The following is a 121,896-nucleotide window of genomic DNA, read 5'->3' on the forward strand; positions in this document are numbered from 1 at the left end:
TCCTGCCTTGTTAATTTGCCCCATTCTCACCGGTGTGAGGTGGTATCTCATTGTGGTTTTGATTTGTATTTCCCTGATGGCAAGTGATGCAGAGCATTTTCTCATGTGCATGTTGGCCATGTCTATGTCTTCCTCTGTGAGATTTCTCTTCATGTCTTTTGCCCATTTCATGATTGGATTGTTTGTTTCTTTGGTGTTGAGTTTAAGAAGTTCTTTATAGATCTTGGAAACTAGCCCTTTATGCCTTTAAATTAGTGTTCTTGTATTCTTTGGGTAAACACTCAGTAGTGCGATTGTTAGTAGTGTGATCCTAGGGTAGTTCTATTTTTATATTTTTGAGGAACCTCTATATTGTTTTCCACAGTGGCTTCATCAGTGTGCATTTCTATCAACAGAACAAGAGGGTTCTTTTTTCTCCACATCCTCACCAACACCTGTTGTTTCTTGTGCTATTGGTATTAGCCATTCTGACAGGTGTCAGATGAGGTGATATCTCATTGTAGTTTTGAATTACATTTCCCTGATGATAAGTGATGATGAACATCTTTTCATGTGTTTGTTGGCCATCTGGATGGATATTTTCTTTGGAGAAATATCTGTGCATGTCTTCTGCCCCTTTTTAGTTAGATTAGTTGGTTTTTTGGTATTGAGTAGTACAAGTTCTTTATATATTTTGGATACTAACCTTTTATTGGATGTGTCATTTGCAAATATTTTCTTGCATTCAGTAGATTACCTTTTAGTTTTTTTTTTTTACTGTTTCCTTCTCTGTGCAGAAGCTTCTGATTTTGATGAAGTCCCTATAGCTTATTCTTGCTTTTCTTTCCCTTGCCTCAGGAGACACATCTAGAAAAAAGTTTCTATGGCTGGTATCAGAGAAGATACTGTCTATGTTCTCCTCTAGGATTTTTGTGGTTTCAACTCTCACATTTAGGTCTTTAATTCATTTTGAGTTTATTTTCATGTATGGTATAATAAAGTGGTCCAGTTTCTTTTGCATGTTGCTGTCCAGTTTTCCCAACATTGTTAGTTGAAAAGACTGTTTCCTATTGAATATTCTTTCCTGCTTTGTTGAAGATTAATTGATCATAGAGTTGTGGGTTTATTTCTGGATTTCCTTTTCTGTTCCATCGGTCTATGTTTCTATTCTTGCGCCAGTACCATTCTATTTTGATAACTACAACCCTGTAGTATATCTTGAAGTCTGGAATTGTGATGCCTCCAGCTTTTCTTTTTTAAGATTGCTTTGGCTAGTTGGGGTCTTTTGTGCTTCCATACAAATTTTAGAATTGTTTGTTTAGTGCTGTGAAAAATGCTGTAGGTATTTTGATAGGGATTACATTAAATGTATAGATTGCTTTGGGTGTTATAGACATTTTAACATTTGTTCTTCCTATCCACGATCATAGAATGTCTTTCCATTTCTTTGTGTCATCTTCAATTCCTTTCATAAGTGCTTTAAAGTTTTCAGAGTAAAGGTCTTTCAATTCTATGGCTAGGTATATTTCTAGGCATCTTATTATTTTGGGTGAAATTGCAAATAGGATTGTTTTCTTAATTTCTTTTTCTGCTGCTTCATTATTAGTGTATAGAAATGCAACAGATTTCTGTATATTGATTTTGTATCCTGTGACTTAATAGCTTTTTGGTGGAGCCTTTAGGGTTTTCTATATACTGTAACATGTCATCTGAAAACAGTGAAAGTTTTACTTGTTCTTTACTAATTCGGGTGCCTTTTACTTCTTCTTGATGTTTGATTTCTGTGGCTAAGACCTCCAGTGCTATGTTGAATAAAAGTGGTGAGAGTGGATGTCCTTGTCTTGTTCCTGATCTTATGGGAAAAGCTTTCAGTTTTTCCCCATTAAGGATGATGTTAGCTGTGGGTTTTTCATATATGGCCTTTATTATGTTGAGCCATGTTCCCTCAAAACCTACTTTGTTGAGGATTTTTATCATGAATGGATGTTGTACTTTGTCAAATGCTTTTTCTGCATCTATTGAAATAATCACATGGTTCTTGTCCTTTCTCTTATTGATGTGATGTATCATGTTGATTGATTTGTGGATATTGAACCACCCTTGCAACCCAGGGATAAATCCCACTTGATCGAGGTGAATGATGTTTCTTATGTATTGGACTAGATTTGCTAGTACGTTGTTGACAATTTTTGCATCAATTTGCATCAGGAATATTAGCCTGTAGTTCTTTTATAGTGGTGACTTTTTAAAAGTATTTATTCATTTATTTATTTATTTATTTATTTATTTATTTATTTATTTGATGGGGGGAGAGCAAGCACAAACAGGGGGAGCAGCAGAGGGAGAGGAAGAAGCAGGCTCCCCACTGAGCAGGGAGCCTGCCTCAGGGCTTAATCCCAGGACCCTGGGATCATGACCTGAACCAAGGGCAGACACTTAATTGACTGAGCCACCCAGGTACCCCTTTAACTTGTTTTGGTATTGGGGTAATGCTGGCCTCATAAAATGAATTTGGGACTTTTCCTTCCTTTTCTATTTTTTGGAATAGTTTGAGTAGAATATGTATTAACTCTTCTCTAAATATTTGGTAGATTTCACCTATGAAGCCATCCAATCCTGGACTTTTTTTATTCAGAGTTTTTTGATTACTGATTCAATTTCTTTTTTCTTTAAGATTTTATTTTTTGATTTGAGAGAGAGAGAATGTGCATGCATGTAGGGGGTGCAGCACAGGGAAAAGGAGAGGCAAACTCCCTGCTTAGCAGGAATCCCAACTCAGGGCTTAATCCCAGGATCCCAGGATCCCAGGATCCCAGGATCTTGACCTGATGGCAAACGCTTAAGCAACTGAGCCAATTAGATGCCCCTACTGATGGTCTCATTCATTTGGGGAATATAAAAAATAGTGAAAGGGAATAAAGGGGAAAGGAGAAAAAATGAGTGGGAAATATCAGAAAGGGAGACAGAACATGAAAGACTCATAACTCAAAATAAAAAAAAAAAGAAAGACTCATAACTCTGGGAAACGAACTAGGGGTGGTGGCAGGGGAGGTGGGCGGGGGGTGGGGGTGACTGGGTGTTGGGCACTGAGGTGGACACTTGATGGGGTGAGCACTGGGTGTTATTCTATATGTTGGCAAATTGAACACCAATAAAAAATAAATTTAAATCAAAAAAATTTCTTTGCTGGTTATCAGTCTGTTCAAGTTTTCTATTTCTTCCTGTTTCTGTTTTGGTAATTTATGTTCCTAGGAATTTATCCATTTCTTCTACATTGTCTAATAAAGTTTTTCATAATATTCTCTTATAATTGTATTTCTATGGTATTGGTTGTATTTCTCCTCTCTCATTTTGTGATTTTATTTATTTGGGCCTTCCTCTTTTCTTTTTTATTAGTCTGGCTAGAGATGCATCAATTTAATTTTTTTTTCAAAGAACTAGTTCTTGGTTTCACTCTTTTTCATTGTTTTTTTGTTATTTTTGTTTTGGTTTTGGTTTCTATATCATTTATTTCTGCTCTAATATTTATTCTGTCCTTCCTTCTTCTGGCTTTAGGTTTTGTTTATTATTCTCTTTCTATGTCCTTTAGGTCTTAAGGTTAGGTTTTAAGTTGTTTGATATTTTTCTTGCTTCTTGAGGTAGGCCTATATTGCTATAAACTTCCCTTTCAGAACTGCTTTTGCTGCATCCCAAAGGTTTTGGACCATTGTATTTTCATTTTCATTTGTTTCCATGTACTTTTTTAATTCTTCTTTTATTTACTGGTTGACTCATTCATTGTTTAGTAGCATGTTATTTAACCTCCACGTATTTGTGGTTTTTCCAGATTTTTTCTTATGGTTGACTTCTAGTTTCATAATGTTGTCATCAGAAAACATCAGAAAACATGCATGGTATGATTTTTGGTCTTCTCAATTTTGCTGAGGCTTGTTTTGTGGGCTAAAATGTAATCCATTCTGGAGAATGTTCCATGTGCACTTGAAAAGAATATGTATTCTGCTGTTTCAGGATGGAATGTTCTAAATATATGTTAAATTCATCTGGCCCAGTGTATCATCAAAGCCACTGTTTCCTTGTTGATTTTCTGTTTAGATGATCTGTCTATTGATGTAAATGGGATGCTAAAGTCCCCTACTATTATTGTATTATTATGGATTAGTTTCTTTATGCTTGTTATTGTTTTATGTATTTGAGTGCTCCCATGTTGGGTACATAAATATTTATAATTGTCATATCCTCTTGTTGGATTGTCCCCTTTATTATCATATAGTGTCCTTCTATGTTGTTTATGTATACAATGGAATATTACTCAGCCATTAGAAATGACAAATACCACCATTTGCTTCGATGTGGTTGGAAATGAAGGGTATTATGCTGAGTGAAATAAGTCAATTGGAGTAGGACAAACATTATATGGTCTCATTTATTTGGGGAATATAGTGAAAGGGAATAGAGGGGAAGGGAGAAGAAATGGGTAGGAAATGTTAGAAAGGGAGACAGAACATGGAAGACTTCTAACTCTGGGAAACGAACTAGGGGTGGTGGAAGGGGAGGAGGGCGGGGGGTGGGGGTGACTGGGTGGCGGGCACTGAGGGGGCACTTGACGTTTTGAATAACTTGGTGTTATTCTGTATGTTGGCAACTTGAACACCAATAAAAAATAAATTTATTATTAAAAAATATATATATAGTGTCCTTCTTTGTCTCTTGTTATATAGTCTTTGTTTTAAAATCTATTTGTTCAATATAATATTGTTAAGTATTGCTCTCCAGGCTTCTTTTGACATCCATTTGCATGATAGATGTTTCTCCATCCCCTTACTTCAATCTGCAGATGTCTTTAGGCCCAAAATGAGTCTCTTGTAGGCAGTATATAGATGAGTCATTTTTTTTATATCCACTCTATCATCCTGTTCTTTTGATTGGAGTTTTTAGTCCACTTATATTCAAAGAAATTATTGGTAGATATGTATTTATTGTCATTTTATTTGTTTTGTGGTTGTTTTTAAAGATTTTTCTCTGATCCTCTCTTGTCTTTCATGGTTTGCTGATTTTCTTTAGTCATATATTTGCATTTCTTTCTCTTTATTCTTTGCATATTAATGGATTTTGATATATCATATCTTGTCTATAACCACTTTTACATATAGTAGCCTTCATTAAGTTGATGGTTGTTTAAGCTTGAACCCATTCTTTGCCCGTCTTCTCCCCATATTTAGGTATATGTTGTTAGATTTTATATGAAAAATGTACATGAAATACTTTTATTTCATGGGTTCCTTGACTGATTTTTTTCAAAGATTTTATTTATTTATTCATGACACACAGAGAAAGAGAGTGAGAGAGAGAGAGAGACAGGCAGAAGGAGAAGCAGGCTCTGTGCAGGGAGCCTGACGTGGAACTCTATCCCGGGTCTCCAGGATCACACCCTAGGCCAAAGGCAGCGCTAAACTGCTGGGACACCGGGGATGCCCCCTTGACTGATTATTTACAAAAATATTCATTTTTACTGCTTTTGTGTTTCCTACCTTCATACTATAATTTTTTATTTTTCCTTTCCACTCAATCCTCTTTAATATTTTTTTCAGAGCTAGTTTGTTTAGTGGTCATGAACTCCTGTAGTGTTTGTTTCTCTGGGAAACTCTTTATCTCTTCTTCTATTCTGAATGATAGCCTTGCTGGATAGAGTATTTTTGGCTGCAGATTTTTCCATTCAGCACTTTGAACAGAAAATTCCACTTTCTTCTGGTTTGGAAAGTTTCTGCTGAAAAATCCCGTGAGCCTTATAGGTTTTCCCTTGTAAGTTACTCTTCTTTTGTCTTGCTGCTTTAAAATTGTTTTCTTTTTCTTCTTTTTTTAAGTAGGCTACATGCCTAGTGTGGAGCCCAATGCAGGGCTTGAACTCATGACCCTGTGATCAAAACCTGAGCTGCAATCAAGAATTGGATGTCTAACCAACTGAGCCACCTAGGCACCTCTAAAAATTTTTTATCACTATATTTTACCAATGAATTAGAATATGTCTTAGTGTGGATCTGCTTTTATTGATTCTGAGGGGAGTTTTCTGTGCCTCCTAAATCTGGATTCCTGTTTCCTTTCCCAGATTGGGGAAGTTCTCAGCTATTATTTCTTCAAATAAATTTTCTGCCTTGTTTTCTCTCTTCTTCTTCTTCTGAGATTCCTATAATATGAATGTTACTATATTTGATGGAGTCACTGAGTTCCCTAAGTCTATTTGTGTGTGTGTGTGTGTGTGTGTGTGTGTGTGCGCTTTATTTATTTATTTATGAGAGACAGACAGAGAGAGAGAGAGGCAGAGACACAGGCAGAGAGAGAAGCAGGCTCCATGCAGGAAGCCTGATGTGGGACTCCATCCCAGGACTCCAGGATCATGCCCTGAGCCAAAGGCAGACACCCAACTGCTGAGCCACTCAGGTGTCCCTCTATTTTTGTTTTGAATAATTCTTTTTTTCTCTCTTTTGTTCAGCTTGATTTCTTTCCATTACTCTGTCTTCTAGGTCACTAATTTGTTCCTCTGCTTCTTCCACCCTGCTGTTCATTCCATCAATCATGTTTCTCATTTTGTTTATTGCACCCTTTATCTCTGCTATGCTATTCCTTATCTCCAGGCTTTAAGCCCCGATGGTTGCCAGAAGTCACAAAATTTGGCACTTCTCATGTTCCAAGTAATTGCTATGGGGAACTGTTTTCCCTGTGTGCTCTCCCTATGCATTAATCTGTCTCTATGGGGCTCCCTCCTGCAGCAGCCATGATCTGCTTCTCTCCCAAACTGCATCTCCACACTTCCTACCTTCTTCAATGTGGCTTTTTCTCTCCTTTTAGTTGTGGAGGTTGTTCTGCCAGTCTTCAGGTCAATTTCTGGTGGGTTTTAGGATGATTTGATAGTTATCTAGTTGTGTTTGTGGAACAAGGTGGGACTAGGGTCCTCTCACTCTGCTACCATCTTCCTAACTCCCCTATCTTATTTTTTTTAATGCATTTCAAAGTAACTTGCAAAGAACACTTCCCTCAAAATACTTTGGCATACACATCATTAACTAGAGCTTAATATTTGTTTACAGTTGTTTGTGAGATAAAATTTATGTAGCATAAAATGCAAAAATAATGTTATAGTTGATGAATCTGACAAATGTGTACCTGTGAAACCCAACCCCTATCAAGTTGTAGAATATTACTTTAACTCAGGGAGTGCCCTTTGTTCTTCCCCTGTTAATCCCAGCCCACACTCCCCTAGAGGCAACCATAGTTCTTTTTTTTTTTTTTTTAAGTATATACTAGTTTTGCTTGTTCTGGAATTTTGTATAAATAGAATCACAAAATATTTGCTCTTTTGTATACTTCTTTCACTTAGTATAGCTTTTTTTGGTGTTTGGGAGGTTTTCATTTGTTTCATGATGTTGTGTATATGAGTATTTTGTCATTTTTATTGCCCAGTAGTATTCATTTTTTACCATACCATAGTATCTTTATCCATTCTCTTATGGATGGACTCCTAGGTTGTTTCCAGTTTTTTTAAATTATTGTACATTATCCTTGTACGAGTGATTTTGTGGTCTATTTTTCACTTTTCTTGGGTAAATACCTAAGTAGAATTTCTGGGTCATAAAGAAGTTGCATGCTTAACCATTTAAAAAACTTTCAGACTGTTTTCCAAAGTGGCGATACCATTTTACACACGCACCAACCAACAATAAATAGTTGTACTAGTTGCTCCATATTCTCTTCAACATTTGGTGATAAAAGGCTTTTAAACATTACACATTCTAGTGTGTATTAAATGTTACCTCATTGTGGTTTTAAATTGTATTTCCCTGCTGCTGAATACATTTTCATGTCTTTATTATTTAATGGCCATTTGTACATCTTCCTTTGTGAAGTATCTCTTCAAATATTTTGCTTATTTTTATTTGGTTGCTTTTATTTTTTTTGTAATTATGTCTTTGGTAAGATCCAACTTAAATGAACTCCTTTAAGTCCATAAAGCAAGATATCTGAACCATGCTGCACCAAGTCACAGTTTTGGTCATTGTATGATGACCAAAGTATAAAAACTTTAATTTCCCATTGATAAAAACTAAAACTTAATTTTTATCAGGTCCTTTTTAAAACAAATTAACATTTTCTCCTCCTCATATTGACCTTATATATACAGTAAGTAAATACAAGTGCTGAACTTCTTGATAAATGTTAAACTCCCTGGTCTATGCACACATTTCTGTAAAATGATATATACCACTCTCCCGTCCACTCTAAATCAGTGCTTATAATCTTTTTTTCTAGGTTCTCTGAACTTCTGAGTTCAAACCCTAGATCTCTGCATAACTTTCTAGACAACTGGGCAGCGCCGGTGGCTCAGCAGCTTAGTGCTGCCTTCAGCCCAGGGCATGATTCTGGAAACCCAAAACTGAGTCCCACATCAGACTCCCTGCATGAAGTCTGCTTCTCCCTCTGCCTGTGTCTCTGCCTTTCTTTCTCTTTCTCTCTCTCTCTCTGTCTCTCTGAATAAATAAACAAAATATTTTTTTTAAAAAGTGTAAAAAAAAAACTTTCTAGACAAGTTTCTGGTCTCTTGTTTTCTAGAAAACAAATCTTGACCAACCTTAGATGTGAATCAGCCCTTCCAGACTACTCTTCTAGTTATTCTTAAATTATATATTACTTATTCTATCTGATTTCCTAATGATATTGCTTGCTTTGAATACTCAGTACACACTCAGCAAAGATACATGTCATCTAATATCTTAAGGACATTAATAAAAGAACAGTAACAAAATGAATCAAACAGTTATCTAGAGAAAAAGATGAGAAACGTGAAATGGCTAGAACTCCTTAGGTTGCAGAGTAACAGAAACCCAGCTTGAATTAGATTAGGCAAATGAGGAAATGTATTGGTTTGGGTGTTACAAGAAGGGAAGGACTACAGATGGACCTCAAAGATAGAGATTTGAATATAAGCAACTTTGAAACTAGAAATCTAGGTCCCACCAGGATTTTCTGTCTCTTCATTGTTTTTTTCTCTGAAGGTTTATTTTTTTTTCTTTTAAACCAGTTGCAAGTATATGATGAGGAAATTGGTTCCCAACAACTACCATACTTCATCTCAGCTTTACCACCAGAGAACAGTCTATGCTCTCTGGTCCCTAATTCGAAACTTCAAATGATGAGTTCTGACCACTTTTCAGCCATCAAATGTGGCCTGGTTCAAAGTCTATCAAAGGAACATGACAGCTCACATCCAAATCAACTGTCTAAAGGGCAAGAAGGAACATTTTCCCAAAGGGGTGAATAATGTTCCCAGGAGAAAAGTCAAAACTGTAGACAGACAAAATAAGATTCACTACAAATAGCATAACCAGAGACCCAAAAGGCCTTTTCAGTGAAGGAAGAGGAAGATGCTGAAAGGAAGAGAAAGTCTAAGGGAAATACTTAATGTGGGTTGATGAGAGCAAAAAATCTATTTATGAGGGGGCACCTGGGTGGCACAGTCAGTTGAGCATCTGGCTCTTGGTATCAGCTCAGGTCATGATCGCAGGGTCCTGGTACAGGGGGCTCCATGCTCAGTGTGGAGTCTGTGTGATAGTCTCTCTCCCTCTCCCTTTGCCCTTCCCCCAACTTGCACACACACTCTCTCTCACTCAAATGGATAAATTTTTTTTTAAGTTCATGAGGAGACAGATTTCTTTCAAGTGCCTTTTGTCAGATACAATCTTTTATCTTATTTTCAAATACAATCTTTTAGATAGACATGCAATACTAATCCTAAAATGTCTGAGATCCTCACTTCCCGTATCTAATAAAAACACCCGATGTAATACAGACCAAATCCTAATCCACTTAATCCAACTATCCCCAGTGTATTTGTGTGCTGTTCTTTCCCAACTAATATGCCAAAATACTACACTAGATTTTGTGCTGTAAGCTCAATCTCCTACTTTCTGACAAAATTATAAGTAAACAAAAAGACAGAAATCAGTCACAACATTAAGATTCATTATTTGCTTAAAACAAAAATAATCGCCTTTAAGGTGGGTTGCATTTATTCTTAAACAACACCATTATATCACAGATGATTTGGAGAGAAAATTCAGGAATAGTTGAACAAACAAGAATTTGGTTGCATTTGGCTAAAGCTTAGTAATTTATCCCACTCTACATGGCTAGGTTAAATATCCAAAATAAATTTTTTTCATTTTTATTTTGTTATTAATACCCAAAACAAATGTACTCATGTGCTGAATCCAAAAGTCACTTAATTTTACTCTTATTTCTCTGTATTGCACATCCTCAGCAAATGATTGTTAAATAAGTAATACAGGATTCACAGAGGCAGAGAGAGAAACATAACTCATCCTTGAGGGAGGAGGTCAAGAAAAGCTTCATGAGTTCACTAAGGGGATAAGGCAGTTAAAGGAATAACATAGACAAACACAGAGGTCTGCACAAGCATGAGAAGCCAATTAGTTCACTGTACTGAGAAGGAAGACTACAAACAGGAGAGCAGGAAGAGAGATACAGTACAAAAAGTTGGCAGAGGTCAAATCCTAAAGGGCTTTATAAGCCATGCTAACAAATTAGATCTTCATTCAGTAAGTGATAGGAAGCCCCTTAAGATTTTTAAGTTGGGAGTGGGTGAAGGAGAAGAAAAAAATAATCGTATTTTCAGTTTTCACATTTTACAAAAAAATCACACTGAAAGCATTAAGGAGATAAATGGAAGAGATCTAGGCCAGCAGCTTAAGAGAGCAATTAGAGGTAAGTATTATATTAATTCATGGGGTAAATGATGAAAGGTCTAAATTGAGAGATTCCAAAAGAACTTCATCAAAAGAAATAATAGGATTTGAATCTTGGAAAGAGAATAAAGGGCAGAGACTAGAAATACTATCAAGTCCTCAGCCAAATATATGTTTGTGTCACAATCCAAGAAAGAATGCATACTAGCTTAAAAAATTGACATATGACATAAAGGGATGATTTGTTGCATGAAAAATATAAATAGCTAAGCATATGTGTGTGTGTGTGTGTGTGTGTGTGTGTTTGTATATATGTGAATACATATACAATAGAAGTTGTGGTTGATTCACTTGGAGGAGGATCCAACATTTGACAGAGCAAACCCCTCAAAGGACCATGAGTGGAAACCCTCTGCTATCAACTCAAGTGGGTAATGAGTATGGGAAGAGAAAGGTGGCATAACTAACATAGGGCCAAGTGAAGGCCAAGTGGTAACCTGAATACTTCTTGGTATACCACTTGGTATACCACTGGCTTTGATAACTAAAGAATGTCCTGAAGGCTTTTCTTGAAGAGCCTGCATTTTGCTCAGGTCATGAAAGACATCCATGATGTGAGAGATGCAGTGAGTCGACGGAAGGAGCAGAGCCAACAACTGCTGGTATGGAGCTGAATGCCATATGAGAGCAGCACGTTTTGGCATGAGAATTCTATGACAGTAAGAAAGATAGATCCTAAAACTTACTGTGGACGAGTAGCAAAATAGCTTGAATGGCAATGTAGAATTGTTTACACTACGTAACTGTAACACTTAGGAATGGACCCATTTACTGACATATTTCTCTGAAGAGAAAAATAAGTCTCACCCTTGGGCTCTCAAATACACATTTCTTAGAGTTGATCTAGAGATACTGCAGGAGACCTATAAAACCTATCCAAACCAGGGACTTATATGACAGTAAGTCATCAAAATATGTCATGTCATACTTTGATTCCTCAGTCCTCAGCATTCACCTAAGATGTTGTTCAACAGGTACTGGAAGATGGCCAAGGAGTGTAGACACCAAACAGTCTTAGAATATATTCAGACTTATCAAAACAGGGGCACATAGGTGGCTCAGTGGTTGACCGTTTGCTTTTGGCTCAGGTCGTGATCCCAGGGTCCTGGGATTGAGTCCTGCATCAGGCTCCCTATGGGGAGCCTGCTTCTCCCTCTGCCTATGACTCTGCTTCTCTCTCTGTATCTCTCATGACTAAATAAATAAAATATTTTTTTAAAAAAGAATATATTCAGACTCATCAAAAGATGCCTGGAAGGGGGCACCTGGATGGCTCAGTCAGTTAAGTGTCTGACTCAATTTTAGCTCAGGTCATAATCTCAGGGTTATGGCTCCTCTCTGGACATGAGGCTTGCTTAAGATTCTCTTTCTCCCTCTCCCTCTGCCCCAGTCCCAATCTCTCCATCTCAAAAAAAAAAAAAAAAAGGATGCCTAGAAGGATAGTATTTGTTTGCCACTTTTTCAAGAACAAAGTTGTAAGTATCCTGGGTGTCAAATTCCATAAAGATCTCAGCTTGTGTTCAGGAAGACCAGTAGTAACAATGATGATAGCTAGCATTTATTGAGTACCTACCATGTGCCAGGCTCTATGGTAAGGACTATACACGTATTAGTTCATTTAATTCTCACAACAGCCCTGTGATAAATAAAGAACACTTACAACAACTTCTCTTACAACAACTTCTATAAAGTCACATAGTAAAAAGTAGTAGAGCCAGAAGTCAAACCCAGATATTATTGGTTCCGTTGATTATGTTCTTTATTTTATGCTACCTTGTCTGTTCTACTGAGAGCTTTGTATGGTTATACATGATGAGCTTACTAAAGTCACAGTTATCTTGCTAAAAAAGGTAAACACCATTCTTTTTCTTATTAAAGAAAACCAAGATAGATCCGGTGGGAGACATGGAAAATCGATCCATCCTCCACCATAAGTATTGCTGTACTTGAAAAGAATTTGAGCCTTTGGTTCTGTAGCAGTAGAAACACCAGCTTTCAGCTCCATAATACACCATCCTTGTGATAGCACAGAACATAAAGGGCCAGGGAAGCTCTTCGGCCTTCCCATTGGAGAATTCTTATCCATATATGGTAGAATTTTTCAGAATTCCTGGCAGAGGTAGTAAATGGGATAGCATATAGCCAGGTACCAAGAAAATATTGGTGGAAGAAATTTGAAGTGAACTAAAAGGTGTCTGGAACAAATTTAGGGAGAAATTAAAATAGTTTGGACATCTAGTGAAAAGCAAACCCCAGGCACTCTTGGTTTACTCTTCAGACACAATTTAAGGGGGGGCATTCTCTTTAGAATGTTGCCTTGCAAATAAGGACATCTATGGATAATGTCCAGGCTTTTGAGTCATAGAGAGCTTGGCCTGCCAAACCCAGGCTTCATCCACAGAGCTGCCAATACTTCATTGTGGAAACTGGATTCTTTGGCTAGGAATACCTCTGAAATGCAGAACACCTTTTCCTAAACTGAGACCTAAGAGGTAGTAAGGGTCAGAAGTCAGCTGTCCCTTTGTGGAGTTAAAAGTGTGGACTCCCAGCAGCAGTGAACACATATATACACACTCACACTCATACACACACAGGTATACACACACCCTAGAAGAAACAGGTGTATCAGTAGCATTGCCTCTAACCAGAGGACAAGTTCTACCAATTCAGAAAAGTGATAAGGGTTTCGGTATCATTTCAGTGTGAAAGCCTCGCCTGAGGCCTCCTTGGAATTTAGCCAAGAAAACTGAGTCATTCCATTCCATCTCCTGGGCAAGAGGCCAGAATGATCACTGACCCTCACCTCACGCTGAAGCCTATGGACATCACTGATGGCATTCCCATCTGCTGTCACAGCAGGATAAAGAATAACCAACAATTACAATGCACTTTGAAAACACAAAATATCTAATAAAACTTGCATTTTTTTCTGGAATCACTTTCCATTTCAACAACCAAAAAAAGATACTCTGCCTATGTCTGTGACAATTCTGTCCGTGCAGTCTATGACTACTAAACCTGCATGTGAAAATGACACCGAAAGGCTGTGATCATTTTATTTGGCCCCTAAAGGTCACAGCTGAAATTCAATATAAAGTGCATATTTGATCCTATTCACAAAGATACATAAGAATATTATTTCACTACTACTTTTCTTAGAGTTCTGCTCAAAAATGAATCCTCAGAAATGCAAAGCTTCATCTTTAAAACGATTTATAGAAACTTAAGGGGCTGTCTTGAGACCTGGAAATAAATTAAATATTTCTTAAAACATTTCAAATAATGTTCTCATTCCATTTCCAGAAATGATTGATTACTTTTGAATGTAATAATTTTCCAGACTATCTTCCACAACAATAGCTTTCACACTAAAAACTGGACCTTCGTTATAGAATGAGCACAGTGACAACTGAGTTTCTATTAGATAAGTTAATTGGCAGTTATTTTGTATAAGTCAGACATTTAAATATTTACATGAAAAACCAGAATTGCTTAAAATTTTGAAAAAGCATTTCTTTTTTTAAAAGATTCAGATGGAGGGGCAGAGGAAGAGGAAGAAGCAGACTCCCTACTGAACAGGGAACCTGATGCAGGGCTCAATCTCAGTCAGCACTCTGGGATCACGACCTGAGCGGAAAGCAGACGCTTAACCAACTGAGCCACCCAGATGCCCTCAAAATTTGAAAAAATATTCTTATACACACACACTATACTATTACTGAATCATTTCCTATGACTCACTGGCCAGCTATCGTATTTATTCAACATACATAGGCACTGATCTTTGGTTGGGTCAATTTTTTATTTTCCAGATTCAGTCAAATTTCAGATTTAACCAGTTCCCTAAACTAACCTTACAATCAACTGTCACATCTCATTTCATGCAGAAAGAAGGGGGGAGGGAGACTCCAACAGATTCATGAGTAAGTTGCTTGGAATTAAACTCTTTATTTGTAAAATAGCGTGGGTGGGGGAAGGAGGAACTCTGTGAAATTCTTTTGAGTACTACTACTTGAAATAGTTTTCATTTTCTTGATTCATCTCTCACCTTCCCATCCTTATTTATCTCTATTACCACTCAAACATCCTCTTATTTACCTCTTATTAATTCCCTGTTCCATTCTCTTTAGTGGCCTTTTAAGACTTTCTCTTCCTCTATGTTCCTAAAATCCCCAATCACAAGACTTCACTTCTAGCCTGTTACTTTTCTGAGAAAATAGAAGCCATCTGAGGTATTTTTCTTTTTACTCTTCCCCTCTGAATTCCTCTGTATTGTAAATTGTATTCTTCCTTCCAATCTTTGGCTCCAGCATGAAATGTCTTTCATTCTGGTTAACATTATGCTCTTTGGCTTTACACTTAATCATAAACCCTCCTCTCCTTACATCCTTGCTTCTTCAATTCTCTTCCGTGATTTTTTTATCTTACTTTTAATCTTTTAAAATTAAAAAATTAATGAAAGACATAGAGAGAGAGGCAGAGACATAGGCAGAGGGAGAAGCAGCCTCCTCTCAGGGAGCCTGATGCAGGACTCAATCCCTGGACCGGGATCACGCCCTGAGCCGAAGGCAGACACTCAACCACTGAGCCACCCAGACGTCCCTCGATTTTTTTTCTTTTCTTATCAGCCCTTCAACACACAAATAATTAGAAGAGGAATTTACATTTGTTTCCTATATGTCTTCATTAGCCCTTTACTCACATATGCCTCTAGAATCACAATGAGCTCCATGTGAAATCCAACTTCATTCTCTCAAGCTCTTACATTATTTAACACTGCAGATGAACCTTGGTTCCCTTGGTTTTATGACCTTATAGTACACTGTTTCTCCTAAGCATGTCCTGGCCATGCCTCTCCTTGTCCTTCCTTCTCCTGCCCTATAACACCAAGTATTTCCCCATAGTTTGACCCTCAGTCCTCCTCTTTATACTCTCTCACTCTATCCTTTAATAATCTAGTTCTTTGGCGGGGTTCTTTTGACATCTGGATCTCCAGTCTACAAGTTCTCTTTCAAGCTGTTCCACACATACCTCTACCGGGCAGACAACGTCATCCATAACACCAGGGACTCCTCAAAGGCACAAACCAGGTTTTATTTATTTTTGTACTTCAATCTCTCACCTCCACCAGAGAAAGGCAGAAATAGGGGAGTAGGAACTCAATAAAAGCTACTTAAGCTGAACAAAATAGTTTTCCCACCTGCACCTGAAACTGAATAGACACTGACAAAACAGCTGTCCGGCCCTCTATAACCCAAAACACCCAGCCTCTTAACTTCCCTATTTCTCTTAACTTCTAACATCCAGGCCTTAAAACCTCAGCTCCAACTCTGACATGTTCCTTTTCCTTGTCTCCTATATCCAATAAATTATCATATGTCATTGATTCTTCCTTTATGATGTTTTTACATCTGTTTACTCCTTTACCTTCTTTCTGTCATACCTTCAATTCAAGGCCTTAATTACACCCTACCTATCTTATTGTAACAGATTCCCAAATCAGTTTCTTCATCTCTTCTGCATACCAATTCTAGATTACTCTTCATTTAGTACACTTCTAATACTAGTCTGCATCTCAGAAATGGTTAGGATTGATCCTTTGCCCAGCAAACTACAAATGTCTTGCTCTAGCATGGAAAGTTCTTCCTAATATGATCCCAAAATACCTGTATGTTTGGAAGCACCAGAGATCTACTCAAGCTACTTTAAGAGAAGAAAACATTAAAAAAAAATATTTGTCTATCAACTGATAGCTGTCAGAAAACGAGAAAGATCTAAAACTGAGCCACTCTCTCTCTCTCTCCCTACCCATGTCACTGCTTCTCCTTTCAGTTTCTCTTCTCTCTATCGCCCTGCTCCCTCTGCTTATTCAGTTTCCATTCCCTCATGGTTTCAGCTAGCACACAGCACAATATGACCACTCCCAGACCTTTTCTACCTTGGCCATTCTCAACACTTCCTTGTAGTTTCTGCCCATACTGCTAATTGGTTCAGTCTTTGATTTCCCAGTTCTAAATTTTAAAGAGGCCAAAAGGCCTAGTCCATCTTTTCATGTTGACCACAGCTATGCCACAGAACAGCCTATGGACTGTCTATCCTTGGATCAGATGCCCATCCTCTTCCCATCAGCTGTGAACCAATGACATGGGGGAAGGGCAGGATAACAGGTTCAGAGAGTGGACCCTTTGGAAGCAGACCTGTGGGCAGAAATACCTTTAAAAGGAATCCTTTTCTGCAGGGCAGGCAATGATCAACATCTCTAAGACACTACCTTTCCCTGCTCTGTTCTACATACACACCCTGATCCTATCACAGGATTTACCATTTCACACTCAATCCATAATTGTATAATTGTATCTCTTTGCTCAAGTTGTTACCTCCACTTAGAATAATCTCTGCTATCACCTTACCATCTTGAAATCTACCATCCAAAGGACACAAACAGACATAAAATAAATTCACAAGTCAATACACAACAAGAAAAAGAAGCTATGAAAAATTATTTGAGCACACAAAAAATACTCAAAATAGGTGCATTTTTTGTCAAATGAGCGAAAATAAATATTGAATGCTTAATGTACCTTATGATGACAGTTTCTTGTCTTCCAATAGAATATAGCTAAAAGGAAACACATTTAATTCCTGTCAAAATTTCACAAAGATGTCCAACTATAAATAAAAAGAAGAAAAGCACACCTAATATCAAGAATTTTAAAAATAATAGCGCTAGATGAAGTAATGTTAAGAACACAATAAAGCTGTTGGCCTTAAAAATAGCTGATGATATTGCAAAAATACTAGGACCCTCTTAGGAAACAACTGACCAACTTGATTCACTCTGGAATATACAGGAAAACTAAATTACTTTTCATTACTGTCAACTAGAGAAAAATATTTTTAATATTTTGGTTTTGGTACATATCCTTCCATACCTTCTTAATATGTATATATTTTTCTTTTTTGAAAAAGCTTTGGGTCAAACTAGATATACTGTTAGATATTCACTTTGTTTTTTCTTATATCATGAGCCTCTGTCTATGCTATTAACAGTCTTCAAAAACATTATTTTTAGGAACTCCTAGGTGGCTCAGCAATTGGGCACCTCCCTTTGGCTCAGGTCATGATCCTGGGATCTGGGATGAGGTCCTGCGTTGGGCTCCCTGCATGGAATCAGCTTCTCCCTCTGCCTGTCTCTGCCTCTCTCTTTCAGTCTGTGTCTCTCATGAATAAATAAATAAATCTTTAAAACACACACACATACACACACACACACACATTATTTTTAATGGTTGCATAGTAGTCCATCATATGAATAGATAAAAATAGATTTTTAACATAAAAATTCCTTAATGCTAGAATTCAGATTTTGTCTCTTTTTTCATAATTACTAATAGACTGAAATGAATATCCTTACATATAAATGTCTTGTACATTATCTCTGATATTTTCTTAAAATAAATTCCCAGAGATATACTTGATAAGGCAAAGAATATAACCATTAAAAAGGTTTTAATAAGGGGTGCCTGAGTGGCTCAGTGGGTTAAACATCTGCTTTCAGCTGAGGTCATAATCCCAGGGTTCTGGGATGGAGCCCTGTATCAGGCTCCCTGCTCAGTGGGGAGTCTGCTTCTTCCTCCCCCTCTGCTACTCTCCCTACTTGTGCGAGCTCTCTGTCAAAAAAATAAAATCTTTTTTAAAAAAGTTTTAATAAAAGAACTTCCAAGTATCAATTTAACCAAAACTGTAATATGACAACAAGGAATGGGGGATGAGAAGGGAAGGGAAGGATGGTATAAGAGAGCTAAAGCTCCATCATCCACAGCAATAACCACTGCTACATAAAATGGGAGAAAAAAATTTAACTAGTGTAAGGGTATGATTTAGAAACAAGGAGGTAAAACAGCTAATAATGCAGAATAGTGGATAGGAATCAGATGTAAGAAAATATGACACAGAACATTGTTTTCATTATAAGTTTTGTTCTGACCTTTTAACCGTTCATTTGTATTGGTTTGATAAAAATACAAATTAAATCAAAAACATAAAACCAACAGTATAATTCAGCTGTAAAACACAACAGATATACACTTTGGCTTCAGACCTCATGATTCTCATCATTAGGTAGAAAAAAATCCTTTTTTTTTTTTTTAAAAAATCCTTTTATGTATATATTGTCTATAAAAACCATAAAAGTTACAATTTTGTGAATTCTTATTCAGAACCCTCTGTAAACAAAGCATGTTGACTAGGTGCTGTGGGAGGTCCTAAGAAATACTCCATCTTTCCATTCTCTCCAGAGAGAAGACAATTATTGTCAACACTAGAAATATTCTCTCCATATGACTCAGCTATGGAATGTCCGGAAACTGCCCATACAGAAAAGATCAAGTGTTCTCCCCCAAAATTTTAAATATAGAGAAAAACTAAGATTCCAATTCCTCGAGGTAAAGTTTAAGAAAGCTATATATTTTTCTTCAGGAAAAATACTTCCATTTTTCCATATCCCAAACACAATAGGCATCCCTCACTAAAATGTGTCAGAAAAATTGGAAAAATAAAAAGGAAAATTAGGATAGTGGTAATAAATAAAGTGTTAGAAATCTTCATTCTCCGGCAACTTCCTCACAGATCTTGTCATGTATACTTGGTAAATGTTTGGTTCTTCTTAGTTCATTTCATTGTAGGGCCAGAAATTTCCTCAGAATATTAGTACCTTCAGAAGAAATCCTCATAGTGTCACCACACCGGTTCCCCTTCTTGATTCAGCTGATTTGAAGAGCATGTGTGCAGTACATAAGGAATCGGATGAGTCTCCACTGTCAATGGTTATTGAGTATCTCCCTCCCTCATATTATCTCCTACTAGTACATAAAGTGGAGCTAGTAGACCAAGAGTCCTGTCCCTTGCTCCCTCCCTAAAACCTTTCTCTGCCCCTTCCCCTCTTCACTCTTCATTTCTCCTTAACTCACTTTCTGTCTCCACTTCTCTTCCTCAAGCCTCATTTCTGGGTTTTCCCTCTCTCTCTCCTACCACTCTCCCACCACTCTCCCACCCTTACCTTATCCACTCCAAACAACTGAAGTGAAGAAGGAGAACCTTTCTTGTTCTTCCTCTATCTCCCTAAAAGAAGTAGAACCATAAATTTTATTTATAGGTGATAGAAGTCCAGTAACAAAGACATCCAACAAAATCCAGCTAATATTTTAAGTATAATTCAGACTAAATTATTTGTAGGTTTATCAGAACTGCATGAACAATTTTCTCTTTGCAATTGAATGACTACCATTTTGGCATATTTATTTTTATTTACAATGGCAAACTAAATGTGTAGCTGCATTCTCTATGCCTATAGTTAATATGCTCCCTTCAAAATGTTTTGTCTAATGACCATTATACAACATCAGCATCCACTCACATATTGCTTCCTTCCCCAACTTTTACCAAAATCTACCCCTCTCTCCCAAATAGTGGGTATTTGGAAAGGAAAAAAGTGACTGTTTCCTATCTTCATCCAAGCCTCTATACTGGTCAACATGGATCTCTGTGCCAAAGAGTAAATGATATAATGTTCATTTCTTGGGAGTAGCCACTTCCAAATATCATACTGAGTAAAGTTCAAGTTCACATACTACATGAATCTTTAAACTCTGAAAAATGTGGCTTCGCATCCCAACAAATATGACTTTTGGAATGAACATTCCATCTTCCAGACAGAATGGAGATATTACAAGAAGAGCCTGGAAGGAGAGGATGAGATTAGTCTATCTGATGAATACATCAACTAATAAATGGGAGAAGATGCCAGAAATAGTTGGCTAAAAAGTAATACATCAAGCATTTATATTGTACAAGTTAGTCTTTACAGATAATCTAAATTTCAAAAAAGTATGTTCAAAATTATATTTGAAGTATAACAAATCCCAAAAATACCACCTTGAAACAGTCCTATAAATTAGGATGGCGCCCATGGGTCTAGGACTAAGGCAAAACCCATAGCCAATATTTGTTGATACTCCAAACTGTTGAATAGACGTAGTACATAAGAGCATAAGTACCAGAATGACTGGGACAAACTGCTCCCACTTGGTTTTTCTAATTCTTCTTTTTCAGTATTATGGGCTAATGAATTCACAATTTATGAAAAAACTTATTACAAGTCCACTATATGCTAAGCATCATGCTAGAGAATTTAGGGCATTTCTCTGCCATAAATGATCGGACAAAATATTAAAATTCTAAGTAAAGCCAGGATTAGTGTCACCTTGGGCTCCAATAGGAGTAGGCACAGTACTATTACTGATCCTATTTTTATTCAATATGTTGGCATTTCATTCATCATGGATTTTTTGCATTATTTTTTAATATTGCGTTAAAATGTTATTTAATCTTGATTACTGAGTTTTTCAGTGACCCTTTAAATTTTGCACCCTGGGCAAGTGTCTCACACTCTTCATCCTAATCCTGGTCCTACCTAGAGTTTACAATCCATGCAAGGGGTTGGAAAACTTTTTCTATAAAGGACCAGATAATAAGTATTTCAGGCTCTATGGGCCATGTCGTCTTTGTTAGAACTATTCAACTGTGCTATTATAGAGCTAAAACACCACCAATGATATGTAAATTTAAAAATGTGTTTTGTTCCAATAAAAATTTATTTACAAAAACACACTGCAGGACATATTTGTCCCACAGACTGTAGATTGCCAACCCCTAATCTACACTAAATTCTCATTTAGTAGTCAAGCAATTCTCATTAATAAATTATCTGTAAATAGCTATAGCTTACCTTGAAGAGCCAATGGTAATAATATAACCAGTTTTGATCACAATTTTCCTAAAATGAACTAAAAAACTTATTTTTAATGTTTTATAATGCAGAAAAAAAATTAAAGAAAATTGAAAGCACCCATAATGACACTATTCCACAATTATCACTATTACAATTTTGGTGAATTGTCTTCAAGTCTTTTCTAAACATATTTTAATAAAGATAAGAGTATTGAGCAGGACAGGCATGAATATGCTGTGGTGACAAATTAACCCCTAAGTCCCAGTGGCCTAACTCAATTAAGGCTTATTTTTCACTCATGTTACCTGTCTATCATGGATCAGCAGACTCCTTAGTCCATCAAGGACACAGACTGATTAGGAAATTTCACAATCCTGTAGCTACACCTGGAACATATGACCTCTTCAGTCACCTTGGGAAACAAAACAATATAGCTGGAAGATCTCACACCAGCTCTGCTATGCTTCAGCCCAGAAGTGACACACCACTTTCACTCACAGCCCATGTTCTACAACTAGTCATGTAACTATAGGTGGAAAGATAGAAATGTCAAGGACATAAAGTGAAATGTTTGATGGCCACCATTGTCCTTGTCACATTAAAAATCACATTACAGATATATATAAAATTTTATTCCCTTCTTTGCCCTTAAAATTATATCATAAGCTTTTTCCCCACATCATTAAATCTCTTCATAAACATATAGATATAATCCTCCATTACTCAGTCAGTTTTACTATCATAGCTTCTGCACAGCAAAGGAAACAATCAACAAAACTAAAAGGCAACCTACAGAATGGGAGAAGATATTTGCAAGTGACATATCTGATGAAATACCCAAAATATATAAAGAACTTAAACAACTCCATACCCAGGACACCTGAGTGGCTCAGTCAGTTAAGCTTTCAACTCTTGATTTCAGCTTAGGTCATGATCTAAGGGTTGTGAGATCAAGCCCCATGTAGGGCTCTACATGGGGCATGGAGCCTACTTAAGATTCTCTCTCTCCCTCTCCCTCTGTCCCTCCTCATATCTCTAAAAACAAAAACAAAAACTCAACACCCAAAAAATGAATAATCCAATTTAAAATGGGCAGAAGACATTAATAGACATTTTTCCAAAGAGGACATTCAGATGGCCAACAGACACATAAAAAGACACTCAATATCACTGATCATCAGGGAAATACAAATCAAATAAAAACTACAATGATATATCACCCCACACCGGTCACAATGGCTAAAATTAAAAAACATAAGAAATAACAGGTGTTGGCCAGGTTGTGGAGAAAGGGGAATCGTCTTGTACTGTTGGTGAGAATGCAAGAAAATAGTATTTACCCAAAGTATTGACCCAAAGAATACAAAAATACTAATTCAAAGGGATGCATGCACCTTTGCTATAAACAGCATTATCTACAATAGCCAAATTATAGAAGCAGTCCAAGTGTCCATCAATTAATGAATGGATAAAGAAAAAGTGGTATATATACACAATGGAATGTTAGTCATAAAAAAGAATGAAATCTTGCCATTTGCAATGACATGGATGGAACTAGAGAGTATTATACTAAGCAAAATAAGTCAGAGAAAGACAAATACCATCTGACTTCACTGATTTGTAGAATTTAGAAAATAAAACAAACAAGCAAAGGGGAAAAGGAGAAAGAGGCAAACCAAGAGACAGACTCTTAACTATAGAGAACAAACTGATGGTTACCAGAGGGGAGATAGGCGGGGGTTGGGTAAAATAGGTGATGGGGATTAGTGAGTGCACTTCTTGTAATAAGCATTGAGTGTTGTATGGAAGTGTTGAATCACTATATTATACACCTGAAACTAATATTACACTGTATGTTAACTAACTGAAAATTAAATAAAAACTTTTTAAAAACTATTATAAACATTGCTATGTGCGGTAATTTTCCTAAGTACTTTATGCAGATATTGTCATCTAATTCTTATAAGTAGTTTATGAGGAAGTCTAATAGTACATCTACTTTACAGTTCTGCAAATAGAGGCCTAGTGAGTTGAAGTAAATTTTCCAAGCCACAGAGCCAGTAAGGGGTAGATCTGAGGCATACATAGGACTGTCAGACTTCATAGCCCATGCTCTTAACCAATGAGTGTGAACTAAAGGGCTGAGCTACAGTTCAAGTTTGAAACACAGCACTGCTGTGCTGGGCTATTGACCAGGAGGCAGATCATCACAGAAGTGGAAAAGGGTGTGTGAGACCATAAGGATTTGTTGTTACCGGTAATGTGGACAATAGAACAATGACAGATGAAAAATGGGACCCAATAGGATACTGGTCAAATTTTTTTTTTCCTTTCTCTGTGAGGTATTTGGAAAAATTACTGATTTCTTTGAATTCATCAAGGTCCCTGGATTCTTAAACCATTTATGAGGGAGGGGGAATAATAAAGATACAGTGGACTCCACTACTCTGGAAATTTGGAGTTTATCAGATTTTAATTAAAAAAAAGAAAAAGAAAAAAAAAGGAAAGCTGGCAGCCCTGATGAGATGCCACAAAGAACACAGGCAGGGCAGAAGAAGGGGAAGAAAAAAGGGAAAAAAAAAAAACAGAAGAGTTATAAACATAAGAGTCTTCTTTAAAAATTTAACTATATCTAATCTATCTTTACTTAATGTGTGTTCTCTCCTTAAAGCAAGGATATGTACAGATTTCTGTTGTACATAGTTTTTTGTATTCTTCATACATTTATGTCTTATCATAAAAATTCTAAAAATTGAGGGACTTGCTATATATAATCATGTATGTTAAAATTCTTAATGAACTGAAAGGTTTATATTTAAAAGGCACTATCAATATAATCATTTAAATATTACCACCAATAAATAAATAAATAAATAAATAAATATTACCACCACAACTGTGTCTTAAAACTAAACCACATATCAAACTTAAGCATGCTGTCTTAGCCTGCTCAGGATGCTAAAACAAATATACCATAGACTGGGTAGCTAAAACAAAAAACATTTATTTCTCACAGTTCTGGAGACTGGGAAGTCCAAGATCAAAGTGCTGGCAGGTGTGATATATGGTTAGACCTTCTTCCTGCCTGGTTTATAAGCAGTCCTCTTTGCATGGGACCTCACATGATGGAAGGAGTGAGGGAGTTCTCTGGGCTCCCTCTATAAGAGCATTAATCCCAGTCATGAAGGTGGAGCCTCCCAAAGGCCCTACCTCCTAATGCTATCACATTGGAGGTTATGATTTCAACAATAATTTGGAGGGGAACACAAACATTCAGTCCATAACACACACTAAGTTCTGTTTTAGTAATAAGTCCATTCCTAGACTTACTATAGAGCAGAAAGACACATGAAAAATTTCTATTGGTCAAGTTTTATGTACTTAGAAGGTGTATTAGATGCCCAGGGCCACCATAACAAATTACCACAAACTTGGATGGTTTAAAACAAAATTTATTGTCTCCCAGTTCTGGAGGTTAGAATTCTAAAATCAAGAAGTCAGCAGGTCCGTGCTCTCTCCGAAGGCTCTAGGGAAGACTCTCCTTGCTTATTCCTTTGTTTGGTGCTTGCTGGTTGGCACTCCTTGTCATTCCATAGCACACAGATGCATCACCCCAATATGTGCCTCCATCATCACATAGCATTCTTCTATATGTGTCTGAATTTCTTTTTATAAGGACACCAGTCCCTGGAGTAGAGCCCATTCTAATGTACTATGTCCTCATCTTAAATTGATTACATCTGCAAAGAACTTACTTCCAAATAAGGTTATATTCAAGGGACCTGGGGTCAGAATTTCAACATGTTTTGCCTGGAGGATACAATTCAATGCACAACAGAAGTCATAAAAGTGTTGTCATGTCTTCCTTGGAAGTATAGGTGAAGACGGCAGAAAGAGAATTACTCTTCACCAACTCTAGTGGAAGGCTCTGTGTTGAGTCATGATAAATGTTTACCAGTAGATCCATATTCAAACACTCTATCATATGCTAAACACATAGATTTTCAATCTTGAGTGGGTTTGGGGGAGCAAAACTGGGTACTTTTACCCCATATATAACAGTGTTTACCTAACAATCAATAAAAAGAGTTCCAGGTTCAAACAAACCATCTTACAAAGGAAATTTGGCAACCAACCCATTTGAAAGTTAGGAATTGCTTAGAATTTTGACCATTACTCATTTTTCTCTCTTTTTTCTAAGGTTACGAGCTCTGTTATTTGATAACTACTATTTGTAAATGCTACTGGAACTTATAATAATCCCTGAACTAAAGGGTTAGCGACAAATATTAACAAATAATGATGATGATAATCATAACGCTGTTGATAATGTTAGCAATAAATCTAAACAGACATTTTTATGAATGTAGTAGCCTTCTGTTTTTATCATAAGTAAATTGTTAAAAGTAGATAACTACATTCAAGTGTTTATTATTTCTTACATAATAAGTACAGATAGAGATCCGGAGCTTATGTTAAAAATAAAAAAAATTAACCAAAGCTCAAAATAAATATATTCAGTAGGGAACAATAGTCTTATAACAATGTAGCCTTTCGCAGAGCACCTTAGAGTGATGAATCATTGTACTTGATGATCTTAAACAAGTTTACATATAATTAGAGAGGCATGGAAGTTAGGGAGCTGGTATTGTTGTTTTACACAGAAACCTAGCACCAGACATCTAATAAACATTCAGACTTTGTATTTGAATTATGTAAGACTTACAACAACCTTAACAGAAAATAAAAATCCCTGGTCAAACTGTAAAATGATTTTTCACTTCCGTTTCTGAGTCACTTATTGCAAAAAGCAAGACAAAAATAAAGCACACAATCAGGAAAGGAGTCAAGCTAATTGTGTGATAGATAGATAGATAGATAGATAGATAGATAGATAGATAGATATTGTGTCTTAAGTGTATAATACACACATGCTTGTAATTTGAGTAATCTGGGGGAGGAATACTCACAAATATGTTGTGATATTGTAGTTTTTAAGCTTTTAATCTGCATTAGTAACACTTAAAACTTTTAGAGACCAAATTTTATTTTAAATTATCCAGAAGAAAGAAAATTATCCAGGAGAGGAATCTTTGTGGTTTTAGTCATTTAATATATATTATGCTTTTCTTCTAAAAATTAAAATCTTGAATAAGATTGTTGTCTTCCAAGGTCCTGCCTTCTTATTACAAGTACACTATCTTCATTAGGGTATTCTGCTATCTGGTTGTCCCTCCTCCACCTAAATACTGCAATCCTTACTACTTCAAACCCTTTATTTTTTAGTCTGTAACCCAGGACTCTCATCCCAATGCTTCTCTCCTAGGATGTGACACTATTAAGGCCTGATCTCAGCTTCAACGGATCACACTTCCAACAGAAGAGTGCTGAGTAAGCCCTTAACAAAGGAGGAAGAACCAAACAAAACAAAAACCTTTCCTTTACCATATCAAACATGATTATAAGATTTGAACTTACAAAGTGATCCTTCAGCTGCCTCCAGCCCTCATACTTCCCCTCCCTTCAGGCTTTCTCTACCAGCCCTGAGAGCCTAATCACAGTTACATTGCTAAGACCTGGGGACCATTCTCCTGGGTTGCTAGGTTGCTACTTCTCATCCTCATGTCATTCAGCTGTGTAACAAGTTCTGTTTCCTCATCTGTCCTGAACCTACAAAAGAAAGACCTCTCATTTATAGATGAAACTATAAAAGCCTCTCTTCTCCATGAATCCTAGATAGCAAAGCTCCAGAATATGTGCCTATTTCTCCTTAAATCCTCAAACTCTCAAACAACTCTATCTCAACTATCAATTCTCACTGGTTCCTAAACTCCATAAAAATCTGCTTTTGTTCCACAGAAACCTTCTGTTGCTTTTCCTGTAACCCTGCTGGTATGAAACAGGAGGTAGAATGCTTTGATGAATTGGTCAAGTCCAGAAAAATAGGTGTACACCATGCCAGGAACCTAAGCTCAGAAAATTTAAGACATAATCAACTATTTGTGATGCTCTACTTAATAATAATAGTAGTAATAGATTGATTATGTTTCTTTGGGTCCTTCAGATGTAAAAGAACAAAACTCTAAATGGAGGCAGAAATCAGCCAGGATAGACAAATCCCAAGAAAGACATGATAGCCCTAGAGCCCTCATCTTTGAGCCTGAGCCCCCCGCCCCCCTCCCCGCCCAGCATGATCTAATATTTACAAAACTCAAATGGAGCAGACTGGGCAGGCAGGACCTTTGCCAGAGACCAACATATTCAAATGGGTAAGGTCACTTGATAAATAATATCTGGAAAATGATTCTAATTAAAATATTCCCCCCAAAATCTAAATATGCTCTAAATACAGTTCTATATGTAGATAGACATATCACTGTTAAAATGAAGACATAAACCACATTGGTGAAACTAAGCAAGAGAAATCATTAAGTCTTTGCCATGTTCAGTCTCACATTTCTGGCCACTTGCCTTGTGATGAACGAAGCTGATAATGGAAGAATTATATCCACAACCAGGCATTATACCCATGAGCTTGATACAAGGGCAACTTTGCTCACTTGGAAAATTAAATTTGCTGAATTAACAGCCCACCAGCCCAGTTGGAATGATAGTGTAGAAGGGCATTACTTAAAATAACAAATATGACATAATAACAACTAATGGCCCTATGAATGATATAGATGCAGATTTTCTTTTTTAACTCACCTCTCCCTGCTAATGAAACTGCACATAATAGGCATTGTATCTTCTCAAAACCAGTGGTGTTGAGCTTTGGCCATATGTGGAAAGAATAATATTTATAAATAAATTTGAATGAACTATAGCACTACTTGATAATTACATTCTGAAACACTGAGTTTATACTACCATGGAATAATCATGATAAAAAAGAAATGCCTTAGGTAAATATACAAGAGGCTCAGTATCCATGTTTCCATACCCAAAAGCACTACGAAGCAAAAATCCCTTTGACATCCTTCAAATCAACAACAGAATTTACACATGATTATACTTATTATGTATATAAGTTTAATGTATGATAAAGATCACTAATTAGTGCAGAAAAGAATACACAATAAATGATGCTGTGATAAATTTGTAGCTGTATCTCATAAATAAATTTCAGATGGATAACAGATTTAAATGCAAAAATTTAACTTTATAATGCCTAAAGGAAAATATAAAGAGTTTTATGTAAAAAAATGTACATTGGAAAAAAGTAATGGGAGTCATCTTAAAAGTTGTAAAAGTTTTTAAAGTGAAAGATTGATACATCTTTTTTCTTTCCTTTTTAAAAAATTTAATTGTGGCAAAATATACATAAAATTTTCCATTTTAACCATTTTTAAGTGTATAACTCAAGAGAATTAAATAAATTTATACTGTTATAAACCATCACACTATTTTCAGAACCTTTTCATCATCCCAAACAGAAACTCTACCCATTAAGCATTAACCTTCTTTTCTCTCCCCCTGCCTCTCAGCCCCTGGTAACCTCTATTCTACTTATTATCTCTGTGGATTTGCCTATTTCTGTCTACTTTACATATATAGAATCATGTAATATTTTTTGTCTGGCTTATTTCACTTAGAATAATGTTTTCAAGGTTCATCCATGTTGTAGCATTTCAGGGTTTTCCTATTTTTAGTGGCTAAATAATGTCCATGTTATATAAATATCATACATACAGTGTTAATCCATTCACCTGTTGATAGACACCTGAATTGTTTCCACCTTTTGGCTATGGTGAATAATGCTGCTATGAACATCAGGGCACACATACCTGTTTTTTTATTATTTCTAGTACGTAGCTGGTATTGGAATTGCTGGATCATATAATAATTCTGTTTAATTTTTGAGGAACTACCAAACTGTTTTCTATTGTAATATCTTATTGTTTAACCTTTGCATCATCTGAACATACATCCCCTATTTTGTTATTTTTTCTTTTTTAATGTGTTAATATTTTTCCAATATTTTTATTTTTTAATTTTTTCTTGCAAAATACAAATAACATAAAATTTATTTTCTTAATGATTTTTAAGTATACAGTTCAGTATTTAAGTACATTAATTACAGTACATTAATTAAGTAATGTACAGTAATTAAGTACATTACACTGTTGTGCAACCATTACTACCATCCATCTCCAGAACTCCTTTCATCTTGCAAAACTGAAGTTTTGTTCTCATTAAACAATATCTTTCCATGAGCCCCTCTCCCCAACCCCTGGCAATCACCATTTTACTATTTAATTTTTTTAAAGCCTCACCCTCCCTGCATGCTCCAATCATTGGTAACCACCATTCTACTCTCTGTTACTATAAGGTCAGCTTTTTTATTTGTTTTTTGTTCTTTTTCACTTAGAATAATGTCCTCCAGTTTCATCCATATTGTCACAAATGACAGAATTTCCTTCTCTCTGAAAGCTGAATAATATTCCACTCTAAATATCACATTTTGTTTATCCATTCATCAGTCAACAAACATTTAGATTATTTCCATATCCTGACTATTGTGAATAATACTGCAATGAACATGGGAATGCATATATCTTTTAGAGATACTAATTTCATTTCCTTTGGTTATATACCCAGTAGTGTAATTACTAGGCCATACGGTAGTTCCGTATGTTTTTTGTTGGGGAACTTCCATACTTTTTTCCATAGTGGCTGCACCAATTTACATTCCCATCAACAGTGCATAAGGATTTTTCTCCACATCCCCACAAACACTTGTTATCTTTTGACTTTTTGAAAATAACTATCCTAACAGGTATGAGGTGATATGTCATTGTGATTTTGATTTGCATTTCCCTGATGATGAATGATGTTGATCACCTCTTCATGTACCTGTGGCCATTTGTATGTCTATTCAAGTCCTTGGCCAATTTTAGAATCAGGTTACTTGGGCAGCGCCGGTGGCTCAGTGGTCTAGTGCTGCCTGCAGCCCAGGGCGTGATCCTGGAGACCCGAGATGGAGTCCCACATCAGGGTCCCTGCATGGAGCCTGCTTCTCCCTCTGCCTGTGTCTCTGCTTCTCTCTCTCCTCCTGTGTATTCTCATGAATAAATAAATAAAATCTTAAAAAAAAAAAAAGAATCAGGTTACTTGTTTTTTTTACTATTGAGTTGTAAGATACTCTTGTATCTAAGTGTCCCTTATATATTTTGGATATTTGCTCCTTATCAGATATATGGGTTTGCAAATATTTTCTCACATTTCATAGGTTGCCTTTTCATTTTGTTGGTTCCATATATGCCAAAAGCACAAAATCAAAAAGTAAAAAGAAATGGAGAGAAATACAGAAATATGATGGACCAAGAGTCAATATAGCAAGAGCATACAAAGATTAAGAAAAATCCTAAAATTGTAATAAACCAATTACAAATGGCATAAGTAGATTCACAAAATTATAAATACAAACAGCTAATATATATGGTGGTGTATGTTAAACACGTATGATCAAAAATTTGAACAAGATTATTTTTGGCCTATCCAATTAGCAATAATTTTTTTAATGTTTGATTCTACTTCACCTCACCAGAGTTAGTAGAAAAGAAGGAAATGAGATCTGCTGATCACAAAGAAAAAATATTTAAAGATCCTTCTGGCAAAAAGAAAAGTGCCACAGGGAATTACCTCATCTCATACCCCAAGCAGCACTGCTGTCAGAGGCCCTGGAATGTTCCAATCCACAATCCCATGTTGCCCATCATCTGAGATGTGTTCTAGACTTTATCTTTCAAATCCATAACTACCAAGCTTTCTTCTTGCTGAGATATGCCTAATTTTCAGTTATTTACATTCTTACTTTCACTCCTGATCTTGTATCTCCCAGTCTTTTAGATGGAGTCCCTAACTTCTGCTGTCTGTTCTCCTGAACTTGACTCCTTTTCCTGCTAACATGATAGATGCTAAACCTCCTCATATCTAGTAGAATTCCCAGCCTTTGCCTCCCCTGACCAATCTAATATCTTTTTATTCACACTGAAGTGGAATCATATAATCATATTGATAATCACTATCTATACCAAAGATAATAAAAGGAGCTAACTTTATGATATACTTCCTATGATCCAGGTATTATGTTGAATGCTTTACATACATTCTTCAATGGAGACTTCATAACCCTCTGAAATGGATAAGTAGTAGTATTTTTATTTTGCTTTGAGGAAGATGTTAAGTGACTCACCAGCCTCATATAGCTGCTGACTCTGGTCAAGTCAGCTTGATCCCTACATGTACTATACTGCCTCCCTCGGCTTTTATTACATGGAACACTTCTTGAAGACGATGGTTTGACTTACAGAAAGAAGTTCCTATTATAATAAACAATGTATATATAACATCCTACTGCATTTACAGCATCTAGCCAGGGAAATAAAATATTTTCTGGGAAACAAGTGAGTACTGAAGTAAACAGAGCCTTATATTACTTATCATAAATCATTATTTTCTATGATTTTTCTAGAAATATGAACTTGATAGATACAAAACAAAACTAAAATAAAACCATTATATCATCCCATAACAATAAAAGGCCACTAAATGACAGGAGAACATAGTCATATATAAAACCAGATATTAGTATGCCAGGATGTTGAATGGAACTTTTCCTATGGCCCCAGTACTGGCCCTAGAGTCTGCAGATGAAATCTACAGGCACTAGCCTCCCATATCTAAAGGGACAGATGCCTTTCCTCAAGGCTTAATAAGTAGTCAAAACTAAGACTATGACCAGGAGCCATCAACCCAACCCTCACACTTCTTCCCAGCTTGGGCAGGAAGAGGAGAGTGAATGGAATCCCCCAGTCTTGTTTATTATAAGGAAATTTTCTTTTCCCTCTCTTACAAAGCCAAGTTTGTTGGAGAGAGAGATGTGCTGCCCTAAAAACTCCTGGCAGACTTGGGGGCAACTACAGGAAAGGAGACCCACTACGCATCTCACCATGCTGTGAGTGGAGCACAGAAGAGCCTGGCATGTGAATTGTAGGGTGGGTTTGGCCTGAAGATGGGGACATGCACCTGTACACAGGGACTTGTGCCCACTTTTCCCTAGATTTCTGAAGGCAAGAGGCTTACTGGAGTAGCCTTGCAGAAGCACAAGGAAATACAGAGTAATAATCCTGGGAAGGGAAAGTTGTGTGGCACCTCCACCCCAGTTTCACGATAGAAGAAAACCCCAGTGGTTTCCCTTGGTCCACAGAAAGGACTATACAACAGATGATGGACAAAGAGACAAAAAGGGCTATCTGGACAGCCAGAACAAATGAGGTGACAATCTACCAGGGAGAAGGGAGGAGGTATGAACCATGGCTGAGTTGCCCCTCTCTAAGAAAGTCCTCACTGACAGTGTGGGCCAGGTTGAATAAGAAACCATCATATGGAGACCATTACATCAGCAAAGACTGCTAGAAACTGATAGAACCAGAGTGACCAGAGTATGTATGGGTACCTTTCCACAACTGGCAGGTAGTCAAGGGTGTAAGATTACTGTTACCTCCTCTATCCAAGAGCACCTTGCCCTAGTCATGAATTATCTACAGGACAGAGAGAGGGGAGGAAGTGTCTTAGGAGCTCATTGTATCTTTCTATCTATATCATCTATGTATTTATCTCTATGTCTATTTCTTAACACCTCTCTCGGTCTCAGGCTCTCTCCCCCACTCCCTCCCTCTTTTTCCAGTCCCTGCTTCCAACCCACTTTTTGGGTCCCTCGAGCAATGGGTTGGGGGAAAGTTTTAAATTGTATTGGACTGAACTTTATTCACCCAAAATGACCATTAGGTTTTGATACTTACTTAGATTCCATTAAAGGAAGGGAAAAGAAGGTTCTTTAGAGTTTAATAGAAAGAAGTCTCTGGAAAAAAGTTAAAGTGCTTAGTATTTACCACTGAGTTGTCAATCTGTAGATTATATTATACTACACTATACTGGAAGAACTCTTGCCAGAACCTTACCAAAAGTAACCCAATTTCCAGGACAATGTGCAAGAGTGACTGAGGTGAGCTCTAGTTTCTAATCTTTTTTGAAAAAAAAAAAAAAGTCATTTAATACAATTTCCATTCCATGGCATTCTATCACTAGAAATCAGGGCACCACAAGTAAAAAAATCAAATCAAAGACATAAGTCACATTTATGCACATCAGATAAACCTGAGATGGAACCTGCAGCCCCTCTCTGTGAGTCATCTCAATACTACAGAAAGCTGTGACCCTGTGTTTCCAGGAGGACCAGTCATACAGTTCTGCTGTGCAGATGAGTCATAAGAAACCTGGCCAACCGTACTTGACATCCTCAAAACACCTCCCTAGGAGCTGGCCATTTTCTTTCCATTCACTCTTATTCTTTTTTTTTCCCTCATATTTCTTTCCAGAAGCCACCCTTATTTGAATTAGTATGACAAGAATATCCTACTTGCTGCCCTATGGAAAGGACAAAAAGACTTTCAAAAATCAGTACAACTACAAAATGATTCTACTATAGGATCCTTACTTATAAAAGTAAAATCGTTTTTTTTTTTTTCTCCACCAGAAAACGGTCCAGATTCTCAACAGTCTCCAGTCTCAGCTTGGTACCATAATTGCCATAAATAAACTTCTTACGCACTAAAACCAGTTTTGCCCTTTTCCCAGGAGGCTTTTGTAAAGCGCAACATAAATTCAGCTATCTCATATGATGCAATTGTGATTTAGGAAAAGCCAAGACCATCATCAATACACAGTTCCATCCTCCCACACCAACAGCCCAATCTAACTGCTGCCAAGTCCCCAAACCCTGAAACTCCCACCCACAAGCTGCCAAACCCTCTGGTTGCCCTATCACTGGCAGATGCTACGATGCTCTGTCAGTAAAAGGTTTGTGAGAAACTGAAAAGTGTACAAAATCAAACAGAATGCAAAGACATTTTTACTGAACTCAGTATTTCAGGATTCTGGAATACTTAATGCTTAAGAATTAAGAGAGATTTGGGGATTCATAGCCCTATGTTTCTGTCTGTCCAACTTTAAAATGGCTACTACCTGCCTACCCCAAAAGAAATCAGAGATGGCAGTTTGTAAAGACTTTCAACGTGTTCCCTGAAAAGCATCATATACATACAACTCTGTCAATGCAAAATATTTCGATCATGGGGAGACTCGGATGTGCCATAGTCATTATTTCTACAATAAAGCAATACAATGAATACTCACCAGTTGAGCCAAGTTATTCTGCTAAGGGGGAAGCCATATACCACTGTCATTTACATGTACCACATTGAGCTACGTCTAAAGACACTGACTAAAACCCAGACTCCTCAAGTCCTAGCCTTGTGCTCTTTCCATTCCTTTCTTCTGTGTCCCAGCCTCATACAAATCCACTCTCCCCACATATATCCTCCCACCCAAGTCTCACCTCTGTGCTATTACCCATGCACTTCAAGTCCCCGAACTCCTCCTCTGACTGCTTGAGCTGACCTTCTCTTTTCCTGATGTTTAACCCAATCCCTCCTTGGCATGGCACCATACTTTTAACACCATGCACCTAAAACTTGGGCTTCTCATGCTTCCCAATCACTACCTTCTGTTTCAGATTTCACTCTACCCAGCCCCAAGACTACTGTCTGATTCCTGAGCCCCAGGCCTCTCTCAGCTAATTCTCTGCCTGAAAGCTTATGTACTGCAGTAGTATGTAGGTTTTCTGTGGAATTCATTCTACTGTGCTATAAACAAATGGCTACAAAGTCAGTGGCTTGAAATGACATAAATTTATTATTTTATATTTCTGTAGGTCAGACATTTGATATAGGTCTCACTGGACTAAAACCAAGATGTGCTCCCTTCTAAAAGTTTTGGAGAGAATTAATTGACTTGCCTTTTCCAGCTTTGCAGAGGCCACCCCCGTATATTGACTCATGGCCCCTTCCTGCACCTTCAGAGCCAGCAACCTAGCATGGCTCTGAGACTGCTTCTTCATCACTTCTCTTTCCCTGACTCTCTTCTTCTGCCTCCCTCTCCAACTTTTAAGGACCTTTGTGATAACATTGAGCCCACCAGGAGATCCCAGGATCTTAAGAATATCTCAGGGCATTGAGGTCAACTGATCAGCAACCTGAATTCCATCTGCAACCTTAATTTGCTTTTGCTACATGATCTGATGTATTCACAGGTTCTGAGTATTAGGACATGGACATTTTTGGGGGTATCGTTAATCCTTCTTCCCTTCAGCATCTGCTGCTCATTCATCCCTTGACACTCTCCACCCCAACAGAAGAATGGGTTCTTGATTGACTGAATCCCCAAATGACTATTAGGCTCATCTCACCCTCTATGCCCCAGTGATCTTTTGAAGGCTCTCCAGACCTCTCCTCTTCAGAGGTCTGGGAAGGGCATCAACCAGGCCAATCCACACTCCTCTGTCTACATAGAGCCAAGTGGGGTTGAACCTAGAAATAGAGAAGAGAAAGGTGAGAACTAGCATGGAATCCAAGAACCCAGAAAGAGCAGTACACACAGTGCTATTGCTAGGGTTGGCCTTGGTGCTGATCAAAAACCATGTAAACACATAGGACACTGAATGTGTAGGTTGAGCTTTCAAAAGGAAATTCTGGGGACCAAACCTCATACTAGAAATTATGAAAAACCACTACATTGTGAGGTAATCTACATTGTGCTTTAGGGAAAAAAAAAAAAAAAAAAAAGCTCCAACTCAACTGTAGGAGACATTATGGAATCAGCCCTATGGAGTCCTGTTAACCACCTTATAAAGACTTATTTTTCAAAAAAAAATTTGAAACAATTAAAGATTCACTGGAAGTTGCAAATATATAACAAAGAGATCCCATGTCCCTTTACCCAGTTCTCTCCCCAATGAATGCATCTTACGGAACTATAGTACAAAATTAAAACCAGGAAATGACATTTATATAGTACATGTGTATGGTTCTATGCCATAAGACATATATATTTTTTAAAGATTTTATTTATTTATTCATGAGAGATGAGAGACACAGGAAGAAGGCAGAGACATAGGCAGAGGGTGAAGCAGGCTCCTCGCAGAGAGCCCGACACTGGACTCAATCCCGGAGCTCCGGGATCATGCCCTGGGCTGAAAGCAGACACTCAACCGCTGAGCCACTCAGGTGTCCCAAGACTTATATTTTAAAAATCATAACTGGACAATTGAATATAAGTCTATATTCACCACTCAGTCAGAACCCTACAAAGATGGCAGTAATACTACATGGAGCTTATGGACCTACCTTCTACCACCAGACCTGGACTGGGGAGCTTCTGGGAATCCACACAACCCCAACGTCAAGTGTGCAGTGAAGCACAGAGAACTTGACATGGGCTGACATCTGCAATGCAAAACCATAGGGAACTCTCAGTCCTTGAGACACAACCTGCTGAAAAGAGGAAATGTTCTTGAAGCATTTTTGTATGGTTTTCCTCAGTATATGGGGATTGTCTTAAAACTTCAAGGATGCCAGCCATCTCTCAGAAGAGGTGGGAGAGCTGACTGAAATCCCATCCAGGGTCTCTCTTCTTTCTCTCCACTCCAGGAAAGAACTCAAGAAAAATCCTCTGAGTTAGCACCACAAACTATGGCAGAATCTTAGACCTACCAGGGTCCCCAGGGACTTTATAGTTTGGTCCTATTCTTTACCTTACATATAAGGAAACTGAGACATAGAGGGGTGGAGGAGAGATTGCTCAGTCATATAGGTGGTTAGTGATTGTGCCAGGATTAGAACCTGAATCTTCTAACTCCCAAACTGGCACATTTTCTAGTATCTACATTATCTACAAATATATGTTTCAAATACATGCTCCTGAAACTTTGACATGAATTTAAGAATCATGTTATTTCCAAGAAAGGGAATAACATAATAAATGAGTAATGCTGTGTGGAATGAATTTGAGTGGGTCAGAAGTTGATACAGGAGACTGGTAAAGAGGCTGATGGAATACATTGAGGAATCTATACCATGGCTTCAACGTAAGTGATGGCAATAAAATTAGAGGAAAGCAAAAGGATTCAAGATATATGTTAGAAGGAGAGTCAGAGTTAGCCAAACTCTTTCATGTGTGTCATTAGTAGCCATTTTCTGCTTCATCCAGGGAGGCCTAAGGATCCAGACTATAAACATGAAATTGACCAAAGCTGAGTAAACTATATGGAAGCTACCCCTGAGAACCTGGCCTCATTGCCACTGTCCCTACTAGGACTCACCAACAGGTACTCAGTTCAGATGGTTCCACTTGTCTTGGCAAGCAACACCTACTTGGTTCGCACATTTATAGACCTCGCTTCCTACCACTTAGCTTCCAGCCTAGAAAACTGACACCCAAACTGTGGCCCAGAACTAGGTTCAATTGTATGCTTGGGTTTGGGTACTGACATCTTTGTCAATATCAGCTCTACCATATCTGTGGAAGTTTTTCTACTTGCAAGTTCAAGTTAGCCCAAGTTTAGTGTTGTCTTAAGAGCTTCCTACCCTGTGTGTCCCGAAAGGCAAAGCAACAGTGATCCTAATGCTGGTGTAAACATTAGATGAAACCTAAATCATCTAAGCATTCAGCATATGGCCAGCTCATGAATCTATCCCTTCTACCCAAGAGCCTCTGGTTCCCTGAAGAGCTGGAACCAATTCACCTGGGAACCTGACCTCTTATCTAATGTCTGTAAGCACTTTCTTGAGACTGGCTTTCCGCACACCTCTGTCTCCCACACTCCTCTGGGGCTTGCAACCCAGACACACACAGACACCAAAAACAACTGTCAACTCAAAACCTGTTGTTCTCTGCATGTTTCTCTCGGATTGGATGCTGGTCCACATGAGAGTTGGTTTTGCCACATTCCCCAGGCTTAGTTTGGATCTTTCCATAGGGAAAAATCTGCCTTGTTTGAAATGTACAGTGGTAAAGTGGAAAAGGGAAAACATTTTCTCTTAGGAAAAGAGAATGGGCAACTCTCAAGTATTGGTGATTTAAAAGCAAATTCATGCAACCACTTTGATGAAAAATTTGGCAAAGTCTTGAAAAGTTAAAGATGCAGATATCCAGTAACCCTACTTCTAGACATACACCCAAGAGAAAGGGATGATATGCCCACTAAATAAATCATACAAGGTTGTACAGAGCCACTTTTTTCTTTTTGTGTGTTTGTTTTGTTCTGTTTGTTTTTTAAGTAAGTTCTATGCCCAACATGGGGCTTGAACTCACAACCCTGAGATTAAGAGTCACATGCTCTACAACTGAGCCACCAGGCACCCCCACAAGCCACTTTATTCTTAATAGCAAAAAACTGTAAATAATCCAAATCTCCAACAAAAGAATAAACAAATTGTGTTATAATCATTAAATGGTATATCACTAAGCAATTTAAAGAAAACATACTAATATATATAACATGAATGGATCTCATAAATACTATGTTAAACCAAATAATCTAGACCAAACAGGTACATACTATGTGATTCCATTTACAAGAAGCTCTAAAAAAGGCAAAAACTAATCTAATGTAGGTCAAACTAGTGGTTATCTCTAGTGGGACATGGGGAGTGGGGCTACTGACTGGCAGGGGCCATAGGGAAACTCTCTTGGGTCATAGAAATAGTCTAGATTTTTATCTGCGTGGTGGTCACATAGATGTATACATATGTGAAATGTCATCAAATTATGCACTTAAAATTTGTCATTTTACTGTTATCTAAATTATACCTCAAAGGTATAAAAACTACAACAAATAACAATAACATGTTATCACTATAAAGTGTTTTAAATAAAGATAAGCAAAAGTGAATCTATCATTCACTTTGCACCACTCAGATCTGACTACTCTTAAGTGCCTTTTGTAGCCGTATCTTTTTAACTTACAATTCATACTGCTTTTTAAAGCAGTTGTTTTCTATTCAAAGTATTTATAATTTAATTGTTTTATTAAGGAGTGATCTTCAAACATTGTTGTAGCAGGAACTTCTTATGGGTACCTTCAACATACAAATATTGCTCTGGTAAAAGCATATTTAGGTAGGCATGCCCTGTCTGCCAGCCCTTCACCGCCCACGTCTGGCAGCCCCTGAGTCCTCTTAGGAGTACTCATGCAGCCTCAAACCACTGTCTTGGTTTCTTTTGTGACGAATGCATCCTAGTTTGCAAATGACCCACAGTTTGTTCAACTCTGGTGGTGACAGAAGTACCAAGACCTGAGTATCCACAGCCTCTTCTCCTTTAGACCCACAAAGGAAACTCTGCAGTTATCTATTGACCCGATTCATGGAGTTCATTCACTCACTCCTCTCTCAACATCCCTCAAAAAAAGATGGCTTCATCCAACCCAGTAATAATAAGGCCATTTTGAGGTAGATAGGTGCATGAAGAAAACAAAAAGACTTGTGAGGTCTTACACTGACTGGCAAGGGAAAGAATCATCAGCTGGAAAATAAACCCAGGAAAGGGGAAAATGGGGAGGAAGAAGATAAAGCTAGGCCCAAGAAAGAATATGAGAGAAATTTTGGACAAAGAGGTAATGGAGCAAATTGGAAGTAGCTGCAGAGGATGGGGAAACTGGGAGTTAGGGGAATTTGACATTGTGAAGAGGTGGGTCAGGAAAACCCCAAAATGCCTTTTCTAACATAAGCTTTCTAGTACCCCAGCCAATGCTATTTTTTTAATAATACAGCATTTTTTCTGTTGACCTAAAATTTGTAACTTCATTATATACTAATATGTTATATATACTTGTGACTGTTTCTAGACCTTTGATTCTCTTGTTAGGATCTGATGATCTATTTCTGAACTCATTCCACACAAAACAAATCATCACAGCTCCATAATGTGCTTTAATAATTTACAGGGCAAAAAAAAAAAAAAAAAAAATAATAATAATTTACAGGGCAATTCTCCCTTCATTTTTTCTAAAATGTTTTTTAGAGATCTTTCAATGTTTGTAATTCCATTTAAACTTTAGAATCATGTTGTGGCATTCCCAAAACCTAATCTAATTTTGGTTAAAATTTAAAGAATAAGTTAGAGGAATTTTTATAATGTTGTAAAATTTTATAATTATAATTAGTTTTATAATTTTGAGTCTTTTCATCCAGAAATGTGGTCTGTATCCACTTATCCAAGTCTTTCCTCATCCCTTAGGAAATTTTGTTGCTTTCTTCATACAGTCCTATTTCTTGACAAATTGATTCCTAGGTCTCTGTATATTTTTATTTTAACTGTGGAAGGGATCGTTTTTTGCGATTATGTTTTAGCTGGATTATGTTGGTTCATATATACATGTGAAATTAGCATGCATATATGTACATATATGTATGCATATACATGCATGTGTATATGTCATATATGTGTATATGCACACGTACTCTAACTAGACTACTAAAAATTCATTTTAGCTCTAGAAGTTTTTCATTTGATTCATTTGTTTTCTAAGTACTTTCTAGGTAATAATAATTTATCTCTTCTGTTCCAATATTTAGCCTTAATTTATCTTTCTCTTTTTAAAACAATGGCTAGGATGGGGCATATGGGTGGCTCAGTCAGTTAAACATCCAATTCCTGATTTCAGCTCAGGTCATGAATCCGGACCGTGAGATCAAGCCCCAAGTCAGGCTCTGCACTGGGCATGCATAGATCCTGCTTGAGATTCTCTCTCCCTCTCCCTAAGCACCTTCCCTATGCCAGTGTACATGCTCTCTAAATAAATAAATAAATAAATAAATAAATAAATAAATAAATAAATAAAGTTACCATCCATGTTGTTTGTTTGTTCTTCACTATAATTTTTGCTCAACTTCTTATTTTTAACTGTCTAGGTCACTGTTACAACAGCATATAGTTAATTAACTGTTGGTTTGGTTTTTCTTTTAAGATTTTATTCATTTATTCATGAGAGACAGAGAGAGAGAGAGAGAGAGAGAGAGAGAGAGGCAGAGACACAGGCAGAAAGAGAAGCAGGCTCCATGCAGGGTGCTCGACGTGGGACTCGATCCTGAGTCTCCAGGATCATGCCCTGGGCGAAGGCGATGCTAAACCGCTGAGCCACCGGGGCTGCCCTTGGTTTGGTTTTTTTGTTTGTTTTGTTTTTTTAATTTATTTATTCATGATAGTCACACAGATTGAGAGAGAGAGGCAGAGACACAGGCAGAATGCACCAGGAGCCCGATGTGGGATTTGATCCCGGTTCTCCAGGATCGCGCCCTGGGCCAAAGGCAGGCGCCAAACCACTGCGCCACCCAGGGATCCCTTTGGTTTGGTTTTAATAGAGGTAAAATATACATACTGTGAAATGTCTAACCTTAAGTGTACAATTCAGTGAGTTTTGATAAATATACATACCCATATAACTACCATGGTCCCAATCAAGATATCAAATACTTCCATCATTCCAGCAAGTTACTGTGTACCCCCATAGACAACCACTGTTCTTATTTCTATAAACACAAATTTTGCCCCTTCTATAATTTTATATAAATCGAATCATTCAGTACATATTATTTTGTGTCTTGTTTCTTGCACTCAAACGATGTGTTTGGGTATAAATCAGTAGGTCATTCTTTTTTCTTGCTGGGTATTTAAATGACTTCTACCATAATTTATCCTTCTGTTGATGGATATTTGGGTTCTTACCAATTTGGGGCTGGAATAAATAAAATTGCTGTGAGCATAGGTCTTCATTTCTTTTGGATAAATAGCTAGAAGTAGAATTTCTGAGCCACAGGTGTACGACTAATTTTATATGAAACTACCAGAAATTTTTCCAAAGTGACTGTGTAATTTTATACTCTCACCAGCAGTTTCTCTACATCTTCACCAACAACTGGTTTTGTCTTTTTAATTTTAGCTATCGTATTAGGTATGAAATGGTATTTCATACTTTTGTGTTTTCCCTGAAGACTAATGGTACTGAGCAACTGCAGGTGCTTATACATCTTCCTTCATGAACCACCTGCTCAAGTCTTTTGACCATTTTGTATTGGGTTTCTATTAATACTGGCTTATAGATGTGTATTGTAAATATTTTTTCCCAATACATGTCTTCCCTTTCTGTTCTTGCCATGGTAACTTGATCAGCAAAAATGTTTCATTCCATTTTATCAGGTTTTTTTCCTTCTGTTCAGTGCCATTTGTGCTCTCTCTAGCTTTTCCTAACCCAAGTTTGTGTTTTCTTCTAGAAGTTTCATAGTTTTTATTTTATGTTTGGATCTCTGATCCATCTCTTAAGTATTTTATGTTTGGAGGAGCTAATACAGAATTATATTCTTAATTGTGTTTCCCAATTGTTTGCTGCTGATCTATAAAAATTCATTTCACCTATGTTCTGTGTTCTTTCTAAATTCACTTATTAAATTCCCTATGGCCTTTCTAAATTACTTTGTCCTCTTAAAATTCATTTATAAGTTCTAGTAGCTTTTTTTTTTTTGCTTCCTTAAGATTTTCTATATAAAGAATCATATCCAGAAGAAATAGAGGGTTTTACTTCTTTCTTTCCAAACTTTATAGCTTTTACTTCTTTTTCTTGCGTTATTGCAATGGCAAGAACTCCAGTGCAGTATCAAATGGAAGTAGTGAGAGAGGATAGCCATACTTTATTCTCAATCATGAGGAAGGCTTTCAATATTCTAATGTTAAATATTATAGTACTATAGGCATTTTGTAAATGCTCTTCATCAAGTTAAACAAATTTCTTTCTATTTCTGATTTGCTAAGTCAAGACTTGTTGAATTTGTGAAATGCTTTTTCTGCACTTACTGAGAGGATTATATGGGCTTTTTTCCTTTATTATACTAATATGTGAAATACATTAACTAATTTTTGGATTAAACAATTTTGTATTCCTGGAATAGACTCCACTTGATTATGAGGTATTAATTTTTTTATATTGCTAGATTCAACCTCCTAATATTTCATTAAGGATTCTTCTTTCCGTCTCAGTTCACATTGCTATAACAGAATACCATAGACTTAGTGACTTTAAACAACAAACATTTATTTCTCTCAGTTCTGGAGGCTATGAAGTCCAAGATTCAGGCACCAATAGATTCAGTGTCTAGTAAGGGCCTTCTTCCAGGTTGCAGACTGTTAACTTCTCCATCACACTTGGGCATTAGGATTTGAACATATGAATTTTGTAGGGACATTCAGTATAACACAGTGGCTATAATCACAAGGAATGCTAATCAGCAATTTTCTTTTTTTTTTTTTTTCTTTTTTTGAAATATTTTTCTCAGCTTTGGTGTCTGGGTAATGCTTACTTAAAAAAATGAGTTAGGGATTGCTCATTTCTTCACTTTTCTAAATCTGTTTAGCATTCACGTTGTTTTTTTCTTTAAATATTTGATAGTATTCATCAAAGAGACCATGTGAATCTATAATTTTCTTCATGGGAAGGCTTTTTTATCACAAACTCAATATTTTAGATAGATATCTGGATATTCAGATTTTCTATTCCATCTTGTATTAGCTTTAGTAAGTAATGTTTTAAAGTAATTTGAAAACCTCTAATTTGTTGAATTTAATATCATAAAATTTCCATATTATTTTTTCATTATTCTTTCAATGTCAGTATGATCTAGTGACATTCCTATTTCATTCATCATGTTTGCAATTTTTTTTTTCATGTTGATAATTTCTGTTTTCTGACCTTATCAATCATGGTAGAGGTATATCAATCTCCTTTTTCTAAGGACAAACTTTGTGCTTTGTCAATTTTCTCTCTTAACTGTCTCTTTTCTATCTGGTTGATTTCTGCTCTTATCTTCAACCTTGGGTTTAATTTGGTCTTCTTTTTCTAATTTCTTAGATAGGTAAGAAAAGTAAACTTAAGGTAATATTTTTTAAGGAGGTTTGGAGACAGAGCAAGTAGTAAACAAGATTTGATGTGAAGCACACCAAATTCAAGCCTGGATAACACTTTCGCTTAAGTCTTAGAGATTACTTCCAGGTTGTAGACATATACACATACACATACACACACACACAATATGCTTGGGCTTCAGAAGATGTTCATCCTTGGACACACTGTTTCTGCATATTGCAGTAGGAGATCCAGGGCCAATCAAAGTCCTGAAGGACTAAGTTCACTGCCTTAAACATGTCTGGATAGTCTACTGGTGTGTCATCATGGCCCAGACTAAACATGAGTCTGAACTTTCAAGCAAGGATAAGATCCTAAAGTTTAAGCCTCTTTTTTCACATCTCTAAATGTTTTCCTAGGAAACCAGGAAGAGGTTTGGCTCAGCACTGCCATCTACATAAATTTGAGGTCATATAGAGACCAGAATTACAAAGGTTATTTATTTTGAGCCATGGGCCCTGGATATCTTCTATTTTCCTCAGATTATTTTCTCCCAACCCTTCTCTAACAGCAATATGTCTCCTATGACTTGTTAATTTCCATGTGGACTTAAATTTGTGGAAACTTTTCTACTTGAAGTCATGCAATTGCAAAAGAATTTGGAAAAATAGCATATCCCATGAGACAGACCTGCCTCCAACCTGGAGATCTCCTCCCTCATTTGTGAGGCATCCATTCAGTTCCTTACCACCAGAGCTATATTCAGGGCAATAAATCTTGAAGTTGTGTGAGCTCTAATGTGGCAGTGGAGTTGAAGGTGGGGCCTGCTTGCTAAAAACAATCTGTTCCCATAAAATTTAAAGAAAGGCAATATTTTTGCACACTTTTCTGTAATTGAATATCATTAAGGTACTGGATATACAATGCATCTTGCCTTTCTTTTATTCTTTCAAAAACTATTTATTGAATGCCTACTATATACCAAGCATTGTGCAAAGGATAAAGGGATAAAATGGTGAGCACAAAAAAAAAAAAGAGAGAGAGAAAAGAAAGCTAAAAGAGGTTATGACTGGAAAGAGTAGGAATGGAGAAGAAAAAGTGAATTGCTGGTAATCCTCTATTACCAAAGACTTTGTATGTTCTTGGGTCCTTGAATCAGAAAGAAAGTAGTTATGCTGGATCCCTCTGACATGTATGGCAAGGAGTGTGCGTGTGTGTGTGTGTGTGTGTGTGTGTGTGTGTGTGTGGTGCCTTTTGGAGAAAATGAGGGAGCATAAGGAGAATACCTCAATTTCTGCCCAATCGAAGTGGGAGGATGGAATCACTGATGTTCCAGAAGCTAAGAAAGGAAAAATGTAAATTATTTTCTTTACGCATGTGGTTTGCACAACATCCTCCAACATAAGACTCCCACTTGGGTCCTAAAGTTGGAAAAATCTAAGGAGTATGGAGAAGAGGAACAGCTACAAAACTTGACATTGTAATACCAGGTGCCAGCACTAGCAGATAAACAACTAGAGGGAGACCTTTGTAAGACATCCTCTAGGTTCATTAGCCATGTGCATTAGGAATCTGGAATTAATATCATCTACTTAAATTAGAGAGATATACTACTCACATAAGTCCTTTATGTGCAGAAAGGGTAGCAAAGGAAGAGTTCTTTAAGTGGGGGTAATTTGAAGAGCCCTAAGAATTCCCTACCCCAAATGGTATTTCCCATGTTGACTGAAATTCTTCATTTTGTTTCACTGCTTATAACCCATCTTTACTCATCTCACTATAACTACAGAAGTAGTTATAACATAGAATAAATAGTAATTAAAGATTCTGAAATCAAATTGCCTTGTTTATCCTGGGCTTCACCACTAATGTCACCAATGTGACTTTGGGTAATATTTCTTAATAATAGCTAAGAATTATATTCACTGAGCATGTAATCACTTAGTAATGATAAGGCCAACTACTTCCCATGTATTTACATGTATCATTACTCCTCACAATACCCTATGAGGTATATCATTATCATTATCAGTTTACAGACAAGGAAACTGAGGCACATGTGTAACTTTGAGGTCCAAAGTTAGCAAGTGGAGGGGCTTAAATTTAAACCTAAGTAAACTTAACTATTATACTGCTCCCCTCACTCAAACCCTCTAAGCCACTGTACTTACCTCAGAGAGTAGTAAGGATTAGATAATTCTAAATTAATTATCAAATAAAATAATCTAAAAAGATTTAATAGAGTCCAAAAGGGTTCAATACTATTACTGTTATTATTTCAGATAAACAAATCCTTGAAAAAAAAATAGAGCAGTACCCAGTAAACTCAGTTCAATTTTACTGGGCTTCCAGTATTAAGCTCTGTATTAGGTGCTAAGGTGGTATCATGATGTATACTACTTGATTCCTGCCTTCAGGAAACACAGAATTCAAAGCTTCCTTACATTGTTTCCACCAAAAAATCCTTCAAGGGCTCTGTGTTGCTTTCAGAAAGCTCATGGCCCTAGCTTGGCACAAAAGTCCCATCACAATTCCACCATGACTTGCTTCCTTGAATGAATCTCCTGCCACCTCCCCAATCCACACTCCAGCCTGAGCTACTTATTCTTCATATATGCAAGACATTTCACATCTCAATGACTCACACTGTGCTGTTCCATTAATCTGGGAAATTCCTTTCCCTACCTCCATTTCTCCAACTTCAATAATCAACTTGAATCTCTCTGGAATTCCCCAACCCCTGCTATATTTGATGCTCCCTCTCTGTGCTCCCACAGAATCCTGCACACACTTCACTTACTACATTGCACTGAAATGGTTCTGCTCATTTGCCTCTACCACCATTCTGTAAGCTTCCTGAAGACTGTCTTTAGTGGTCTCTTAACCCAGCTCCCACAAGAATTTATGCACAGTAGACACTCAATGAATGTGTACATAATGAACAAATTAACAAATAAACTTTAATTAGTGCTCTAATGAGGATATAACGATTTAATGGAAGAATGAGCAGAGTGAAATTGACTAAGAAGGTCTGTGATGACTTCTTTGAGGAAGTGGCATCTGAATTGGCTCTTTGTGAGAAGGCAGTATTTGAATGAATGGACATATGTAGAGGACCGCTCAGTAAGAAAAGGTTTGAGGAAAGGCCCTAGAAGGACTAGAATGTAGGGGAGAAACAGAGAGAGTAAGGCAATAAAGTGGCAAGAGATTAATGGCAATAAAACTGGGACTTGGAGAGAAGCCAGACCATCAAAGCAATTCTCAAGTAATTTTCAATGAAAAAACAAAATTTACTGCTGTAAGTAATGTTATTAGTTCCTAATTCTTCTATTTGTATTTCTTCCCATTCATTCATAATTGACCCCTGATAACCATATCAGAACTACAGCTGTATGTACAGGGATAGGTTGTAGCAAGAGGATAGAAACAGGAAAAGGAAAATAGTATGGAGAGAAAAATAGGAGGAAACAGATATAAATTAACATACCAAGCCCATAGGCGTGTCTCACCTGTAAAACAGGAGAGACTATGTCATCAGCAATTTGATTATTCTTAGATTTTTAACTTTATGTCATGTTTTATTATATATATTTCTGCAATCAATCCACATTAACTAATCTAAGATGCAGAGACAGAGATCTCTAGAGGCAACCAATATCATTTTAGGAAGGAAACCCTTTGGCCCATGTGCTTTGCACTGCACCTAATAAGCCCCTGGCATCACTAAAGAATGAATCTGGCACAGTATTGAATACAGGTTGCATCAGGTAACAACAAAATGCACAACCACTTTACTCATTGTGCTCCCTGCTTCAAGCACCAACTCAATATTTACTGCACACCTGTTATGAGAAAGACACTGTTCTTGGCACAGATAGGGAATCCTCCATGAATCTGGTAAGATCCAGGCCTTTAAAGAATGTACAGAGTACATTCTGGTGAGCCAAATGTGTACATGATAATGCAATCCGGCGTGTCTGATGAATGTATGAAAAATGTAGCATGGAAGCAAATAAGAGGCATAAGTTGAAATGGGGAAAGAGTTCATGACAGTGTTAACTTTAGGGACTACTAGGAAAATTTTTCATTGTCTTTCTTTTTTAATTTTTATTCATATATTTTAATTACAAAGGTGATATATGTTCATTATAAAAAATTTCTAAATACAGATAAGCAAAAGATCACAAATAAATCACTATATTTTATATACACCATTTAAAAATTTATTTATTATAAAAATGAAACCATACTGTACATTCCTTTCAGTAAATAGCTTTTCCAGGCAACAATATATTACAACCATCTTTCCATGTAATTTACATTTTTCTACAGCTGACTTTTATATTTAAGAGGGTACATACCAAAAGGTATAAAAGAGTATACAGTAAAAACATGTCTCTCTACCATCCCATTCCATCATTATCTTTTAGTTTAAACCAGAAACAACCACTGTTACCAGTTTCTTGTGATTCTTCCACAAATATTTTACTTCTGTGTATATATTTCTTTTTAAAAAAGTGGTAGCCATACACACAAAATTTTATACCTCATTTTTCTCTCCTCAGGCAATGCATATATCACTGCCTTATTCCTCTTGGTAGCTAAAGCGTTCCATTGTATGGAAATATAATAACTTGTTCATTCAGTCCCCTTCCGTGGACATTCAGAATATTTCTAATCTTTCACTACTACAATATTGTTAGATGTATCCTTAAAATGTAAATATATCTACAGGAAAAATTGCTAGAAGGGAGTTTAACTCAAAGGTATATATTTTAAAAAATTTTAAAGATATTACCACAGTGTCCTCCATTCCGGTGGTCCTCCTGCCAATTACAAATAAGAATGCCTAACCCTTTCCCTTATTTGTGGTTGCCCAGTCAGAAACTATCTCCCATTCTCCCATGCTCCCCCACCCCCAACATACAAATATACCTTAGAGACAGCTGAGACCACCTACCTATCTGGCCAACCAATGGAATGTGAGAATGTGAATACAAATGATAGGCATCATGTCAAGGCCAAAGTAATCGAGAGTGTGCATCCTCCAACATATCTTTGTTTTTCTGCCAGCTGGAAAGAGATGATTTCAAGGCCCTAGGAAATGGTAAAACCACATGCAAGGGACCTGAGTCCCTGAATCTATACAGAGAAAAACTGTCTATCAACCAAAAACATCCACATGAGACTATTACATGAGTGAAAAATAAGTTCCTCTTTTATTAAGCTGTTGAAACATTAGTGTTTGTTAAAACATCTTGCTTTATTGTAACTAATATACCAAGATATCCTTTTTCATGTAAGATCCCAGATCTCAGGGCACCTGAATGGCTCAGTCAGTTAAGCATCCAACTCTTGATTTCAGCTCAGGTCATGATCTCCGGTTCATGAGATTGAGCCCCTCATCAGACTCTGCGCTAGATATGGAGCCTGCTTGAGATTCTTTCTCTCCATCTATCCCTCACCCCCTCAAATAAATAAAATCTCCAAAATCCCAGATCCCTATGCACTAATAGTGAAGCAACAGAAAGAGAAATTAAGAAAACAATCCCATTTACAACTGCACCAAAAATAATAAAATATTTCAGAATAAACTTAACCAAAAAGGAGAAAGACCTGTACTCTGAAAACTTTTAAAATGCTGATGAAAGAAATCGAAGACAACACAAATGACTGGAAAGACATTCCATGCTCATGGATTGAAAGAACAAATATTGCTAAAATGTCTAGACTACCCAAAGCAATCTGTAGATTTAATGCAATCCCTACCTAAATGCTAATGGCATTTTTTATAGAACTAAAACAAACAATCCTAAAATTTGTATGAAACCACAAAAACCCCAAATAGCCAAAGCAATCCTGAAAAAGAAAAACAAAACTGGAGGTATCACAATTCCAGACTTCAAGAAATATTACATAGCTGCAATAACCAAAACAGATTGATACTGGCACAAAAATAGATACATATATCAATGGAACAGAATGGAAAACTCAAATATAAACATACAATTATATGGTCAATTAATATTTGATAAAGCAGGAAAGAATATACAACGGGAAAAGACAGTCTCTTCAACAAATGGTGCCAGGAAAACTGAACAGCTACATGCAAAAGAAAGAAACCAGATCACTTTCTTAAACCATACACAAAAATAAACTCAAAATGGATCAAAGACCTAAATGAGAGACCTAAAATCATAAAAATTCTAGAACAGGGGTACCTGGGCTTGCTCAGTCAGTTAAGTGTCTGACTCTGGATCTCAGTTCAGGTCTTGATCTCAGGGATGTGAGTTCAAGCCCCACACTGAGCTCCACATTGAACATAGAGCCTACTTACAAAAAAAAAAAAAAAAAAAAAAAAAATCCTAGAAGAACACACAGGCAAAAATTCCTCTGACATCAGCCATAGAAATATTTTTCTAGATATGTTTCCTGAAGCAAAGAAATGAAATAAAAATAAGCTATTGAAACTATATCAAAATAAAAGGCTTCTGCACAGTAAAGGAAACAATCAACAAAACTAAAAGGCAACCTACTAGAATGCAAGAAGATATTTGCAAATGACACATCTAATAAAGGGTTAGAATCCAAAATATATAAAGAACTTATACACCTCAACACCCAAAAAACAATCCAATTAAAAAATGGGCAGAAGACACAAACAGACATTTCTCCAGAGAAGACATCCAGATGGCCAACAGACACATGAAAAGATGTTCAACATCATTGATCATCAGGGAAATACAAATCAAAATTACAATGAGATATCACCTCACACCTGTCAGAATAGCTAAAATCAAAAACACAAGAAACAAAAGGTGTTGGTGAGGATATGGAGAAAAAGAAACCCTAACACACTGTTGGTGGAAATGCAAACTGGTGCAGCCACTGTGGAAAACATATGGAGGTTCCTCAAAAAGTTAAAATTGAAAAAAAAAAGTTAAAATTGAACTACGCTATCATCTAATAATTGCCTTACTGGGTAATTTACCCAAAAAATACAAAAACACAAATTAAAAGGGATACATGCACCTCCCTGTTTATAGCAGCATTGTTTATAATAGCCAAATTATGGAAGCATTGCAAGTGCCCATTGACTAATGAAGGAATAAAGAAGATGTGGTGTGGGGAGATGCCTGAGTGGCTCAGTCAGTTAAGCGTCCAACTCTTGGTTTCAGCTCAGGTCATGATCTCATGGGTCATGGAGTCAAGCCCCACACTCAGTGGGGCATCCAGCCCGACACTCAGTGGCACAGAGTCTGCTTGAGATTCTCTGTCTCTGCTCCTCTCTCTGCTCATGCGTATGTAGGCTCTCTCCCTTTCTCTCTCAAATAAATAAATAAAATCTTTAAAAAAAAATGAAATCTTGTCATTTGCAACAATATACAGGGAGCTAGAGAGTATAATGCTAAGTGAAATCAGTCAGAGAAAGAAATACCATACAACGCTCATATGTAGAATTTAAGAAACAAAACGAATGAGCAAAGGAAAAAAGAGGGAGACAAACCAAGAAACAAATTCTTAACTAAAGAGAAAAAACTGATGGTTATAGAGAGGAGGTGGGTGGGAGGATGGGTTAAATAGGTGATAGGGATTAAGGAGTGCACTTGTGATGAGCACAGGGTATTGTATGTAAGTGTTGAATCACTATATTGTACACCCAAAACTAATATAAGACTGTACATTAACTATACCAGAATTAAAATTAAAAACTTAATTTAAAAAGTATCTTTTAAAATAGCAACAAAAAAATAAAATAAAATAGCAACAAAAAACGAGACAGAGCTAACAAAATATATGTAAAATATGTATGATTAAAAAACATAAAACTTAAAAGAGATAAATAAAAAAGACCTAAGTAAAAATGGCACTATATAAAATATTCTCGGATTGAAAGACTCAATATTGTTAGAATATCAAGTCTTCTCGAAACTGAAGTATATATTCAATGCAATCTCAAAAATAATTCCAGCATAGTTTTTGGTAGAATTTGGCAGGCTGATTCTAAACTTTATATGGAAAAGTGGAGGACCTAGAATGGTAGAACAAGTTTGAGAAAGAGAAATAAAGGAAGATTCACATTACTTGATTTCTATACTTAAAATAAAACTAAGCAATTGCAGGGTACCTGGGTGGCTCAGCCAGTTAAGTGTTCAACTCTTGATTTTGGCTTAGGTCTTGATGCCAAGGTCATGAGATTGAGCCCCGTGTCAGGCTCCATGTCCAGCATGGAGCATACTCAAGATTCTCTCTCTCCTTCTCCCTCTGCCCCTTCTCACCCCTCACATTCATGTGCACTCTAAAAAAAACAAAAACAAAACTAAGCAATTAAGACAACATGGTATTGGTAAAATGATATACATCAATGAAATAAAACTTAAAAAAAAAAAACTAGATCCATAGTTCAAAGGACACACTTAGAAAATGTTCCTTATGTATTTCAATGCTAAATATGACAATGGCTATTAGGAAAGTATCCTCTCCTAGATTACCAAAAACTGGTTTTTATTACTTTGCTTTATCACAAATGAATATTGATGTATCAAATACTGCTATAATATCTGTAGAAATGATCCTAAAATTGTTTTCCTTCTATCTATTAAGGCAATATATTAAACTAATATTTCCTAATGTTGAAAAGGCCTTGCACATCTCAAATAACAATGTTTACTTAGTTATGATATTTTTATATACTGTTGACTGTAAGGGGATAACCAAGAAAAAAATAATAGACTGGGAAATTCTTTAAACGATTCATAAATTTCAATTTTCAACTGAGGAACTTAAAGAGTAGAAAAGACCCTTTTGAAGAATAAATCTATTATCTGGAAAAGCAAGTGAATGAGCTATCACACTATCTAGACCAAAAATGAAAGAAATGGAATTCCTGAATGAAAAGAAAAGACAACTAGAGGGCAGGTCTAGGGGGCCTAACTGCAAATAAAAGAAATTCAAGAGGGACCACGTTGGAGAAAGCAATAATCAAAACATAGTGCAAGAAAACTTCCCTCACGAGAAGACTAGAGTTGTTAGTTCAAAAGCACTCACTGCATGCCAGCCAGGATAAATGATAAAAGGCAAACACGGAGATATACCCTGGAAAAATTTCTCAAGTTTAATAAAGAAAAAATATAAACTTTCAAAAAGAAAGAACAGGTTACTTACAAACAAATGAGCATGAGACAGGCATTGGTACATGACTAAGCATGCAGGCTCTGAAGTAAGACTATCTGTCTTCAAATCTTAAACCTGAGCAAGTTGCTTAACTTTGTGCTTCTGTAAAACAGGGATGATGACAGTACTTAACTTCTAAGGTTGGCTGGAAGCAGTATTTGAGATAATCCACGGAAGATTCAGCACACAGTTAATTATAATCAGTGGACTTTGACCTGTTAATACGGAAAGCTGTATCAGAGAGTGAAAACTTCGTAGACTTTTGAGAAGGCAAGAGCCTAAACCCTCCCCAGAGCTAAACATTGAGCACTAATGATTTGAAAAGCTGTAGGATGATACTGCCTTAATGTTACCTGAGCAGAAAGAATCTCATTCATTAATTTTTATTAATGTGAACAAGGCAAGGATGACAGTTTTTTTTAGCCCGGAGCTCAAAGATTATTAGAGATGAAAAAGTTGTAGGCTCTGTCAAGAGTAAATGGACTCAGGGACCCCTGGGTGGCGCAGCGGTTTGGCGCCTGCCTTTGGCCCAGGGCACGATCCTGGAGACTCGAGATCGAATCCCACATCAGGCTCCCGGTGCATGGAGCCTGCTTCTCCCTCTGCCTATGTCTCTGCCTCTCTCTCTCTCTCTCTGTGACTATCATAAATAAATAAAAATTAAAAAAAAAAAAAAGAGTAAATGGACTCACAGCGGACTCTGAGTCATTGAGGACTCTCCTACAATGAATAGATCTTATTGTTATTGCCATTCAGGACCCTCCAAAAAGTGAACTAGTATGGGATTTGTGGCTGCCTGAACTAAGTGTCATAAAAGTATTATTTCATTCATACCACAAGTTGTTTGAGCACATCTCTGTTACGTGTCAGGCAATATACTGGGGATCTGACTGTGAACAAGACACATCAAGTCCCTTCTCTCAAAGAGTTTACATACATGAATCTTGATTTATATGACCCAAATTAGAATGTCCATGTGATATGAGAAACCGATCATACTAAAGTCATTAAAAAAAATTCAAAACATACATAGACTCCCTCCTCTAGCCCAATTACACAAGAAACAAAGATTAAAAGTCAGCTTTCAATAGTTAATCAGGAATAGTTGAATGTTACTTTAACTTAATTTTTCCCATTTTTTATAGTTCTGTGAATGCAAAAGCTAGCATAACAATTTGGTGGAACTCTTATATTAATTAGTTCAATTCTACTTACTAATCATGTAGCACCAACCAGAAAAAAATTTAGATGTTCCTCTCTAGGTACTAGCTAAAAATTCCCTAGTCTACCACCTATCTTCAGATGGAAGATTATTTCTTCAATCCAAAAGGAAGATATAAAATTAAGCTGCATATAATGAATGTAGGGGGCTGAATGGTAGCTGCTAAGGATATATTCATACCCTAATATCTAGAACCTGTGAATATTACCTTATTTGTATAAAGAGCCTCTGTAAAATGTAATTAAGGATCTTGAGATGAGGAAATCATCTGGCTTATCTAAGTGTGCCCTAAATCTAATGACAAGTGGAGTATTAAAGTCAGTCTTTATAGAGTTCTTTTCAGAGAAAAGTGAAAGGGAATTTTGAGACAGAAAAGGAAAAGACATGGAGCAGGAAAAAAAAGTAAGCTATGAGAACACAGAGGCAGAGCCTGGAGTGATGCAACCAAGTCAAGGAATGACAGCAGCCAGCAGAAGCTGGAAGAGGCCAAGAATCTTTCAGACTTCTGGCGTCCCAAACTGTGGGAAAATATATTTCTGTTGTTTATCCCTCCCAGTCTGTGATCATTGGTTACTGCAGTCCCAGGAGGAAGTGAACAAAGGTATTTTGGTAAGAAGTCCTGGGTTCAAATCCCACACCAAGCAGTTAGTCCCTATTTGCTCCCTAGCAAGTCCCTTAGCCTCCCTGAGCCTCCACTGCCTTATTAGTAAAAATGGGATAATCAGACCTCTGCTACTATGCCCAGAGTTTTGATAAGACTAAAATGAAATGCCTGTGAAAATACTCAGAACACTAGAAAATTCTATGTGAAGATGTATTATTATTATTATACTTTATCTTGAATTTCAAATGAGGTTTCGAGCCTAGACTCTTTATTCAAACCCACTTGCTACAAATCTTTATGCAAATCAATACTTGCCCAATTTTAACAATGCCAACATTTTATCAATTCTTAATATCAAATTTTATTTATAGAATTAAGCTATCACTAATATACATGGTACCTCTTTAGTGCTAGGATTTAATGAAGGTCTAATTATCACTAACCCTATCATCTATTTTATTTCCCTCCAGATATCTTCTACTACTGTCATACTAATTTAGTAAAGAGACCATCTAATTGGTTTATTGCCCCCATATATATTAAAAAATCAGTTCTAGCTGATTTGCCTTCAACAATATCTGTGAACTCACTTAACATAACCATAATTCTTTCTCTAGCTGACCTTCATTATCCCATACTGAATTTTTCTCAGCAAAGAATGAACCATTAATAACCTCTTCCTCCTATTTCTGGTTTTCCCCAATAGGTAGATCCTGATCTACTGCCAGACCTAGTTCTTCTTTCCTAAAATCAAGTATATTTATGAAGTATAACCATAAACTAAGGATATTAGTTCCACAAGTTATGCACAAAAGTTAATTTCATTTCTATAATCTTACTTTATCCATATACAAGTTTATATTTTCTAGAGAACTTTTCCATTTTTATTTCATATAAAACATCTTCAAATACACTCTAAATTATTGAGAGGTTGGTTCTACTGTAAGCTGCAAATGTCCTTCCTTCAGGGCAAGGCAGTTTGACATTAAAAATTTTAAAAAAATGGCACTTTGATAATGCAGTCTCAGAGTAGAATTTATTTTCTTGTGTCTTAATCATTCTATTCTGGATTGGAATTGAATGGCATTCAAATCTTCCTTAGATCTAACCCAGAGTACCATAAAAATTTTATTCTCTGAAATGTAGCCTCTTCAGAGATCTTTAAGTAAATGTAAAAGAATTTTTCCCAAAAACCAGCTGAATAAAAACTTCAATGGATTTTGAGATTTGTAAATATAATAATCACTTGCAATTATTATCATCAACGTACATCCTTAAAATGAAATGTCCTTTAAGAATGCTTTAGGTGTTCCTACCATGCTACTGAATTGTAATATGTTATTTTAATATACCTAACTTCACTACCTTTCCAGGGAACAATTAAATCACCTCCAAGATGCAAGCTAAACATTCAGTTCTCAGGATGGCCACTAAAAAATTTCAAATCAAAAATTATACTTAGGAAATCCACAGCCATTATTTTGTATATATAAGTGAATACTACCATATGGGATTATCCATAACTTTAAATATAGGCTTTATTCCCCCACAAATGTATTTATAAAGGTACTTACTGTGTCATCTGAGACCAATAAGAAATTTAGTAACAATAGTCTAATTTTCATGATCTCTGGCCTACAAAAAAGTAAACTGGGAGTCTCTTCCAAATGTAGCGTCTACATTTTTTGATCAATTCCACATGAAGCTGACAAAATGCTACATATTTCGTGGAATGTGTTAACTCCCCTGATAAGGAAGATCTTCTTCAAAAGTTCTAACTCTAGATCCTCTGGAGTCTTCTTGAGAAACTTAAAAAACATCCTAGGGCACCCAGCTAGCTCAGTCAGTAGAGCATGTGACTCTTGATCGCAGGGCTATAAATTGGAGCCCCTATGGTGGGTGTAGAGATTACTTAAAAATAAAATCTTTTAAAAAGAAAATAAAGAAATAAACTTAAAAAAAACACCCTAAAAAGCCATCCACGCCCCAATCTTAGCAACCGAAGTATAGAATCTGGCCCCTCGCCACTAGAGGGGGGTGTTTCTTCCATTGGTTTCTCTTTCCCCTAATTGGGCTTACCAGAATTTCTGGTTGAACTAGAAATAAGCCTCAATATAAACCTTCTGACCTTTATTTCTCCTTCATATTACATAGTCCTTTCATTTTATTTCAGACTGTAAGTAGTCACTGAAATATCAACTTCAATCCCTAATTATTTGTATTATTATGCCCCATATTACACTTTCTTCCTTTTTACAGACTAATAACAAGCTACACAGAGCTGATTCTAAGAGACTTCAACATTAGTTCACTGGAAAATAATCAGAAAATCCAACCAAGCCTGAGTACTTGTTTTTTAAAGACAGGGGTTTTTTACCTGCCATAGTCACATGATTTCATTTGAATCACAATACTATGAAAAAAAGAAAGACAATTACTAACAAATTTCAAAGAAGAAACTCCATGTTTTCAAGTGACTTGCCCAAGATTACAGGTACCAAATAGTAAAGCCACACGAAAATTCAAGTACCCTGACCTCTAGACATTTCTCGTGCTACTTAATTCATGTCATGAGTCAAAGACAGAAGATGAGAAAAATAGATCAGTTCTTTACTGCTTTCTGTGAAGAACCCTGGTCTGAGGCAGAGTCCCTTAGAGAAGACTGAGACAAGAACTGGCCAGTTAGAATCTACACGTACTTTATGAAGCCAGAAGACAGGGGAGGTCTCTGATAAAAGCAAATCTATCATAATAAAATCAAATCCATCTGACAAGAATCTGTTTGAGACAAAGTAGGTATACCATTCACAATGTTTTTGGCTGCAAGTGACAAAATCCCAGAGTATGCTGGCTTACACAATAAGGAACTGTATTATCTAACAGAACTAGAAGTTCAGAGGTAGATCAGACCAAGTACAGTACAGTACAATCAGCAGTTCAGTAAGGTCACCAAGGGCTCAGGTTTCTTCTCTCATTCTACCACCTTCTAGAAAAGCTTCATCCAAAGCTAGTTTCTCTCACTGTCCTAAGATGGCCTGAGCAGTTCTAGCCATCATTTTCACATGTAACCTCATCAGAGGAGGAAGAGGTACCATCTCTTTCTTCTGTATCTTTTTAGGCACAAGAAACTCTTTCCCAGAAGCACTCTGGCCCTCCTCCAGACTTCCTTTCACATCTCATTGGCCAGAACAGGTTACAGGCCATTCCTAACTCTTCACTGGCAAAGGAAATGGGATCAACCATAATTGCTTAGACTAATCATCTGGGGTAGAATGAATGCTGGAGAGTCAATCACCATGACCATACCATAGGCAATTTATAATGATGAGTATTACTGTGACATTGTTTTCACTCCAGAACAAAACGGTAATTTAATTATGCTGCTTCCATGATCGTAACTATGAGGCATGTGCTTTGCCTGAGTCTCAGATAATTATTCCTTGCTCACATCTTATATTTATCATCATAAACTTATTCATCAGATATAAAAATTTTATTGAAACTTTCCTGTCCATCCTCTATTTTTTTTAATCTTTAATGCAAAATTTTAGAGTAAGAATGGCAAATAGGTTTGTGTCCCAAACCTACTCCAGTAGAAACAGCTATCTAGAATCTCATTCAAGACAGATCCAAAGCTGAGTTTGGATCCAGTGAAAAATAGTGACATGACTCATTAGTGATGTCTTCCGTGGACTTGGGTTTGGGCACAATACCCTGAGTATTTCTGCCAACCCTGATTTAGAGAAAAATCTCTTTAAATAATTCTCCTCCAATGATAGTAGATTTCTCTGCTGCAATGCCTCTTCATTTTTATTTTAGTGGGGACCCAATCTCTGTCCTCTCTCCGCTCTCCCCATGTAATTTACATATACACACACATAATATACATCAGGCATGAACTCCAAAAATTATTTTATGTATAATAGAGTTCCACAGGAATTCCAAAAACTGACCCCTTTTGTAAGTCCATAGAAAGGCTTGGCAGAATGGCTTTACTTACAAACTGTCTCGCTTAAAGGAAGCAGAGGGTCTTTGGAGCCCAGTCTGGATATAGGCCTAGGCAGGATTGAGGGACAGAAGGAAACCAAGAATGGCCATCTATTCCAAGTCCACAGTGGCCAGACAAAAAACAGAAAGGAACTGAAACCTAATCTTAGGCACAGGTGACTAATTAGTTAAGTGAAGGATGCTTAAATAATGGCAGATTGCAAGCAATATGCAGAGTTCATGTGTATAAGATGCATTTGAAAAGACAGGGAAGGGCAAGAGTGGTTATTCTGGAATGAATTAACTTATGGCTTTTTCCTTTTGTCTTTCTATTCCTTATCTACATTTTTCTGACTGTCCTGTACTGCACATACACTGCTTTCTTAATGAGGAGGAAAGAAAAAAAGGAAATATGTTCGTATCTTATCGTTTAATGTTTTGGTTGTTCCAATTAACCTCTAAATGCCTTGTAGTTAGGATCAAGCTTGTCCAACTATTCTCCTATTCTCCTATGGTTGGGGAGCAAGCTTAACTTTTTGATATCACAATCAATGAAGTATTCTTGTAGCTAAAAATTAATTTGAAATATAAAAAAGAAAAATTAGGAAAATCCCTTAAAAATGAATCAAAAGAGTTTAATCACCCCATAATACTCTAAAATTACCACTACTCAAAAATTTTAATAACTTAGGATACTCTTTTTTTTTTTTTTCTTTAACCCAAATTGCCAGTTGGGCAGTTTGCTTTCACTTAAATCGTATTTAGCCAAAATTGGTTTTGGCCAAAATAAGTTTTAAATCAAACTTGTATTTGACAAAAAACACACTACCAGCATCAGGGGAAAGTCTAAAGGCAAAGAAACACGATCCCTAAAAATGTTCAGTGCTAAAGAACAAGCAAGTTGGCATAGACAAGTATGAAAAAGGAAAATCACCTAAGGCAATGGTTCTAAAGTGAAAGGAAATTTTTTATCAAGGAACTGTAAAACTAACTAAGTAGCTTAGTAAGTGCTAGTAAGGATAACAAGTTAATTGAATTTCATCTGCCTGCTTGAATTCTCTCCTTGGGTAGACAATGCTAAGGTTTTCCCCACGTCCCGTACGAAAAAATTTAATCTGCCTGGGGTTCAAATTGAAAGTAAGTGTTCCCCAAAGCATTCCACAATCACTTCTCAGTAAATGAGGTTCTGGAGCTAGCCACTGCATGATGAGGGATCCAACCCACTGTTTTGACACAATATGGTTCCCATTCCAAACTATGCAAGGTAATATCCCATATTGTCACACAAAGTAGAGACAGCAGATGACAGGAATCGGCACAGAAAGAAGCAATCCCAATTGGACTGCCTTAGGAGTGAAGGACTCGGGTAGTGGACTTCAGGTTCCATAATGTTTGGTCAATATGGCTAGAGAAAGCTAGAAGACATCTCTGATTTGAAGTCTTCAAAGGAACCTGATTATAGTTAGGATTTCTTTTTAGTCAGTTGTTGTTCAATGGAAAATCCTGGAGAGCTTTCTGACAGCCTGTATTCATTTAAATATTAAGTGGCTGCCAGGCTACTGGTGGTGTTGAGGTAAGCAGGGAGGTAGGAAGGTGAAAGACATCATTGCCATTAAAAAAGGTGTCCCAAAGGAGCAAAAACAGAGAACTGCATTTATATTCAATAGCAGCAAAGTAGGTATGAAAAAAGGGTAGATAAATCAGAATTGCTTTTGGTAAGAGGCAGTATAACATTGAGATGGATTATTCACAAATGCTGTTGGGGCAACAGAGTAGCCAGCCATCTGGAGAAAAACGAAGTTGGACCCACCCATCACACCATACACCAAGAAAAATGAGCAAAAACTTAAGTGTAAAATAGAAACCGCAAAAACAGTAGAAAATAATATGGGAGAATTCTTTCATAACCTTGTGGGGGGGCAGGATTTTCTAACTATGATCCAAATTCCAGAAGTCATTAAAAAAAAAAAAAAAACTAACAAATTCAATTACATTTCAGGAAAAATCTACTTAGCAAAAACACCATAAGCAAAGATGAAAGACAAATAACAAATGGGGGAAGTGGGTGGGCACGCTGCAATTCATATTACAAAGGTCAAATATTATACACATCATCTACAAGGTGGTTTTTAAACAAACCCCCTACACACCCCCCGTCCAAAAAAGGCAAAGGATTAAATATACACTTCACAGAAAGGATATACAAATGGCTCCTAAATATATGAAAAGATATTCAAACTCATTCATCAGAGAAATAGAAATTAAAACTACACCAAAATAACATTTTTCACCCATCAGATCGGGAAAAAATACAAAAGTTCGCAAACACATTTTGTGGGCAATAATATGCATAATAAGGCACTCCCATATATTTCTGGTGGATGTGTACATTGTACCATCTCTATGGAGGGCAATTTGGTAGTACCTATAAAACTACAATGAGATATACTCTTTGGTCAGCAATTGCACTTTTAAGAATTTACCCTATAAATACATGTAAACAAGTATGAAATAATCTATGTAACAAACGTACTTATTGCAGTATTGTTTCTAATAGCAAAATACTGAAAACTTCCCAAATGCCCATCGATATGAGACTCATTTTTTTTTAAATGATGCTATATCCACACAATGATGTCAAAAAGATTTCCAAAATATATTATTAAAGTGAAATATATCTAGGGGGTACCTGGGTGGATCATTTGGCTAAGTATCCGACTTTTGATCTTGGTTTAGGTCATGATCTCAGGGTCGTGAGAACAAACCCCATGTTAGGATCCCTGGTGGGCATGGAGCCTGCTTAAGATTCTCTCTCCTCTGTCGGCCCTTCTCCCCTCAAAATGAAATATATCTGGAATATTTCCCCACTGTTATGGAAAAAACTCCAAGATACACTGTTAAGTGAAAAAGGGAGAATAATACATATAAGCTTCCATTTATATAAAAAACAGAATTTATATTTGTATTGGCTTAAATATGGATTTAAAAACCCTGAAAGGATGAGAACTGAATAGATGGGGAATGGGGTGGAAGGAAAATTGCATTTCTAAACATTCTGTTGCTTGAATCAAATAAATGTATTACCTTTTCAAAAGTTAAAACTTAAAATGCTTAATATATTAAAAAATGTTTGGTAGCTATAATTCAAGTTATATCTACTAACTACTCTGCATTTGGGTCCCTCTGTCTATGGGTGCTAAATGACAGACAAGTGACTGTGCACTTGGGAAGGGCTTCAACAGGCAGCATCCAGAACTGAAAAACAAAGTGAGGGTTACAGATGAAAATCTGACAAATAGAAGTAAAGAACTCACTGATGAACAGGTTGCTTATGCCCAGGGCTGAGACAGTGAAGAAAAGAGAACACAATCTTGTGAAACTATCATAGTAAAAGAGGCACATCACAATAGGTAAGCCAGAGATTAATTCTTAGGGGTAGTTGAGGTCAAAAGGTGATACAATTCCTTAGGATACCTGATTTGTTCTTAGTTCAAACACAGGTAGTAAGGCAGCCCTGGTGGCTTAGCGGTTTAGCGCCGCCTTCAGCCCAGGGCATGATCCTGGAGACCTGGGATCGAGTCCCACATCAGGCTCCCTGCATGGAGCCTGCTTCTCCCTCTGCCTGTGTCTCTGCCTCTCTCTCTCTCTCTCTCTCTAATAAATAAATAAAATATTAAAAAACACACACACACAGGTAGTAGAATGGGGTAACTCAGGGCACTCAGCACTCAATACAGGCAGCTAGAAGTCTCTGTAGACGAAACTGCAACGGTAAGCCAGTGTAGTATAGTAGCAGTGGCACAGCGATGTGCAGCTGGCCTCCTCTGCTGCTCTCTTCTGCCTAAACTCTGAGTAAAACTCCCTCAGAAAACTTAGTTAAGGCCACAGGCTGGTAAAGATAAAGAAAATAGACAATTTTGAATAAAGTAACTTCTTGAAAACTGCTTTCATTCACTTATCAAATGTTTACAGAGCACCTACTCTGTGCTCAAGAACTGCTCCAAGTTTTCAATAAATTCATCCCCCAAAATAAGTACGTCCGAGATAATTTAAACAAAAAAAAAAATATTTTAAAAGATTTTGAGATAACAGAAGCTTCTCTTAAATTTTTTTCTGAAATATAAAAAGGTCGGGGTGCCTGGGTGGCTAAGTCAGTTAAGCATCTGCCTTTGGCTCAGGTCATGATCTCAGGGTCCTGGAATGGAGCCCCACATCAGGCTCCCTGCTCAGCAAGGAGTCTGCTTCTCCCTCTCCCTCTGCTCCTCCCCTACACTCATGCACTCTCTTTCTCTCTCTCTCTCAAATTAAAAAAAAAAAATCTTTACAAAATATGAAAAAGTCATTAAAAAGTCAAATGACAGTTCTAAAATGCTATGAAACTATATGGTAAATGGATTTCAATTTTTATCCAACTTTTTCTATTATCTTAAAAGAGTGAAAATAGTGACTTAATATGTGAATTTAAAATAAGACAATCATTCTCAGAAATTAGAAATAATGAAGTTTGTTTCAAATTTACTAAACTTCAATAGGATAAATCTTTAAAATGTAGCTTTCTATTCTCATCACTACAATCGATAAAACAGGAAAACATAACTGGAAAAGGGAACTAATTCAGAACAGATGTCAGGGAGGAATTTTTCCAGTAGTGAACTATAAACATGCAGAATAAATACTGGAAAATGTATTATGGTAAAAAAAAAAAAATCAGAATCAGTTACTAATTACATGATCTAAGCAGGAAACCAGATACCTAAGTATGTAGAACAGGCACTTAAAAAATAGCTCTAAATTAATGGACAAGCCATGTTTTTACTTTCCAAACCTCAGATAATACATAAACCTGCAATGTGTTAAAATGCAGGTATTTCTCAAAGTCTATAAAGTTGGCTCTTATTTATCCATAAAGATGTATCCAACTGCGTATGTAACAAGTTTGCAAACATAATTTATTGTATTCTTCCTGCTTGATGTGCTAATATTTTTTCAACCTAATACCTAGCACCTACTTGGTATTTTTCTTTTGACCAGCCTTCTCAATATTTCACCCTACCTATTTACACTCTGCAAAGAGATATAAAGACTTACAACTCCACCATCACCAGTCATTCTTCAGGAAAAAAACAAAAAGGACAGTTATTCTTTGGTTGCTACATCTAAGAAGAAATGGTTTATGCCTAGCATGCAGTGAGGATCAGAAAGGAATTGAAACAAACAACACTATCCATTCCAATGAAAGTTTATTAATTTGTATGAAGTCAATTTGTTACTCATCCATATTCAAATGAATGTACAAAAACAAACTCCATAGCTAAATATAAAATGACTTTTGGGCTATCCAGGTTTCTGCTTGTTTCTACTTTATAGGTAGAAGGCTGTGATACCAGTAGGAGATTAACTCTCTCAGGCCACCAAGATCCTACTCAATAGCTACAATTAATTATCAAGCAGGCCAAAGCAGTTTAATATTACTACTATAAGCACATGTTACATACAGGCTATTGAGCCTACTGACTACAGCAACCAGGTTGCGACAGGAGACCAGAGCAGAGCTGACTCATGATTCACAATACTTAACTGGCCTAAAAATCCATTCAACTTCAGAACCTGAAAGATCCTGAAAGGTCATAAAGTGAGCCCAACAATGTCATTTTACAGATGATGATATCAAGGCTCCTAAAAAAAGCTTAATAAACTTACCCAGGGTTGGACAGCTTCATGGCAGCAAAGCGAGACCCAGGCCTCTGAGAAGCAATCTAGTGCTCAGTGAAATACAGCATCTAACTCTTGGAAAATATGCTGAAGCAACTGAAGTACATGTGAGGCAATCTTTTTTTTTTTTTTCAGAGTTGAGTAATAAGAAAAAGGGTGATGTGGTTATATTTGGAAAGAGATATTAACTTCATCTATCATTTCTAGCTAAAATGAAGATCTTATTTTATAGGTATACATGATATCCTGAAGTGATTGATCACACAGGAGTAGTAACTTTTCTCCCCCAAAACACTGTGGTCTTTCAGAGTTTACCAGCAACTGGGGGCTAACATGACTAAGAAGTAAACACTCTTTTAAAACTCACTGCAAGTCTGTTGTTAACTAACAGGCAAAAAAAAAAGTCAATGATATTTTAAAATATTATCAGCACTTATACTATTAAATAATCTTTCTCAGTTTTTACTCTTTCTAAAATCTTCCATAACTTAGAAAGTCTTCCCTGATCTATTATATTACTTTTTCCTTTTAAATTTTAATATTCTAAGTCACACAGGCCTCTCTCTAAAACTTCCAACAAATATGATTCCAAAATCTCTTTGTCTAATTTACTTCTGCATATATATGATGACACACAAATCTAGTTAAATATATTTTTGAAGAGGTAGGAAATTAACAAATTTTTATATTTAACATTATACACAGATTTTTTTTTTACACAGATGTTAAGAGTTCTCAATTTTCTAAACTTTAAGAAATTTTTCCGAAAGATGACATTACATTTCCTAGCCTAGAACATCCAGTTCATCACCGAGAAAAAGCAGTATAAGAGAAAGGGCAAACAGAAGAATAGAAAGGGTAGAATAAGAATCAAACCAAAGTCTAGCAGGAAAAAAAAAAAATTCATAGCAAATCTTCCTACACAGATATAACAGGTACAAGCTAAACTGTAGTTTCCTTTTATCACCATGCAACTAACTGTCTGGGCTTGTAGCAGGCACCTTGAAAAGGTATCTTCAATCAGGACAAGTCAAAAGTTGAGGTTAAAAAAAAAAAAAAAAACAACTAACATATGATCTCATTTATATCCATTCATGCCAAGAATCTCCTAATCCATATAATTTGTTACTTATATTATGGTTGCTCTCTATTATATTCAAATTTATAAGGGGGAAATATTTCTTGGAGATATATTAACTATGTTAAACTTAGGTGCCACTGAAATTTCAAAGATGTATGAAGCATGTTTCTGAGCTTATAGCTTGACAGGGGAATAAACTATGGACACAAAAGCACAAAAGGAAAGCAGTAAAAATAAGAACTCTATAGAAGACTAAATAAAGCATAATCTGAGTTCATTTCTTGAGCCAGTTTTACAGAAAATATAAGATTTCAATAAGCAGGGGAAAAGGAAAGACGGGAATGCCATACAAAGGAAAACCATGAACAAACGTGAGAGGGTGAAAAGATGTTTGAAGAACAGTAAAGATACCATAAAACAGGGAAATTCTGTGGAAATAAAGAAGCCAAGATGTGGAGAGCTTGGGGTTTTACTTTGAAGACAATATCCAAAAAAAAAAAAAAAAAAAAGACAATATCCAGCTGCTGAAGACTTCTGAGCAATGACAGACTTGATAGGAAAGACATGGTATGCAGGCAGATTAGACATAGTACTACAGTAGTCCCATGTTCCTGAGCCCAGAACACTTAAGTTTGTAAGTCAATGTCAGCTTGCAGTTACCAAACTTCATGTATATATTTATTTATATATACTTATGTGTTTAAATATATATTTATATTATACATTATATTTATATTATATATGTACATACATGTATACATAACATAGAACTTCTACAGTGATTCTAGAGACTTGGACTTACACAATTCTTTCATTTTTCCTTCCTATTTTCACCTTAGGTAACAACTTCTGGCTTGGAATTTTTATTTCACCTTTCCCTGCCCAATCTTTGCATTAGTAAGACTCATCCTCATTCTTTGTGTATTAGCAAGATCAACATTATATATTATTGCTTAATCAGAAGAGCATTTAAAGCAATTTTTTAAATCCCATTTTGTTAAAGCAATTGTTTTCTATCACACACAATAAACTTCCCTCAAATTTCATATTTTATTTTCCAAGAGAAAGAGCACTTTTTCTTTTCTTGCAGACTACACCTAGGAAACCGAAACAAAATGAAAGGTTATTTATTATCCAGTGAATCTGTAATAGTTACTTCATAGAGTTTTTAACAGATTGGCTGCCATAAGTATCATGAAAACAGAAACTAACTGCTTTCTTTGCTTTGTGTGTGTAAACTAGGCCACACGTGAATGCCCCTCTTCTAGAAAAAAGACCAAACCGGGTAAGTTTTCAACATTTCATAGATTAAGGTCGTCTTATTCTGTTTGATTTCCCAAAAGAAGAGCTCTCATTATAAAGTATTAAGTTTCATTTAATACAAAATAGTCATCGGAAAGGTAACTTAGATTGCTGAAAGTCCTATTACATATGCCTTACAGAATATTAATGTGTGATCCCCAGTAGATCAAACTTATGAAAAGGTACAGAACAATAGATGGTAACTAAAAAAAAAAAAAAAAGAAAAAGAAAAGAAAAGAAGAGAAGGATTCATTTTGTTTGAAGAATTGCACAGGTTTAGGGACCCAGGATTAAGGAGAGGATGGTGTCCCAGTCTGCAAGAGAGCCTTGTCTCTGCTTCCATGACTCTCCATTTGAGTGCAAAAATGTTGCCACTTATCAGTGACCACTGGAACCTCTCCAACAGGCAGTCCAGCTTCCTACCCAGAGGAGCACTAAGCCAGCTGATTGGCTCAGGGCAATCAGACAACAGCCCTCAGCCCAGCAGCAGTCAAGGAACAAAGATTGGCGACCCGATACCCAGGAAGGAAAGGATGCAAACGAGGCGAGGGGTGGGGGAAAAGCACAGAATCAACCAATAGAGATGTCCTGAAAGACTCACCCACTCAAATAAAGAAATGCTTATACCTGGAGATATTTGGCCAGGGAGGGATTTTTCTTTTTTTCTTTTTTAAAGTTAAACAAGGATAAAGGTTTAAAACCGTCACTGGAGGAGCCTAATTCATATGAAAACACTTGGTAGCTGCTTCACAACTACCTTGAGTGGGCAAGGGACCTTTTTATATATATAACGTTTGGAAAATGGAGTTTATTCAATAAATCCATCAAAAGATATCCTGTTTCCTACAAACTGTACCTAATTTTAGGGTTCCTGCTTCACAGTGATTCCAGTTCTGCGTGAGATTTCAAACTGAAGAGGTACCGGGAGGGGTGCAGAGCCCATGAAATTTTTACAGCATGGAAATAAAAAGTATTTTTAAACCTTCTAAGGGGTGAAGAATTAGACAAGAAGCAATACGTGGAAACTGTCAAGTGCTTCTCTACACACACACACCCACCCACCCACCAGATACCATCGCAGCCGGGTAGGGGAGTCTCCCTCTCCTTGCCTGACAGCTTCACTTTCTTTGAGGTCTCGAGCTGGTGATCACACTGGCCCGTCATGGTATTTTCAGTTAACAAAGCAGTTACTCAACAGGGGAAAAAGCCACAAAGGAGCAGAGCAGCTGCTGCTGCACCCGTGATGCAAGTGCAGGATGAGCCCCGGGCCGCCACCGCCGCCTCGGCTCCTCCGTGACGTCCGGGAGGGGTATCCCCGGCTCTCAGGAAGCGGTGGCCGCGGGCGGCTCCGCCCCCACGCGACTCGGGCTGGCCGGGCCGCCGCGCGCCAGGGCTGCCCCGCGAGCTGGCAGGCGGCTGCGGCGGCTGCGGCGGCGGCGGCGGCGGCTGCGGCGGCGGCGGCGGCGGCGGCCGCGGCCGGCCGGCACCTGCGCGCGCACCCCGCGGGCCGCGCACCCCGCCGCCGCGCCCGCGCCTCGCCCTCTGCGCCCGGCCCGGTCCGGCCCGGCCCGGCCCGCGCCCCCTCGCTCCCGAGGCTCTCACCCACTCACCCCGACCCCCTGCGCGGAGCCTGGCCCAGCGCCGCCGGTCACCAGACGGGGTCGAGCCGGGTCCAAGATGGCGACTCCGCCCCCGCCCCCTCCGCACCCCCGGCGGGGTCAGGGCGCCCCCTCACGCGGCGCGCTCGCGCCCGGGGCCCGGCTAAAAATACCCGGGCTCCACTATATTTGGTTCGGCCGGATCCCGGCGCGGCCGCGCGCACTCGGCCCCGCCCCCGCGCCGCGCCCCGCCCCCCGCGCCGCGCCCCGCCCCCTGCGCTCCGCCCCGCCCCGCGCAGCACTGAATGGAGAAAGGGGCGGGGGTGACCGAGGGGAACCTACTCCGCTATCTGCGGCGCGCGCCGGCGGCGAGGCCCGGCCAACCGCCCAATTTAGTAACATCGCCTGCGTCAATCACGCGCCTCCTGTGCGTCAGCGCCGCGCGGCTCCAGGTCCTGCTCCCCTCCACCCCCCCCACCCCCCCACCCCCCCCCCGCCACCACCAGCCTCTGAATGGATACAATGTAGCAGCGCCCTCCTTCCTTCCGAGACTGGATTGGAACCCGCGGCGGTGCACCGGCTCGGCTCCCCTCCGCGGGGTCAGCTCTCTCAGCATCCTCCCTCCCACGGTCTTCTCTCCACACCACCCTGCCTGAAGTGGAAGTGGGAGTCGAAGAAATATATCCGTGTCGTATATAGAAATAAAATTAGTTTTGTTTTCAAGTTTCTGGTGCTAATAACTCGAACCTTCTTCCATTCTGAACCGCATGCTGTCGACAATAGGATCCTCTCCCACCCACCCCCCACTGCAAAACACACACACACACACACACACACATGCAAACACTGGGACGTGTCAAAGAAATAGAATATCACGTGTGATTTAAGCGGACCGCATGGAGACCATGCCTGTCTGCGACGTTGCACTCAACTATTTTATCCCCCTTAAGAATTCATATCTGAGAGAGGTTGCTTTTCACTCAGCTGCACTTTGGAACTAAGAGACAGACTTTAACTTTGATAAATTTTTGTTTCTGTTTGCAGCAAGAAATTCACACTTAAATTCATCATTTCCAGGAAGAAATTGCTCTCCTTCACACAGTCGCCCAAGCTTTCAGCACACCATTTCATGACAAATGTGTCCCAGTAGAAGAGAGCAAATCCCATGGCGAGGAACTGACTAATAAATCCTGTTGATTGATTTCGAAATGTTTAATTTGGGAGATTGGAGGGGGGGGGCAACCATGAAAAAGTGAAAGTGCGAGCTGAGATTTCCATTTCTGCGGGGTGGGGGTGGGGGGAATGATTTGCAACAGTCAGACCCGGTCAGCTGTTCAACACGTGTGTGTTTGTTTTACACACATTAAGTAGTTTCTGCGGCAGCGCGCACGTGGATGATGGATGTGCACTCAGTTGGCTTATTGTGGGTCCAGTTAGGAAATCCACACCTTAGCATAAAGAAATAAAACCTTATCTTCCCGGAGGCATCTGCATCCCTGTGCGAAACACGCACTCAGCAAATGATGCGAGGAGGAGCTGGATTAGCCTAGACGCTGCGGGCCAGCGAGACTTAAACAGCCTTGGAACTGTTGCTTGAGGAAAGCGCAGCTGCATGCACCTCGGAGAGTCTTCGGGCCGGTGCCTGACTCCTGCACCGGCTGCCAGGTCACTCGGAGAAGCTGGCTGGCGGAGCCTTCCCTTTCGGAAGAGCTGTCCTCTCCCTTACCCCCTCTCCCTGGCTCCGTGCCTCGGGGCAGCCTCGGAGGCGCGCCAGCCGCACTCCTCCAACACTACTCCACCCGAGCCTGACAGCTGGGCGGTCCCGCCTGACCCGCGGGCGGGCCGCTGCACCCTCCGGCAGACTCGCGCCCTGGCGAGCAGCGCCGCTGCAGAGGGGTTGGCGGCTCGGCTCCCAAAGGCCCCCCTGCCGGGCTTGGCCGCGCGGCGCAGTTTCCATTGTGCAGCCCGGAGAATGGTCCGGGAACGCGCGCGCGCACACACATGCACACACACACGCACACACACACACACACACACCCTCCCTCGCACACGCGGAACCGGCTGGGCCAGGGGAGGGAGGGGGAGGGTGACGTAGCGTCCCATGGCGTCACATTGACGTCTCGCATTCCAGGCACTCTATGGAGAGGCCGCTAGGGCTCCTGTGGCATAAATGACGTGCCGAGAGAGCGAGCGAACGCGCAGCCGGGAGAGCGGAGTCTCCTGCCTCCCGCCCCCCACCCCTCCAGCTCCTGCTCCTCCTCCGCTCCCCACACACAGACAGGCTCACACCCGCTCCCTCACTCGCACACACAGACACGCGCGCACACAAGCTCCGCACACACACTCCACTCTCTCCCGCGCGCTCACACCCCTCTCGCCCTGCGCCCTTGCCGGTGCAGAGCCGCGCGGCAGCCGGACGCCCCTCCCGGACTCACTTTGCAACGCTGACAGCGCCGGCGGCGGCCTCGGAGGTGGGAACTGCGGCGGCATCCTGCCCCCGGGCCGTGGCCGCAGCCAGGACGCCCGCGGAACCCCTCGCCGGCACTCTCCCATGAGTCGGGATCGCAGCATCCCCTGCCAGACACTCACCGCCTCTGGGAGCCGCTGGGCTGGTTCACGGCAGCCCTTCCGGGACAGCAGCTGTGACTCCCCCCCCAGTGCAGATTTCGGGGCAGCTCTCTAGAAACTCGCTCTAAAGACGGAACCGCCACAGCACTCAAGTACGTATGAGATTCGCCCAGTGAATTGGGGGACTTGCTAAAAAGTTGGCGCGCTGGGAAGCGTCGCTCCTGAATTGACAACTTTGAGTGTGGGTTTTTTTTTTTTTTTCCCCCTCGCCTCCTCGCTCCGGCTTCGCTCGCCGAGCGGCCCGGGGGGTTCTGATCTGAAACTTTTCCCCTGTAGCGGGCCCGCGGGGACCTCTGGAGCTCGTGGGATTCCTCCCCCAACCCGAAGAGGCGAAAAGCCTCTAACAAAGAGGAGGACCGGGATTTGTTCAGTAGCAGCTCCAGCGATGTAATTCAGGGTATTTCGGCTCTAGTTGTCATGGTAATGATGCTCTCGGCGGCGGCGGCGGCGGCGGCGGCGGCAGGGAGTTGCAGCTCCGCTGATGAACGGCAGTAATTTTCCTGCCTTTTAACTAGGATTGAAAACAGGGGCTCCGGTGGGTCCAAGTTAATATACCTAATGGTGACTCCCAGCCGGTTGACTCGGGGGAAGCTGGAGAGGGAAGGGGCCTGGGCAGCGGTGGTTGGAGTTTGCAAAGGCGCTCGGATGATCTCTGGAAAGAGGGCGTAATTGTAGGAATGTGGCTTTATTGTATTGAAATGAGCCTGGGGCTCCACTAGGCACGTCTGCCTGGCGTAGCCTACTTGCCCGTGTGCACTTTTCCCTTCAGAGGTAATAGGCTGTAATTGCTGACTCCCGAGCCCGGCCACGCGTGGGGATCGTGTTCCTTTCCTTCGGGCCTTGGCTTGGTGTGGGAATGTTTTACTCTTAAGTGACGGAACTCGCGCTTTTGGAGAAGTTGCTCCGAGTGTTTTACTCTTAATAAGAATAAATGAAAGTTCTCAGTGCTGCGGGGAGAGCGGTTATGAGAGCGCAGCCTGCGGACAATGACTTCCAAAGGCACCTCCCGAGCCGGTTGGAAGCTTGGGTCAGGACTAAGAGAGAAAGCGTTTGTCCCTTGATTCTAAAGGACGTTCCTGGAGATTGCCTTTTATTTAATGCCTTCGGATTCGTGAGAGGGAAGAGCGGCAAGGAGTTTGGTAATCAGAAATGTCGGGCTGTCATCCCAGAGCCTTAGGGTGCCAGGAGACAGAGGTAAAGGGCAAATCCGTCCTGGATCTTCTATTCCCACGATGGAGAAATATTTTACAGAACTGAGTTGGGGAAGCAAAAAGCTGCCCAACGCGGCTACCGGGCACAATGAATGAAGTCAGAGTTCCCTTGACTTACCTTACCTGTGCGAGGTGCTCCTAGCGTGAATATCAAAGACTCCTCCTCGGGCCAAGCCACCTCCACGCCGGCTCCCTCCCCAGCCCCCACCCCCCGCACCCACCCACTCCCTTCCCCGCGACCGCGCGCGCTCGCAGAAATTCTCCCCCGCGGTTTGTCTCCTCTCCCTCGGTCTTTCTGAGAATCTCTGTCTTTCCCTTTCTGTCGGTCTCTCCTTCACTCCTACGGCCCCCGCCCAACCTCCGCCCCCGCTCCCCAGGGTTGGAAACTCCGCGGAGGAGCCCCGGTCACAATGGTGCGTTTCACGGTTTCCTCCACACACTTCACCACGGGGAGGGGAACATGGGGGTGTTCCTTTCGTCTGCCCACGAGAAAGAAAGGAGCTTTGACAGAGGTGGTTATTTCTACCTAATTTACAACCCCAAGGCTCGGTGCTCCGGCCCCGGCGGCCGCGAGCGGGAGCGGCGGAACGTGTTTCCAGGCGCGGAGGCTTTGCCTAGGTAACCGGCCATGGGAGTGGGCGGGGGGGGGGGCGTGGGGCTCTTGGCTCGGCTGTAGGAAACGTGGTGTGGCTCTTTCCCGCGAACACCCGGCGCTCGAGGGGAGCCCTTTCCTAGAGGAGACTCAACCCTCACCCGGCGGAGTCAGAGGCCGAACCTCGGAGAAAGGACCCAGGGGAGGGCAGGAGTGAGGGCACCTACTGCAGGAGGTGGTGGCAGGGTGCTGGAGACCTGTATTGAAAATTCGGGGCGGACGGGAAGCTCCTGCCACAGCCGTGGGAAGATCCGCGCGTGCTTGCGCTACAGCGAGCGCAAGATTTCCGTAGGATCATCTGGGGCAGGGCAGGGGCTGGGGGTGACAAGGGAATCCCCCGTTTCCTGGCTTTCGAGGGCTTACCGGACCTGGGGGTTCCGATGTCCCCTCCCTCTCTTCCTTCGGGCAAGCCCCTGGCGCAGGGGCGGAGGGGGACGAAACTTACACGCCCCTCTCGGCCCGCGCACCCCCGAGATTTTGGGGGGTTGTGTTTTGTTTTTTGGGTTGGTTTTGTGTTTTGTTTTGTTTTGTTTTTTTCGGTTTCATGTTCCCAAGCCTCAAGATATGAACGGGTCCAGGCAAAGAGGGCGCTGTAGGCCAGAGTTTGGGGCAGCGGATCCTTTCCCCCGAGGCCCGCCGAGCTGCGCTTCCAGCTACAAAGTTTCGCTGAGCCTGGGCGCGGAGACGCTCGCCCCGGAGCCGCGCTCGGCGCCCTCCGGAATGTGCCCCCTCGGGGCCGCGGGATGGCCCCGAGCCTCGAAGTCGCCCACCCTCAGGGATACCTCCTGCTGGGTGCAAGGGGCCTCCCTCCGCCCACCCTACCAGCCTGGAACTCCAACTGCCTTGTCCCCTTGTCTCCAGCGCCGGCCTATTTCTACTGTGCCCTTTTGTTTGCTTGACCCCTGGCCCCCGAAACTCGCGGCTAATAGAAGCGAAGCTCCATTAGCATTTAGAATGAAAAGCGCAGACTTTCTTAATTCCTCGGGGCATTCACACATTCGTTCCGGACCTGGTGCATTTCCTATGCAACGTGTAAATTCTGTATTTGGGGAGGAGGGGGGACGGGCAGTGGAGTTGGAAAATGCGCCCTCACTGACCACACGAATTCCGTCGAAACTCTTCCTCAGGTGCCCCTTCTGTGGTTTTCCTGACTTAGCGAGCTCAGAGCCAATTGTGGGGACAGAGAGATCAATTGCTGGGCGATGACAGGATGCACGTATTTTTAGCCTAGGTTTGGGTGCCACAAAACGGTGGTGAGCGCAGTGGGTGCCTGACAACCTTTCTGTGGCTCCCCCCAAGGCGGCTGGTCGCTTCTGCCCAGGGACTCCGTTCACCTTAAGAACTGCTTCCTTACCCTTTTAATTATTTGTAATCAACGTAGCATTCATAGAGACCCCCTACCAAACCACCCTCTCCTGATACGCCCAGCCCAGGCCACGACGACCACCAGCCTGGTCTCACTTTGAGCTCTGTCCTCTCTCCCGGTGCCCGCAGAGCCTACTGCGGAAGAGCGCAGTCCGGCAAGCCCTAGCCCTGAGCCTGGACCCTCCGCGGAGCCAGGCAGCACTGCCACCGCTTCCCCTCGCCGGACGTCTCCGCCTCCTACCCTCTCAGCCTCCGCTGGAGAGACCCACAGCCCCACCATTCAGCGCGCAAGATATCCTCCAGGTAGGTCTAAAGGCGCGACCCCTTATTCCTTCCAGGTTGGGAGAGGTGGGGGTTGGGGGGAGCCACGCACCCAGCAGGCAGGCTGTTCAACTTGCGCAGGGCCAGGACAGTGACTGCTGGCCACGTATTTCACAGCACAGGTGGCTTCTTTGCACGAAGCTCCTCTGGATACCACACCCTGTTGCTACCTAGTGGAGCAGCCAGATTAAATTACGCGTTGCATTTCTCAAAAATAGGTTTCCTAAGAAAAAAAATGTAATACGCCAAGAGATTAGGATCTTTCTATACATTTTAATGTCTTCATTTTTGCTCTCCTTTTATATCCAGTTCATAAATGTAAAAGTTATGGGATCGCTTTGAGCAATACAGGGCATTTATGTTTGTATAGAACCTAAATCATTTGATGCAGAAGTTTGGATTGTTGAAGCTCAGAGGAAAAGAGAAAAAGCATTTAAGCTGAAAACCAAGGAGTAAATTCGAGTTGGGCAAAAAGAGAGGATTGCAGGTTTGGCTTGTAACACCTCTTTATGCATTTCTTAAACAGATACCAAGTGCCTGGACTGTGTAGTCGCCAAAGATATGCATCTAAATAGAACTTAGTACCAAGCAAACTCATATTCTAGCTGGAAACCTAAGAAAGACACAAGGAAGAGTAATACATAGGGATTGGCAAGGAAAGATGACAGAAGACTGATGGAGAAATCCTAGAGGGGCTGAAGGAAGGAGAATAGATGGAACATTGGGCTGGGCCGTGTTCTTTCTTTTAAATATTTAGCCTTTCATTTCACCCCAACAACAGGACAGCAGGATAACTAATCCTTGACCTTCAAACTAGTGTTTTTAAGGCCCTTCTTGGAAAGTGAAGGCTTGAACTGGCCTCTCCTTATCACTGCTTCTTCCAACAGGCCCTCATCACCTTTTTTCAAGTCAAGATTTCATCCCATACACGCATGACTCAATCAGATTTGGAAATGTGGGTAAGAGAAAGATGTCAAAGGAAATGTGAAGTACACACTTTTTTTTTTTTTTAATTAGTCACATCTTCTATACCATAGACTCCAAACAGAGGTTAAGCACCTGCTGTTCCTTTGGTTCAGAAAAACCAACCACTAGCAACTGCCCATTTTATCATTTCTAGTTAGCCATAGAGAAAGGGAAATAATTAGATAAAATCAGATCCAATAATTCTCAAAGCCTTCTCATCCAACTCAACCTCTCTGAACAATAATAAGCATCCTGGATACTAGCCCCTTTCGGGGGCTCAACATACAGTCAACTGGAAGAAAAACTAAACCTATTAAGGAACTGCTTTCTTTTGTAGAGGTACTAATTCTTCTGTCATAAGAAAATTTGTAGGCTAACTCACCTATTACAGTACCTGTAAACTGTTGTCTTAAAACAGCCACTGATATATTTGATTAGTCAGAATTAGAATATATATATATATATATATATATATATATATATATATATACTGTATATGGCAGAGACCACGTTTGGTGGGTGTTTTGTTGCAGCTGCTGATCTTTTTCTTTGCAGATGGCACAAACTCCCCCGAGTCCATTTCCTGGGCCTGTGTTCCCACCCCTCCACCTAGCTGGCTGAAGTCATCAACAGGGGTCCAGTTTGTGTAGGCTGTTAGCTGTGTTTGGAGAAATGGGGAGGGGGTGGGAGAAAGCGACCACAACGTGTGTGGGTGGGCTCAGTTGGCACTCAGAAAATGTTAGAATGTCAGACTCCCTTGGCCGGTTAGTCCCACGTAGGACATCCTTTTCTTTTCTTTTCTTTTCTTTTCTTTTCTTCTTTTTTAACTAACTCATAGATTGCTAAATCAGTGTGTGTGAGTTGGGGCACCAGTGGCCTCTTTCCCCCAAAAAATAAACTAACGGAGCATTCCCTGGCATCTTTTTGTCCTCCCAACTTGTGGCTGAGACCATCCCCAATTAGTTTACAGGGCTCAAAACCGCTCTGTCAAAACATCACCGGGCTCATGAAGGAAGGGATCCAATTTCCCCAGATCTGGTGAAGAACAAGGGCAAGGGAAGGAAGGTGGGCAGAGGCCCCCAGGAAGCCTGCTTTTGGCATCTGTGGCCCCTTTGACAGTCTGTCAGGGATTCTGCTTTCCTCCCAGGGAAGACAAGGAGTATGAAGCTTTTAAATCTAAGCCACCAGGAGGAGGGGAAAGATGTCACTTCCTCTCCCATTTTCCAGATCAGGGAGCAATGAATCCAGTGCTACCTGTCCGCTAGGAGAGAGTGCTGACTTGACTCTGAGAGACCCTGTTCCCTGTCCTGCAGATATGCCCTGCGTGCAAGCCCAGTATAGCCCTTCGCCTCCAGGTTCCAGTTATGCGGTGCAGACCTACGGCTCGGAATACACCACGGAGATCATGAACCCCGACTACGCCAAGCTGACCATGGACCTGGGCAGTACTGAGATCACGGCCACCGCCACCACGTCCCTGCCCAGCTTCAGTACTTTCATGGAGGGCTACTCGAGCAACTACGATCTCAAGCCCTCCTGCTTGTACCAAATGCAGCCGTCGGGGCCGCGGCCCCTGATCAAGATGGAGGAGGGCCGGGCGCACGACTACCACCACCACCACCACCACCACCACCACCATCACCACCACCAGCCGCCGCAGCCGCAGCCGCCGCCGCCGCCGCCGCAGGCGCAGCCGCAGCCGCCGCCGCCGCCGCCGCCGCCGCCGCAGCCGTCCATCCCGCCGCCGTCCGGCCCGGAGGACGACGTGCTGCCCAGCACCTCCATGTACTTCAAGCAGTCCCCGCCGTCCACCCCCAGCACGCCGGGCTTCCCCGCGCAGGCGGGGGCGCTGTGGGACGACGCGCTGCCCGCCGCGCAGGGCTGCATCGCCCCGGGGCCGCTGCTCGACCCGCCCATGAAGGCGGTGCCCGCGGTGCCCGCGGTGGCCGGCGCGCGCTTCCCGCTCTTCCACTTCAAGCCGTCGCCGCCGCACCCGCCCGCGCCCAGCCCGGCCGGCGGCCACCACCTGGGCTACGACCCGACGGCCGCCGCCGCGCTCAGCCTGCCGCTGGGGGCCGCCGCCGCCGCCGCCGCAGCCGCCGCCGCCGCAGCCGCCAGCAGCCAGGCCGCCGCGCTCGAGGGCCACGCGTACGGGCTGCCGCTGCCCAAGAGGGCGGCCGCGCTGGCCTTCCCGCCGCTCGGCCTCACCGCCTCCCCCACCGCGTCCAGCCTGCTGGGCGAGAGCCCCAGCCTGCCGTCGCCGCCCAACAGGAGCTCGTCGTCCGGCGAGGGCACGTGCGCCGTGTGCGGGGACAACGCCGCCTGCCAGCACTACGGCGTGCGCACCTGCGAGGGCTGCAAGGGCTTCTTCAAGGTGAGCGCGCGCCGCCGCCTGGCGCCCCCGCCCCCGGGCCACCGGCCTCCTCCGCCCCGAGGGCGTCCCACCCCTTCCCCTTCCAGGACCAGCAGCCTTGTTTTCCTGTGCGTTCCTGCAGCCCTTCCTAAACACCTTCGCATCCACCCTCCCAGGGGCCCGCTAACCAGGCCAGCATGGACTTCAGGGAGCCGTGAACTTCCTGACTTGGCTTCCTTTATACCTTATGAGCATTTTGCCAGACAGAGCAGATTCTCAAAAAGGATCCCTGCCCCCCACCCCCACATTGTATTCCTTCCCTGTCCATGCAGGGTATCTGAGGGCATGGGGGTCTGTGTGCCACGTCCTGGATATTTGTATCTCATTCAATCCTCATACAAGAGCTGGGACGCTAGAATCAGATCTGAGATGGAACTCTGGCCACACGTGAGCTCTTCTTAGTAGTAGTATATTGAAGGTAGCTATTAATTATCCTTGTTTCACAGATGAGGAAGTGGAGGCTCAGAGAGGTTATTCAAGTTACACCGAGACGCACTCAGAGTGCGAGGGAGGCAGGATGCCAACTCATGTTTGCACGATCCCGAAGTCTAGACCCTCTTCACAGGTCTGCAACTGCAGAATAGACAGGAGCAACTGGCTGGGTGCCGTTTGAGGCGGCTCGCTCTGTAGAAGATAGAAGCTGGGGTCTCACCAGTTTGCTCCAACTCTGTGCCACACACAGTGAGGTGTAGACGCGGTTCCTTATATCATAGACGCAAAGGAGAATTTTACAGTGGGAGGGTCTTCAGCCTCCCCAATATCTTATCCCTCAAGGTGAAGCCTAGGAAGAGAAGCCTTGTGCATTCTAGAAATGGTGATTTAGTGGCATGTTTGGCAGTTCCAGCTGGTTACTTTCAACATTTGAGGTCAGTGCTCCTTCTTTCTACTGTTTTTGCTTTTTTTTTAAAAAAAAGATTTTATTTATTTATTCATGAGAGACAGGGGAGGGGGGCGCACAGAAACAGGCAGAGGGAGAAGCAGGCTCCACGCAGGGAGCCCAACATGGGACTCGATCCCGGTTCCCCAGGATCACACCCTGGGCCGAAGGCGGCGCTAAACCACTGAGCCACCTGGGATGCCCTCTTTCTTTCTACTGTTGAGGTGGAAGAGGCCTTGTTCTCTTGCTGCTCTACTTTTGCTATTGACTTCCAGAATTCTAAAGACACTTAATTCTGTGCCACCCTCCCCACTCCCTTGGCCATTATCTCTGGCATTTGCAAACCCACAAATGTTCTCCCACAAAAACCACTCCCTAGACTCCAGGGCTGGGCAGGGTGGAGGGAAAGGGGAAGCTAGGTGCTGATTGGGTAACTGGTATTTGGGAGACCAATAGGATACATCTGGGAATGTGCTAAAATTGGACTCAGAACACTCAAACAGGAGTCCTTTGATATGTCACCTACCAATCTATGAGGTTGAACATGATCTGTCTTTCTAGGCTTCCGTTTTTCAATCCGATGAATAAAATTCAGAGAAGGGCTATGAGTATTAAATTAGACAAGACAGATATGAATGCACTTTATAATCTTTAAAGGGCCATAAAACAGTCGTTCATTATTAAATGAAAACTACAAAGTATTTACTAAAAAGCACATGTATGTGGATTGGTATACCTACCAGCAAGCATCAATTATTTTTGATCTGGGATTAGGAATCATGCCATTAATTAACTTCTGCAGATAAAGGAGAAAAATGCTTGTGGAGAGACTTTGCAATATGTCTAGTGCCATATAGGAGTTATGCAGAAGTATGATGTTTTAAATGCAGAACCCTCAGTTTAGCCATTTTTTTTCTGTCTGAACTGCTCAAGCTTTACCAGGGTTCTTTCCAAGTTAACCGCATTCCCGTAGCAGATTTCATTTTCACAGTGTTTCAGTGGAAATGCTGAAGGGCAATGAAACAGGCAGCCAAAAAGGGGTAAAAGAAAGAAAAACAATTAAGAGAAGTACGATTAACCCACAAATATAATCACCTCTGAATAATTGAGAGTTAACCAAAATACAGGACTGGTAATACATTCCTAGTCTAGAAATGTCAATTAAGTGTTCCCCAACAGCATCCCTTTTCTGCAGCAATGCCTTGAAAACAAATCTATACTTGAAAGGGTGGGGGTAGGATGGGGGAGAACCACCCCACAGATCTGTTAATTAAAGGAACAGGAGCAGGTTTTACCCAGTGGCTTTCTACCATTAAATTGAATTCTTTAAAAATGTGACATGAGGTGCAGTTAATGATGGGAATTCAGTGATTGAACCATAACGATCTCTCCCTGTCCTTAAACTGTGCAGGCACACACAACTGTGGGGAAGGCTTCAGGTTATTGGGAAAATGTATACCTGAAGCAAAATGCCACCAGCACTCAAATTGGCATATAGCCTTGAGGATGATGGCAAGAAACAGAGTTTTAGAAATTACTGCATGTCCAATGAAAGAAAGCTTCATTCAGGAAACATAAGTTTCCTACCCTTACAGACTGTTGAGAATTTAAATGCTGGAAACTCAGAGATATGTTTGTGTTTGGGAATTTTGCATTTTAAACTAAATGAATCTGGCTTTGGTAGATTTTTAAAGTCATAGAAGCAGTTTAGAAACCGTTTCCTAAAATGAAATTAAAAGGTGATAAGGTGAAAATGAATACATGGGGGTTGAGAATTGCTAAAAGTAAAAGACTAAAAGTAAATCTAGAATTTTGGATACAAAACAGATCACCAACCCAAATTATGTGGATTTCTTTCTTTTCTTTTTCTTTCTTTCTTTCTTTCTTTCTTTCTTTCTTTCTTTCTTTCTTTCTTTCTTTCTTTCTTAATGCAGCCCAGGCTTACCAAATAAATTCCAACTTTCTGCTCTATTTGGAGTTGTATAGATTCAGGTAATTTCTGAATAATTTCACCCTAAGTGGTGAATACACATCCATTTGCACAAATGTCTTTAATTTTTTTTAAAAAATCATTTTTTAAAATCTTGAGCATAAAATATGCTTCATTATTTCTCCATGTGTCATTTTAAAATTATATGTGATTCTGAAGAATAAAACATCAATTTATATCCAAGTCTAAGGTTTATGATGTGTTGTTTACAATATGGCTATTTTGATATCTGTCTCAATAGTCGTTTATGAAATAACCTGTTAATGGGAATTTTTATTGAAAATTTATGGCTCTCATACTTCCTCCTTTCTTTCCTCTTTTTGTTTATTTGTTTTCAGTTGTTATAGCAGCTTTTAGTAACCAATTTTAAGATGTTGCTTTCAAAACTCAGAAATAACCAGTTGACCATATGTATTCTCTTAAGAAAATATTCTCTTAATACATTTTATCTTAATATCTTAAAGATAAAATAAATGATATAGGCAGATTAAGGATAGTGATTTTTTTTTTGCATAAAGGCATTTCCTATATGCTTTAACTAGTCAAGTCCTGATTTTGCTTTTTATGATTTCATCTCTATTGGGGAACAAAGCCAGTTACTGTGATATTTGACTTATAATAGTGATAGCCAACAAAGTACATCCCAGATAATTTTGATTTTATTTTAATAAGGTCAGCAATAATCAGGGGAGTGGAACAAGTAGAAAATTGTTCCCAAAGGGATATTAAAAGTGGAGATAATCTAATCCTCCAAGGTATGATATGTTGACCTGGTAATTTCAGATATGATTTTATCATTCAGACTTGGGTGTCTCCTGAGACTTGCTTCAGAACAATCCGAGATGATTTTCATTGTCAGCAGCTAACACTAATAAAATTGTTTTTCCTGCAGGCTAGCGTGTTAGGAAATTAAATTTATCTAATTATACGAATTGCACTGTCGCTTTTCACATTGTAATTAAAATACATCTTGTCAGGTCCTACCTCTTTCCAGAAACTATTAGTTGACTATCTCTGTATTGTGTTTTCTCAGAGAACGGTTCAGAAAAATGCAAAATATGTTTGCCTGGCAAATAAAAACTGCCCTGTAGACAAGAGACGTCGAAACCGTTGTCAGTATTGTCGATTTCAGAAGTGTCTCAGTGTTGGCATGGTTAAAGAAGGTATGGATATAATGCTTTTTATTCAGCTTGCTTATATATATATTTTCAGATATCACTGAGAAAAATGTTAATATTGACGTTGGGGTGGTGAATTTTCCTACTTTCCAAGATTTTACTTTTATGGTGTATATTACCACTTAAAAATAGCTGAGGACTACTTATTCTAATTTCTCAAAATCAATAGAGAGCTTGTGTACATACATCTCTGTTCTATTTAAGAAGGAGACTTTTAGGGCTAATTCATTACTAGATGTAAGTACGGGTGACTTTCATGCTGCTTGTTTCAACTCTCATTAAATCATTGTGTGGATATAATTCCAAACTTACTGCCACTTTTAAATGGTTGGTCTTGTTAATGATTGCTCAACTGTAATGTGTTTTGATTGCTTTTTGTGATTTATGGCTCTTCATGAATATCTTTGGAGACATTTTTTTCTTTTTTTCTTTTGGCATCAGTTGTCCGTACAGATAGTCTGAAAGGGAGGAGAGGTCGGCTGCCTTCCAAACCAAAGAGCCCATTACAGCAGGAACCTTCTCAGCCCTCTCCACCTTCTCCTCCGATCTGTATGATGAACGCCCTTGTCCGAGCTTTAACAGACTCAACACCCAGAGATCTTGATTACTCCAGAGTAAGTTTTATGATGTCCTGTTTTCAAACGATGAGGTCTCTGTTCATGATATTAGGAACAAGAGTTGATTGAATGACTTTGCGCCTTTCACTGTACTAAACAGTTTTCATACCTTCTCTATATTTCTCACTTCATTTAGCAATCCCGGTGCATCCATTGCACCAAATCATTTTTGCCTTATTGGATCTCTAAATGCCTTAACAAATTATCCTGACAGTGCTGCACCTGTCATACCATTGTTGCAGGACTCCTGGTGGTTGTGCCAATGAAAATGTGCACAGGTGAATTATAGTGTGTAGATTTCTTTCGTGGTTTAGAGGTAGTAACTACCGTTTTTTTCATATTGTGATCAAACCATCTGGGTGAGCCTCAAGTTATCCTTCAGCAGTTTATCCAGTTGTATCAGCACTGATTGACCTGCTGCTTATTCAGAGGGACTCGACCACTGATGGAGAGGAGGGAGCTCTGGCCTTGACATTGGGAGGTGTCAGGGGGACCAGGATGGAATGCTGCCTGTGCTGCTTCCTGCCTGTGTCACCTGGCTCCCACTCTTGGCTTTCTCGTCCCTACAGTGGAGATGATTATAATATTTAACCCCGGAGGGATGTTTGGAACATCAGTCACACAGGAATGATTGTTTTGAAAAGCATAAGTGAGTATTGTTATTTAAATGAAACAAAGCATATCAATATTTTTATTTATTGTGAGATAAACTAAAATATCATCAGTCTGAACTCTGAAAAGTCCCCACACAGGAAAACCATAAGAAGGGATTTTCTGAGCAAATGTATAAACAGTACTGGAAGGCAGTTTTGAAAAAGACTTAGAAAAGCAAAATTCTAGTAAGACAGGGTCTTACCAGAGAGAGAAAGAAAGGAAAAGGATTACAATTACTGAGCTATTTCTGCATGCTAGACATTGTTGTCTGTTGTCTCATTTCATCATTTAAAGAACCATGAGGGATGCCTGGATGGCTCAGGGGTTGAGTGTCTGCCTTCAGCCCAGGGCGTGATCCTGGGAGCCCCAGGATCTAGTCCCATGTCAGGCTCCCTGCATGGAGCCTGCTTCTCTCTCTGCCTGTGTCTCTGCCTCTCTCTCTCTCTCTCTCTCTCTCTCTCTCTCTCTGTCTCATGAATAAATAAATAAATAAATAATCTTTTTTAAAAAAGATAAAGAACCATGAACTGTGAGGCTAGTCACCCCCTCTCTGATATAAGAAAACTTAGAAATATAGTGTGCACACCGATGAGAGAGAGAGACCAGTCCAGGGATCTCCGGTTGGTTGATCTGGCTTGGCAGCTACTACCAGATTGCCCTACCCAGGCCTAATCAGTATTTCAGACTTCTGACAGAAGGGATGATTAATATACCCACTGGGATCCTCCTTCCCTCTGTACCCTCATTATAGGCTGTGAAGCCTCCTCTCCACACCTAATCACAAAACTTCAAATGAGAAGCATGGTAGACCCTTAGCACCAAAGGTTGAGGACTCTTACTCTGATTACAAGTAGCATCTCTTAACTAAAGTCAAGTCTCAAATAATAGTCTAATGAAATAATGCAGTGGTTAAGGGCTTAGGCTTTGGAACCACACCAGCTTAGATGAAAATCCAAACACCATCATTTAGTAGATAGGTGACCTTGAGCAACTGATGAAACCTTGCAACACCTCAGTTTCCTCATCTGTGTTGTGGAGTAATAACAATAATATCTACTTCCTGGGGTGGTTTGTGAAGAAGATTCAGTAAGGTGATAACTTGTCAAAGTTTTGACCCAGTGCCCTGTATGTTATGCCCTTGACCAGCCTTTCTCACTTTACCATTTATTGAAGGTACTGAGAAGTATGAACACTACCTATGTCAGAGGCCATGTAGCAATGCCATTAAGGTAAATGTTATCATGTGTTTCGAAGATGAGGCCATGAAAACCAGGAAACGTTAAAGGAGTGACTTGCCCAAGGTTACATAGCTGATATTTATCAAAGAGAGAATTGGAAGCCAGGTGCACCGGACCCCAAAGTCTGTGTTTCTAAATACCGTGCTTCACTGTGTCTTTGGCTTCAATGATAGTGGGTACTGGAAAAGCATTCGGGAATAAGGGTGTCCCCTTCCTGAAGCAAACTTTGCCTCCCTTTATGCAATTTGTCTGAATTAATGAAGCTGCTCCACATAGCCTCTGCCGAGCCCATAGCACAAGGTTTGACGTTGGTCTGGGGCATTGGAAATCACTACCGATGGTCAGTCCAGAGAACTAAGGCCCCCAAAGTGATTTTTTGGCCCCAAATTATCCAACTATTGGTCTATATGGCCTAATTAGTCATTCAGTGGCAAACCTTCGCCAGCACTTTGAGTTGTCCCAGCTGGGAACTGTGTCCACACTGAAAAATCAATCCAGTGTGTTTGCTTGCCTCTGCACTATTCAGTGTGTTAGACTAGAGTCATCATCCTCATCAACAAACATTTATCCAATTTAATTGTTAGCTTTGTCCAAAATAGCAGATTGACCATACCAGAGTCCGGGTCACATTCATACTACCTTTGGGGCCCCCGCTCAATTTTGTAAAGCACATTTATTTTAATTGCATTGTTTTGGAATCAGGTTGAGCCTCATAGCTTGGATTCTCCTGCTTTTAGATAGCTTTACAAAATTATCTAAACTTGGACCAAAATCAATTAAATTAAAAGACTTTTTAAAAATACAGTGAGTTTTCATCAAAAACTTGGATGAAGGCATAGAAGGCATGCTGATCACATTTGCAGATGACAGAAATCTGGGAGGGATCGCTAATATGATGGATGTCAGTATCAACATTCAGAGTGATTTCGACAGGTTGGAACAGGATGGGCTGAAGCCATCATGAAGAAAGTTAACAAAAATAAATGTTCAGCTCAGCATTTAGAATTTCAAAACATGGGAGAGCCTTGGCCCATCAGTAGTTCCTGTTAAGAAGATCTTGGGACTTTATTCAATACACAGTCAATATGAACCAACAAAGTATACGTGTGGTGGAAGGAAGGGATGCTGAACTACCTTAGGGCTGCGGTAGTAGAAATATAGGACCAGAACCAAGTTGGTGGTGGTCTCACAGGCTCCGTCCTGTGAGACCACACTTCAAAGGTGAAGTCCCTTCCCAAACCGGGGTTTAAGGGGGATGTGGACATACTGTTTCTGGAAACTTGTAAGGGATGGTTGGAGGAAATGAAAATATCTAAACAGGAAGGCAGAAGGTTTGGCAGGATTAGGTCACTCTTTTACCCTGTGGAAAGAGGACTGTTGCTCCCAAGAGCAGATCTGAAGGGAGAAGAAGAGGGGGGCCCTTCCAGCTCATTCTGAAGATAAGGATGAGCTCTCTCTTAGCTACAAGAGCTGCTGTGGAAGCGTGAGTTCATCAACACAAGAAGTAACTAAGGAGAACACATAACAGGATTTCTCACAAGCAGAGAAGTTATTTTGAATATTGAATTCCTTCCAATTCTAAGATTTTATGATTCTGGGGTTTGCCTTATTGTTCCTAAATGCAAGTGATTTTATATTTATGTGATATTTTATTTATATATATATATATGTGTGTGTGTGTGTATACATATATATGTGTGTGTGTGTTAAGTAACTTGTTATTTAACAAGATTGAACCTGCTTTGTTCTCTAAAAAACATTACCATAAAACGAATGAAGCAAACTGAATTTATTGAGTGCCTACTTTGAGCTAGGCACCATCACATATGTTCTTACATAATTTCCCTTAAGCCACAGACTTATGTGCTATAATTTATGGTTTCCGTCATTTTTTTAGGAATGTCATTCGTTAAAACTCAGTTTTCATCATACCTTCTCCTGATATATATGCAAATGTTAGAACTGGAGGGGACCTTGAGATCATCTAATCCACCCCCATACTTTCAGAGGAGTAAATTGAGGCTTCTAGGGGTTAAGTGTCTTGCCTGAGGTCAGGAGCAAAGCTAGGACTAGATCTGAATCTCATCCCTCAAGGTATTAAGTTTCTATTTCACCATACTGCCACTTCCCTGTAATGAAAAGTTACTAGTTTTTTCTAATAGAAGCTTTATGAGGCTTTTAAAAATAATAATAATTATTATTACATATATATATACATATACCCATTCGGTTTTGTTAAAAGGCAAACCATTTAGAAGAGGACAGAGTGAAAAAAATCAAAGTCTCCTCTTTATTGCTGATTAATCCCACTCTTCAGTGGTAACAAATGTCACCATTTCAGTGTGTGTCCATAATTTACTATATTTTAAGTAAGAATTTGTCCTGTTGGATTTGAGTCAGACAGTTGATTTGACCAAGGCAATTTATTGACAATGCCAGTTTCCCCCATGAATCTGGTAAATAGAGAAATGAGATGATGTTTGCCAGATAGGTATGTTCTAACCTTCTTGTACCCGCCTGTATGCCTCTAAGGTCCTAAACGAGTGGTTTTCCTCATTGTGAGAGAGGGAGGAGGAAAGAGTTGCGTTCCAAGTCACAGAGGGAATGCATGCATGTTTTAGAGGCCAGAAAGAGAGCTCCTCGCACTGTGAAGTGTTCCTGGCTCCGGGACCTTCACTTCTCCTTTGGGCCAAACTTCTCTCCTTCAAAAGTGAGCTCAGATCATTGTATATCAGTGCAGTCAAAACATGTCACGTTTGATTTGTTTCTTCTCGAAATGTAGCTATCCTCTGTCCCACAGTTGCTTTTAATTTAGCAATACAAGTATATATAGATACTGGGCTTGGCTTCAGAGCCTGCACAATTACTAATGAGAAAATATATTTAACGTCCTCCTTAATTGGTCATTTCTAGTATTTTTCAGCAAACGGGGATGTTTCTTGGTAATTGGTGTCATTCAGTGTAGTAACAGACTCCAAATACCACTCGGAGATGCCACTCGGATAAAACCAGGCACCAGCAAATGGCATTTAAATATGTTAACAAGATAGCCTGAGAAACATCGTGGCGAACACATGTTAGACTAGAGAGTAAACAGCCTAAAGACTCGGCAAAGAGAAAGGTTGACTGAAGCTACTCAGAAGACCCTCTCAAATTGCCATCAATACCCTAGGTGACTTCAAGTCCGTTCCTGGGCCACAGTGGGTCGCAGCTTCCCTGTCTGAATGCTGGGGAGACTGGGCTAAAGGCACCACCATGATCCCTCCCAGCCTTCTCATTCTCTGACCCTCTAACCATTACACCTGCCATAAATCCACTGTGGGGAGAGCTCAGCATCTCCCAGAGTGTGGTACCCAGAAAGACCCAGGGTGTTTGCTTAAAAATTCAGATTCCTGGGCCATACCCAGACCAATTAAATCCGAACTAGGAGAGGGGGAGGAGGCAGACAGGAATCTGCATGTTAACAAATGCCTTGGATGACTTGTTGCCACACGAAGATTTGCGAACCATCAATATAGTTTAATAAGAACAATCCAATTTTACCTCAAATCTCCCGTCTCCCAGCTTTGTTTTTGAGGCCGAGAAGGAATGAATGATAGACATATATATACATTTTCAAAAAGTCACCAAGTCATTTAATAAATATTTATCCAATGGCTGCTGGGCGTCAGGTGCTGTTCTACAGCAGTGGACACGTTGTGGAAGAGCAGCTCCTGCCCTCAGGCAGCTGACATGGTGTGAAGGAGAGAGAAAGTAAGCAAATGTATAATGCAGTGATGCCATTAGTGGGGGCAGGGGAGGGTTTTGTTTTTTAGCAGGGGAGGCAGTTAGAAGAGAATTGGGAGGAAAACATATTTGTTGCCAATTTGTTTTAAAGTGTAAGAACTTAGGAATATGTATACATAGTTTGGCTCATGTCATGATGACATCTAAAATGTATAAAGAAATAGAAAGGCCCAGGGAAAACTAGCATTCTGAGGGGAGACAAAATGTTCTTAGGACATTTTACATACTCAGCCTGGACTGGCAGTGAGGTAGAGTAAATAGCAGGTTCCATTCTTTTATGAAAACATCACATTGCTAATGTGGTAGGGCTGGTAGTCACTGAGGGTCTCACTTAATTCCCAAACAACTTATTTGAGGCCTGGGTTGTTGATGAAGTCTGACCTGCACAGCCATAGTATTGCCATATGCAAAATGGAGCCTCATTTAAGTAACTTCTGTTGATAATTTCAGCTCTAGATTCTCAGTCTAGATTACTCAGAGAAACTTATATCAGGCATTAGCTGTAGCCTCTTCTAACTGGTTAGTAAATGTGGTATTGTCTTTGACTAGACATAAAGCCAGACTTTGGATGAATCAATTTATTCACATAGGCTGGAATAAAAAGCCTAAACAGGAAAAAAGATTCGTTATTTAAAGTCTTCCTCTATTTGGCCTGAATTTGATTAGAATGATCAATAAACATTTCCAGATTTTCTCCAGTGAACCACAAACCTGCTTATCCCAGAGATAGAGTGATATAGGGGACCCTAGAAGCAGAGAATGGGGATTTGATTCTTGCAATTTCAGATGGTTTTATAAAAAGTGCCAGACCAGGTGAGAAAGGATCTAAAATGTTTTGTTTTGTTTCTTTAAATCTTATGTTCAATAGAGGGGACACTTGGTTTGTCTTTTCCCCTAGCATTGGAGGCTAACCCACCAGTCACCCCCGAGTTACTGGTGGCTCACGCTGAATTCATTTTGGCTCCAGAATTTTGGAACGTGGGCCAGAATCAATGCAGGTGAAGCCCAGAGGGGCTGGCTGGAGTCTGGCATGCTGGGCCTGCTGGCTTTTCTCCTTGCTGGACTCCATCAGAGACAACTGCACATGCAGGGTAGGCAGGGTTTGCACCTCCCTGTGTGCAGGATGCATGAAATGTGAGCCCAGCAGGGACGGAGGCCTGCAGAGGATGCTGGGTGGAAGCTAAGCACTCTGGAGGGTTCTGAGCAAATATTGAAAGCAGAGAGATTATTGAGTTGTGAGCCATGGTTTCAGGGAGGTCAGTGCAGAAGGGAGCTATTAGGTCCCATTCCCAGGAAAAAGTTTATAACCTTTGGTCTTTTTATCTCCATTTACCATCCTATTTTAAGACAAAATAATGCTGAATCAGTGTCAAATTCTAGGCAGTAACATCATACCTGGTATGATTAGCAACATTTAGAATCATTGAGTGCAAGAATCCATCATATGGAACATTCGCCAGGATAGTTGATAGTCTGGGCCATAAAACACACCTTAACAAATTTAAAAGAATAGAAAACACACAATGTCTGCCGCCAAACCACAATGGAATTAAATTAGAAATCAGTAACAGAAAGACAGCTGAGTGCAAAGAGCCAGAAGGAATCTTAAAAATCAGGTAGCCAGTCACTTCCTTCTCCAGAAAAGTTAAGTAACTTGGCTAGGGCTGCATAGCAAGTCCATGCCAGAGCCTGGAGGAGGACCCCATAACCTGCAGCCTGGTCCAACATTCTTTTCTCTACCCCAGGTACCACTCGGGAGTTTCACAAGTAGTGCTGTCAGCTTTTTAAAGGGGGTTCTACTCTAATTTTCCTCCTATCCTTGGAGAGTATTTGGAAAGAGATGCACAGAAGAGAAAGTTTTTTTTTTTAAAAAAGTTAAATAAAATCCCTTTCTCCACTCCCTTTCAGTTAGTAGTGTATGTGCTAAAAGGAGGTGGGGGGAATTATCGTGACACCAGGATCATGCCACCATCCTTGACCATCTGTGGGAAGGAGGACTGCTTGCTTCTCCCGGACTTTGCTCCCAAGAAGTCCCATCACATCACAGAAACATCCAGGACTTCATTGAATCCAGGCCCTGGGTGGAATTATTGAGAACAGAAGAGCCAGGACTGAACTGGACCTGATGTTACAGGATCCTAGAAAATCAGGGCTGAGAATTAGAAACCTTCCAATTCAACCCCTTTCCCCATTTTATAAATATGCAAGTGGTGGAACAGTGTTCATTCCATCATCATTATCAGTACCATCGCTGTCATCATTTGTTAAATATCCTTATGTTGGGCCCTTCAAATATATTATCATATATAATCCTTACAACAGAATCTTGAGGAGGGTATTATCCCCATTTTACAGAGGGGAAAACCGAGGTTCAGAAAAGTGAAGTAATATATCCCAGATAACTACAGGCAGAGCTCCATTATTTCACAAATTAGGGGCTAGGATTAGAGCAGCTGGTCTCCTTGTCTGATGGTGTCTTTTGTTATTTCATGATGCCTCGTGGGAAAGCATAAAGGGAGAAAAAAAGAGACCCAATTAAGACAAGTGCTTCATTTCCTCGTATCTAAGTAGTTCCTCAGTGAGCACCTGGTGTTTATTGGCTGTCCCTCCTCCAGCCAGATTAGGGCATTGTGACAAATTTAGGCGCTCCCCTGACTACTCTTTCACTAAACAATACTCAACAACAATTTATTGGGGGTCATTTATGCGCTAGTCACTGTGCTGCCGACAAAACATGGGACCAAATGAGTACACACACAGAGACCTCCAATTAGAGCAAAGCAAAATGCTTTAGTTTTAGTTTTAGAAAAAAAACTATTCCACAGGCTACCAACTAGGAACATCAGACATATTACCAGCCAGGAAGTGCAAGAGTGGAAGTCACAGGGCCATGTTTAAGTTTTGGCTGGACCACTGTTAGTTGTGAACCTTGGGAAAGTCCCTTAGCCTTCCTGAGTCCCTCTGAGCTTCCTTTTTCTCATCTGTAAAATAAGGATTAAAATCCATACCCCGGGGGAACTGAGAGAAAGGACACAAACGCACTCAAGGCTGTGTTGTGTTAGGGCAAAGGAAATGATGCACATATTTACATGAGTATTTCTGCAGATCTCAAATCTCCGTGTTGTTGGTTGTGCCTTGATTATTATCTTGCTATATCAGTCTTTCTGCTGAAACCAAGAGGACTTTTTCCCCCAGTGACTCGAGCAAAACCCTGACTCTACCAAAATATCCAAGAGTAGAACAGGGGCTTTATTCCTACCTGTACCTTTCTTCTCCTGGGATCCTTTAGATCAGAGCCGTCCAATAGAATATTCTGCAGTGAGGGAACTGTTGCCCATCACACGTGGCTTTGGAGCCCTTGAAATACAGCCAGTGCGACTAAGAAACTGGACTTTATGTTTTATTTAATTTTCATTAATTTAAGTACCCACAAGTCCTGAGTCTGAGGGCACACGACTGCCTGGGTCCTGCTTAAGGAAACACCCTCCCGGGATCCCTGGGTGGCGCAGTGGTTTGGCGCCTGCCTTTGGCCCAGGGCGCGATCCTGGAGGAGACCCGGGATCGAATCCCATGTCGGGCTCCCAGTGCATGGAGCCTGCTTCTCCCTCTGCCTGTGTCTCTGCCTCTCTCTCTCTCTCTCTGTGTGACTATCATAAAGAAATCAAAATTAAAAAAAAAAAAAAGGAAACACCCTCCCCTCCCCTGCCTGGTTTGTTTTTACCTCACAAAAGTCCACCTGCAGGAAGCAAAAATCATTCTCTTCTCCTGTTGATTAATTCTGTGGTTCCCAGACTCCAGTATGCATGAGAATCAGCTGGAGATCTTGATAAAGCAGTTTCTTGGGCCTACCCTCAGAGATTCCACTCCGGTAGGTCTGGGATGGGACCCAAGATGTTCATTCCTGGCACATTCCCAGGTGTTGCTGATGCTGCTGGCCCAAGGACTACACTTTGAGAACTGTGGCTTAATTAACATCTTAGAGACAGCTGTGCTGTAGTGGAACCAGTAGACCCTGGCGGCCTGCTTGGACCCAAACCTCTGGGGTAATGGTTCTTCTCAACAATAGCTGCTCTTTGGAATCACCTGGGGAGCCTTTGAAATTCTTGGTGACCAGTCCCCACTCCAGACCAGTTAAATTCGAATCTCTGTGTGTATGAGCTAGACACAGTGCTTTTTAAGCTTGATTTCCATCTTGCATCAAGATTAAAAACCACTGCACTAAAGAGACTTAGCCAGATTTCTTTTGTCTGTTAAGAGGTAACAGAATTTGCTGTTTACATCGTGAGAATCAGAAGAGACCAAATGCCAAAAAAAAAAAAAAAAAAAAAAGTTTCGGGCACTGACAGTCTTGCAAGAGCCAATTTGCAAATAATGTTGCCATCCCTGTTGAACTAAGATAATGCTGCTCTCTGTGGTTTGCATTCCAGTACTGTCCCACCGAACAGGCCGCTGCAGGCACCGATGCTGAGCACGTGCAACAGTTCTACAACCTCCTGACAGCCTCCATCGATGTGTCCAGAAGCTGGGCAGAAAAGATTCCCGGATTTACTGATCTCCCCAAAGAAGATCAGACATTACTTATAGAATCAGCCTTTTTGGAGCTGTTTGTTCTCAGACTTTCCATCAGGTAATTACTATGATTTTATCTTTTCTTTAGTTCTCCCCTTACTTCGAAGAAGTTGGAAACCTGCTGTGTTCATAATGGAGTCATCCATGAAGAGTTTGCTCAGGAATGAAATAGGAAATATGGTCAGGCATTAATAAAAATGGGCAGTGGCTAAGAGCACTGGCCTGGAAGCCAGGACTCGTGGGTTCTAGTGTCAGTTCCAACATGAACTTGCTGTGAAACTCTGAGAAGGTCACTGGCTTCACCTGAAATTCACTTTCCTTTGTGCAATGAGGAGGTTAGATCTGTTGATCTCTGAAGCCCATTGCTGTTCCAACATTCTATGATTCTAGGAAGATTCTCTCATGGTGCATAAGGTATTTCCTGGCAGGCGAGTATTTATTTTGAACATTGCATTTACCTCATGGGTTTCTATTTAACAAGTTACTGTTCTAGTACGCCAGATGGGGCTCTAAAGAGTTCCCACAGCTTCTCAACCCCCAGTGTTTACTCCAAGCGAATAGCTTCTGGATCAAAAGATGTGCTTCAACCTATCCTACTCGGTGACACCAAAGACAAAGAGGCAGTGATTTTTCAAAAAGCTGGAACCTCAGATCTAAGCTTCTCTCTAAGCTTTTCATACTGTGTTACCAGAAGCTCTAGTGTAAAGTGCAGATTCCCGTGCCTGATTCCCAGCCATTTTGGTTTAGAACTATCTTGAAAGAAGTCCAGAAATCTGCCTTTTTAACTCATGCTCCAGTGATTCTGATGCCAGTGGCCTGAGGTCCAGGTTTTAAACTCTGAGGCTGAACCATGCTGTCTGTGTGTGCCTCTGTGGCAGGATCTGTAGGAGAGACAGGGGTGAAATTACAGCTAAGGAGTCAGTAATTAGCATAATTACAGCCAATCTGCTGTGCACAGGATCCAAGGCAGCAATGGGACTGTCCTCTATTAGGCAGGCAGCAAAGGATTAAGTAAGGAATAAGCTCCATGCAGGCAGGTGCCATCTATACACTTTTCACCAAGTTTTCTCCAGTGCCTGGCTCCAAGAATGGCACATACTTGGTTCTAAGGAAAGACTTGCTAAGTGAATGAATGAATAAAGCTACTCATCCAAGAAGTACAAATAAAGAGATATTAACTTGTTAATGCAGTAGGCCGAAAGAGAGAAATATGTAGCAAGGGACTTGAAAATTAAAGGAAAGGTAAGATTCAAGGAAGGACCATAGAGAATTCAGAACTAGCTACACCTAATACTGGTTGAGCTCCTCTTGTGTCCCAGGTAGTGTGCATGGGCTCTCAGAGCCTTCATTTAATTCCCACAGCAATCTTAGGAGGTAGTAATCAGAATTCCTGTTTTATAGATAAGGAAAAGGAGAGATGAAAGGAGTGCCCTCAGCCCCACAGCTAAGTGGTGATGTCTAGATGTTCCAGGACAGCTTCCATGAGAGAGAAACGAGATGATGATGGACATAATATGAACTATCAGGCAGTTTTAGAAATAGCCCTCCACAGATCCACTGTTGAAAGTACAGAGGGATACAAAAAAATGACTATTTTTTACTTGGGTCACTTTTTATTTTTGTGATTGACTTCTGGCAGTTGCAAGGACCGGGTGTTCTTGGAGTCTGCACAATGGAATTGTAGTGTCTAGTCTCAGGTCTTATCAGTTTTTGACATTTAAGAATAAGAGGGAGAAGTCCTGGCCAAGGAGCCCTGAAGAGAACAGAATCGTGTTCACCACAGAAAGAGGCGCTGCCTGGGGTTTCACTTCCATACTTCCTGAGTGCCTCTCCTCTGTCTCCCATCCTTGGTGGGACAGTAACTGATTCTGGTAATAAGAGAGCAGGTGCTCCATCCCTAGCTCCCCAGAGCTGATGCTCACTGAGAAAGTTAGCACAGACAAGTGGCGGTGGTTGTTGATCCCAGGAGCACAGTCTTTTTTTTTTTTTTTTTAAGATTTTATTTATTTATTCATGAGAGACACAGAGAGAGAGAGAGGCAGAGACACAGGCAGAGGGAGAAGCAGGCTCCATGCAGGGAGCCTGATGTGGGACTCGATCCTGGGTCTCCAGGATCACGCCCTGGTCAGAAAGCAGGTACTAAACCACTGAGATACCCAGGGATCCCCCAGGAGCACAGTCTTGTTCATCAAGACGATCTGGGTAGAGGGCACCTGGGTGGTTCTGTGGTTGAGTGCTGCCTTCGGCTCATGTCGTGATCCCAGGGTCCTGGGATCCAGTTCCACATCGGGCCCCCCACAGGGAGCCTGCTTCTCCCTCTGCCTGTGTCTCTGCCTCTCTCTCTGTTTCTCTCATGAATAAATAAATAAAATCTTTTTTAAAAAAAAGAGTATCTGGGCAAGTTCCATGACACCACACCGGGTTCTGAACACTGCCCAATGGCTGTTTAGGTACCTTTGTGTTCTGATGTTGGACAGATTGAATACACCTGTTTGATGTGTCTCTGTCTTCCACCCCTGCCCCTCCCCCCCATGACTTTGTCTTGTAGGTCAAACACTGCTGAAGATAAGTTTGTGTTCTGCAATGGACTTGTCCTGCATCGACTTCAGTGCCTTCGTGGATTTGGGGAGTGGCTCGACTCCATTAAAGACTTTTCCTTAAGTTTGCAGAGCCTGAACCTTGATATCCAAGCCTTAGCATGCCTGTCAGCGCTGAGCATGATCACAGGTAAGCACCACCCCGGTCACTGAAGTGACTGTGTCCTCCTCCCTCTCCTCTCCTGTGTTAAAGGTGGATTCTGGCTTTGGCTGTGACACACACACACATCCCAGAAATTAAGGAAAACGACTGCTACTTTTCTAAAATCTGTTAAGTTTAACCTAGTTTAAACAAAGAAACATATTTTTTGCAACTTATTGTCATGAACCTTCAGGAAAAATCTAAATTTCCACAGAAGCTCGTTGCCAATTGGAGCACCTGCTTCAGGGTTATTTTTACATGAGGTTTTTGAAGGAAGTTTACCTTAAGCAGCCTGTTCCTATGAGGCAGAGGGGCGAGTTCTCCCCGCTCCCTAGTCCTTGGCAGGTGACCCAAAGTAAAAGCAAAACACTGCACATGTATAAAACATACCTTTACTTATTTGTTTAGGACTTGATTTAACAACTTTGGTTGGCAGAGAAGTGAGAAAAATGGATATTTGTAAAAAGCAAAAATGACTCAACAACTGTTTTTAAAAGTTAAGAACCAGAAGCATAAAACATATTCAATTAGTGTATTATGCGTTCCTCCACCTAGATGCCTCTCCCTTTCTATCTTTTGGGAGATAGAGGTTCCCAGGGCAGAATGAGAAAGAGAAAGGCACTCGGTTGAGAGAAACTGTGGCATCTCCTCAGGGCTGCCCTCAGGGCCCCAGGCCCCAGCTTCCTTTGCCCCCTCACACTTGCAGAGTTTCCTGCTCAGTCTCATCCTTCTCATCAGACTGGGACCTGGTGAGCCAGTGACAGCGGATGGAGGCTTCAGGAGAGGCTCATCCCACCTGGGGCTCACCTGCCCAGGGAGGAGGGCTCACTTCCTTTTCATCAGAGCCAAGCATGAGCTAGGCTGTTGGGACTAGGTTCAGATTTGCTACACTCTTAGCTGCAGAAAACATGTTTTTCAGGCAGGTGATGAACTTCTCAGAGGACCAAACAGATCCTTTGAGACCAGTGGGCCCTTTTTTCTCATGCATCAGAAATGGACATTACTTACATGTACCTTCTTGGGACATCTGTTAACTAAAGTGAGATGTATCTGAGGACCTTCAGAGGCTAGCCTGGGTCATCATTTAATGGTTTCCATGCAGGCAAAGAAAATGTATGGTAGGAATCAGACACTAGCATGTTCTTTCAGTATTCCAGGTGGGACCCCACTTCCTCCTGGGCTTTGGTCCTAGATAAGAAATTCCCTTCTTTTGATGGGGCCTGCCAGAGATTTCCACGGGAGCCATTAATAAAGCAAAAACAAGGCTACCTCCCAGAGTATGAATTCCATTGAGAGGGCTCTCCCATGGCTCACGGGAGCACCTGAAGTAAAGAGGCACGGTTCATGCACAAGTGTGACAGTCCCCACCTGGAGATATTGGGCAGCTCAGTGCAGAGAATATGGAAAAGGGATTAGGAGAAGGTGATATGAGTCCCACCTCTGCCTCCAGTCTGCTGTGTGTCCTGCCATTACAGTTGCTAAGCCCACCGTCCTTGATGTGGGGATTGCTCATAGAGAAGGCAGTTGGGCTTAGCAGAAACAGCATGGACTGCAGAATCCTGCACCCCCAGGTTGCAGTCTAGGGTCCTGGATTGAATAAGCGTGTGTTATTCAGCAATGCATCTCATTTCTCTGGACTGCAGTTACCCCATCTTAAAATGGGGATCCACAACACTTAGTCTGTGAGGCAGCAGTAAGGATTATGGGAAAGTAGGTTTGTGATGTAGCCAAAGTGGATTCAGAATAGGCACTCAGTCCGCGTGCATTCCCTCCTGGAATGTTAGTGACAGAGACCCCCTCAAAGTAGGCACATGCCTGTCCCTTCCCCTTGGAAGCCCCAGGGAGTCCAGAATCAAACTTGGTGGCATAAAGACACGGATGGGAGCTTTAGGAGGTATTATGTTTGGTGAATATATTCTTGGATGCTCGAGAAGCTCCAAGGAGGACATGATGTGGAAAAAATGAAGCTGCACTCACCAAGAGCAGGGGCACAGCAAGCCATATCCTTCATGGGGCAGTTCTACATCCCACCAGCCTGTTGTCCTTGCTAGGGTTAATACCCACAGGAAAAACAAGCTCCTCTTCTCTCATTTCTGGACCTTGCAGTACTTTGTGATTTGCTCTTGGGAGGGGGGGTGGAAATGTGCAAAAGCATCAGGAAATGGCATAAAAAGTGACGTCTGGAAAACAGCAGCATGCCTTGTTGCAGATACTAATTTCCATTTGAATATGGGCTCCCATGAAATCCCAACTTTGGAATAAGCTCCACTGATTATACAGACTGATGGCAAGACTGTGATCAGGTGGGCTAGTGGCATCACAAACCTCATCCCAAAATTGTCTGCTCCTAAACCCACAGGGAAGAACTCATGACAAGGAAATGAGCTGTTAGAAGTTTAACCAGTCTCTTTTCCAGGAAAATTATTAAGAATCTGGGCAGTATTAGAAGTTTCATACACAAGGCTTTTATTTTCTACTTCTTTTTTTCTGCTTCTTCTACTTCTCTCTAGGCCTCCTTGTGAAAAACTAGGTGATTAGGTGGGGCAGGAAATGGTTTCTTTCAGATCACTCTCCTTCTCCACAGTTGTGGTTGTCAAATGTTTTTAAGTCCCCAGTTTATCTGCCCTAACTGTCTTCTTTCACCGGTGCCCCATCCCTGACATGGGAGCAACAGAAATGCTTTGCTTCTGATGGGATACCAGGGAGGTGATGTGTGGTAACTTAATTATGTTTAATACATAAGAAGACCCCCAAACAGAAAGTTAGTGTAGAATTATGGTTTTATAAGTATCCATTCATTAAATAAATATTGAGGACCTAGTATAGGCCAGGCTTGGTGTCAGTCTCTCAAGATGCAAAGATAAGCCATCCATCAATTCTACTGTCAGAAAGGGTATGGCCTTCTAGGAAGTCATATGTGATTATGATACAATGAACTCAATGTGTGGTGGTTAGTGTCCAAGTCCTTAAAAGCAATAGATTCGGTGCAGGGGATGTCTGGATTACTGCTCACTTGTTTTTTTCAGAGAAAGGTGGAGGTGCTGGTCATGAATGGCTTCCCAAGGAGGTAGCATGTAGCCATGGGAAGATACAGAGGCAGGACATTCCAGATCAAGGAAATAGCATCACAAGGGCTTCAGCACCTGTAGGGAAAAGCAAGTGCAGTGGCATTGCATTGCACATGTGTTAAATCACACATATAATCTCGATAGAAAGAAGAACCAAAAGAGTGCAGGCTAAATACTCCAAGTGTGTCTATCCTGGAGTGAGCATGAGAGAGAAGACCTGAATCCACAGTGGGTCCTGAGCTTGGGCTCTCTGTTTCCAGTGGTTAGAGCTGCACTTTGAGGAAATTTAAAGCATTTCCAGGGAAAAGATTGATTCAATGCGATATTTATCTTATGGCCTGCTTTTATGCTCTAGCCTCAGAGTAAAATACCTCTCCCATATAGTGAAAAGGGAAATAAGATCAGGAAGGACGTTTTAGACCAGATGGTGGAAGGAATCTTGAGTGCCCAAATGCCATTTGGCATTGCTACACTAAAAGAATGTTCTCCATGGCTTTCTTTTCCCTCTCAGGTCTTCTGTCAAGTGAGAAAATGACTCCTTTCTCTTATCCCTGTAGTCTTTTTTCCTGATCTTATTGGAACATGAATTCTAAGGTTGAGGAGCAGGAAGGAAGGATGGACCAATGGGCAGAAAGCAATGAACAATGACATAGAAGAACCAGGCAGGTGGTTGGTCCTGCCATGCCCTCTACCACCTGTCTTCCCAGAGCTGCCCTGCTCATTCTAAATGGTTACCTGGTTACCCCTTTTTTATATCATATATAGCCATCAGCTACATTGCAGAAGAAAACTAAGGACAGTATCATTTTTTTTTTTAAAGTAGAGATTATCTTGGGATTTGGAGATTGGAGATCTTCACTCTGCTACTGCCTGCCTATGTAGTCTTGGTCTAATTCCTTATGCAATCTCTCTCTTTTTTTTTTTTTCTTACACTCTCTGAATCTCAGTTTTCTCATTTTTCACAGAGATAATTATGTCTACTTGTAAATTTCCTATAAAGATTAAATGAGCTAATGTGTACTTTGAAGAGAAAAAGATATTAGACAAATCTTCATTATGATTATCCTAAATGTTATTTTCTTACCTCAGGAAGAGCTAACTATTCTCCTGAGAATCCATAACAATTTCCTGTGTCCCTACAATTCCACATACACATTATATTAAGTAATTTATTTGTGTCTCTTCTTTTCTAACTAGACTGTGGGTTTCTTTAAGGCCAGGGAGAGTCTTATTCATCTTTATAATTACTTTGGCATTTAAAAGCGTTTGGCACATGGCAAATATTGGTTAAATGAATGGGTTATAAATTTCGGGAAGTCTCCCAAATTAGGAAAATTAATTATTTTTAGCCTACCACTTTGTTATTAGAAAATAGTCTGAATTCCTGAGGACTACCGTATTTCAATTCAGATTAATTCAATAATATTTATTGAGCATCTGCTATGTGCCAGGCACACAATCCCTTATCCTCAAAGAGTTTGTGGTCTCCTTGGGGAGACAGACACATACTCTAATAAACCAAAGACAGACAGACTGGAAAGCATATTACAGCCTCGGCTCAGAGTGCCGACCAGCTCAGTGTCCCTGGGGACTGTCCAGCAATAAAGGATGTTCCATGTGCAATAAGAGGTAGCAGTGAGATGACTTCCCCAAGAAAGAAATGGAGCCCAGAGCAGAGCAGGAAGGTCCTGTCTGTTGGTTGGTGTTAGCTTTCCTCTTTGGCTGGAACTGTATTACTGTTGTCCTCGTGTTGGCCTGTGCCCTGAGACCTGCTCAAAAAGAGAAAGAATTGCTTTTCCTTATTGGATCTCCTGACAGCTACCCTCACCCTGTCCTCATCTCCGCTACTTGCCGTGAGAAAGAGAATCTGTTTCTTGTATGTGCCCAAGAGACAGAACTGGGAACTGTAAAATTCAGCTCAACATAAGAAAAACTTTGTAGTAGAAATGATTTGATTCTGGAACAAGCGGCATCGGGGAGTTAGGTGTACAGAGACTGGGTGACTGGTAGGTGCAGACTGGCTCAGGCATCTCGTGGGGACCAGGACTGGCTAGAGCAGAGCTTCCCTAGCTTTCATGTGCATCAACCCACGAAGCATCTTGTTAAATTGCACTTATGATGAGGCAGATCCAGGGCAGGGCCTGAAATTCTGCATTACTACCAAGCTGCCGGGTGATGTTGATGCTGCTGAGGTAGTGACGACGTCTGAACAGAAAGGAACAATGAAAGCTATTGGTAATTAGAATTCCAGGAAGTTAATAATTTTCAAATACCCTGTGCCAGGCACTGTGCCAAGGGCTTTACATGTGCTATTTTGTTTAATGTTGTCTAGTTAGTAGATCTGGAAGGACCTGGCATGGATTACAACAGAGATGGGAAGCAGATGGACAAGCCAAGAGCTATTGAAACAGTGTAGGTAGCGTTACTGAAGACCTAGGCCAGAGGGATTGCAGGGAGGAGCTAGATGCAAGGAACATCACAGAGATGTTCACCAGTGTTCTTACAATGGATTAACTATGATGGCCAGGGAGGAAGAATTGTTAGACATGGTGTGGGAGCGATGGGGAGGACGGTGAAATCCTTAACAGGCAAATTCAGAGAAGCAGCCGATTTGAAGGGGGTATTAATGAGTTGAGCTGTAGACATAGAGGATACTTGCTAATATTTTTTAAGTAGTTACTATATGCGGGCATTGTCCCAAACACTTCACATGTGTCAACTCATTTACTTCTCCCCACAACCCAGGAGGCAGGTATCCTCATCAGCCCTGTTTTTACAAATGGGGAAACAGACCCAATAAGTGGCAGAGCTAGGTTTTACATCCAGGAAGTCTGACTCCAAAGCTTGTAATGTGGTAGGTTTTAGAGTTTGTGAATGTTGTCTACTGCTCATTAACTACCAACTTCTATATTTATTCTGAGCAGCTTATGTGTTTAGTATTCATTTAATCATATTTTACAGGTCATTGTTCCTCTGTGTACATATTCACTGAACAGATAGTTATTGGTGTCTCCTCTGTACTCAGGAGGTGTAATGATGGGCAAACACAGCCCACGCCCCTGTGGAGCTTACATTTAATGGAGAAGGCAGGCAAGAGTTAGATAGATATCTGATTCTAACCTGTTATATCCTTGAAAGGGAAAAAAAAATAGAATGCCATAGGAGAGCATGATCTAAACTGGGAGTATTACTCAGCCTTTAAATACCCACCATTTGCTTCGACGTGGATGGAACTGGAGGGTATTATGCTGAATGAAGTAAGTCAGTCGGAGAAGGACAATCATTATATGGTTTCATTCATTTGGGGAATATAAATAATAGTGAAAGGGAATAGAGGGGAAGGGAGAAGAAATGGGTAGGAAATATCAGAAAGGGAGACAGAACATGGAAGACTCCTAACTCTGGGAAACGAACTAGGGGTGGTGGAAGGGGAGGAGGGCGGAGGGTAGGGGTGACTGGGTGGCGGGCACTGAGGGGTGCACTTGACTGGGTGAGCACTGGGTGTTATTCTGTATGTTGGCAAATTGAACACCAATAAAAAACAAATTTATTATTTAAAAAAATAAATAAATAAACTGGGAGTAAAAAGGAAAGTTGCCTTGAAGAAATATTTGATCCGTAATCTAAAGGACAAGTAGCTCTTAACGAGGTGAAAAGGGAAAAACATGAGCACAGATCTTAGTAGCTCTATTATTTCACTGGATCTCTCCCTCTCCCCACCCTCTTTGCTTTCTCCCATTCCTTCCCTTTCCCCCTCCCACTCTCCCTCCCTCCTCTCTCTCCACCTCCCACCTGCTTCCGTTCCTCTCTCAGCAGAGAGGTCTGTGGCATGGATAGCTAAAATTGCATAGGAATTCAGCAGTTTCTTTGGATACTAACACCACACAGGTCAGTGTTGTCCATCTGTTTTGTTCACTGCTCTTCCCCAATGGCTATAATATTGCTAGGCACAGAATGGGCACTTGGTACGTATTTGTTGAAAGAAGTAATTAATCAGTTAGTTAAATAGGTACACAGAAAGTCAGGAGTTACAGGGAGGCTGAAATCATCTCAGGATAAAGAAGAACATCCTAATATGACGTTCAAGGCATCCCAGTATAATAGAAACATGCCTGGACTTTGAGCAAAAGAAATTAGCCATTTGCTAATTTTGACTGTGGGCAAGTCACTTACTTAACTCTCTGAGCCTCTCAGCCTTCTTATCTATTAAGTAAAGATCATCTTTGTCCTACCTGATTCACAAGCATATTGAGAGAGTATGATAAAATAATCTAAGTAGAAGAGTATAATATAAAGTGCTACTAAGTCTATTGTTATTTTCCAGTGGTCGGGCACTTTCTTTGTGACCTCTCATGGTAGGGATTCTTGTTTTGGGTGGGAGTGTGAACTAAATGATTCAAATCCTTTCCAACACATATGTTCTATGATTGTGACACGTAAATTCATTACTTAACCATTTCTATAAGATACATTTTAAAGTTTTGGATACAGAAAGCTGAGTTAAATACTGACGTATTAGATAAAAATGATGTAGATCAAAGAGCAAGAAATGCCGAAGGGCTTGTTTTGTTTAATGGTGGACAAAGATCATACACTAAAATCTGTGTGTGATTCTCTAGGAAGGGGGAAATCCAAATGTCCAATTTCCCCCAGAATTGATGAGGTCTCTGTATATCAGCATTGCAACCATGTTTACCAGACACCGAAAAGAAAAGAAGTCCTTAAATGAAAACGTCAGTGATTGGGGTTTTAAGGAATTTCAGATTACTAGGAAGGTCCCAGCCACTTAGTGACTCCCTAGTGATTTGGAAATCTTGCTGGCTGCTGGCAGTAGTTTGCATGGAGACTGAATTTTATCTCAGCCCTTTTGAAAAAGTAAAGAAACCACAAATCCAGTAGCTGTTCAAAACAACAAAGAAGGTGCCTTTGGCTTCTAACAGGAGTGTCTCTGAATTCCTCAAGGAATTCCAGGCCTAGGGTTGATCCAGCTGGCAGGGAGGTATCGATCTCCACTTGAATTCACTGAATAAATAATGGTTGCCATAGTTATTGAGCAGTCACAACTGGTTGGAGAGCAGGGAAAACTCTGAGGCACCTTCTGTGAGTTTGGCCATGAGAAAGTCTAGTTATAAGGTTCTGTAATCAACCCCCTCCCCAAATCCAGCCAATACCATTCTCTGTTTCTTTATCCTGAAAACGAATATGGGATCTTGAATGCAACACAAGACATGGGCACTGAAAAGAAGGCACATGTTAAATCAATAGATTGGTTATTTTATTCTGGGAAAAAGCATCCCTCCCTAGGTTCGGAACCTAATCTGCCATAGCTCAGTATTAATAGACATTATTATCAGCAAGATGACTGTTTGAGCATGTTACAGCTACTAGAGAGACCAAATCCCAGGTTGTTTTATGTTAACAGTTTAATATACAAATACTGCTAACTTGGGAATTTTAAAAGAAAGGAAAAGAGTTATCTGACAATCTCATAAATATTCTCACTTTTCTGTTTCTGTTCACCCTTCTTTATATGCAGAAATAAATTTTGCATAGATGTCATCCCAGCTTAGATGCCATTTTATATTCTGTTCTTTCTTTTATGCGATATATGTTTTTCCATGTTGCTTGACAGCCTTCATATCTGTCCTTTCTGATGCCTACATTTATGTGCATATACCATTTTTGACTTAATAGTTCCCTTTTCTTCCACCCCTTATCTTTTTCCCAGTTTTTTAAATAGATACTGCAACCCTAAATGTCTTCATGCATACAGTTTATTCTTCTGCTGAATTTTTCCTTCAGATAAATTCCCAAGAGTGGGATTACTTGGGCAGAGGCTATGAACATTTTACAGTTCTTGAAGTTTACTGCCAAACTTGCAGTCTGCTTTTCTGTTTTGGTGGCAGGGGCAAAGGGGAGAGGGAGGTGGAATAAGAGTTTAGAAGGAACACCGTTGCAGGCAAAATTTCCCTTGAAGGTCACTCCTGGGTGTGTCTTTTGAGACTAAACAGAGAGACTACGTATATAGTAAAGATAAACATAGAGGACAGGTTTGCACCTAGGCTGATTAGCTAATAGTTCCTGGGAAGCAAAATCATGCACTGCAAAGCTTGAGAAGTAGGGGACTTTGTTGCCTTTTGTTTGACCTGTGGTTGCCAACCATTTGCTGTTTGTCAGGCATTGTTGCAGGTGCTGACTGTACCATGCATGGAGCACTCTGCAGTTGGTAGAAAGTTGGTAGCATCATCTTAGTTGAGCCTGTCAATACCCATGGAAGTAGGTTTTATTATAACTATACTTCTTCTTTCAATGTTTTGTGTAGTATGTAGGGCACAAAGAAAAGAGGAACCTGGCAGGCTTAGCCCATAGAGTATGCAACTCTTGATCTCAGGGTTGTGAGTCTGAGCCCTACATTGGGTGTACAGATTCCTTAAAAATAAAATCTTGGGGAGAGGAGCTGGGTGGCTTAGTTGCTTAAATGTCCGACTCTTGATTTCAGCTCAGGTTGTGATCTCAGAGTTGTGAGATGGAGCCCAGAGTCAGACTCAAAGCCAGGCATGGAGCCTACCTAAGATTCTCTCTTCCCCTCTGCCCTTCCCCCACCAGCCTCCCTCCTCACGCGCACTCTCACACACATGTGTACATATACACGTGCATACTCTTCTTTAAAAAAATTAAAAATTAAAATTAAATAAAATATTTTTTAAAAAGAGGTACACAGAAAGGAATAAAGAAGAATACAATAAAGACTTGTGTATCTACCACCCACCCTGTAATCCCCATTTTCCTACAAAGACATGGTCCTAAGAGATTAAGTCACATGGCTAGTAGTAAGTAACAGAACCAAAACTGGAACCCAGCTCCGTCTGACTACACATCCAGTGCCCTTTTCTCTATATTATGGTGCATCAAGATGAGACACCCACAAGTTACAGCCAACTGAGATGCCACTGGCAATTTTCATGGTTGTAATTTAATGTAATTATAACACATCAGAGCTAGAAGGGACCTTAGAGGTCATTAAATCCAACCTCCTCCTTTTAAGATAAGCCTTAAACCTATGGAAGAATGCAGATCTCCTGGTCCCTGGGCCTCCTTTGATTTAGGACAAGAGGGGAAAAAAAATGTCTGGATATTGCTCCATTTTGCTAATTGATTTTTTTTGTTTTAAGGAAACAACTTCCTTAACAAAAATATCCCCAAGAGGATTAAGAGTACACTTATCTTGATGAGCACAGAGTTATGTATAGAATTGTTGAATCACTGAACACTTTTGTACACCTGAAACTAATATAATGCTGCACATTAATTATACTGGAATTTTAAAAAATGAGAAAGCATATATCCCCAACTGAAAAAATAAACGTGGGAAAAATTAGACACTGTTGCTTGATTTCCCTTTGGAAGGATGTCTTCGATCTCATGAGAATTATTGTTTTACGTGTAAATATACTTAGAGATACAAACCCTGACTAACTAGGGCCAAGACCTTCTCTCAGGAAAGAGGCTTTGGTATCTAAATGTTGAGGGAGAGCAGAGTGGTTTATACTGGATGTGATGCTCCTTTCTGATTAGAGATGCAACATTGCTCTGTGGCAGGAGGACAAAATGTGCCTCAGGAAACTGAGTTCAGATCAGTTTAGCAGCTTTTAGCAGCCAAAATTTAGACTTTGGGAAAATCACTTAACATTAAAATAAAATGGGAGATCATAATATTTAACATGTGGATCACTTTGTATATTGTTTTATAAAATATCAGATACAGGTGTTCATGTCTTGCTACATTGTAAAGTCCCTGCAGTGCCTCTTTCAGGGCCTCTTCCCTTCTCTTTGACTTTTCCATCTCCACAGCAGGAAGACACGTGTATTTTGTACAGAGTGCCAGGTGTAGGACAATAGGTGTTTCAAGGGGGAGTGAAAAACAGGGAAAAGAAAAGCTGGATTCTTCTCAATGCTGGTTAGCATGAAAACATAAGAATGTGCTTTGTGCTGGGTCTTGTGGGGCAGCCCCTGCATTAGCAAATGGAACTTACAGATCCCCCTTCCCCATCTTAACAGATGGGGACATTAATTCACTTTCCTCGATGTGTTTCTTTGTCACTCTGAAAAAAGAGTTGCTTTCTGATAGGACTTTTATAGGATAATGTATGCAAAGTAATAACCACTCTGTCATTCATTCAATGTGACTATGTGCCAGGAACTGTGTGCTTCACCTAAGTTGGTCCTCCCAGAAACCCTAAATTAGGGACAGTTATTATCTTCACTTTATAAGGAACCTGGGGCGCAGAAAGTCAGAGGCTAACTCAGGAGCACACAGTGAGGAAGTGGTAGGACTGGGATTCGAACCCTGATGCCATTTGATAACAAAGGCTATGAGTTACCTCTAAGATGGAGGCACTTGGATTCTAAAATGCCATCCCAACTGGTAGAAGACACAGACCTCAATTTGGGATTCGAAGTCTCTTAAGATGAGGCTGTCTACTGGGTGTTATATAAGACCAATGAATCACTGACCTCTACCTCTGAAACCAATAATACATTATATGTTAATTAATAAAATTTAAATTTTAAAAAAATTTGCTAAAATGAGAAATTAAAAAGAAGATGGGGATGCCTAGGGCCCCTGAGTGGCTCAGTCAGCTCAGTGTCTGCCTTTGGTTCAGGTCATGATCTCAGGGTCCTGCATAAAGCTCCCTCCTCAGCAAGGAATCTGTTTCTCTCTCTCTCTCTCCTCCTCTCTCTCTCTCTTTCTTTCTCAAATAAATAAATAAAATCTTAAAAAAAAAAAAAAAAGATGGGGTACCTGGTTGGCTCAAGCAGTAGAGAGCATCCAACTCTTGATCTCAGGGTCATGAGTTCAAGCCCCATGTTGGGCGTGGAGCCTACTTAAAATTAAAAAAAAAAAAAAAGCAAAAATAAAGAAAACTCAAAGTCTCTTAAGATGCAACATCCTCCTAAACTTGCCCTTTTGTATCCCTCTACAGAACGACATGGGTTAAAAGAACCAAAGAGAGTGGAGGAGCTATGCAACAAGATCACAAGCAGCTTGAAAGACCACCAGAGTAAGGGACAGGCTTTGGAGCCCAGCGAGCCCAAGGTCCTGGGCGCCTTGGTAGAACTGCGCAAGATCTGCACCCTGGGCCTCCAGCGCATCTTCTACCTGAAGCTGGAAGACTTGGTGTCTCCACCTTCCATCATCGACAAGCTCTTCCTGGACACCCTGCCTTTCTGAACGGGAGCCGCCTGGCACCTACTTGCTAAGCAGCAAAGGAATGGGTCTGGACACCTATCGTTTTCTGTCCTTCCTTAAGAGAAAAAGCAGCTCCTGTAGAAAAGACTTTTTTTTTTTCTGGCACTTTTCCTTACAACCTAAAGCCAGAAAACTTGCAGAGTATTGTGTTGGGGTTGTGTTTTATATTTAGGCTTTGGGGTTGGTGTGGGAGGGGAGGGTAGAGTTCATGAGGGTTTTCTAAGAAATTGCTAACAAAGCACTTTTGGACAATGCTATCCGAGCAGGAAAAAAAAAAAGGATAATATAACTGTTTTAAAACTCTTTCTGGGGAATACAATTATAGTTGCTTTGTATTTAAAAACAAGAACAGCCAACGGTTGTTCGCCAGGGTAGGATGTGTCTTGAGGTTGATCTTTAGAATACACTTCCTGTATCAAGGGTATGTATGTGGTGCAAAGAAGGCAGAAATTCTCTCTTTTAATTTCTTTCTTCCTTTATTTTATTTTAACAAATGGTGAAAGATGAGGATTACCTATAAATCAGACATAGCAAAATGATAATGGCTGTTCGCTTCCATATACAAGTGCAATTTTTAAAGTGCTGTCTTACTAAGTCTTGTTTATGAACTCTCCTTTCTTTTATATGGAAATAAAAAGGAGGCAGTCATATTGGCAAATGACACGTGTTCATTTTCCTAGCAGAGGCTTTGTCCACCTGCCCTGTAGAGCGCTTCTGAGGAATGGTCCATCCAAGATTTTAGGCCACTCTTAGTGGATCCAGAGCTCTGCCCTGATGCCCAGCTGTCCTGAAAGGGGCTCAGATTATAAAATGGATTGCATACAGCTGTGTTGGTTGTGTTCCATCAACTGAGACAGAGTTCCCTAAAGTTGCTCCAGTTAATAGCAACCGACTGGCACATTCATTCAGAAGCCCCAGGAGCATCCAGTGAGTCTCAAGGGTTTGATTCCTAAATAAGAACATACAAATAAGTAGGAACTGATCATACAGGGTAAACACCAGAGGTAATAAGATTTTTGAAATATATATAATTTAATTTTTGTTATTGGTGACAAGGACAATTTTGGAGAGCAAGCGAGTCTTATTTTAAAAAATAATAGTATGAATGTGACTACTAGACAGGATTAGTGGGCTGCGTTTCAACATTCCGTGTTCGTACTCCCTTTTGTATGTTTATACTGTCGATGCCATATTACTATGAGATAATTTGTTGCATAGTGTCCTTATTTGTATAAACATTTGTATGCACGTTATATTGTAATAGCTTTGCCTGTATTTATTGCAAGACCACCAGCTCCTGGAAGCTGAGTTACAAAGTACTTAAATGGGGTGTTCACAGTAACTTGGATACACCAATTAGAAATTAAATAAACAAATATATATATATAAATATAGCAGGTTACATATATATATTTATAATGTGTCTTTTTATTAACCATTTGTACAATAAATGTTACTTCCCATGCAGTTATTTTATGATTCATTTGCAGTGACTTTTAAGGCAGTACTGTTTAGCACTTTGATATTAAAATTTTGCTTATGTTTTGCTAAATTCGAATAATGTTTGAAGATTTTTAGGTCTAAAAGTCTTTATATTATATACTCTGTATCAATCAAAATATCTTTGGCCATTTTGCTAAGAAACAAACTTTGAATGTCAAAATGATGTCACAGTAGTTTTTGTTAGCTTTAAATCATTTTTGCTTTAGTGTTTTTAAAGAAAAAAATAACAAAACTATGCTGTTTATATTGTCATTAAATTATACAATCAAACAAATGCCAAATGAATTGCCTAATTGCTGCAAAGGATAACCCAGATAGCAAAGCATATATGGTTTGGTTCCCCCCTGCCCCAAGAGTCATTCTGATATTTGATCATGTATTATGTTTGTGTGAGCTTTTATGGAAGATTATTATTTTTATATCCAGGTGATAGGGTCTGCAATGTTAGGCCCTTGGAACATTAGACTTTGCAGGGGCCTGACTTGTCAACTGGTCCCCCACACCTCTGAAACTCATAGAGGAGACAACCGGGACCCAGCGATAAGTAAAAATTGCCCAAGGTCCAACAGGCCAATACCAGAATCAAGACTAGGACCTACTTCTCCTTTCTATAGTGTTTTTACTCAACTTATTGCATCTATAGGAAAACAGGCTTTTAAAAATAACCACTAATATTTACATTTTACCTGATAACCGTGAGTAAAGTAGTACTTTTGCATTAATTTTTTGAGCTTATATGCAAACATAATAAACATTATTAAATATCAGGAAAGCTAACATTTCATACACGGTAGCTTCAGACCAAATTCAAATTGAATTTGAATAAATTAGAAATACTGTGCATACATAACCCTTTGGTGCACCATTAGTATTGGAAAGTTAATCCTTGTTTTTTGTCATGTCCATAAAAGAAAAACAAAACAAACAGAAAAACCAGAGCCCTGGAGAAATGCTGTTACTTTTTATTTTTACACCCATCAGATTTAAGGAAAAGACTTTTTAGCTGTGATATTGATTGGTTGGTTGGAAAGAATGAAGGTTTTTAGTTTTAGGTCCAGACACTAGTGTTGAAAATAAAGGTGATAGCCAGTGTTCTTCTGTCTTCCATAGTTGTAAGAACTATGAGAGCCTCCCACGTAATCCATCAACTCAACTCTCTTTTTTTGTCTTGATGTTGACACACAAGTTTATACAGAGTGGATGACCAAACTAGCTCAGAAGAGGACAGCAAGAATTAAAGCAGGTGATTCTTCCCTTGTGGGAGAGCTCTCTCAGTGCGAACATGCCTTCTGTGGGCGGAAATCAGGAATCCACCAGCTGTTAATGGAGAGTGCCTTGCTTTCATTTCAGACAGCAGAGTTTTCCAAAGTTTCTCTGCTCTTCTAACAGCATTGCTCTTTAGTGTGTGTTAACCTGTGGTTTGAAAGAAATGCTCTTGTACATTAACAATGTAAATTTAAATGATTAAATTAAATTACATTTTATCAATGGCTACCGGTGTGTTAAATAAGCATGCTTCATTTTAACAGTATTCTCTTCATCATGTATATGATAGTATTTGCTGTGATCTCTTAAACACATCCCCAAATGGATTTTTTCTGAAGGCTTACTAATGCTGAAAAATTAATAGGCATTCTGAATTGGAAATATATTAAACCTCACTGATTGGGAAGAAGGACATTCTAAATTCGATAACCATGTATTGACTACTTCCTGTGGACAAAGCACTGCTGCGTGCTTTGAGGAGATGCAAACATGCACAGTGTTGAAGCTATTTTTCTTTCAATCATAAATTATTAAATATAGTATATATTTATATACTTTTTACACATATATATTAAATTAAGCTAATAATTTATTGCCTAAAAGTATTCTTTAAGGGCTTTAAGGACTTATCTTTATTAAGATAATGGGATACCAGTTGTTTATGAACCAGAATTTACAAGAATCAGGATTAGAGTTCTCCAAGATTGATCAGTACTCTCTGCCTTTTTGCTGACACCACTACTCTATATTGCCTAGAAACCTCTCTCCGTGGGCAGTGCAAATGCAACTTTCATTCAACTCTACCCCAAATATCATTTATTCTGGATTAGGGCAAATCTATTTTGTGTGTGTGTATATTGAAGGCTCAAAACAATGTGGAGCTCTCCCAATTTAATTCAACAGTTCATGTACAAAGAATTTTCTATGCCATCTAAGTGCTGTGTTTAGTCTAGGGGACAAACCTTCTTCCTGCTTCTCAGCAGTGCCTCCATTTCCTCGACCATACAGTGTGATTAGTAAGAAAAGAATGAGAGAGAGGGTGGAATGAATTTAAACATAGGTACTTGGGCAAAGGAGGAAAAAACAGAGGGTTAATAAGCTTCTTCTCTGGGGACTCCAGAGGCAAAAGTCTGGTTTGAACAAGGAGAGAGGCAGGAAGTTCAAGACTGCATAAGGGGCAGGTGCTTATAGTTGAAATTTCCATAAGTTAAATGCACAAAGACAACAAAGGAAGCTAACTGTTGACTTTTTTTTTTTTTAACTGGGGTAAAATCCACATAAAACTTACATTCTTAACCATTTTTAGTGCACAGTTCAGTGATGTTAAGTACATCCACATTGTTGTTTTACCAATGGCCTTTCATCTTACACAACTCAAACTCTATAGCCTTTAAAAAGTAACTCCCCATTCACTCCTCCTGCAGGTCTGGTAACCACCATTCTTTTTGTGTTTACAAATTTGACTACTATAGAAACCTCATATAAGGGAAATCATACAGTATTTGTCCTTTTGTGTCTGGCTTATTTCACTTAGTCCCATGCCCCCAAGATTCATCCATGTTGTAGTATGTCTCCTTTTTAAGGCTGAATACTATACCATTGTAGGTACATACTACACTTTCCTTATCCATGTGTTGGTGGACCCTTGCGTTTCTTCCTCCTTTACACTATTGTGAATAATGCTGCTATGAACATGCGTGTATAAATATCTTTGCGGGACTCTGCTTTCAATTCTCTGAGCTACCTGTTACTGACGTTTGAGCTTAAAGTATGGTATACATGCTTTTCAAGTACAAGTCATTTTTTTTCTCAGGCACCAATATCAGACCATCCCCATTTCTCTCTCAGAAGAGAAGGCACCTGAGGTGATTTCGTGAGCAAGCTGTTTGTAAACCTTTGTTCTAAGACTTTGCTACAAATGGAAAGGACTAAAATCTAAGAGTATCAAATGGTCTATCATCTCACCCAAATACATTTTGAAAAATGCCATCTTTTGCCCAACAGGTTGAAAATTCCATCAAATTTCAAAGAAGATTTTTGCACCTTTTGTTATCTGACACCTTTTACCACGAACAAAATTTCTTCAAAAAATGCCTCAGAAATTTCTTCCTCAGGGCTATCTCTGAGTTGCACTGTGGCACTAACAGATGATATTTCTTGCTTGGGTGTTCTGTTTTGCTAGTGTTGCAAGGACAGTATCATTCTTGCTTTATTTTTATTTTGTCTCTGCCCATCTCATGGTTCCATCAATGAGCCCAATGATCATGGCCCCTTCTCCATTTACCTGCTATGATGCTGGCCGTCCTTCATGCTGGGGTTCTAAGGGCATTTGATTTGAGGGGAAGAGAAGAGAGGTCTAATATTTATTAGACATCCACTGTGTGTATCAGACATTCTGGTAAATACTTTCATACATGATCTCATTTAATATTTACTACTTCTGAGATGGTGGTGTTATCCCAGCCTGAAAATGGGGAGAGGCTGGGAAGGGTTAAGTACCTTGTCCAAGATCCTATTAGATTTGAACACATGTCAATATATCTCTACAACCCCTGGCGACCTTTCTTTAGCTTCGTCTTTTAGAGTCCTGCTCCTCTCTGAAGCACAGGGATCATTTACCCTCATCATTTACTGCTCATCAACAAGTGCTGAGGAATTCTTCACAGATACCAGAGCTAATACCCTAGACTCAGACTCAACCTAATTTCCCTTCCTGTCAAATTTGTCACCTGTCCTACTCATCCCTCAGAATTTTTGACTCAAGGCCTCTACCATTTGTCTCTAGGTCTCTAACTTTGGCCTATACCAGGCCTATACCCAAAAAGTCTTTTTTTTTTTTTAAGATTTTATTTATTTATTCTTGAGAGACCCAGAGAGAGAGACAGAGACATAGGCAGAGGGAGAAGCAGGCTCCCTGCAGGGAGCCCTAGGTGAGACTCAATCCCAGAACCCAGGGGTCACAACTTGAGTCAAAGGCAGACCAGACATTCAACTAGTGAACCAACCAGGTGCCCCCCAAAGAATCCTATAGTAATGAAACCCTACTCCCCTTCTGGGATCATTTCTCTTTATGCTCTTTACATTTGTAAAGAGCTCTTTATACTCAGAGCAAACTTCAATCATTTGAACCCTCCCAACTCTTTCTTCTTCCTTTTTAAGTATATAGAAAAAACACATATGTTAGTATACTACCTAACAAAGCTGCTTGCATATGTTTCATTGTCCATTTATCCATACTTAGGGTTTTTATTTAAAAAATTAAAAAGTACATCCTTTATATTTGTGATTTTACTTTTTATATTGCCAAGATTCTATGGAAAATTAAAATAATATAAAATTGGAAAAATAAAGCTGATTAAAAAGAATAAAGTACAATATATACACAAAAATGGAAATGATTTAAAGCCAAAAAATAATTATAAAAATTATTTTTAAAGTGACTTTTTTATTTTATTGCCTCTTTTTTTTTTTAAATCATTTTGTTAATTTTTTTTCAACGTGATAAGTTGCATTTCTAGCAAGTTCCCAAGTAATGCTTATGCCACAGTCCTGGGACCACACTTTGAAAACCACTAGTCTAGAGAGATTCTTGCCTATGTTTATCAGGAAATGTGTACAAAAATGTTCATCTCCTATTGTCACCCCCGCACCCACTCCCCTCTGGTAACCATCAGTTCGTTCTCTGTTGTTAAGAGTCTATTTCTTGGTTTGTCCTTCTCTCTCCCCCACCTTTACTCATTTTCTTTGTTTGTTAAATTCCACATATGAGTGAAATCATATGGCATTTGTCTTTCTCTGACTGACTTATTTTGCTTAGTATTATAAATCATAAAATTGTTTAAACATATAAATTAATATTATAAAAAACTATGAACATACCATTTGGCAAAAGAACAGTTGGAGTCTCTGTGCTCCTCCAGTTGTATTTCTCTCTTCTCCCCATCAGCCTGAATTTTGGTTGATTGTTTCATATGTATACATTCCTGATCAACTTACTGTTTAGAATTACATTTTTAAAAATTTCTATTAGTGGTATCATGAAGTATATATTCTTCTGCGACTTGTTAGTTACTTTGCTCAAAATTGTATTTGCAGTTTATCTATGCTGTCATATAGCTCTAATTTATTTTCACTGCTCTATAGTACTTCTTCTAGTACATTATAATTTGGTTCATTTTCTTGTCAATGGATATCTAAGTTGTTTCCACGTTCTTGATATTAAAAGCTATAAAAATAAAAATAAATAAAAAAATAAATAAAAGCTATAAAACTATGAACATTGTCTGTACACATCTCCTGATAAACATAGGCAAGAATCTCTCTAGACTAGTGATTTTCAAAGTGTGGTCCCAGGACCAACCGCATCAGCATCACCTGGGAACCTGCTAGAAATACAAATTTTCAGGGGTGCCTGGGTGGTTGAGTCAGTTAAGCATCTGCTTCAGCTCAGGTCATGATCCCAGGGTCCTGGGATGGAGCTCCACATCAGGTTCCCTGCTCAGTGGGGAGTCTGCTTCTCCCTCTCCCTCTATGATCTCTCTTATTCTTACTCTCTCTCAAACAAATAAATATAATTCAAAAAAAGAAAGAGAAAGAAAAAGACAGAAAGAAAGAAAGAGAGAGAGAGAGAGAAAGAAAGAAAGAAAGAAAGAAAGAAAGAAAGAAAGAAAGAAAAAGAGAAAGAAGAAAGAAAGAAAGAAAGAAAGAAAGAAAGAAAGAAAGAAAGAAAGAAAGAAAGAAAGAAAGAAAGAAAGAAAGAAAGAAAGAAATGTGGGACGCCTGGGTGGCTCAGTGGTTGAATGCCTGCCTTCGGCCCAGGGTGTGATCCTGGGGTCCAGGGATCGAGTCCCACATCTGGCTCCCTGCATGGAGCCTGCTTCTCTCACTGCCTATGTCTCTGCCTCTTTCTGTGTGTGTCTTTCATGAATAAAGAAATAAAATCTTTTAAAAAAATGCGTATTTTCAGGCCTCACCCCAAACCTACTGAATCAGAAATTCTAGGGGTAGGGCTCAGCAATCTGTTTCAACAAGCCCTCCACATGATTGTGATGTATATGAAAGTTTGAATCACTGCTTTGGGCTTACCAAGAAGTAGAGCTGCAAGGCTATGGGGTATACAGATCTCTTTTACTATATATACCATTTTGCTTCAAAAGCGTTGTACCAGTTTACACTCTCAACGATGTATGAGAATTCCTACTGTTCTAGATCTTCCCCGATGCTTGTATTCATCAGAATTTTTCATTTTAGCTAATCTAGTGGTTATAAAATGGCATCTTATTGTGCTTTATACAATTATGGATGGAATTCCCATAAGCATTTATCTATAGGTCTTTGTGTGAACCATGTCTTATTTCTCTCGAGAGAAAACTAGGAGTGGAATTACTGGGTAGGTTTAAGCTTATAAGAAGCTGCCAAACCTTTCTATGTAGAAATAGAATATCTAACCAGGTTCATAGTTGCTCAGGATAAACACACTTCTCAGACTTCCTTGTAGCGAGACATGGTCTTGGCCCATGTAGGTGGATGTAAGTCAATTGATGTAAGTAAAAGTGTCATCTGGTTACTATCTCTATATGTCACTCTCTCCTTCCAGATGGCATTTGACAATGGCCTTCTGAGACATTATTATTGTCTGGCCCCAGAACATGGCCCTATAGGGTGGAAATTTCAAGTTGGAGAAGAATCAAGAGTAGTATCTTGATAGGTAATATTTTAGGATAGCTTATACATACTACCAGTCTTAGAATATATCTGATATGTATTGTAACCCACATATTAGCTGGGGCCTCTTCTGCTTAGGATCTAGAAGAGATTGTTTCAAACTCACTAATCTATGAATAGAAAAAGCCAAATACTTCAGATACCTGCAAATTCTGACAATTTTTACATTAGTTCCAGCTTCAGAGTTCCATTTCTGTTTATTTAGCTCTTTTAATGGACTGTCTTGCTGTACTTCTGGTGTCATCTCTATATCTTGTGTCACTCCAGAAGTGGAACTTAGATGTTTTTCTTACTTTCCACCACAAATCACATAGAGGACTTTCCCGGGTTCTAGAAAACTGTCTTAAGCAACAACTGGTATCTTTTGCCTTTTGTTTATTCCCCTTTCTATCTTCCATCTGGAACATGGATGCTACCTTAGATTATGGAGATAAGGGTACCTCCTAGGGATTGGAGAAAAGTAAGTTGGAAGGAGAAAGGCTCTCAGAGGGTTTTTGTTTTTTGGGTTTTTGTTTTGTTTTGTTTTTTAGGGTTTTTTTTTGTTGTTGTTGTTTGGTTGGTTGGTTTGGGTTTTGTTTTGTTTTACTTTGTTTGAGAAGAGATACCCTCTTAGCCCTGGGTTGCTTGTGTCTAAACTTGGCATAAAGGAAATAAATTCCCCATTTAAACCATTGTTTTTTTGAGTTTTTTCATTACTCAAAGCTGAACTATCTCCCAAATAAGACATATAAGATGCAAGAAACATAGTCCATCTGCAGTATAGTTTAAGAAAAAAAAAAGTCAAGAATAATAAGAATAGTGACTCAGTATGAATCATTCATATTTTGAGACTACCGAATAAGCCAAATATATCTTAAGTCACAAGTATTTGTTTATTTATTAATTCTTTGATTCATTAAGCTTTGAACTAGGTCCTGTATTTCTAGTTCTTCATAACCTTGTAGAACTAATGCTGCCTGCCCCCTCATGGTCTTAATTCTTTTCTTATGGTTTCTCTCTTATCACCTATTAATTTCACTTTTGCTGCTAACCAATCTTATTCAGCATTTTCCAATTCCTAGTCCTGAAAGAGAAAATCTAATAGGTTTAGCTCAACTTTTCTTCCTAGGCCAACTGTAGGTCCCTGAACAATCTGTGAATAAAGTGACCTTGAGACATCTCTGGTCCAATCAACTGTGGTTGAAGAAGAATATGCATTGACCCTTCAAAAATATTGTGACTTGGGGTGTCTGGGTAGCTCAGTCAGTTAAGCATTCGACTCTTGATTTCAGCTCAGGTCATGATCTCAGGGTCATGGGATTGAGCCCCACAATGGGCTCCTTACTCAGTAGGGAGTCTGTCAGAGATTCTCTCTCCCTCTGCCCCTCCCCCTCCTGCTCTCTCTCTCTCTCTCTCTCTCTCTCTCTCTAAAATAAATAAGTCTTTAAAAAAAAAGAAGATACTGTCTTGAATAGTCTCACTCTAAAGGGGCTGTAAATAGAGTGAACTGTGACTGTCATATCTAGTATAGTAGGATGCTTGACTTGGCTCATGGGGCCATTTGTGGAGAGCAGCTCTGATAGAATTATTCCTTATCTCCTTAGTGCCTAGCACAATGTCTGCTTCCCTAGAAACCCTTAAAAAATGCTTCTTGAGTGAATTCAAGGTAGATATTCATTCAGTAAGAGATGGAAAACATATCAAATTCCCAATTCCATATGTCATTTCAAAGTTGGTATCTAGAGCCAAAGGTCTAGTTTCATATTTTTCTGAACTTCATTGTAAAAAAAAAAAAAAAAAAAGAAAGAAAAGAAAAGAAAAGAAAGAGAGAGAGAAAATTAACACAATCCCAGGGAAGGTTTGTTTTTTCCTTCCCTTTAGAAAGCAGCTGTCAGTTTAACTTATCCCAAAATACTGTCAGTGATGAGCATGACTGAAAATGCATTTTATCTGTAATTAGAGAGATTACATTAAACACTATTATTTGCAGACACACATTGAATTAACCCTAATCGAGGCTAGCAAATAGTAGAGCCTGCCTATTTTTTGCCCCAAAATTTTTAGAAAATTGTGACAGTTGACACACGAGGGACAATGCTGACTAGATTTCTTTCCATCAAATACCAGACAGTAATTGTAATTGCCTTTAAAAATGTTTTAAGCAGTTTTGTTAGTAAATCAGAAGTTGCCACAAATCACGCTGAATAGTTTCTAAACATGGGGGTTGTTGACTGTGCATTCCAATATGAGTTTAATGAATTGATTTTCTAAGGAATTTAACTTTGCATCTGTTTTCAGGTGTAATTAATTCACTCTGATTAATGTGATTAGCATGGATATCAGTGGATTACGCATGATGCCCTTTATTTATTCACTTATTTTTAATCTGCCACACTGTCCATCGGGAAATTATATAAGAGTTTTTTGGGAAACATCTTGCTGGTGACCCTGATCACATTGGATTACTGCAAAGCAGAGCTCTGGTAGGAATTTACTAATTATTCACAGGCTGTGCAGCAATGTACTTTTGTTTGAGGGACCTATTAAAGTTTACACAGTCCTTGCTTTTAAAGAGCTTATAATTCAAAGGGGAAGATTAGACGAATGGTCCAATGCAAGTCACTCAAAAGGAAGAATGTCCTCAGATTTTCCTTTGTCTGAGCACCTCTTCCCTACTCTCCCTAAATAATGCTATTCCTTAGGGTATGTCAATGGCCCCCCTCTTCTCTAAGGCCTCCTACTATCTTGAGCAGTCTTATTCATACCTCAACTACAACTCCCATATTTATTTACCTAGCTCAGTCCTTCCCTATAAGCTCCAGACCTAGAGGATCCAAATGTCTCCAGATATCTTCACTTGGGTATCCCATAGGTACTTCAAATTTAACAAACCCAGATTCATGATTTCCAACCAAACTTGTCCCTCCTGTCTTCCCAATTCTATAAATGGCTTCTCCATCCATGCAATCATCCAACCTAAACTATTAGTGTGAGAACAGGGAGGAATTCATTTATTCTCTGAGTTTCTCAAAATTTAATGTTCATCTTTAGCGCTTATTGGAATCATCTGGAAAGCTTATCAAAACACAGTTTCCTGAGACTCATGCCCAGAAATTCTGATTTAGCCGTCTGGAGTGGGGGTCTGTGAGTTTGCATTTGTAACAAGCCATGGGTGACATCAACGCTGTTGGTTTAGGGACTACATTTTGAGAACAATTGCCCTAGAGAATGAAAAGAATGCAGGCACATTTCCATGATCCATCACCACTATGAAGGACTCATTGTTGGAGAATGGAAGCTCAGAATGAAAATCTCCTCTTTTACCCAAGGGATACAAAAATACTGATTTGAAGGGACAGGTGCACCCCAATGTTTATAGCAGCATTATTGACAATAACCCAATTATGGAAGGAGCCCAAATAAATAAAGAAGATGCAGTATATATACAATGGAATATTACTCAGCCATAAAAAAAAGCAAAATCTTGCCATTTGCAATGATATGGATGGAGCTAAAGAGTATTTATGCTAAGCAAAATAAGTCAGTGAGAGAATGACAAATACCATATGATTTCACTCATATATGAAATTTAAGAAACAAAACATTGAGCAGAGGGGGGAAAAGAAAGGCAAAACACAAGACAGATTCTTAACTATAGGGAACAAACAGGATTGCTGAAGGAGAGGTAGGGGGGATGGGTTAAATGCATGATGGATATTAAGGAGGGCACTTGTGATGAGCGCTGGTTATTGTATGTAAGTGATCAATCACTAAATCCTACACCTGAAACTAATACTATACTGTATGTTAACTAATTGGAATTTAAATAAAAACTTGGAAGAAAAAATAGAAGAAAGAAAATCTCCTCTGAGGAGGACATTTCTGCATTAGTCAGAGGCAGTATAAATTAATGAAATGACATGTGATTTAATATTCATCCACCAACTAAGTACTGACTGCCTTCTCTCTAGTAGGCAGAGTGCAACGCACTGAGATAGGCTCTGAGATATAATGCTGAGTAAAACCATGATATGATGATTTTTTACTTCTTTTTTTAAAATATTTTATTTATTTATTCATTAGAGAGAGAGTGTGTATGTGCACAAGCAGAGGGAGTAGCTGACAGAGGGAGAAGGAGAAGTAGGCTCCTGATGCAGGACTCAATTCCAGGACCCTAGGATCATGACTCAAGCAAAGGTAGATACCTAACTAACTGAGCCACCCAGGCACCCTTTATTTCTTATATAAACACCACATCTTCTTTATCCATTCATCAGTTGATACACAGTTGAGTTGCTTGGCTATCATAGATAATGCTGCTATAAACATCAGAGTCCATGTATCCCTTTGAATTAGTATTTTTGTGCCCTTTGGTAAATACCTGGTTGTGCAATTGCTGGATTGCAGGGCAGTTTTATTTTTAACTTTTTGAGGAACCTCCATACTGTTTTCCACAGTGACTGCACCAGTTTGCATTCCCACTAACAGTGCCAGAGAGCTCCCCTTTCTCCATATCCTCACCAATACCTGTTGTTACCAGTGTTGTTAATTTTAGCCATTCTAACTGGTATGAGGTGATATCTCAGATACAGGGAAGTTTTAAAATGTGAATTCAGGCAATCCATTGAGATTTAGGATATCTCATCTGTAAAACGGAGATAGTGATGCCATTGTATAGACCTCACAAAAGATATCAAATAGTACACTATATATACTGTCTAGTTCAGTGCCTGACACATTGATTCTCAAAAGGCATATTTAACAAATGGTAAATTAGTTTTTATTTTTATGTTAGAATTAGCTACTCTAAAGTGCTATGCAAATGCTAGTTGTAATTATTTTTAG

At 39.8% G+C, this 121,896-nt stretch overlaps 1 protein-coding gene and 1 long non-coding RNA gene across 6 annotated transcripts; one reads left to right on the plus strand and one right to left on the minus strand.

The window, feature by feature from the left end:
- Window positions 1-35,341: 35,341 nt before the first annotated feature.
- On the minus strand, window positions 35,342-69,162 carry LOC144322534 (uncharacterized). Of its 2 annotated transcripts, none has more exons than XR_013388163.1 (3): window positions 69,070-69,162; window positions 36,831-37,140; window positions 35,342-36,014 (listed from the first exon to the last, which is right to left on the minus strand). It is a non-coding gene; the product is annotated as an uncharacterized LOC144322534 (long non-coding RNA). The 2 variants fall into 2 exon arrangements; XR_013388164.1 differs by lacking the exon at window positions 69,070-69,162 and adding an exon at window positions 52,506-54,010.
- Window positions 69,163-71,248: 2,086 nt separating this feature from the next.
- On the plus strand, window positions 71,249-111,566 carry NR4A3 (nuclear receptor subfamily 4 group A member 3). Of its 4 annotated transcripts, XM_077912679.1 has the most exons (9): window positions 71,249-71,777; window positions 75,043-75,216; window positions 76,122-76,193; window positions 77,514-78,574; window positions 82,514-82,643; window positions 83,100-83,272; window positions 93,381-93,580; window positions 96,071-96,249; window positions 108,314-111,566. In XM_077912679.1, the coding sequence occupies exons 4-9, from the start codon at window positions 77,516-77,518 to the stop codon at window positions 108,559-108,561; spliced, it is 1,989 nt and encodes a 662-aa protein (XP_077768805.1). In that variant the 5' UTR covers window positions 71,249-71,777; window positions 75,043-75,216; window positions 76,122-76,193; window positions 77,514-77,515; the 3' UTR covers window positions 108,562-111,566. The 4 variants fall into 4 exon arrangements, with proteins under 4 accessions (XP_077768805.1, XP_077768802.1, XP_077768803.1 ...); XM_077912676.1 differs by lacking the exon at window positions 76,122-76,193; XM_077912677.1 differs by lacking the exons at window positions 71,249-71,777; window positions 76,122-76,193 and adding an exon at window positions 73,286-73,514.
- The last annotated feature ends 10,330 nt before the right edge of the window (window positions 111,567-121,896 follow it).

This window comes from Canis aureus, chromosome 10 (assembly GCF_053574225.1).
Source record: "Canis aureus isolate CA01 chromosome 10, VMU_Caureus_v.1.0, whole genome shotgun sequence".
NCBI classification, from domain to species: Eukaryota; Metazoa; Chordata; class Mammalia; order Carnivora; family Canidae; genus Canis; species Canis aureus.

Coding starts and splice junctions, on each gene's coding strand:
- NR4A3 (XM_077912679.1), top strand. CDS start 77,516: ATGCCCTGCGTGCAAGCCCAGTATAGCCCTTCGCCTCCAGGTTCCAGT. Junction 78,575..82,513: donor GCTGCAAGGGCTTCTTCAAG/GTGAGCGCGCGC, acceptor GTGTTTTCTCAG/AGAACGGTTCAGAAAAATGC. Junction 96,250..108,313: donor AGCGCTGAGCATGATCACAG/GTAAGCACCACC, acceptor ATCCCTCTACAG/AACGACATGGGTTAAAAGAA.